Below are 144,179 nucleotides of genomic sequence, written 5' to 3' on the forward strand. Positions count from 1 at the left end.
CCGGGAGGACTGAGGAGACGCGGGAAGCCGGGACTGAATGGAAGAGAAGCTGCCGTGACCGTGAGGTAAGTGCACGGGGGGGGGGGGGGGGCGCTGGCATCTCTGCATTGATTGGGGGCATTGCTGTGGGCACTCTGCGATTGGGGGCATCGCTGTGGGCACTCTGCGATTGGGGGCATCGCTGTGGGTACTCTGCGATTGGAGGCATCACTGTGGGCACTCTGCGATTTGGGGCATCGATGTGGGCACTCTGCGATTGGGGGCATCGCTGTGGGCACTCTGCGATTGGGGGCATCGCTGTGGGCACTCTGCGATTGGAGGCATCGCTGTGGGCACTCTGCGATTTGGGGCATCGCTGTGGGCACTCTGCGATTGGGGGCATCGCTGTCGGCACTCTGCGATTGGGGGCATCGCTGTGGGCACTCTGCGATTGGGGGAATCGCTGTGGGCACTCTGCGATTGGGGGCATTGCTGTGGGCACTCTGCGATGGGGGGCATCGCTGTGGGCACTCTGTGATTGGGGGCATCGCTGTGGGCACTCTGCGTTTGGGGGCATCGCTGTGGGCACTCTGCGATTGGGGGCATCGCTGTGGGCACTCTGCATTGACGCCCCCCCCCCAATTGCTCAGTCTAAAGGTTTGCGCTCAGAAAATGTTTTACTTGCTCAGCAAGGTAAAAACTTAGAGGGAACATTGGCAGAATAGGTAGGGAATTTTGATAACATCGTAAGGGCTGAGGCACAAGTCCTACTGCGCATGAGCAGGTGCATGCGCACCAACGGATCGGGCAGCGCCATCTCTTATAACAAACATACATCCCATCTCCATGGCACACACTGCGCCGATCGGACAATCCTATTCCCTACTCACACGCGCACGCCCACTATCTCATTGTCAGGTCGGCGCAGTGTGGGGCATGGGGATCGGATTGTCGGGTCGGTGCAGTGCCGGGTCAGCGCAGTGTGTGCCAAGGAGATTGGATGTATGTTTGTTATAAGAGATCCCGCTGCCCGACCCGTTGATGCGCATGCGCCGGTGCATGCACATTAGGACTTTTGTCTGACACCTTACGATGCTATCATAATTCCCTACCTATTCTGCGCATGCCCAATAGGACGTGTGACGCAGGTACAAGCTGCTGCATGATGAATCCACAGCTGATCTCAATCGGAAATGATGTAGATAGGGAAATCTGATGGGGTAGGGAAATCTGAAACACCGGGCGAAACTGTTGAAGCGGCGGGTGTGCGCGAGCACGCGGCGGGTGTGCGCTCGCGCGGACTTACTGCTAAGCGGCAGCGGGTGTTACAAGTGGCGGCGGGCGAGCGATGTCACGCGAGAGACGCTTGGTCAGCTCTGTGCGTGTCCTCGATGTTGCTAGGGCAACAGGGACGCTATGCGCAGAGCTGGCTACGTCATGCGGCTCTCGCGTTGTTAGAAAAAAAGAACGAGATAAGCGAGAGCCGCTCAGTCAGCTCTGCGCATGTCCTCAACATTGCTAGGGCAACAGGGACGCAGAGGTAACAGAGGCTCTCGCTTAACTGGAACAAGTCTGTTTTTACAAATGTTTGACCACATATGTTCTAGCGCCAGTTAATTTAACAGGCTTAATGTCTAGTATTACATATTTGATTTTCGGTTTAACCACTTCAGGATCACTTGCAGGCACTGTACTGTGGATGGGTGTCTCCTGTACATCACTGGCCTCTTCCGGGTACAGGGGATGTAAACCCCCCCCCCCCCCCCCCCCCACGCGCACCCACTGTGTTTACACACACAATGGGATTTTGTCAGCAGGTCCCAAGTAATGATTCCTGGCTGGGACCTGCTGATCGGCTGTGTCCAATTACAACCCAGAGCTCTGTGTTGTGTGCCTCTGTACAGAGGGAAGAATATCAATAATAACATAACAATATGTTTCTTCTCCCAGCCAGTGTCATTAGAACAGTGACAGTGTGTAGTATGATTACTGATCACTGTATTAGTGTTGTGATGTTAGTGTCAGTTAGTCAGTTCCCACCCAGTGTCAGTTAGTGTCAGATAGTGTCAGTTAGTTTCAGTTAGTGTCAGATTTCTGGTTGCACTATCACACTCCCACTATAAGTCACTGATCACCGCCATTACTAGTAGAGATCGACCGATTATTGGCAAAGCCGTTATATCGAGGGCCGATCTGCACTTTCCCCTATATGGGAATCGGCCACCAAGGTGACCGGTATTGCCGATATTTCGGGAAAGTGCTTGTACCAGAGTGATGCCTGCAGCGCCGATCGCTGTGTATTCAGGGCTCGGGAGTGACAGTGAGTCTCTCACATCCTTCCTGTCTGCTTTAAACAGTTCCTCCTCCTCCGCGGTGGAAGCAGTCTGGCGGCCGGCCCCGGGTGTCACCCTGATCTTCCCTGACACACTGACACCCCCCTAATGTGTGGCACCCGGGGCGGGCCGCCCCCCGCCCCCCCTATTGGTACGCCACTGTGCGCATGCGCACATGGGCAAGAACGGTCGCAAAGATTCATGTGCCAGTGTGCACGCGCGGGCACCAAAGCAAACGCAATGCGTGAAAAATGCTGGCACCCAGTGGTCTATTTAAAGTCAGCAGCATCAGCCACTAGTTGCTGGATGATCTTCAGTTTCCCTGTGTGTTCCTGAGTTTCTGTTCCTGCTATTATTGGATTTCCTGTTACCGACCCGTGCTTGCCTTTGACTTGTCTTTTCTCCATTCCTGGCCTTGTTCCAGTGACTCCGCTTCTGCATGCTGATCCGTATATGACCCCGGTTGACTTGCTGCCTTACTCCTGGCTGATATTCTGTGCATGACTTCTGACCTTTCTCCTGACTCTGCTCCTGGGTCTCCCTTTTGCTAGGTCTCACCTGGTACTCCTGCCCAGCAAGGCACCCTGCTCGTCAGCCACCATCCAGCGGACATCACCTCATCATCTCAGCCTGTCGCAGCTTCTCTGAGCATAGCATTTGCTGTTACCACATTCAGGGGTGCTCTGCACTTAGTCGCAAGGAAAGCCCTTTTAGCACTTCGGTCTCCGACCAGGTCCGTGACAGTGGGTGAGAGAGAGGGGGGGGGCGGAAGAGGGAGTTGAGAAAGGGGGGTGAGATAGAGAGGATGATGAAAGGGGGGTAAGAGAGGGGTGAAATGGGGGGTTAGAGAGAGAGGGTAGGGCCATCTTACCGAATGGGTACACTGGGCAGTTGCTCGTGGGCTCCACTTGCCCGGGGGGCCCCACCTGCCCAGCGACCCAGCCCCAGCCAAGCATTAGTCCCAATTCCCGTGTGCATCCTGCCGCCGAACTTAGCAGGTGGCAAGCGCCTGTCGGCCTGCGCTGCTCTCAGGCCACTTGAGCCATGGAGGGGGAGCCCACAACTGCAGGAATGCCTGTCCGCCTCCACGGGAGCAGGCACACACAGGACAGTCGAGTCTGACTCCCGTCTGTGTGTGTGTTAACCGGACCCAGCCGCCCAACTTGAAAGCTGTCATTAGCCTGGCACTATTGTACCAATAAATATCGCCTTATCGATAATTTGCATTTTTATTCTCGTGGGTGATTGTGTAGGCAGAGCCCCAGTGCACTGCACTGCCCAGGGCCCTTTTATGCTCTTAAGATGGCACTGTCTGCAGTCTCTGACCATCTCCTGTATCATGTCTGCAGTCTCTGACCATCTCTTGTATCATGTCTGCAGTCTCTGACCATCTCTTGTATCATGTCTGCAGTCTCTGACCATCTCTTGTATCATGTCTGCAGTCTCTGACCATCTCTTGTATCATGTCTACAGTCTCTAAGGGGGAAAGGAGATAAGTGTGGGAGTGCCGCTGGGATGGGGGTCATGGGTGAAGTCAGATGTGTGTGGACTGTGGAAAGGAGACTATAAGATAAAACCAGAGCCACCAAGCTGGAGCCGACTGACTGAGCCCTGCACAGCGCACCTGAGAGGAGGTCAGTGACAGCATCGCCAGGCCAGTCTGAGTTAGGGTCAGTGATGCAAGGGGAGTGAATACAATATTGTAACGGGCACTGATATAAAGGGTCCCCCCCCTTACCTTAGTGTAATTGTTTGCAGGCTGGTGGTCTTTGGTCACCAGAGTCGCCCCTACATTCCCAGAGTTCCTGAGGTCCCCCTTTATTATTGCTCCACTTTTACCACTTTTAACTTGAATTTGCTCTTATATTAAGGTGAACAGATTTTTAAAATTAAATCCGGGGACATATTTATTTATTTATTTTTTATTGGCAAATGGCACAGGACTGCATAATACACAGAGCGCTAGGCACAGGACTGCATAATACACAGAGTGTTGGGCACAGGACTGCATAATACACAGAGTGCTGGGCACAGGATTACATAATACACAGAGTGCTGGGCACAGGACTGCATAATACACAGAGCGCTAGGCACAGGACTGCATAATACACAGAGTGCTGGGCACAGGACTGCATAATACACAGAGTGCTGGGCACAGGACTACATAATACACAGAGAGCTAGGCACAGGATTACATAATACACAGAGTGCTGGGCACAGGACTGCATAATACACAGAGCGCTGGGCACAGGACTGCATAATATACAGAGCGCTGGGCACAGGACTGCATAATACACAGAGCACTGGGCACAGGACTACATAATACACACAGAGCGCTGGGCACAGGACTGCATTATAAACAGAGCGCTGGGTACAGGACTGCATAATATACAGAGCGCTGGGCACAAGACTGCATAATACATAGAGCGCTGGGCACAGGAACTGCATAATACACAGAGCACTGGGCATAGGACTGCATAATACACAGAGCGCTGGGCACAGGACTGCATAATATACAGAGCGCTGGGCACAGGACTGCATAATATACAGAGCGCTGGGTACAGGACTGCATAATACACAGAGCGCTGGGCACAGGACTGCATTATAAACAGAGCGCTGGGTACAGGACTGCATAATATACAGAGCGCTGGGCACAAGACTGCATAATACATAGAGCGCTGGGCACAGGAACTGCATAATACACAGAGCACTTGGCATAGGACTGCATAATACACAGAGCACTGGGCACAGGACTACATAATACACACAGAGCGCTGGGCACAGGACTGCATTATAAACAGAGCGCTGGGTACAGGACTGCATAATATACAGAGCGCTGGGCACAAGACTGCATAATACATAGAGCGCTGGGCACAGGAACTGCATAATACGCAGAGCACTTGGCATAGGACTGCATAATACACAGAGCGCTGGGCACAGGACTGCATAATATACAGAGCGCTGGGCACAGGACTGCATAATACACAGAGATCTGGGTACAGGACTGCATAATACACAGAGCGCTGGGCACAGGACTGCCTAATACACAGAGCGCTGGGCACAGGACTGCATAATATACAGATCGCCGGGCACAGGACTGCATAATACACAGAGTGCTGGGCACAGGACTGCATAATACACAGAGCGCTGGGCACAGGAGTGCATAATATACAGAGCGCTGGGCACAGGACTACATAATACACAGAGCGCTGGGCACAGGACTAAAAAATACACAGAGCGCTGGGCACAGGACTACATAATACACAGAGCGCTGGGCACAGGACTGCATAATACACAGAGTGCTGGGAAAAGGACTACATAATACACAGAGCGCTGGGCACAGGACTACATAATACACAGAGCGCTGGGCACAGGACTACATAACACCTAGGAGGGTGTTAGGTATTGAGTGTAGAGTACAGAGATTTGCTATGAACAGAGGACACTTCTGCCCCCACATCCATAGCTCACCTCTGCACCCTTCTCTCACAGATTATCTCTACAGTCACCTCTTAGCCCTTCCCCCACAACAGCTAAACTTTCCATCTCCCCATACAGCTCCATCAGCTCTGACCCCTGCCCCCCACTGCCCTCACCTGTGTACCCTTTTTGGGCTAAAATACACAATTTTATAGCCCTTGCTTGCTGCATCTGTACATGTAGAATTCAAGCTGCTGTCATATTCTGCTATTCAAAAAACACCCATTTAGGGCAAAAAAAATAATTTTGCAGTGTTTGCTGCATGTGTTACTGTGAGATACACCCTTCAGATACTGTTGTTCTATTTTGCTACTCAAAAAACACCCATTTAGGGGGAAAATCTTAAATTGCGGCCTCGTCTGTATCTGTACGTGTGAGATACACCCTTTAGATACTGTTGTTCTATTCTGCTATTCAAAAAACACCCATTTAGGGCAAGATCCTAAATTTGAGAAATATGAGGAGAAGGTCAAATAAGGGACGTGGCCCCGGTCGTGGTGCTGCTGGTGCAGCTCCTGTTGCAAGGAGAGGACGTGGTCGATCTGTGCCAGCTACACGCACAAGTGAAACACCTTCCTCAGGTGCGAGTAGGCGACAGAACCTGCAGCAGTATTTGGTCTGGCCTAATGCGGCTCTACGAATGTTGAGACCAAAACAAGTACAAGCGATATTAGATTGGGTTGCTGACAGTGCCTCCAATGCCATCACATTGTCTCCCACCCAGTCTCCTGCTGAAAGATCAGAGTTGGCACCTTCAGCAGATGTCCATCAGTCTTTCACCTCACCCCCTTGCAAATCAGCCAAGCAGTCTGAGCCCCAAGTCATGCAGCAGTCTCTTTTGCTTTTTGATGACTCTGTTATCATGGTTTCCCAGGGCCATCCACCTAGCCCTGCCCCAGAAGTGGAAGAAATTGAGTGCACCGATGCCCAACCGCTTATGTTTGAAGATGAGTACATGGGAGGACCATCGCAGCACGTCTCGGATGATGACGAAACACAGGTGCCAACTGCTGTGGCTTTCGGAATTGTGCAGATGGACAGGGAGGGCAGGGGTAAAGACTGGGGGGGAAGAGGATGTTGAGGACGATGAGGTCCTCGACCCTACATGGAATGAAGGTCATGCAGGTGACCTGTGTAGTTCGGAGGAAGAGGCGGTGGTCGCACAGAGCCTCCAGCACAGCAAAAGAGGGAGCAGGGTGCAAAAGCGGAGCGGCCGTCCCCTAGACAGTATGCCTGCTACTGCCCAATGCAGCAAGGGACCAAGCACACCAAAGCCAGCTCCAAGGAGTTCCCCAGCATGGCAGTTCTTCAGACAATGTGCTGATGACAAGACACGAGTGGTTTTCACGCTGTGCAATCAGAGCCTGAAGCGAGGCATAAACGTTCTCAACCTGAGCACAACCTGCATGACTAGGCATTTAAGTGCAAAGCACGAGCTGCAGTGGAGTAGACACCTTCAAAACCAAGAAAGGTCTCTGGCTCCTCCTGCTTCTGTTGCACATATGCTGAAAGTATGGTCAATAATTCCAATGTGCGAAGGGATCAGGCCGGGTGAAACCAGAATTATTTTTATTGAAAAAGTTTCTGCAATGACAAGGAATAACCTTCAGTCTTGAGAGACACAGCACAGCAACTGCTATTCTGTTCATACATACTTTTACATATCTATATATATAACAATATCAACATTCTCATATACAGGAATAACGTCCGACTCCTCATAGAAAATAATAACCAATTAAACATGTGCTGATATGTTGTTACTCCTTCTGCATCACAGTGGTCTCATAGTACAATCTAATATAAGATATAAAAACATAACACTACAATAACCACATTCCTGGTACACTGTAGTCATGTGATGAAACAGTGTGAACCACTAACATTTGTACAGTGTGTTATTTATTTACACAGTAGTGACAGCAGCCTTTACTGATCACAGGGATGTAAATTAAATCAATTTTGCCCTGTTTATAGCCCTAAATATACTCCCTCTTACCTGCAATGACAAAGCATGACCTTTAGTCTGGTGGACAGCACAGCAACTGCTATTCTGTCCCCCAAGAACAAAAGGTCTAACTTTTAGTTCCTCCCATGCCTTGCTAGCAGTTGAACTTTGTGCTTTGTGCTGCCATCTACTGGTGGTTTAATAGATATGCCATGAAACTGAAATGTGATCTTTATTAGTTAGTTTTTTTTATGGGGTACCTGACATCCCTTACACTTCCTCTTCTGCTGCAGTCTCGGCCTCTTCATCCACCTCTGTAGTGACAGTGGCACCTGCCACCCTGCAAATAGAGGGTCAGCCAGCAACACCACCACCTGGGTCACCAACCATCTCCACAATGTCCCATGGAAGCATTCAGCTCTATCTCCCAAACACTGGAGCGGAAGAGGAAGTACCCCCCTACCCACCCGCGATCCCTGGCCCTGAATGGCAGCATTTCAAAATTCCTGATCTTTGAAATGCTGTCATTCCATCTGGTGGAGACGCAGAGTTTTAAAAGCCTTATGGCGGTGGCTGTCCCACAGTACATCGTGCCCAGCCGCCACTACTTTTCCAGGTGAGCCATCCCTTCCCTGCACAACCAAGTGGGGGACAAAATCAGGTGTGCACTGCGCAACGCCATCTGTGGCAAGGTCCACCTAACTATGGATACGTGGACCAGTAAGCACAGTCAGGGATGTTATATCTCCCTAACAGCACACTGGGTAAATGCAGTGGCGGCTAGGCCTGAGGCGGATAGCAATTTGGCGCATGTCCTTCCACCACCGAGGATTGCAGGGCGCTTCAGTTTGCCTCCTGTTCCTAACTCCTCCTACTCCACTTCCTCATCCTCTACCACCTCCTCATCCGGTCAGCGTAACACCTTCACCACCAACTTCAGCACAGCCAGGGGTAAACGACAGCAGGCAGTTTTAAAACTTGCCTGTTTGGGGGAAAAACCCCACACCATGCAGGAGTTGTGGAGGGGCATTGAACAGCAGACTGATGAGGGGTTGGTGCCAGTGAGCCTCAAACCTGGCCTGGTGGTGTGCGATAATGGGCGAAATCTCGTAGCAGCTCTAGGCATAGCCGGTTTGATGCACATCCCTTGCCTGGCGCATGTGCTGAATTTGGTGGTGCAGAGGTTCCTTAAAAATTACCCCGATATGTCAGAGCTGCTGCAGAAAGTGCGGGCCTTCTGTGCGCACTTTCAGCGTTCTCACCCTGCTGCTGCTCGCCTGTCAGCGCTGCAGCGTAACTTCAGCCTTTCCGCTCACCGCCTCATATGTGACGTGCCCACAAGGTGGAACTCCACCTTGCACATGCTGGAAAGACTGTGCGAGCAGCAGCAGGCCATAGTGGAGTTTCAGCTGCAGCACGCACGCGTGAGTCGCTCTGCGGAACAGCACCACTTCACCACCAATAACTGGGCCTCCATGCGACACCTGTGTGCCTTGTTGCGCTGTTTCGAGTACTCCACCAACATGGCCAGTGCCGGTGACGCCTCAGCGTTACTACCCCACTTCTATGCCTCCTTGAAAAATGGATTTGGGCGATGATGGAAGAGGATGTGGCACAGGAGGAGGAGGAGGAGGAAGAGGGATCATTCACAAGTGGCTCCAAGGGGGGGTTCCTGCACCCACAAACCCCAGTGTCAGGGATATCACATGCAGGCATCCAGCAAGGGTGATCAGATCAGTTGGCTGCACCAAGGAATCAGGACCGAGGTGGATAAAGGTGTAAATAAGTTTATTAAGCAAAATGACACACTCCAATACCAACACCAGTAGACCATAAACAAGTAAACAATATATAAATGATAACAGTACAAAACCCCAATAGAACCTAACAAACTATATACAAAAGGATGGAGCAAACAATAGCAGGACAGAACAGGGACAGGAGACAAGAAAAGCAGGGAGCCAGGTACAGGAAGCAGGGAACAGGACTCTGGATCAGAATACAGGTTTCAGGATGCAGGTTTAACCACTTAACGACCAGCCACGTAGACCTACGTCGGCTGACTTTAAGGGGTTATACCGGGATGAGGCATCATCCCGGTACCGTTGTTTAGAGCCGACGGTTGGCTTTCCGTCGGTAACGACCGATGCGGATCGGGAGCCGCTCGATCGTTACCCGGGGGGCGGGGGGACGTCCCCCCCCCTCCCGCCGCCTTCCGTGGCTTTGCTCGGGGCTCCCGTCCCACCGGGATCTCCGAGCACCCAGCCGGCACGTCCGCCGGCTGGATGGAGTCCCGATGAATGCCGGAAACGGCATCAATCGGGTCTACGATGACGTAACCCGGAGGCGGCGTCCATGACGTCACTTCCGGGTTACTGTGCTGCAAAAGGCCGCAGATTTGAAAAACGGCTGTATGCAAAAATGCCGTTTTCGGCGTTTTGCATACAGGGAAGTGTAGTGGAGGGGTTGAGGGTCTTTTAGACCCTCGATCCCTCCATAAAGTGTACCTGTCACTACATATTGGTGTCACAAGGGATGTTTACATTGCTTGTGACAGCAATAAAAGTGATCAGATTTTTTTTTTTTTTTAAAAAACCTGTAATAAAGTTAAAAAAAAAGAAAAAATAAATAGGAAAAAAAAATAAATAAATTTAGCCGCCCCGTCACCGTTAGCTCGCGCACAAAAAAAAACGTATACGCAAGTCGAGCCGCGAATGAAATCGCTGTTCAAACCACACATGTGAGGTATCGCCGCGATCGCCAGAGCGTGGGCAATAATATAAAAAAAAGAGCTACACTCTAACTCTAAACTGGTAACCGTTAAATAAATTTAAATCGTCGCAGATTGAGATCTCTATTGACCGTAGTTTGTCGCCATACCACGGGGGGGGGGGCACTTTTAAACCGTAACATGTTGGGTATCTATTTACTCGGCGTGACATCATCTTTCACAATATACAAAATACATGGGCTAACTTTACTGTTTAGTATTTTTTAAATGCAGTGAAATGTGATTTTTAGAAATCTTTTCCAAAAAAATGGCGTTTTAAAGACCGCTGCACAAATACCGCGTGACAAAAAATTTTGCAATGACCGACATTTTATTCTCCAGAGTCTTTGCTAAAAAAATATATATAATGTTTGGGGGTTCTAAGTAGTTTTCTAGGAAAAAATACTGGTTTTAACTTGTAAACAAAAAGTGTCCGAAATAGGGCTGGGGGTAAAGTGGTTAAGGATCAGGCTCAGACAGGGACACGGCTAGCAGAGAAAATACTGAAGCCCTGAGCCTCAGTGAAGGGCGGGCTTATATTCCCTCAGCAGTCCTCCTCAGGTGCAGCTTAATTAAAAGTACAGTCCAGCTGCTGGGAGACACACGCTGGTGGGCCCTGGAACTGCATCCCATGTTCCAGTAACAACAGTGCCAAAAGCAGGAGACCCACGTAATGACACTGATCTTGACAGCCAGGTACACAATTGTCCCCAGCAAGGGCACAGTTCTGGAGGATGCAGAGGTGGAGAATGAGGAGGAGGAGATGGAGGAGGAGGAACCATGTTCACACCAGGGTGGCACCCAGGCCAGCTCATGGCCATCACTGGTGCGTGGTTGGGGGGATACAGAGGACACAGACGATACACCTCCCACAGAGGACAGCTTTTCGTTGCCTCTGGGCAGCCTGGCACACATTACATGCTGCAGTGTCTCCGCAACGACCCCTGAGTTTCCCACATTATAACTTGTGCTGATTACTGGGTGGCTATCCTGCTGGATCCCCGTTACAAGGACAATGTACCGTCCTTAATTCCCTCACTAGAGCGTGATCGTAAGATGCGTGAGTACAAGCGCACGCTGGTAGACGCAATGCTGCTGGCGGCATTCCCACCTGACAGCGGGGGCACAGTGGAAGCACAAGGCCAAGGCAGAGGAGGAGAAAGAGGTAGCCAACGCAGCCAGGGCACCGCCAGCACCTCAGAAGGCAGGGTTAGCATGGCCGAAATGTGGAAAAGCTTTGTCAGCACGCCGCAACAACCAGCACCACCAGCTGATATGGAACGTCGTAACAGGAGGCAGCATTTCACCAACATGGTGGAGCAGTATGTTTGCACACGCCTAGACGTACTGAATGACGGATCTGCCCCCTTCAACTTCTGGGTCTCCAAATTGGGCACATGGCCTGAGCTTGCTCTTTATGCCTTGGAGGTGCTGGCGTGCCCTGCAGCCAGTGTATTATCTGAACGGGTATTTAGCACGGCTGGGGGCGTTATCACAGACCAGCGCAGCCGCCTGTCCAGAGCCAATGTGGACAAGCTCACGTTCATTAAAATGAACCAGGCATGGATCCCACAGGACTTGTCCGTACCTTGTGCAGAATAGACATGTATACCGGCCTTACCCAGCCATTGTTGTATTTTTGATCTTTCTCACTCTTTTGGGGTGTACCCTAATTTAAAAAAAATAAAATTAAAAACCAGTGTTGGCTACCTCGTCCTCCCCCACCGCCGCTGCTTCCACCTACACCGCCACATCCACCGCCATCTCAGCCTCCTACTCCATATGGACCTACATCAAGATTATTATTTTTTATTTTTATGTATTTTATGTTATTTTAAATTATTTACCTATCCACATTTGTTTGCAGAACACTTACCATGCTCTTAACAACATTTTGCAGCCCTCTAGCCCTTTCCATTACTTTTTTTTTAGAGCCATTTTAGTGCTCAAAAGTTTGGGTCCCCATTGACTTCAATGGGGTTCTGGGTCAAATTCAGCTTAAGTTCTGGTGCCGAACTCAAACTTTTTTGCGAAGTTCGGGCCGAATCCATCGAACCCGAACATCCAGGTGTCCGCTCAACTCTAGTCAGGAATACTCTTATGCAAACTGGCATAGTTACTGAAAGATCCACTTTAAATGCCGAGACTGTATGGGATCTCTCACTTGCAAATGGTAGCCCTCGTCTGAACCTACCTTGAAGAATATATTACCCCAACATTTCATATTCCTGATATGTGTCTTTTGTACTATGCTGTAAATGAAGAAATCTTTCAGAAATAGAAGTGGTAATAGTTTATTTTTATCAATTAACAAATGGAAATTTTGATAGGCACTGATGAGGCTGCATTTAATGGGCACCGGTAGGCTGCATTTGATGGCAACTGATAAGCTGCATTTGGTTGACACTGATAAGCTGCATTTGATGGTAACTGGTAGGCTGCATTTGATGGGCACTGATAAGCTGCATTTGATGGACACTGGTGAGGCTGCATTTGATGGGCACTGATAAGCTGCATTTGATGGGCTCTGATAAGCTGCATTTGATGGACACTGGTGAGGCTGCATTTGATAGGCACTGGTGAGGCTGCATTTAATGGGCACTGGTGAGGCTGAATTTGATGGGCACTGATGAGGCTGCATTTGATGGGTACTGGTGAGGCTGCATTTGATGGGCACTGGTGAGGCTGCATTTGATGGGCACTGATGAGGCTGCATTTGATGGGCACTGATGAGGCTGCTTTTGATGGGTACTGGTAGGCTGCATTTGATGGGCACTGTTGAGGCTGCATTTGATGGGTACTGGTAGGCTGCATTTGATGGGCACTGATGAGGCTGCATTTGATAGGTATTGGTAGGCTGCATTAACAACATGGAAAGAAAATGAACAGAGGAGAAATCCAAATCAAATCAATATTTAGCGTGATCCTCCTTTGCCTTCAAACCAGCATCGAATCTTCTAGGTACACTTACTGTACACACAGTTGTTGAAGGAACTCGGCAGGTAGGTTGTTCTATGTACATCTTGGAGAACTAAGCACAGATCTTTTGTGGATGTCGGCTGCCTCAAATCCTTCTGTCTCTGCATGTAATCCCAGACAGACTCCATTATGTTGAGATCAGGGCTCTGACATGACACTTCCAGAACTCCTTGTTCTTCTTTACACTGAAGATAGTTCTTAATGACATTGGCTGTATATTTGGGGTTGCTGCCGTGCTGCAGAATACATTTGGGGCCAATCACATGCCTCCCTGATGGTATGGCATGATGGAGAAGTATCTGCCAGTATTTCTCAGCATTGAGGACACCATTGATCCTGACCAAATCTCCAACTCCATTTGTAGAAATTTAGCCCCAGACTTGTAAGGAACCTCCACCATGTTTCACAGATGGCTGCAGACACTCATTATACTTCTCCAGTCCTTTCCCAACAAACTGCCTCCTGCTACAGCCAAATATTTCACATTTTGACTCATCAGTCCAGGGCACCTGCTGCCATTTTTTGCACCCCAGTTCCTACGTTTCCTTGCATAGTTGAGTCTCTTAGCCTTGTTTTCATGTCAGAGGTGTGGCTTTTTATCCACAATTCTTCAATGAAGGCCACTTCTGGCCAGGCTTTTCCGGACAGGAGATGGGTGTGTACCTGAGTCCCACTGGTTTCTGCCAGTTCTATGCTGATGTCACTGCTGGACATCTTCCGATGTGGAAGGTAAGTAAGCATGATGTGTATTTCATGTGCTGCATTAAGTTTATTTTGCCGACCACTGCGTCTACGGTCCGCAACGTTGCCCATTTCTTTGTTTCTTCACAAGAGCTTGAGCAGCTCATCTTGAAACCCCAGTCTGCTTTGAAATCTTTGCCTGGGAGAGACCTTGCTGATGCAGCATAACTACCTTGTGTCTTGTTGCTGTGCTCAGTCTTGCCATGGTGTTCGACCTGTGGCATGAAACTGTCTTCCACAACCTCACCTTAGTAGCAGAGTTTGGCTGTTCCTCACCCGGTTTAAAACCTCCTACACAGCTGTATCAGTTAATGACTGTGTTTCAACCTACATATGAAATTGATGATCATTAGCACCTGCTTGGTATAATTGGTTAATCATTCACCCAACTCTAATCCTGCAAAATTCCTGACTTTGTGCAAGTGTACAAAGTGTGCAAGTGTATGAATTCATGACGGTTTAAAGTCAAAAAGTAGTCACATCAAATATTGATTGGATTTCGATTTTTCTTCTGTTCACTCACTTTGAATTTTGTAAATTGAAAAATAGAAATAAATAATTAAAATATATATTTTTGAAAGCATTCTTACTATACAGCATTTCTTCACACCTGCCTAAAATGATTGTACAGTATTGTACTTGTGTTAAAACGTATCCTGTTCTTTATTCTTTTCTGTTTGTGTGAAATGTCTTGTGATCCTGCCAGTCTCCCTGCTTTCCTATTTCAAACTGACTACCGAAGGCATGAGAGCAAATCCATCCCAGCGTGGTCAGTTTTTTGGCTGTGCTGAGAGCACAGCCTGCCTGTCCTCCAAGGATCAGACTTGTGCTGGCACTCCCCCTGCTCAGCAATTTACTGGAAAGATCAGTTTATTTCAGTTTCTCTACGCCCATCTCTATGAGTCCCTTTTGCAGCTAAAATGAGAGATTATGTGATCACTTATTAAAAAAGAAAAAAAAGGTATTTATCCACTTACAGACCGCCCGCCTGTATTGTACTGCAGATGCGTGGCCCGTACTGGCACGTCGCTGCCTGATTCTGAATTTAGGGCGCACGCATGTGCACCCACCTACCCATCAACACCCACTGTGATTGTACAAAGCGGGAATAGAGATGTGCAGAACGAAAACATTTGTTTCATTTTATTTCCGATTGATTCATTGGGTTCATAATTTTGTTTTGTTTTGTTGCATTCATAATGAAATTGATTTTGTTTTGCTTAGTTTTTTTATTTTCGACTGGATTCAATTTTTTTCCAATGGTTTTGAAGAATAGCTGGTTCTATTCTATTCATAATTTGAATTTTAGAAGACGGCTATATTCTTTCTATTCTATTTTGTTTTATTTTTTTTTTAAATTTGAATTTCAGAATATGGCTATATTCTTTCTATTTTGTTCTATGCTAGTCTATTTTATTTAAAATTCGAAATTCGGAAGACGACTATTTTATTCAAGATTCAAATTTTTCTATTCTATTCAATTATTTTATATCCTATTCTATTATTTTCTTTTCTATTATTTTATTTTCCATTCTATAGTATTCTATTCTGCAATTAAAATTGTATGGAGAGGGGTAGGCTATATGACAGATAAGTGGCACCGTCCCCTAAATAGTAGCAGGGAAAAAAAAGATATAATCCAGGTGTGATAGTGGAATGGAGAGGGAAATGGGGAGGGGAAAGAACAGGGGAAATATGTCTATCAGACCTGGACAGTGGAGATTTAAATGTGCCTCACAAATATTAGATATTATCCACATGTAATATAAAAAAAAATTTAAATTTTATTTAGATATACATACAATCCACTAAAATGGATACAATCACAGTTGACAGTACATATACATAACAGGTCAAATGACCTCAATGTGAATAATGTAATCTGCTGATGGATCAAAATTCTATTCTATTCAATTCTATACTATTCTATTCTTTTCCTTTCTATTCTTTTATTTTTATTCTATTCAATTTAATATATTCTATAAAGCAGCCAAAGTAGGAATCATCATCTTTTTTTCACTTTTATAAGTTACTTTATTTATTGTAATTGGTTTCAATTTAAAATTTGAATTAATTTTCCAATTTGAATTCATTTTCAAATTTCAAATCAAATAATATTTGTTTAGTTATAATTCTTTTCGGATTTGTTGAAATCTGTTACTATTGTGATTCAGAAATTCGGATACACATGAATCTCCAAATCACTGAGAGCCGGTTCACACTGGGGCGACTTGTCAGGCGACCTGTTCGCCTGACAAGTCGCCGCGGGTCGCCTGCCATAGATTAGCACAGGACCCGTTCTAATAGGAGCGACACAAGTCGTTCCGACTTAGAAAAAGGGTCCTGAGCTTCTTTGGGGCGACCTGGAGAGACCTGCATTGACTTCAATGATATGAAGTCCGTGCATGCCGCTCCGAGGTCGCGGTGCGAGCTGCGCACCGCGATTTCACAGGTCGCCCCGGCAAGTCGGGTCGCGCCTATGTGAACCGGCTCTAAAAGTTTCTTTTGTATTGCAACTAGTTGCACATGTCTTAAGTGGGAGTTTTTCAGCAGGTCATAGCTGGGATCTGCTGATTGGCTGTGTCCAGTCACAGCCCAGAGCCATGTGTTGACAGTCAATAGAGGGCTCTGTACAGAGAGAACGATCTCTTTGTTTCTTATCCCTGCAAAGGAGAGATATGTGGTAAAAGCAGCACACATCACACAAATTATTACATTGTTAGGCACACATTTAACTTCTTGATTACCCGAGATGTTAACCCCTTCCCAGTTGTGTCATTAGTAAAGTGACAGTGTATAGTATTATCACTAATCACTGTATTAGTGTTTCTGGTTAGTTCAGTTAGTGTCAGATTGCTTGCTGCACTATCGCAGTCCCAGTATAAGTCGCTGATCACCTCCATAATTAGTATAAAAATTCCAGTATATATACCATACTTTGTAGTAGCTATAACTTCCATGCAAACCAATCAATATACACTTTTTGGTATTTTGTTTTTTTACCAAAGACATGTAGCAGAATATATTTTGGCCTAAATTTATAAAGAGATTCATTTTTTTTATTTTTATTGGATATGTTTTATAGCACAAATTAAAAAATATTATTATTTTTTTTTTTAAAAGGTTAATCTTTTTTTTAATTACTGTATATAAAAAACAAAATTTTAAAAACTCAGAGGTGATCAAATACTACCAATCGCCAGTTAAAGTGTAGCTCCACTTTTGTTAAGAAAAAAAACATTCCCCTCTGGGTGATCTCTGTACATTGCAGGGATTGTAACAAACGTTGTTGTAGATTCCTAACTTTTGTTATTCTGAAGAAATCCCTGTTTGTTCCTCTGTGCTGAGTGGGTCTAATGGGAGTGGTTTCATAATTATCTATCAGCTGGAAATCTGCTGGCCCTGCATCCCTTTAGATGTGTTCCTATTGGGAGTATCTCACCAAAAATGACATTTGTGTTGCAGGGGATGCCAGAAATCTGACTTGTATCTTAGTGCAGACTTCTGGGAAAATTGGTGAGCCAATCACACAAGCAGGAAATGATGTTTCTGGGGGTGTGGTCAGTATACATTCTGTTTACAGAACAGCTCCAGACGGCCATATTGTATTGCATTTTCAGAAGATTACAACAGCTGCAGATTGAAAAGGAAAGGTCGTTTTTAATAACATTCAATTACAATATGATTTTTTTTTGCAATTGTATACGCTATATTGTTTTTTCTTCATTTGCTGTTTTTTTTTTTTCCCCACGAAAGTAGAGTTACCCTTTAAAGTAGCACAGTGGTAACTAGCAAAAAATGGCCTGGCTATGAAGAAGGTAAAACCTTTCCGGAGCTGAGATAAATAAAATGTTCTTATATCTATATACAAATGTTTGTTTGATTGGGTTGTGTTACAAGGTGACAGTTTACATATACTTTAACCTCTTCATACCCAACCCATAGCAAAAAAAAGATGGCAAGTCTTGACTTTCATCGTTCCGCGTGGACGTCATATGACGTCCTCCTGGATTGCACCTCGCGCGCAGCTGTGCGGCCCCCTGCAGGCACAATCTTTCACCGGTGGTGTCCACTGGACACCGACAATGACAGATCACTGTACCAACCTGCTATACCTCCAAAACAAAGCTGAATAAAAGGCTCTCAGAAGCTGCAGGTGCTGTAGGCAAGCGTTGTCATAGAATTCTATGGAGACTTTGAAGACGCTTTGAAGCACCATAAAAATGAAGTATAATTTTTGAAGCAAAGCAAACACAACATGTGATCAGGACTGTAAGATAACCATTTTATTTAGCAACAGGAGCTTTGATTGGCATTCAGATTGCTTTTAAAATTTGTGTCCAATGCCACATTTTGAAGCAAGTGTACACAAGCCTTATTTGAGTTACTGCACATATGTAGGCATTAGAGCCATACTAAACCCAAAAGCAAACAGTTATTTTAATGCAGCTTACCAATTTTTAGATGTGATGGCTGCATTTGTTTTCTTTTTAGGTTTCATTTCTTCTGTTTTGATCTGGTGATCTGGCCAACAAGTCTGTTTTTTTTCAAAAGCACAAGCTCTCCAGCAAAATGTATCAGTTTACATGATCGAGACAAACCACTTAATACTAGCAGGGGTGAATAAAAATATCATCAGTACTAGTGCCCCCATTGGAAGATTTCCCCCGCTACACATGTGCAGAATGAAAAAATATATATATTGTTTTCGTTATTTACATAAATTTGCTTAGTTTAATTTGTTTCTGAATTTGTTTCGTTTATTTGAATTCGTATCGATTTGAATTTTTAAAATCTCTATCAAACTCTATTCAAATTGCATTCAAATAGAATTTATTCTATTCAAAATTTAAATTTTTAGGAAGATGGTTATATTCTTGCTATTCCATTCTATTTTATTGTTTCCTATATTAATTTTTTAAATTTTCTTTTCTGTTCTTTCCTTTTCTATTATATTCTATTCAAATGTATTCTATTTGAAATGTAAGTTTTGGAAAACAGTTATATTTTTACTATTCTATTCTTTTCTATTGTAATAGTCTATTCTATTATTTTATTTTCTATTCTATGCAATTCAAATGTATTCTATTCAAAATTTGAAATTTCAGAAGATGGTTACATTGTTTCCATTTTTTTCCTATTCTATTCCTTTATTTTCTGTTCTATTTCATTGTATTCTGTTCTTTTATTTTCTATTCTATCCCATTTTTTTCTATTCTATTTTTTACCATTCTTTTATTTTGTGTTCTGTTTTGTTTTACTCTATTATATTCTACTCTTTTATTTTCTATTACTGTATATATTTTTCTATTCTATTCCTTTATTTTATATTCTATTTTATTCTTTTCAGAAGGTCGAATTTTGGATTTGGATTTATTTAAATTCATTACTATTGTAATTCAGAAATTCTGATACATCTAAATTTCGGAATAACGAAATATTTGTCTGAATTTCAATTCGGAACAAAAAAAAAAAACGCACGTGTCTATTCCCTCTATTCCTGTTCTGAAGTCAACTCAAAATTTGGGATTTTCTTTCACTTTCACTCTCAGTGAAAACGGTAAACAGGAGGACTGTGAATCGCCCCAAACGGGGACACAGACAGCAATGAAATCTTGACAGTTGTTAGGCTCCATTCACACCTGAACGTATCGTTTTCAGGCGTTTTTTTTTTGGGCTTTTTTCAGGCGTTTTTGTGCAGGTGTTTGGAGGCAGGCATTGATATCTAACAAAAACGCTTGTAATCTGCCAAAAAAGAAGCTCATGTACTTTTTTGAACTTCAGGCATTTTGCTTCAGGCAAAAAAACTTTCGGATGTGAACAGGGGCCATTGAAATGAATGGGATTTTGCTTGTTGGGCGTTTTGAGACTTCAGAGATGAGCGTTTTACCAGCTGAAATACGCTCAGGTGTGAACAGGGCCTTATATACCCTCTACACCAGTGGTCCTCAACTCCAGTCCTCAGGGCCCACTAACAGGCCAGATTTTAGGTATTACCTTGGGGAGATGCAGACTAGAATACTGCAATCACTGAGCAGCAAATTATATCACCTGGGATATATTTCAGTTATCTTGCAAACTTGGCCTTTTAGTGGGCCCTGAGGGCCAGGGTTGAGGACCACTGCTCTACACTATCCAAAATTAAGTTTTGCCTTTAGTTATACTTTAATTTTACCACAAGGTGGCGCTCTGTGTTAATTTAACAAGGATCTGCAACTCGCATTGAATCCTGCGCTGCTCCATCTACATACACTAATATATACATCGCCTCCTGGAAGTGAGTATCCCCATTTAAACCATACAGAAAATAAACACACACAGGATCTGACACGACTCGATGAATAATGTATGGAGTCGGCAATGTTTGTGTGAATTAGTCATGCGTGTGTGAATTATGCAGACCTCCGGTCATGTCTGGATGGCGCAGCGCGGTGGGATGGGGGTCTTATTTATGAAGATTATGCAAGAATCTGGCAGAGTTTATTTACCGACTTTATATTTACTGCTAGCAGCATCTGTCAGGATAGGTAGGGAGAGCAAACACATCCAGAAGGACCGCAGAGATCCTGGCGATGTAGCGTATAATTATGTAACAATGCTGTTCATTTTGGAAGGGAGGGCATACAGGGTTGACTGCGTTAGTGGATAAATCCGCAGATCAGAGACGAGCCAGATGAGTATATTAAACTTAACAACCTTGGTCTAAATGTGAAATTTGTACCACTTCTTTCTGGGTGTTTGGAGGATGCTGCCTAGTAAAAATGTTTATGCTTGTTAGTGTTGCAAATGCAAGTTTTTGACATATCGTTTAATTATCTATATAAAAAAAAAAATGTTGGACTAATGTCCCAAACATTCACCCATCTGTGACGAATTCTGACCGTATTTTGTGTAATGTGTTGATTTCCAATCATTCTTAGCACCATCTAGTGAGCATAATGTGGTATTTTTTCCAAAATACCTAAATTAAGAAAAATAGTGCAATATGGCCACTAGATGGGGCTGAAATGCATTTAAATCACTGTATTAAAGATAAACTTCACCCAAGAGGATGTATTTGTAGCTAATGATTTTTCATTATTTTTTTTATGGTGGGGAGGGGGGCAGGGGCTGAGGATCTGCAAAATACAATCAGAATTTGTCACAGTTGGGCAAATGCTTGTCATAATAATCCAACTCAATTTTTATATACACCGATCAGTCATAACTTTATGGCCACTGAGAGGTTAAGTGAATATTACCAATTATCTCGCTAAAATGGCATTTGAAAATCAGTGGGATACATTAGGCAGCAATTGAACAAACATGTTGTCCCTGAAGTTGATTTGTTAAAAGCAGAAAAAAAGTGGCCACGCTTGCTACTGTTGCAAATGCATCCGTTTTTGACATATGGTTTCATTATTAAAAAAATAAATGTTCGACTAATGTCCCAAGCATTCACCCATCCGTGAGGAATGCTAAACGTACTTTGTGTAATGCGTTGATTTCCGATGATTCTTGCACCATCTAGTGACCATAATGTGGTTTTTTTCCAAAATACTTAAATAAAAAAAATAAAAAAGTGCATCATTGCCACTAGATGGGGCTAACATGCATTCAAATCACTGTATTAACCACTTTAGCCCCGGAAGATTTGACCACTCAATGACCAGGCCCTATTTTGCGATTCGGCACTGCGTGATTTTAACGGACAATTGCGCGGTCGTGCAATGCTGTACCCAAACTGAATTGACGTAATTTTTTTCCCCTCAAACAGAGCTTTCTTTTGGTGGTATTTGATCACCTGTGCGATTTTTATTTTTTGCGCTATTAAAAGAAAAAGAGCGACAATTTTGAAAAACGAACAATATTTTTCACATTTTTTTAAATAAAATTCTCAAAAAAAAAAGTAAAAATCAAAATTTTTTTACATTTTAGGCCAATTTGTTTTCTGCTACGTATTTTTGATAAAAAAAATCGCAATAAGCGTATTTTGATTGGTTTGCGCAAAAGTTATTGCGTTTACTAACTACGGGAAAATTTATGTAATTTTTATTGTTTTTTTTTTTTTAACTAGTAATGGCGACGATCTGCCATTTTTTTTTTTTTGCGGGACTGCGACATTGTGGTGGACAGATCGGACCCCTAACTGACATTTTTGACACTTTTGGGGGGTACCAGTGACATTACTACAGTAATCAGTGCTATAAATATGCACTGTTACTATAAAAATGACACTGGCAGGGAAGGGGTTAACTTAACTGGTGACCAAGGGGTTAAGTGTTTCCCTAGGGGTGTCGCGTCTAACTCCCACAGACCCAGATACAGATTCACGGCCTATATGCCCAAATCAGCATTGACTGTTTCAACCCCCCCTCCTAGATACAGAGCAGATGTTATTATAAACAGCTCAAACAACCTGATGCTGGGGTCTCCTGCTATAATCTGTTTAAGGTGTTATGAGTTGAGTATCTTTGTCCCATCATGTGCCTCCTTGGGGTTGATTTCCAATTGTTAATTGAGTCACCTATCATTCCTGTCTGTCTGCTAATCCTTTTAGAGCAGGGATCTCCAAACTACGGCCCTCCAGCTGTTGCGGAACTACACAACCCATGAGGCATTGTAAAACTCTGACATTCACAGACATGACTAGGCATGATGGGAATTGTAGTTCCTGAACAACTGGAGGGTCATAGCTTGGAGATCCCTGTTTTAGAGACTTGGACAGCCCTAGGTCTTTCTTACTTACTGGGTCTGGGCACCTAGGCTTTTTTTAAGTGACTAGTGGTTGATTAGCCTACTGTTTATGGTATTGTGATCAAGCTCTTTCCTAATCTTGCATGGTATATATTCTGTGAGTTTACAATAAAGTCAGTTCCGGTTAGCACCTAAGCTAGGGTCATTTAGCTCTTGGGTGTTCAGCTATATTACCTGGTTCATGTTTTTAAACTGGAGGAAGCTGTATCTTGGCCAAAGCACCCACGCTGGGTGCTGAACGGTCCGTCACAGACCCCACATCATTTTTTAAGCAGGTTATATGGTCCTGGAACACATTTTTTTTACTTTAATGCAGGTGAGGTTTAGGCTTTTTAACCACCTTGAAAAAAAAAAAAAAGTTTTAACAAAAGTGCCAAAAATGGCTAATTTACTTTTCCTTGCAAGCTTCCTTTATTTTGTAAATAATGCAAAGGGGATCCCCTGATCCCCATACCAGACCCTCATCCTCCTTGATGTACATTTTTACTGTTGCACTTTAACCACTTCTGGACCGGAAGGATTTGCTCCCTTAACGACCAGGCCATATTTTGCGATTCGGCACTGCATTATTTTAACGGACAATCGCGCGGTCGTGCGACGCTGTACCTAAATAAAAGTGATGTTCTTTTTTTCCCCCACCAATAGAGTTTTCTTTTGGTGGTATTTGATCACCTGTGCGATTTTTATTTTTTGCACTATAAACTAAAAAAGAGCGACAATTCTGAAAAAAAAAACTATATTTTTCACATTCTGCTATATAACATTCTCAAAAAAAAAGTAAAAATCAAAATTTTTTTTAACATTTTAGGCCAATTTGTTTTCTGCTACATATTTTTGGTAAAAAAAAAAAAAAAAAATTGCAATAAGTGTATTTTGATTGGTTTGAGCAAAAGTTATCATGTCTACTAACTACGGGAAAGATTTATTTCATTTTTTATTGTTTTTTTTTGTTTTTTTTTTACATGTAATGGCGGCGATCTGCGATTTTTTTACGGGACATTGCGGCGGACAGACCGGACCCCCGACTGACATTTTTGACACTTTCGGGGGGACCAGTGACATTACTACAGTAATCAGTGCTAAAAATATGCAGTTACTGTAATAATGATAATGGCAGGGAAGGGGTTAACACTGTGGGTGATCAAGGGGTTAAATGTGAGCCTAGGGGAGGGATTCTAACTGTAGGGGGCGTGGCTTGTGAAATGGTCATAGAGACCTGTGATCCTATATAGAAGGATCACATGAGCTCTGTGATCATTCCAGGGAGAAGGACGGTCAGCTGTGTTTACAACAGCCGACCGTTCTTCTCTCTCAGCGGGGAGCGATCGCGGGTGTCAGGCGGCAATTGGAGCCGCCTGCCCCATGCATCAGCCCCCGCTGACGAGCGGGGGCAGAAGCGTACCGCCAGCGGCGCGCACTCGCCCCCTAGCTGCAGGCATGCGACCGACGTATACCTACGTCGGTTTGCGCAGGAGTGGCTACCTGCTGCAGTATACCTGCGGTGGGTGGTCGGCAATCGGTTAAGCAATATGTGTTATTTTTATTGCTGTGAACAGGTTAAATTATTGAATGCTTGTTCGGTTAATTATAATCTAATTGTGGAAGCACAATGAAGCTAATTGAAAACTGCCTTCTATGTTGACTCTTGCTATCTGTACAAAATAAACCCTAATGGTCAGGGCTGGGACAAGGGGTGGTTTCCCTGGGCGCAATGGTTTATTGCAGGGATGGCGGGGGGGGGCGCCTTGACCCTAAACCTAAGGGAAGGGGGGGGCGCAGTCTGGCATCCTTGCCCTGAGCGCTGGATGACCTTGTCCCGGGACTGCCAATTGTCAACCCTGTAGGAGTGTGGGACATGCTCCTCCATCTTTAGTATCCATTTTGTATATCTATGTGTTTAAACTCCATTTAAGACATAGATTTCTGCACGTATCTCGCAATTGACACATTATAGCATGTTCTAATTATACTATCTGTTTCCTGTAGAATACTGTCGCCTTCTAGTTCTTCTTTCTGTGGATGAGATCAGAAATGTCTAAGCTTTCATTATTAAAGAGGTTGTAAACCCTCGAAACTTTTTATTTTTCTGCAACCTGAAAGAGAAACCCATAACGAGCTAGTATGCATTGCATACTAGCTCATTATGAAATACTTACCTACGCACGAGCCCCCGCCGTGCCGCCCGCTCACCTGTATGACGGGCGACATTGTCCAGTCGCCCGTCTTCCGGGATCGCGGCATCCGGCCATCTGATTGGCCGGAGCCGCGGTGACGTCACTCCCGCGCACGCGCTCGGGAGCCGACGGTCACGGCACGGGGCTCTAAAGAAACGGCACCAGTGGCCGTTCCTTCAGAGCACATGCGCCAGTGACGTCACAGGCTGCATGTAAGGTAAATATCTCCTAAACGGTACATGTTTAGGAGATATTTACAGTACCTATAGGTAAGCCTTAATATAGGCTTACCTATAGGTTAAAGTGTCAGAGGAGGGTTTACTTCCTCTTTAACCAATAGAATCTACTGAATAAGTTAATGTCCGTAAATGGAGTGTGTTTCCTATAGCTTGAAATTTATTAGTTTATATCCCCTTATAAGGAATGTACCCTAGGCCAATCCCTTTTGATGATGCATGTACAGTGGGTACGGAAAGTATTCAGACCCCCTTAAATTTTTCACTCTTTGTTATATTGCAGCCATTTGCTAAAATCATTTAAGTTCATTCTTCTTCCTCATGAATGTACACATAGCACCCCATACTGACAGAAAAACACAGAATTGTTGACATTGTTGCAGATTTATTAAAAAAGAAAAACTGAAATATCACATGGTCCTAAGTATTCAGACCCTTTGCTGTGACACTCATATATTTAACTCAGGTGCTTTCCATTTCTTCTGATCATCCTTGAGATGGTTCTACACCTTCATTTGAGTCCAGCTGTGTTTGATTATACTGATTGGACTTGATTAGGAAAGCCACACACCTGTCTATATAAGACCTTCCAGATCACAATGCATGTCAGAGCAAATGAGAATCATGAGGTCAAAGGAACTGCCTGAAGAGCTCAGAGACAGAATTGTGGCAAGGCACAGATCTGGCCAAGGTTACAAAAAGATTTCTGCTGCACTTAAGGTTCCTAAGAGCACAGTGGCCTCCATAATCCTCAAATGGAAGACGTTTGGGACGACCAGAGCTGGCCGTCCGGCCAAACTGAGCTATCGGGGGGAGAAGAGCCTTGGTGAGAGAGGTAAAGAAGAATCCAAAGATCACTGTGGCTGAGCTCCAGAGATGCAGTCAGGAGATGGGAGAAAGTTGTAGAAAGTCAACCATCACTGCAGCCCTCCACCAGTCGGGGCTTTATGGCAGAGTGGCCCGACGGAAGCCTCTCCTCAGTGTAAGACACATGAAAGCCCGCATGGAGTTTGCTAAAAAACACCTGAAGGACTCCAAAATGGTGAGAAATAAGATTCTCTGGTCTGATGAGACCAAAATAGAACTTTTTGGCCTTAATTCTAAGCAGTATGTGTGGAGAAAAACAGGCACTGCTCATCACCTGTCCAATACACCAACAGTGAAGCATGGCCAGGGCAATAACTGCACAGCATGAAGCAGATATCCTACAGAATGACCTGGACAAAATTACGGAGTGGGCAACGACATGGCAAATGAGGTTTAATGTGGAGAAGTGTAAGGTTTTGCACTTGGGGACCAAAAACATAAAAACACAATACACGTTAGGAGGGGAACCCTTGGGGGAATCAAAAATGGAGAAAGATCTGGGAGTCTTAGCGGATGATAGATTAGGCAACAGCATGCAATGCCAAGCGGCAGCTTCCAAAGCCAACAGAATATTAGCATGCATAAAGAAAGGGATGTATTCCAGAGATAAGACTATAATCCTTCCACTTTATAAAACTCTGGTCCGACCGCATCTGGAGTATTCTGTCCAGTTCTGGTCGCCAGTCCTCAGGAGGGATGTGTTGGAGCTGGAGAAAGTCCAGAGAAGGGCAACTAATCTGATTAGGGGGTTGGAGGACCTTACCTATGAAGAGCGGCTGCAATCGCTCGATTTATTTTCCCTGGAGAAAAGACGTCTGAGAGGGGACATGATAGCAATTTATAAATATCTTAATGGGGATCTCAGCTTAGAAGAAAAGCTGTTCATTCGAAGGAATTGCATGAGGACTCGAGGACATACAATGCGATTAGAGGAGAAGCGTTTTAACCTCAGGCAACGTGGGGGGTTCTTTACTGTTAGGGCTACAAGATTGTGGAATTGTCTACCACAAGAGGTGGTTTCTGCGGGTAGTATGGTGACTTTCAAAAGACTCTTAGACTTACATCTCAAGGATCAGGAGATTGAGGGCTATGTTAGATGATTACAGTCACACACACCTACACAGGTTGAACTGGATGGACTATTGTCTTTATTCAACCTCACCTACTATGTAACTATGGTGGTGGCAGCATCATGCTGTGGGGGTGTTTTTCAGCTGCAGGGACAGGACGACTGGTTGCAATCGAGGGAAAGATGAATGCGGCCAAGTACAGGGATATCCTGGACAAAAACCTTCTCCAGAGTGCTCTGGACCTCAGACTGGGCCGAAGGTTTACCTTCCAACAAGACAATGACACTAAGCACACAGCTAAAATAACGAAGGAGTGGCTTCACAACAACTCCGTGACAGTTCTTGAATGGCCCAGCCAGAGCCCTGACTTAAACCCAATTGAGCATCTCTGGAGAGACCTAAAAATGGCTGTCCACCAACGTTTACCATCCAACCTGACAGAACTGGAGAGGATCTGCAAGGAGGAATGGCAGAGGATCCCCAAATCCAGGTGTGAAAGACTTGTTGCATCTTTCCCAAAAAGACTCCTGGCTGTATTAGATCAAAAGGGGGCTTCTACTAAATACTGAGCAAAGGGTCTGAATACTTAGGACCATGTGATATTTCAGTTTTTCTTTTTTAATAAATCTGCAACAATGTCAACAATTCTGTGTTTTTCTGTCAGTATGGGGTGCTATGTGTACATTCATGAGGAAGAAGAATGAACCTAAATGATTTTAGCAAATGGCTGCAATATAACAAAGAGTGAAAAATTTAAGGGGGTCTGAATACTTTCCGTACCCACTGTATATATAGTTTTGAAACATAATAAACCGGCGAGTAAGCCTTTGTATGAGACTCTGACTAGTTGATTTATTTCAGAGGCAGAGGTTTCCTCCCGGAGACTCGGCCCTTACACAGAACCGATTAGACTTGACTTTAGTCATGAACTATTAAGAGGTGGGATTGAGCCAATCACCTTCAAACCCCAAGAGACAGAGAAAGCAAGGCTACCGTCATTACACCATGTATAGTTTCAAATTATCTAGGTAAGGGGGAAGCCATCTTTGACCCCCCCCCCCCCCATATTATTGGTGAGAGAGAAACAGACTGGTGATTTGTAGCCATAGACCCATGTGATCTCTGCTGCCTGGACTGGAAGATGCAGGACATACCAGATTGCCACTCATGGCTAGAACAAGCAGAATTCTATGTACACTACTGATACATGCAATTATGAATTTTAAGACCAGGTCCACTTTAACATGTTTTGCTAGCTGCAAGTAAAGCCTGTAAATAAAATGTGGGACAGGAGTGTGAGAACCTATGAGCAGCTGAATCCTCTCACCAAGGCTGCTTTAATTGGGGGGGTAAATAGGGATAAAAAGACAGTCCCACATATAAGTGTCCAAACTCCTACAAAGAACGGGGAGGGGAGGGGGTTCTACGGACATCCTGCAGTGTGTCTGGGCCTCCCTCTCTGGAACCTGGGAGCAGTCATTATTTGGTCATTATCTGAGCAGCTTATCATATGTGACGCTGGGTATGTACATAAATCCTCTCCCATTGTATTGAACAGATGTCAGCAAGTTAGGTGTGGTTTCATGGTCTCCCCTTAGCCTGAATGCACCTGATCAGGGCCATCTTAAATACTGAGGCAAACATTTTTTTGGGCCCACCCAAATTCACTTATCAACTGTTTGCAAGCAGTGGGGGCTCAAGAGGCAGCTGCTTTGGGCCCCACAACAATGACTGGGCCTGTGGGCAGCTTCCCCTTTTGCCCTGTGTGAAAGACGGCCCTGCACCTGATGTACCCAGAAGATGTGTCCAGTCAGATATGGAGACTGAAGCCCTGAAGAAGCGGCCTGTACCACGAAACATGTAGGCAAGCTCCACGCTACATCTGACTGCTCCTCTCCTATTTGATTTTATATAAGTGGGCTCTTTGATGCCCTATGTGTTGCTTCCTGTTTTTAGCAACTCTTTTGCATTATTAGATCATTTTTCTATATCCGTGTATATTGTGATGTGATGTGTATTCAGAGACCACCGTTCAAAGCCCACTTTTCGTGTACCTTTAGGTTTTCAAATATCAGGTTGGTTCTTAGGTTGAGCCCCTGCCCTATACCAGATCACCTATACTTTCTGAATCATATCACCTCATCACAAACTGTCAAATGACTCAATAGTTTTTTAACCCTAAATCTAAACTTAGTTTAACCACTTTACCACCGGAGGATTTTGCTGTCTTACGTCCAGGCCACTTTTTGCGATTCGGCGCTGTGCGACTTTAACTGACAATTGCGCGGTCGTGCGATGCCATACCCAAACGAAATTTACGTCCTTTTTTCCCCACAAACAAAGCTTTCTTTTGGTGGTATTTGGTCACCTGTGCGATTTTTATTTTTTGCGCTATAAACAAAAAAAGAGCGTTTATTTTGAAAAAATAACAATATTTTTAACATTTTTTTATATGAAATTCCCCCCCAAAAAAATGTAAAAATCTAATTTTTTTTAAATTTTTGGCCAATTTGTTTTCTGCTACCTATGTTTGGTAAAAAAAAATCACGATAAGCGTATTTTGATTAGTTTGTGCAAAAGTTATTGCGTTTACTAACTAAGGGAAAGATTTCTGTCATTTTTGGTGTTTTTTTTTTTAACGCGTAATGGCGGCAATCTGCGATTTTTTTTGCAGGACTGCGACATTGCGGCGGACAGATCGGACCCTTGACTGACATTTTTGACACTTTTGGGGGTACCAGTGACATTACTGCAGTAATCAGTGCTATCAATATGCACTGTTACTGTAAAAATGACACTGGCAGGGAAGGGGTTAATTTTATTGGAGAGGGAGGGGTTAATGTATGCCTGGTGCTTACTAACGTGTGGGGGGGGAGGTGACTGAGTGACACAGGGACAGATCGCATGTTCAGCTATGCTGAACACTCCGATCTGTCCCTGCCATTCACTTAGGAGATCCGCCCGCTCTGTTTACACAAGCGGGCAGATCTCCTCACTCGATTCTCCGACGATCGGGGAAGAGCAGCGGTGATCGCCTGACGCTCCTCCCCTGGCCCGACTCCCGCTGTGACTGAATACAGCGGGAACGCCACCTACAGGGGGAGGAGTCCAGCGACGTAGGTCTACGTCACTGGACGATAATGAGCCACATTGCTGCAGTAGAAGCAATGTGAGCGGTGGGAAAGTGGTTAAAATGGACCTGTTAAGGTTAAAGTCAGGCGCCAGGATTTACATGATCATCTCTGTGCTTGCATCTCCGCCTAGGAAGTGGACAGCGACTTAGGCTTTGCCTAGGCTGAAATGATGTCATCAGTCTGCTGCAGGCAGGAGGAAGCATTTCCTCAGTCTCCTCTCCCACAATGATCAGACTGTACGTTGTAACTTTGTAGTAAGAGAGGCTGAACAGGAAATGCACAGGCACCAGGATTTCCATGACAGTCATCTCCAATCTGCATTCTCAGTCCGGAAAGTAGACAATGACCTAGGATGATGCCTGAACGAAGATGGCACCATTCTTCTGGAAAGAAAAGCAAATGGCATTGCCAAGGGGAGTACTGTGATCTCTGTGAAAGGCAGTCAACACCTGGAAGTGTTACACAACAGAATGCATTCACTTATGAACTAATATATCTGGTGCCATTATACTGAAACAGACCTGTTACCTACAGTGCACAATAGCTGAAGCTTAAGGCGATCGTAAATAATCACTTTGTAAAAAAAACATTCAGTTTACCCCTTCATGCCAACGTAACACACACATATATGCGGTCTCGCTGCACTGGGCTTTTTTACATGGGGCCACATACATACATTTCTCCCTTTGTGCTGGGAGCGCGCCGCATGGCATGCTCCCAGCACAGAGACCGAGAGATTCCTCTGGTCAGTTACAGTGAAGCCAGTGGTGTATTTTGGTTTTGTGCTACCCTAGACAAGACTAAAATTGGGCGCCCCCCCCCCATCTAAATTTGTCCCACCCCTTCCTGTTTGGGATACACCCCTTTATCTGTTATTATTATTGAAGCCCTGAGTTCTCCTCGCAGGCAGGCAGACTGGTGGACGGCCCCCTGACCCCCCATTTATTATTCACTGCCCCTCCATCACCCCATGTATTATATATACACTGACCCTCCACATATATTATATATACGATGACCCCTATGTGTTATATATATATATACACACACACACACACACTGATCCCCCACCCATCACCCCATGTATTATATATACACTGACCCCCCATATATTATATATACATTGACCCCTATGTGTTATATATACACTGATCCCCCCCATCACCCCATGTATTATATATACACTAACCCCCATATATTATATATACACTGACCCCTGTGTGTTATATATACATTGACCCCTATGTGTTATATATACACTGATCCCCCACCATCACCCCATGTATTATATATACACTGACCCCCATATATTATATATACATTGACCCCTATGTGTTATATATACACTGATCCCCCCCCTATCACCCCATGTATTATATATACACTAACCCCCATATATTATATATACACTGACCCCCCATATATTATATATACACTGACCCCCCATATATTATATATACATTGACCCCTATGTGTTATATATACACTGATCCCCCCATGTATTATATATACACTGACCCCCCATATATTATATATACATTGACCCCTATGTGTTATATATACACTGATCCCCCCCCTATCACCCCATGTATTATATATACACTAACCCCCATATATTATATATACACTGACCCCCCATATATTATATATACATTGACCCCTATGTGTTATATATACACTGATCCCCCCCATGTATTATATATACACTGACCCCCCGTATATTATATATACATTGACCCCTATGTGTTATATATACACTGATCCCCCCCCCCCTATCACCCCATGTATTATATATACACTGACCCCCATATATTATATATACACTGACCCCCCCATGTATGATATGGGGCTTTTTGGGGGCACCAGACAAATATTACTCCCGACCCAGTCCACCCTTTTAAGACCCAGGGGCATCTTTTGGTGACGCCCCCCCTGGAAAGTGCCACCCTAGGCCTGGGCCTTGTCGGCCTAGGCCAAGATACAGCGTTATGTGAAGCCCGCCACTGTGGTTTTTTTTTTTTTCTCCCCCCTTTCTGTGAACGGAGCAGCAGGATTCAATGTATCTTTCTTGAAAAAAAAAAAAGATAAAAATAATACCTAGACCAAGGTTTGATGTAGGTCAGTGCCAGGGTTAGTGTTTGGTTTAAGGGTCAAAGGTCAGGGTCAGTATATTTTGGACAGGATTTTTTTTTTTTTAAATTAGCGTCAGTGTGTTTTAGGTAGGACAAAAAAAAAAGCAAACTACTGCTTCTGGGCTGTACTATGGGTACAAACAACAGATAACATACACATATGTGGTATCGCAGCAGAATTTATTTTGCATTGTTCTTTGGCGGAAGGTTATGGTAGTAACAAGAAATATACAGCTAAAATTTAAAACAAAATTTATTTTTTTCTTTTTTTTTTTACTAATTTTGGGACAGTTTTCCTTTGATAATGAAAAAAAAAAAATTCTGGAGATATCAATAACTATTTCATACCAAATGAAAGCCAAATGTGTCCTGAAAAAAATAAATAAATAAAGATATAATCCACATGGATGCAAAAAGTAGTTATGATCATATATTGATATATATATGGTTTTACTAACATGTAAAAATTGAAAAACTGAGCTTAGGCATTTAGATTGGTTTTACTATTAGGTGTGAATTGGGTTAAATAGAAATGAAAGGCAAAACATTTTTGTATAGCCATAAAAAAAAAGTATTTGTAATGTTTTTTTTTTTAAATACGTGATCACATTCCCTCTGGTTTCAGCTGCATGAGAGCCCAGGGGAAGAGAAACAGCAGCACACTGAGCTGTGCAGGGAGGGTGTGTCAGGACAAGTCTGATAATTGGAGGAGAGCACACGGAGTTCCCAGCATAGCTAGAGAACTGACCACACTGTGCTCTCCTGCTTCGTGTGGTCTGTTTTAATAGGATAGCAGAGAAACTGGCAGGATCAACAGGGATTTCATACAAAAGGAGGAAATACAAAGAAAACAGGAGACTTTCCTCATACAAGCACATGGTACGGCAGCCACATATTAGGAATATGAACTGCCAGGGTAACAAATGCTTTAGGCCCCTTTCACACTATCCGTCTGTCCGGACGGATTCTGTTTTTCTCAGCGGGGGATCGATCCGCCGATCCCCCGCTGAGCAGAAGGATGACAGCTGTGTCTCCGCGCTGTGTGCGGAGACACAGCTCTCAGTTCCCTATGCATCTCTATGGGGGAAATCGGATGGGAACGGACCGTCGGTCCGTTCTCATCCGATCCGATCGACGGATGGAAAATAGGGTTTCCATCCGTCCAGATTTGACGGATCGGATCAGGTCGGATGTCAGCAGACATGTCTCCGCTGACATCCGACGCCCCATAGGAATGCATGGGGGGACCGCTCAGATCCACCAAAAAAACGAACAGGCGGATCAGAACGGTCCGCCTGTGTGAAAGGGGCCTTAAAGTTACACACACACACCTGAAAGAATCAGCTGAATAACTCCTCATCCACCCGTCTGCCTGCCATACTCATATGGGATAATGAACTTTATAGACCGGCATTTCCTCACTCACATGGATTAACCCCTTCGCTCCCAAGGGTAAAACAAATCCTAATGCCCAAGCACAATTTTGCAACTTTGACCTGTGCTAGTACAACTGTACACATCACAACTACTTTGCACATCCAGGTGGATTATACTGCGTTATTTTCATGACAAATTGGGTTTTCATCTGGTAATAAATGGTAATGGACGTCTCCTGATTTTTTTTTCTATTATCAAAAGGAAAACTGACCCAAAATAGTAAAAAAAAAAAGAAAAGAAAAATATTTTTAAAATGTATTTGTATATTTCTTGCTACTACCATAACCTTCCACTAAAGAACAACCCAAAATAAATTCTCCTACTCCTGTTGATTGTAGCAATCTCAGGTATGTGTATGTTATTTGTTGTTTGTACCTGTAGTAGAGTCAAGAAACAATGGTGCACTTTTTTTTTTTATACTACTTAACACACACTGACCCGAATTAACCGCTTTACCACCGGAGCATTTTGCTGTCTTACGTCTGGGCCACTTTTTGCGATTCGGCGCTGTGCGACTTTAACTGACAATTGCGCGGTCATGCAACGCCGTACCCAAACGAAATTTACGTCCTTTTTTTCCCACAAACAGAGCTTTCTTTTGGTGGTATTTGATCACCTGTGTGATTTTTACTTTTTGCGCTATAAACAAAAAAAGAGCGTTTATTTTGAAAAAATAACAATATTTTTAACATTTTTTTATATGAAATTCCCCCCAAAAAAGATGTAAAAACCAATTTTTTTTTAAATTTTTGGCCAATTTGTTTTCTGCTACCCATGTTTGGTAAAAAAAATCACAATAAGCGTATTTTGATTGGTTTGCGCAAAAGTTATTGCGTTTACTAACTAAGGGAAAGATTTCTGTCATTTTTGGTGTTTTTTTTTTTAACGAGTAATGGCGGTGATCTGCGTTTTTTTTTGCGGGACTGCGACATTGCGGCGGACAGATCGGACCCTTGACTGACATTTTTGACACTTTTGGGGGTACCGGTGACATTACTACAGTAATCAGTGCTATAAATATGCACTGTTACTGTAAAAATGGCACTGGCAGGGAAGGGGTTAATTTTATTGGAAAGGGAGGGGTTAATGTATGCCTGGTGCTTACTAACGTGTGGGGGGGAGGTGACTGTGTGACTCAAGGACAGATCGGATGTTCAGCTATGCTGAACACTGCAATCTGTCACTCCCTGTCACTTAGGAGATCCGCCCGCTCTGTTTACACAAGCGGGCGGATCTCCAAACTGGATTCCCCAACGATCGGGGCAGAGCAGCGGCGATCGCCGCCGCTCCTCCCCTGGTTCGACTCCCGCTGTGAATGAAAACAGCGGGAGCGGCCTCCGGCGGCGCGCGAGCGCCGCCTACAGGGGGAGGAGTCCAGCGACGTAGGTCTACGTCGCTGGACGATAACGAGCCACTGTGCCGCAGTAGCAGCACAGTGGCTCGTGGTAAAGTGGTTAAAAAAAAAAAAAAAAAAGTCTTGTCCAAAAAAAAATACGGAACCTGACCTTTGACCCAAACATTAACCCTGGCACTGACCTAGATTAAACCTTGATCTAGGTATTTTTCTGTATTTTTTTAATATTATTATATATAATTTTTAATTTATTTAAGTCATTTATTTATTTATTATTTTATTACACACACTGTTTTTTCTCAATCAGAGGCTATCACAGCGATCAGGTGACCTGGAATCGGGAGCTCCGAGTCCCGATCGTAAGTACGGGCTCGGCCCCGGGGCTCTTGGTGAGACCCCGTTCTCTGTGCTGGGAGCGCGCCACACGGCACAAAAGGAAATACGCAAATATGCGGCCCCATGGCAAGGCAAAAAGCCCAGTCCAGCAGGGCCAAATATTTGCATATGCTCAGTGCCAAGGGGTTACATTTGTTAAAAAAAAAAAAGAAAAAAATCAATATTTTATATAAAATATAAAACAAAACAAAGATATACAACATTAGTATAAAAACGAAAACCTTAAAAAAAATAAATAAAATGGTCCCCAAGCCAATTAAAATTTCCCTTTAAAAATACATCTCTGGACAAGTGTAAGATAAAAAGCATTTATTCCAAAAGGAAAAAAAAAAACATTATTTCATGTATCACATCCACAAGCGTCTATAGAGCTACAATCACAATCTAAAGTTCTGTACATAGGAGAGTCGGGATTGTGTAGGTCATCGTTGTTTGTAAATACTAATAAATAGGAGTCCATAGAGGAGCCTGCGTCTTGTCCTGATTGGTTGGCTCCTGACTAAATGGCTTTGCGGTAAATCAGAGACAGAGTGGAGGTAGAGTTCCGCCTGTAGAATCTAACGGCCAAGTACCGAACGCTCTTCCTACACACAAAGGGAGCCGCTAGCGGATGGCGCTTTTGCCAGATTCTATGTAGAAAGCCGCGCATCTCTGGAATGGCATTTCCCGAGGAGACGTCCGAAACAAACCCGCCTCTCAGTTCTCTTCCCCTTCAGATTCTGATTCTGGAATGGAAACAATGTATCAGTATTCCTACTTATTAGAATTAAAGAGAGACTTTGTCACCAACTTAAAAAAAAAATGCAGAAAAACCAATTAGTCCATTCACACCGGATAACGCAGGCACAGTTTTCAACGCATGACGATGCAATGACCTACGAAAGAATAATAAGGTGCATGGATGGCAGCACTTTAAAGCGGTGCAATGCATGGACATGTGCTGGTTTGTGGTGGGGGGGAAAAAAAGAAAAAAGTAGAGCAAGCCCTGCTTTTTTTGCAATGCAATACATGGTAATGCACGTCAGTGCAATGCACGGTAAAAACAGGAGGCCATCTCTGACATCACCATACCGCATCCCCACCTCATCCAATCAGAGAATGTCTTGCATTCATTGAGAAAAATGTAAAGGCATTCTATGAATTGCACTTGTGCTTGGGGGGTCACAACAAATCCTTGGGGGAGATTTACTAAAATAGGAGGGTGCGAAATCTGGTGCATCTCTGCATGGGGTAGCCAATCAGCTAACTTCAGCTTGTTCATTTAACCGCTTCCGGACCGCCCACCACTCCTGCGCGAAACAACGTAGACCTACGTCAGTTGTGCGCCTGCAGCTAGGGGGCGAGTGCGCCCTGCCGCCGGCGGGCTCCTGCCCCCACTCGACAGAGGGGACACCGATGCACGGGGCAGGCGGCTCCATATTGCCGCCTGACACCCGCGATCGCTCCCCGCTGAGAGAGAAGAACGGTCAGTCGTTGTAAACACAGCTGACCGTTCTTCTCCCTGGAATGATCACAGAGCGCCTGTGATCCTTCTTTATAGGATCACAGGTCTCTATGGTCATTTTACAAGCCCCTCCCCATACATTTAACCCATTGATCACCGATAATGTTAACCCCTTCCCTGCCAGTGTCATTATTACAGTCACAGTACATATTTTTAGCACTGATTACTGTAGTAATGTCACTAGTCCCTCCAACAGTGTAAAAAATGTCAGTTAGAGGTCCGATCTGTCCGCCGCAATGTCGCAGTCCCGCTAAAAATCGCAGATCGCCGCCATTACTAGTAAAAAAAAAACGATAAAAATGACATAAATCTTTCCTGTAGTTAGTAGAACTTTTGTGCAAACCAATCAAAATACGCTTACTGAAATTTTTTTTACCAAAAATATATAGCAGAAAAGACAAATTGGCCTAAAATGTTAAATGTTGATTTTAAAATTGGGGGGGGGGGGGGGGGATGTCGTATAGCAGAAAGTGAAGAATATTGTTTTTTTTTTTTCAGAATTGTCGCGCTTTTTTTCGTTTTATAGCGCCAAAAAAACTAAAAATCGAACAGGTGAGCAAATACCACCAAAAGAAAGCTCTATTTGTGGAAATAAAAGGACATACATTTTATTTGGGTACAGCGTCGCACAACCGCTCAATTGTCCGTTAAAGTAACGCAGTGCCGAATCGCAAAATATGGCCTTGTAATTAAGGGGGGAAATCTTCCAGCATTCTATGAATTGCACTTGTGCTGGGGGGGTTGGCGGTCACAACAACTCCTGGGGGGGATATTTACTAAAATTGGAGAGCGCAAAATCTGGTGCATCTCTGCATGGTAGCCAATCAGCTTCTAACTTCAGCTTGTTCATTTAGGCTTTGACAATAAAACCTGGAAGCGGATTGGTTTCTATGCAGAGATGCACCAGATTTTGCACCAGTTTTAGTGAATCAACTCCCTTGTATTCACTATGCAGCAACCACCCGGCACAGGACCCAGGAGAGAATGGCGATCATCGCAGTAGCGGTGACTACTACAGTGATTATCCACTTCCACAGGGATCCCACAGGTATGCTCTTGGGATACTTACATTGGTCCAAACAATACAAAAAGACCCTACCTGGAATTCAGCTTTAAAATGGAACCATAGGCAAAACTTTTATTTTTCCCCCTTTTGGATAGAGTAAAGGAGGGTTATAACCCGTCACATTTTTTTTCCCATAAGCAGAACAGGAAGTGAGAGGAAACCCCTGCAAATGGAGTCTAAAAATCTAAAAGTCATCCTGCTGCAAATGTGCCCGCGGGACCACTTTCATCTTACACACGGTGGCACACAATAAAAAAAAATACCTGTGGTATGGCAGCTCGCTGCTTCCATAACGCCCATATTAAAAAGTCAAAGTAATGACGTATTTTTACTCTGGGCTGGTCAGCAAGTTTTCAGGAACTCGGATCGCTGGATCGTGGGGGAGAAGAGGCTGTGAGCACCGGTCTAGCAGTGGAATATCGGGTACGTAAATCCAAGATCTAAATGAGCAATTAACATTTGCAGTGCAGGCAACCCCTCCCCCAAACAAAGAAATTAAACCTTCCCGGACTCAGGCTTTAAAGTGGTTGTAAACCTCAGACATGAAATATGAAAGAGCATATCCCCCTATAGCACATGTGTCAAACACAAGGACTGGGGGCCGAATCCGGGCCGCCAGGCAATTTCATGTGGCCCTCTGACCTCTCCTGCAGCTTCCGCCCCCCCCCCCTTCATCTCTGCCCCCCACCTGGTATCAGAAGTCCACGGCGAGGAGGAGAGATTTCCTCCACCAGATCCTGCGTCTCTCTGTGCAGCCGTACCAATCCTTCATCTCCACCTTCCCTGGTCTCAGCATTCAGCAGGCTCCAGCCCTTCTCTGGTACTCCTCCAGACCCTGCACTTTATGCCACCCAGTCCTGCCCACACAGGGCCGCTGATAGGGGGGACCAACAGCCCTCTTGTAGGGGGCCCAAGCACACAGGGGGACCCACACAGAGAGGGCGATTATTGATGGACAACAAATACAGAAATCTTCCTCCAGCACCTGAATCTGATCTGTCCCTCTCCCTGCTATCAGCTTTTATCTGTTGAGAAAGAGACAGTTGTCCCTCACTAATCCCCCTCCCTTGTGTGCCCCCCCCCCCTCCCAGCACTTATCTCTGCTCAGGAGTTTATTTGTAACTTTGTTTCTCTCTCTCTGTCTCTCTGATCACTGAGCTCCAACTGCCCAGCCTGGATATTTTTCTAATCTCATCTTCTTTTTTATGCATAGTTTTTTTTTTAGATTTAGGAAGAATTATGCGAGTTATGTTATATTTGTGTCTGCTAATAGTAATTTTGTTGGAATTTTAGCTAAATATATCTTTAATATTTTCTTGGGGGGCCCTGCCAGGTAGTCTGTACGGGGCCCGCGATTTCTAACAGCAGCCCTGTGTAGCCCACAGCTTCTTTTCCTGCAGCAGCATATAAAGGGGGTACACTGTGATGTAAGGGAGGGTGGGTGACTCCACTTTAATGAAAGGGGGCTCTTGACATCTGATGTAAGGGGTGGTGCAGTGCTCTGGCCATCTAGTCTTACAGATACAACCGGCCCTTTGAGGGTGACCATGATGCTGATGTGGCCCACGATGAAATGGAGTTTGACACCCCTGCTCTATAGTGTGTACTTGTCTCAATCCATAACACTAAGAGTCATTTCTGTCTGCTACCTCCTCCCTCTGCTATTAGCATCCATAACTTCTGACACCAAGGAGATAAATAGGTGATGGGGGAGGGAGAACCAGCACACAGCCTGTGATTGACAGCCTCAGCACTGCTCCTGTGTGCTCTCACTGAGCTCTGCAGAGTGTAATTTCAGCTCCCCCACCCTCCTGTTTTCTGAAAGTTTAGACAAGCTTTATAAATCCTGGACTTTGAATGGATGTAGAGAAGACTGCAGATAAACAGGTACAACTTATGTAGGAGGATTTGCCTCATCTCTGTGCATCACCTGAGGCCAGTCACTTCACTGGGTATATGGAAGGGATTAAAACCACTTCAAAATGGGCTGAGCCTTCTAGAACATTCCTCTTTCTGGGAAAACATGGAAGAGTGAGATGAAAATACATAGAAAGACGGGAGCAGCTTTTCATTACCTTCCTCTGCGTTTTGCAGCCACTCCACAAACTTCTTCATCTGGTCAAGAAAGACACTTTTACCCTTGGCCAGGTGCGCTTCCTTGTACCACTTCAATATGGCTTCTTCCCCCAGAACATCCGCTGTAAGACAGGACAAGGTTAAACTTATGAGGCTGCACCATAATGCTACATATTGGCAGGGCCGCTGATGGGGGGGGGGGGCATCAGTCCTCCTGTAGGGGGCCGGGCACACAGGGGGGCCCCAACAGCACAGGGAATCTGTGCGGTCGGGCAGCAGGCCAATTACAGCAGAAGTCCTGAGAAGCTCTCTTCAGCAGCTGAAAGCCAGTTTCTCCCCCCTCCTGCCAGCTTTCATCTGCTGCATGGAGAGGCACAGACACAGGGCAACATTCCTGTAATTACTTCTCCAACACCGATTCCCCCTCCCTGTTCTGCCTACTTCTGACCCCCCCCCTTCCCATGGTCGTTCTGTAACTCTGAACTCCAGACAAGCAACTGAACACGGAGATAAAATACACATTTGGGGATGTTTCATTATGGGGAACATTCACAAAACATTTGCATTTTCATAACCACTCCAATACCCGGAACTTCCCCCCCCCCTTCCTGCCCAGGCCAAATTTTCAGCTTTCAGCATTGTGACATTTTGACTGACAATTGCGCGGTCATGCAACACTCTACCCGTAAGAAAGGTTAAAAAAAAAAAATTCACACAAATGTAAAACTTTCTTTTGGTGGTATGCAATTATCACTGTTTTTTTTTTTTTTTTTTTTTTTGCTAAACAAAAGACCCAAAATTTTAAAACAAAAAAAAAAGTGTTTTTTTTTTTTTTCGTTTATAACATTTTTCAAATAATGTTTCTTCAAAAATTTTGCCCAAAATGTATTCTGCTACATTTTTTTTTTTGGTGAAAATAACCCAAATCAGTGTATATTATTTAGTCTGTAGGAAAGTTAAAGAGTCCACAATCTATGGCATACAGTGCCTTGCGGAAATATTCGGCCCCCTTGAACTTTGCGACCTTTTGCCACATTTCAGGCTTCAAATATAAAGATATAAACCTGTAATTTTTGGTGCAGAATCAACAAGTGGGACACAATCATGAAGTGGAACGAAATTTATTGGATATTTCAAACTTTTTTAACAAATAAAAAACTGAAAAATTGGGTGTGCAAAATTATTCAGCCCCCTTAAGTTAATACTTTGTAGCGCCACCTTTTGCTGCGATTACAGCTGTAAGTCGCTTGGGGTATGTCTCTATCAGTTTTGCACATCAAGAGACTGAAATTTTTGCCCATTCCTCCTTGCAAAACAGCTCGAGCTCAGTGAGGTTGGATGGAGAGCGTTTGTGAACAGCAGTTTTCAGTTCTTTCCACAGATTCTCGATTGGATTCAGGTCTGGACTTTGACTTGGCCATTCTTTTTTTTTTTTTCAAATTTAATTTTTATTAGAGGCAAAATGGGTTTACATTTCACATTATATCAGTCAGGAGAACTATTACACAAATAAAAATACATATTAAGAGGAGAAATATCTCCTTTCCCCTTCTACTTCCTAACTGAGGCAACATAATGTCTCCCTTTCTTTAGGGAGTGTCTTTTTTTTTATAATCATCCCATTACATCCTCCTCCCTTCTTTTTTTCCCCTTTTCACTTCCCCTCCTTTCCCTTCCCCTTGCCCCATATACTCCCCCCCCCCTCCTACCGAGGGAGAAATAAATAAAATAAATCAATAAATGAAAAAAAATTAATAAAAAAAAAAAAAAAAACAACCCTCCCCAACCCTCCTACCCCCCCCCCCCCTTCTCAAAACCAATGGCCTTCCTTTCAAACTTCACTGATATTCTCGAACTTTACTGCTACTTTATTCCCTGAGAGCCTTCCCCTCCTCAGAGAGGACAAATGCATTCCATCCTTCCCATATCTTCCTATATTTCTCTCTATTATAATTTGCTGTTAAAGTCAAGTCTTCCATCTTGTTTATTTCCTCCACTTTCTCTATCCAATCCCTTATAGAGAGTGGAATATTCTTTTTCCACCCTAAAGGGATACATATTCTTGCTGCATTTGTTAAGTGACTTATAATTGAGTTTTTGTATTTTTTAGTTGATATTGTTGATAGTTGTAACAAAAAGAATGCAGGGTCCAATGGGATCTCTACCTCCGTAAATTTCTGCATTATTCTTCTGGTTTCCTCCCAAAATCCTCTTATTTTGGGACAAGTCCAAAATATGTGTAACATTGTGCCCTGTTCCTCTCGACAGCGCCAGCACCGACCTGATGTATTAGAATAAATACTATTTAATCTCTGAGGGGTATAATACCAACGTGTTAAAATTTTATAGTTCGTTTCTTGTACTTTGGTGCATATAGAGGACTGAAAGGCCCGATCGATTATCTTTTGTCGCTGTTCAGAGGAGAAGGCACAATTAATTTCTTCTTCCCATCTACTTAAGTAGGACAGTTTAATCTGTTCCCTAGGGACCACCAGTAAATTATACATTTTAGATAAGGTATGAGCTAATGCTCCTGTTTCTGAGCAATATCTTTCAAAAATTGTCACCTGTCTTCCATATTTCTGGGGTTGTGGTAATGTATTAAGATAATGATGTACCTGTAGGGCACTCCAAAACGGAAGCCCGAAAGTATCTTCCTTATCCATCAACATCTCAAGTGTCGGCCACTTATTTCCTTTCAGGAAATGTGAGGCTTGAAAACAACCTCTTTCCTTTAATTCACCAAAAGGGCCTTTTTCCATTCCCATAGGGAACATTGGATTTCCCAAGATGGGAAACAAGGGGGACTCAAAGCTTTTTTCCAACCCCTTTATGTAAACTTGTGAGATTATCTTTAGTGTATTACCTATCAACGAATGGCTTTTCAGACTCCCAGATATGTCCTCATAACACCAAGCAGCTCTATTCAGAGAGACTGGCGTTTGAGATTGTTCCAAATCTGTCCATAATTTAGATTCCTTGTGTCTACACCAGTCTATTTGGCGACAAAAAATGTGAAGCTTGATAATATCTACGTATATCCGGTAAAGCCACACCACCGTATTTTTTTGGGAGGGTTAAAAATTTAACTGCCAATCTTGGTTTCTTTTTTGCCCAGACAAAGTTTATGAATACTGATTGAACTTGTTTGAAAAATTTAGCTGGAACATGGATAGGTAAAGCCTGAAAAAGGTATAAGAAGTTCTTAGACTTGGCCATTCTAACACCTGGATATGTTTATTTGTGAACCATTCCATTGTAGATTTTGCTTTATGTTTTGGATCATTGTCTTATTGGAAGACAAATCTCCGTCCCAGTCTCAGGTCTTTTGCAGACTCCATCAGGTTTTCTTCCAGAATGGTCCTGTATTTGGCTCCATCCATCTTCCCATCAATTTTAACCATCTTCCCTGTCCCTGCTGAAGAAAAGCAGGCCCAAACCATGATGCTGCCACCACCATGTTTGACAGTGGGGATGGTGTGTTCAGGGTGATGAGCTGTGTTGCTTTTACACCAAACATAACGTTTTGCTTTGTTGCCAAAAAGTTTGATTTTGGTTTCATCTGACCAGAGCACCTTCTTCCACATGTTTGGTGTCTCCCAGGTGGCTTGTGGCAAACTTTAAACGACACTTTTTATGGATATCCTTAAGAAATGGCTTTCTTCTTGCCACTCTTCCATAAAGGCCAGATTTGTGCAGTATACGACTGATTGTTGTCCTATGGACAGAGTCTCCCACCTCAGCTGTAGATCTCTGCAGTTCATCCAGAGTGATCATGGGCCTCTTGGCTGCATCTCTGATCAGTCTTCTCCTTGTATGAGCTGAAAGTTTAGAGGGACGGCCAGGTCTTCGTAGATTTTCAGTGGTCTGATACTCCTTCCAATTCAATATTATCGCTTGCACAGTGCTCCTTGGGGTGTTTAAAGCTTGGGAAATCTTTTTGTATCCAAATCCGGCTTTAAACTTCTCCACAACAGTATCTCAGACCTGCCTGGTGTGTTCCTTGTTCTTCATGATGCTCTCTGCGCTTTAAACGAACCTCTGAGACTATCACAGTGCAGGTGCATTTATACGGAGACTTGATTACACACAGGTGGATTCTATTTATCATCATTAGTCATTTAGGTCAACATTGGATCATTCAGAGATCCTCACTGAACTTCTGGAGAGAGTTTGCTGCACTGAAAGTAAAGGGGCTGAATAATTTTGCACGCCCAATTTTTCAATGTTTTATTTGTTAAAGTTTGAAATATCCAATAAATTTCGTTCCACTTCATGATTGTGTCCCACTTGTTGTTGATTCTTCACAAAAAATTACAGTTTTATATCTTTATGTTTAAAGCCTGAAATGTGGCAAAAGGTCGCAAAGTTCAAGTGGGCCGAATACTTTCGCAAGGCACTGTATATATCTGAAAATCAATCAATACAGATGTACTAACGAAGTTTTATTTCTTGAGGCCTGAAAACACTAGGATGGTACAAATCCCCTTATCCCCCTTTTTGGAAAGTAGACAACCCAAGGTATTTAGTAAGAGGCATGGCAAATTTTTTTTTTTTTTAGGATGTAATTTTTTTTTTTTTTAAACATACTGTCACCAGTGCAGTACAGCATCACCATATAATGGGTGTGACGGCAATCAGGGACACTGACTTGTGACAGTATGAAGAAGAAAAAAAAAAAAAAGCCCCCGTCCAATGGGGATATGTCGCATCCAACCTAGTGCAGAGTTAAGATTGGGTCGCGCTCACTGGCCAGACTGGGAAGACCGTAAGGATTTAGGATATCCAGTCCATCGCCCAGTCCGGCAATTGATTGTAGTTCTCAAAGGAACTGAGAATAAAAGAAGAAAAAAATCTGTTTAAAAAGGAAAAAAAAAATGCCAGGACCAGAGATCCCAGCAAGAAACTAGGACTGAAGACCTACAGCAGGAAGTAGGAGTATACCACCTTGGACTGCCCTATAGGCACAGTCAAACTTATTTCCGCCTAGTGTCCTACTCCTGTAGGGGGCAGCATAAACCCAAGGGTTAAGAAGATATGGAGATGTGTCCATCAATGAACGAAAGAGAAAATTTAATTTTCTATTTTATTACTTTTTTAGAATTTTTTTTTTTTTTTTTTAGCACACTGTGACCAGAGCAATACAATGTTACCAAACTAACACTGTACTACTCTGGGTAAAAGATCAGGATATTTTATTTTTGGCTTATTAATTTTATTTTACCAGACATTATGATAGTTTATATCAGTGAATTTTACTGGTATAAAGCAATGAATATAAATGGATATGGAATAGTTCATATTACCATCGCACACATTCCTGAGTATAGGAACATCTGTTACGGGTGCTGCAGCGATCACCAGCTGGACACTGGATATATCACAGATAAGTATACATGTTCGTCAACACACCATGGAACTTGCATAGGAATCCAGAAAAGCTTTTTATTGCAAAAGGATCACATCAGGATAAGTGCAATGTTTTGGAGGCACGCAGGACCCCTTCGTTGGGCATGTGAAGGGGTCATTCACATCATCACATGCCTGATGAAGGGTCCTGTGTGGCTCCGAAACGTTGCTCTTATCCTGATGTGATCCTTTCCCAAATTTTTCCGGACTGCTACACAAGATCCATGGTGCACTGGCGAACATGTATACTTCTAAATGGATATGGACATCTGGTGCCTTCTGGTGGCTATAAGGCACCTCTATGTATCATATGCCACATCCTGAAATGTTTTTAAAGGAACACTCAAAGAATAATGGATTTACGGCACGTAGTATAAAAATAAACCATTTATTCATCTACATTATAGCGGAGTTCCGGGCACAGAAAACATTTTTCAGTGAACATACCCCCGGGACAGTCAGGGCTAGTACATTCCACAATGGCTAGCCTCTGATCTGTCCCGGTTCGCACTTACCTGCAAGATGAAATACTCACTTATAAAATTTCTTCCACAGCGTTGCCATCTCTCTTGTGGGCAGCTGAAGCCGGCGCGGTCCTCTTCTGCGTCTTCTTCCGCGTCTTCTCCCAGAATGCGCCTGCACCGGCCCCTCTCATCACTTCCGGTGCGGAAGTGACGAGCGGGGCCGGTGCCGTCGCATTGATTCCTGGGAGTGATGACGTTCAGCTCCCAGGAATCATCGCGGAGCCGCGGCGCTGATCGAGGAAGTACACTGAGGTGAGTATTTTCGATCTTCAATTACAAGGTGAGTAAAAAAAAAAAAAGAACCTAACTATCCAATTCCTTTTCAGGTGATGGGGAACTAGCGGACGGGCACAACAAAAAAAAAAAAAGATCGATTTTGTGCCCGGATCTCCGCTTTAAAATAGTTTCTTCCATATAGTGTGATGGATTAGGTAAAATGTCTATTTTTCTATGTCTAGTTTTGTACATGTAAATATGCTTTTTTATTCCTTACTCAAAATGCCCGCTAGCAGCTCCCCATCCCATCTAGTGAAGCTTGTGTAACTAAGATGGCACCTCCATCCAGGACTACACCTGGATCCTGGAAGGAGTTTACCCTACATGGACATGACCAATCAGAAGCTTCAAGCAATCAGATAACGCTATGTTTATGACGTACTTGCCCACGACACTAGCCGCGCGCCTATATAACCCCACGTATAAAGTAGCAATAAAGTATCACTTACCTGAACATGTTTCAATGTGGTTCTTCTCGTGCATGCACCAGATTATATAGGCCAAATCAGGAAGGGGGCAGATACTCACCAGACGATTGGTTTGATCCAAAACAATAGTACATGAAAAACAATGAACAAGACATCTAAAATCACATTGGACAAGGAATAGCTCCCCTAGAGGCTATGGTACCATCTGTAATGCGGTTTCATACAGAATTTCTATGCCTACGCATACATAGATCCTCACGATTAGGGATATCACTTGTCCATGTATTCTGCTCAACATATTTCGGGACCATGAAGTCGCTTCTTCAGGAGCTTTATTACTTCAGACATTCACTTTAATCACGGAATCCAGAGCTGCAGTGTTGTCCCCCCAATCCCAGGAGAACCTCCCAGAGTGGCCCGCCATTGGCTCATATGCCAGAGTGTGGGGACACACAAGGTAAATTTTACACTAAAGGCTAGAGTTCCTATTCAAAGGATAATTGTTGAAGCCTGAGGACCAAAGAGCCTTAGTACATGGCTGGTGCATATAAGCCAGAGTTGGCAGGTTTTTAAGAGGGATACAGTCCAAAAGCAGATCAATCCCCTTATACTCCTATTTGGCAGATAGTAGTCTCTGAGGTGGCATCCTGCAGTCAGGTATCAGTATGCAGCTCCCTAGTCTCCAATCTCGTGGGGTAATGGGAACCAGTAAGAGGTAAAGGCACATGGGAGCGGACTCCCTCACAGCACCCATGTATCCCATTCAAAACCTGCCAACTCTGGCTTATATGCACCAGCTATGTACTAAGGCTCTTTGGTCCTTAGGCTTTAGCAATTACCCTATGGATAGGAACTCTAACCTTTAGTATAAAACGTACCTTATGTGTCCCCACACTCTGGCATATGAGCCAACGGCGGCCACTCAATGGGGTTCTCGTGGGATCGGGGGGACAACGCTGCAGCTCTGGTGTCCATGATTCAAGTGAATGTCTGATGTATTAAAGCTCCTGAAAAAGCAACTTTGCGAAACATGTTGAGCAGAATACATGGACAAGTGATATCCCCAATCTCGAGGATCTATGTATGCGTAGGCATTGAAATTCTGTATGAAACAGCATTACAGATGGTACCATAGCCTCAAGAGAAATCACTCTTAGTCCAATGTAATTTTAGATGTTATGTTCATTGTTTTTTACTATATGGAAGAAACTATTTTAATGTGGATGAATATATATATTTTTTTATCCAGGTGCTGTTAAAGTCCATTATTCCTTGACTATTCCTTTAAAAACACTGGTATAAAGCAACTATTTTTACTGGAAAAAAAAAAACTGATTGTGTAATTTGATTGGCCACAGCTAATCACATGGTACAGATGGGCTGTGATTAGCCTCTCTGTACCATGTGATCATTGTGACCAATCACAGCTAGCAACACAGTTGTACACAATGGATGGCATGAATGAAAGTCATCCATTGTTTACAATAGTCATGTGATCTGCTGTGATTGGTCACGGCGATCACATGGTACCAGCAGCAGCTGCGATCTGGGAATATGTCAAATGACGTCCACCTGGATCTACGAAAGTCCCGCCCAGGTATCATTTTGCTATAGGCTGGGCAGGAAGTAGTTAATGAATGCAAAGTATTCTCTGATTGGACGAGGTGCAGAGGCAGTCATAATCTCCACCTCCTCTAATCAGAGAGCAAAAGCATTCTTTAAATGGCACCGGTGCCCATCGAGCGACCTCATGTGTTCACAATGCAGCAGGACAGCTGCTTGGCAGAGGACCTGGAAGCTGGTGGAGATTACTGGAGTAGAGGTACCTATACAGAGATTTTCCGTTTACTCTGCGATTTTACAGGTAGGGCACATACATACTTACATTGATTCAAACCGGACCAATGTAACTATGCAAAACAATCCATACCTGGAATTCAGCTTTAGTGAATACAGAGCTGAATTAGTTTGTGCCTTCCATATCTTCCCAGAGTTCTACTTTAACTCCCTGTAATCAGCAGTTTCTGCAGTTTAGAGAAATGTTTGTGGAGGGGATAGAAGGACAATACTCAAAACACAACAGCCGACTACCTTTGTAGAAGAGGACAACAATCTTCTGAAAGGCTTTCATGAAGTGGATGTTGTCATAGCAGTACTCCTGGACCTTCTGAAGAAGTACAAGCTCCGAATGGCCTTGTGTGCTGAAAACGGCCAGCAGTGGTGCATATTGCTGCAAGACAAGAAGTTATATAAGCATCTATCTCATAATACACAGAGACCGCTGGTCTCATTCCTGTATTCTACAGTCCAGCAAACAAGTCTGCATACAAAAAGGAGGAAGTTTAGTTTTGGTCTGACATCCCATAGGAAGGCATAAAAATAAAAAAGTACAAAAACCAGCCTTTTGTCTTTGACCGCCTTCTGCTACACGTTTTTCATTCTCTGAACATCTCTTGTAGCATGCCCTTAGCCTCTGATCATCACCTGCTGCATGCCTTTAGCCTCTGGTCATCGCCTGCTGCATGCCCTCAGCCTCTGGCCATCGCCTGCTGCATGCCCTCAGCCTCTGGCCATCGCCTGCTGCATGCCCTCAGCCTCTGGCCATCGCCTGCTGCATGCCCTCAGCCTCTGGCCATCGACTTCTGCATGCCCTCAGCCTCTGGTCATCGCCTGCTGCATGCCCTTGTCCTATGATCATTTCTTGTAGCATGCCCTTAGTCTCTGCCCATCTCCTGCTGCATGCCCTTAGTATGTGGCCATCTCCCATTACATGTCCACAGTCTGACAGCTTGCTGTTGCTTCACAATCACTGATAGGACTATGTGGCGCACTTTTGGTGATGTCAGGGAAGCACTTGAGGCCTCCCAATAGCAAGAAAGTTTACAACTAGTAGCAAAAGTCCTGTTTCCCCAAGTCCCCCACCCCCCCATTTTGGAAGCCATATGCATTAAAGTTGACCATGGTTATGCGTCCCCCCCCCCCTCCTCCTCCTGAACCATACCAGGCCACATGCCCTCAACATGCAAGAGGGGCTCCCAAAGGGCCTCTTCCCCACAACCCTGGCCAGTATATATATATATATATATATATATATATATATATTTGCGAGTGGCTACAAAATTTTAACTAATAAATATGCTGTTCTGCTACACTTAGAAGGGCTCTCCCTCCCTTTTGTGCCACCATTGAATGTCCTGGCAGGGATTCTGGAACCTACCACTGAATGTCCTGGCAGGAATTCTGGAACCTACCACTGAATGTCCTGGCAGGAATTCTGGAACCTACCACTGAATGGCCTGGCAGGGATTCTGGGTGGCCTGGCAGGGATTCTGGGTGGCCTGGCAGGGATTCTGGGTGGCCTGGCAGGGATTCTGGGTGGCCTGGCAGGGATTCTGGGTGGCCTGGCAGGGATTCTAGGTGGCCTGGCAGGCAGGGATTCTGGATGGCCTGGCAGGAATTCTGGATGGCCTGGCAGGAATTCTGGATGGCCTGGCAGGGATTCTGGATGGCCTGGCAGGGATTCTGGAATGCCTGGCAGGGATTCTGGAAGGCCTGGCAGGGATTCTGGAAGGCCTGGCAGGGATTCTGGAAGGCCTGGCAGAGATTCTGGAAGGCCTGGCAGAGATTCTGGAAGGCCTGGCAGAGATTCTGGAAGGCCTAACAGAGATTCTGGAAGGCCTGGCAGATATTATGGAAGGCCTGGCAGGGATTCTGGAAGGCCTGGCAGGGATTCTGGAAAGCCTGGCAGGGATTCTGGAAAGCCTGGCAGGGATTCTGGAAAGCCTTGCCGGGGTTCTTAGAGTACCTTACCAAAGTCCCTGTCCCCCACTGTTTGCTGTCTTTTCTTTTTTTTTTTTTAAAGGTATTTTATTAGTGTTTGCTGTCTTTTCTACCCCTAAACCTTACATCATCATAGGACTGAGTAGTTAGGTAGGGGGTGGGGGGTCAGAAAAATAAACCACAGCATGTGGCAGGGGGGCACAGACATCCAACAATTCCAGAAATGTCAAATACTAAAGAGACTGGCAGAGGCTGAAGCACAAACGGGGAGATGGTTAGAGACACAGACCACCAATGGCTTTTCTGTTGCAGTAAACTGCCTTTTTGTTTTGTAGGACTAATCGGGCTGATTTATTGTACTTACACGTGTACAGCAATTATTGGTAGGGCTATCACAACAAACTGATATTACTGACATGCTGTATATTGCAGTGCTTGATCCAAAGACATATACAAACCCCCACCTTCAAATGCTTTAAAGCCTGCTCTGCAACCAGCTCTTCTTTCTTGTTCCACTCTACGGCATTCATTATGCAGGTCCACAGGAGCCCGATAACTGCATGTTCGGCTAATTCGTTCCGTTTCATTTCTTCTTTTAAGTAAAGCACTATCTACAAACAGCAAGACAGCCCAAGCAAATTATAGGCAAACCAACAGAAAAAAAAAATCAGGATGTTACAAAAGCTTATTAAGACTTTAAAGCTGACCTCCGGAATAAGCAAAAATTGTCTAAATACATTTGCAGCACCCTCCTAGTAATCAGTGGAGCAGTTGATTGTTTTGCGCTGATTAGGGCTCCACAGGCTGCACACTTAATTGCTTCTCCATGCTTTCTGGAAAGCTCCAGAACACAGGAGTTGCACAGGATAAGTGAGCAATCTGAATACTTTTAAGGTCCCAGCCAACCACTGGGGAGGCTTGCCCAGAAGGTGGCTGGAAAGAGCAAAAATAGCCTAGAGCTGAATCAGTCAGGGTTCCTGTTCCAGGAGGAGAGGCACACAGGCTACTTAGCAGACACCGGCCAAGAAGCTCAACGAGGTCCCAGCGGACATAAAGCTCAGGGGCCTATCCATTCAAAGGCATCTCTGAGGGTAAAGAGGGAATCTCACACAGGGATCAGTCTGGAGGGTACACTTTGCAAACATCTGCCTGATGCAGGAGGAAGACATGCAGCTATTTAAATAATAAGTTCACCTCTCTGAACATGAGACACCCATATTTAGGGTGTCACATGTTCAGCATCAGACCCCTCTCCCCCTGATCCCTCCCCCCCCCTACTCCTTGTGGCAGTGAGCGGGGATAACTTCAACTCCTCTGGGAAGGCTGTCCACAAGGTTTAGGAGTGTCTATGGGAATGTTTGACCATTCTTCCAGAAGCGCATTTGTGAGGTCAGGCACTGATGTTGGACAAAAAGATCTGGCTCGCAGTCTCCGCTCTAATTCATCGGAAAGGTGTTCTATCAGGTTTAGGTCAGGACTCTGTGCAGGCCAGTCAAGTTCCTCAGGACCGGTGCGCAGTCATGTCGGAACAGGAAGGGGCCATCCCCAAACTGTTTCCACAAAGTTGGGAGCATGAAATTGTCCAAAATGTCTTGGTATGCTGACGCCTTAAGAGTTCCCTTCACTGGAACTAAGGGGCCAAGCCCAACCCCTGAAAAACAACCCCACACCATAAACCCCCCTCCACCAAATGTTTTGGACCAGTGCACAAAGCAAGGTCCATAAATACATGGATGAATGAGTATGGGGTGGAGGAACTTGACTGGCCTGCACAGAGTCCTGACCTCAACCCGATAGAACACCTTTGGGATGAATTAGAGGAGAGACTGTGAGCCTGGCCTTCTCGTCAACATCAGTGCCTGACCAAATGCGCTTCTGGAAAAATGGTCAAACATTTCCATAGACACACTCCTAAACCTTGTGGACAGCCTTCTCAGAAGAGTTGAAGCTGTTATACCTGCAAAGGGTGGGCCAACTCAATATTGAACCCTACGGACTAAGACTGGGATGCCATTAAAGTTCATGTGTGTGTAAAGACATGCGTCCCAATACTTTTGACAATATAGTGTAGCTCATCTGGTAGGATTGTGGGAGGAAAACCTCTTTAAAATGATGGATATGACAAGCGGAGGTGCAGCTATCTTCAGCTGTCAGTTATCGGTGATTCAATTGGTAACAGAACGAGTACACAAACATCAGATTATTCCCTGACAGGAGAAGTAGTTTCTATACGCTGCGCGTTCCCGAGTCGCTAAGCGCTGAATCGGCTGACATTGTTTTCTCTTCCATCAATAATTCTTTCTCCTGTGAACAAAGGTTTTCGGTTCTCTTAATCTTTGTGTCGTTACGTCTCGGGTTAATTGCATCTACGCTTATTACTATGACAACTGTTTTCAGGATATACGGCTCTTCTCGGATAGAAGCCTGCTCTCTTACTGATCAAAACACTCAATCAGCATTTGGATTTATGTGTAGCTTTGTGTAGATGGAAATAAGACACAGAGCGACCCCAAGATCAGAAAAAGAAAGCAGAGAAGAGAAGACCTATGCCTCGTACACACGCAACGATTATTGTCCGTGAATTTTTGGCCAACGTCCGATCGGCCGATTTTCGGCTTGTTAGTATGATGCTTCCGACAACAAACTCCGACTTTTCGGCCGAAAAAAATCTGGTGTGCAGGCTATAAAATTTTTGTTGGCCGTCACCACAACGGCCGATTTTCCGTCAGTCAGTACAGATTTCGGCAGACAAAAATCTGATGAGCAAGACTGGGCATGCTCAGAGATTAAAAAACACACGGAAAGTAAACCAGAACATGACATCACTTCTGAAGTAGATTTTTGTTGGCCGAGAAAATTCGTGTGCAATCTAGAGCACATTTCAACCAACACAACAACACTGGACAAAAGTCGGCCGATCGGTCGGCCGATAATTGTTGTGTGTGTACGATGCTTAAGGAGGCCTGCCCATGCAGTGCTGGGACAAGCTCCTCTAGCATCCAAGGCAAAAGACCAAAGTGTACCCCCCCCTCCCCTTACCATGAAGTGTGAACTACTTCAGCGGCATATGCTGAAGTTCCAGGGACGGGACAAGAGATGGGCAGAAAAGGCAGCTGCCCTGGGCACTGTGGTATCATATGAGGTGGGGAGTGGGGGGGGGGGCGCGCTGTGAGGGGATTGAAGGGGATTTGTGTTGGGGGGGAATTTGAGGGCAGCAGGGGGTAAAATTTGGGGTGGGTGGTGTTAGGAGCGGTGGTTTAGGGGGATTTGTGTTGTACGGGGGAGAGGGTGAGAGTATTTGTGCTAGGAGGAAGGGTATTGGGGGGGGGGGGTGTGGGGTTGTGCTGGAAGAGGTGATATGGTAGAGAAGGGCGAGGAATTGTTCTTTGGGGGGGGGATTTGTACTGGTAGGAATGACTAGGGGGTATTTGTGCTAGAAGGGGAGATGTAGGGTGAGGAATCTGCTAGGAGCCAGGATGAAGGAGGAGGATACTGTGCTGGGGGGGGGGAATTTGTGCTGGAGGGGAGAGGAGATGTACTTGGAGGGGAAATTTGAGGGGTAGAAGATTTGTGCTAAGACGGTGTGTTTTTTTTTTTTTTTTTTTTGGGGGGGGGGGGATTTGTGCTGGGGTATTTCGGGGATGGGGGGTAAAGATTTGTGCTGGGAAGGGGAATTTGGAGTGTATGGGGGGGCTGGGAGAGGATACGTACTGAGGGGAAATTTGAGGGTTGGGGATTTGTACTGCAACCTACCTAAAGTGCCCAGCAATGCAAGGTGTTGAGTGCTCAGAGACATGGCCAAAGTAAGGAAGGCTGAATCCCGACCACCACTGAACAAGACACATAAGTTGAAATGTCAAGACTGGGCCAAGAAATATCAGATTTTTCAAAGTTTGGACTAATGAGATGAGAATTACTCTTGACAGACCAGATGGATGGGCCTGTGGCTGAATCAGTAACTGACACAGAGCTCCACTTCCACTCAGACACCAGCAAGAGGGAGGTGGGGTACTGGCATGGGCTCGTATTATTTAAGATGAACTAGTTGGACCTTTTCGGGTTGAAGGTGGACTCAAAATAAACTCCCAAACCTACTACCAATTTTTAGAAGACATTTTCTTCATGCAGTGGTACAGGAAAAAGGCTTCATCTTTCAAGACCACCATAATATCTTTGCAGGACAATGCTCCATGGCATGCATCGAAGTGCTCCACTGCGTGGCTAGCCAGTAAAAGCCTTAAAGATGAAAGAATAATGACATGGTCCCCTTCCTCACCTGACCTAATCCCTATTGAGAACTTGTGGGCCCTTCGTAAACGGGAGATTTATGGTGAAGGAAAACAGTAAACCTCTCAGTCTGAACAGTGTCTGGAAGGCTGTGGTTGCTGCTGCACAAAAAAGTTTATCGTCAACAGATCAAGAAACTGACAGATTCCATGAATGGAAGGCTTATGACGCTTAGTGAGATGGGAAAATTTTCATTTTTCATTTAGTTACATATTCTTTCTGCACTCTAATAGTTGCTAATAATTGTGCGCACACAGATATTCTCCTGAAAAAGCCAAAACCTCCCTTTGGCTTTCTATAATAATCAGGTTTAAAGGTTTATTAACATTTTGGATTGACCGAGGGTGCTGTATAATAATTCCTCAAAAATACAACTTCCCTCATAACTGCACACAGTGTAGTTGAAGGTAAATCTAAAGGTGATTGAAAAGTAAAAGTGTATAATGTATGGCCAGCTTAAGCAGGCTTGTCCATGCCTTCCCATTAGCATCCAAGGCCCAAGGCCAAAGTGCATCTCCTTTCCTTCCCATAAACTGTGAACTATTTCAGTAGCATGGGTTTAAAGAGTAGTATGGCCAAAGCTTTGGTCCTACTTCTTATGTGGGTGCACTCCTGTGACCCTAAATTAGTCAATAGAAGGCTAAAGCCAGCTGTTGGCTGACATCAGTGGCGTAGCGTGGGGGGTGCAGGGGGGGCCGGCTGCACCGGGCGCAACATCTGGGGGGGCGCCTCCGCAGTGTCACTCTGTCTGTCTGACTCTGACATACACAGTTCACACACTGTCTGCGGCTGCCTCCATCTTTAGGCTGGGAAAAGTCCAGCGCGGCCGCCCTATGGCTGAAAATGGCGGGTCGGGGCGGGGCTGGACTGTGCCTCACCTGTCCATTGGTGTAGGGTGGGGTGGCGTTGCAAGCCAAGCCTCGCCTATGCTGTCTCACGCTGGTCATTCTGCATTGAAAGGGGGCACGCTGGTCATTCTGCATTGAAAGGGGGCACGCTGGTCTCTCTGCGTGGAAAGGGGGCACGCTGGTCTCTCTGCATTGAAAGGGGGCATGCTGGTCACTCTGCATTGAAAGGGGGCACGCTGGTCACGCTGCATTGAAAGGGGGCACACTATACCTTGATTACTGAAGGCCCCTTTCACACTTTTGTGACCTCAAAGTCAGGTTAGGGGGCGCAAATTACTTGCCTTGCCCCGGGTGCTGACAACCCACGCTACGCCACTGGCTGACATCACAGACCTGCTCCAGACTATAAGAGGATCAGCGAAAATGTAGGCCCCTTCCACATGGACCATGCAATCAGGTCCACCTATCACTTTTTCAGATAGACCTCATCAGAGGATCCATGAATACCTATGGAAAGGTGGGTGTAGACAGAATTGTGTGTTTACACCCACTTGCCTCCGGGTTTGATCTAGTCCGGAACAAAAAAAAAACTAAAAGTGGATCCGTCTTCTTCTATTTAAGCAGATAGGATGGGAGGGTAGTTGGGTGTAAATGGACGGCAAAGTCAGTGTACTCCCGATCCCCTATAGAGTAGAGTAGGCTCTATCCATGAAGGGGGGTAAATAGGGTGCATCTGGCTGTCAACAGTGTTGCTCATCTTAGTTTAAAAAAGTAATTAGTTACAGTTACAAATTACTTCTCCCAAAAAGTAAGTGAGTTACTGACTCAGTTACCACATAGAAAAAGTAATTAGTTACTCAGCAAAGTAACTGTGACTTTTTTTTTTAATATTCTATAATGCAATTACGTTCTATAACATCTTTAATAGCAAAGATGTTTATATTAACTGATTGAAGAATAAAAACACTATATACAGTATTTTAGAACATTTGGTATTTATTTTAACCGAACTCAATAGATTGCAGCCTGCCATAGATATGAATGATATGCATAGAAACATATAAAAAATAAATATTGAAACGTGGTGACGTGGGTGTGGCACACTGGTGGTGTGTGGCTGCCTGGCTGGTGGTGGCGTGACACACTGGTGGTGACGTGGGTGGCACACTGGTGATGGCGTGGCACACTGGTGGTGATGTGGGTGTGGCACACTGGTGGTGACGTGGGTGTGGCACACTGGTGGTGGGTGGCTGCCTGGCTGGTGGTGGCGTGGCACACTGGTGGTGGCGTGGGCGCTTGGCACACTGGTGGTGACGTGGGCGGCACACTGGTGATGGCGTAGCACACTGGTGGTGACGTGGGTGTGGCACACTGGTGATGGGTGGCTGCCTGGCTGGTGGTGGCGTGGGCGCTTGGCACACTGGTGGTGACGTGGGCGGCACACTGGTGATGGCGTAGCACACTGGTGGTGACGTGGGTGTGGCACACTGGTGATGGGTGGCTGCCTGGCTGGTGGTGGCGTGGGCGCTTGGCACACTGGTGGTGACGTGGGCAGCACACTTGTGATGGCGTAGCACACTGGTGGTGACGTGGGTGTGGTACACTGGTGGTGGGTGGCTGCCTGGCTGGTGGTGGCGTGGCACACTGGTGGTGGAGTGGGTGCTTGGCACACTGGTGGTGATGTGGGCGGCACACTGGTGGTGGGCGGCTGCCTGGCTGGTGGTGGCGTGGCACACTGGTGGTGGCGTGGGCACTTGGCACACTTGTGGTGACGTGGCACACTGGTGGTGGTGTGGTGGGTGGCTGGTGGGGGTCTGAGTCCTGACTCCTGAGTTTTTTTTTTTTTCTTACCTACTGTGCTGGGCTTGCTGGTGGTGGTGTGGCCTCTGGCCTGGCAGGCACACTGTTGTCCGGGTGAGGTCCCTCTGGCTCCTGCAGGCCTCATGCGTAGGACTGTCGTTGGTGGACTGGTGGTGGTGGACTTCCTGCTGGCTGGCTGCTGCCCAGTGCCCTACTGCCCTGTGGTGGTGGAGGTGGTGGACTGGTGGTGGAGTCTCCTCCTGGCCTGGGCTGGACTATATAGTTTATGACTGGTGGTGGTCTCTGGTCTCAGTGGTCTCTAAGTATAGTAAGTTAACTGTGTATACTATTGGTTGGCACTTGGCAGGCTGCAGGCACTGGCAGTGGCAGACTGGCACAGCACTGTGGGTGGACGGCAACGGCTGGGTCGGATCTATGCCCTCTGTCCTCCTCTTGCTCTTGGCGCGCTGTTCTGCTGCTGCCGTGCGGTCGTGCCTGTGAGACAGTGTGTGTCGGACCGGCGTCGCGTGACGTCACGTGACTCACTCGATGAGTCAGAGTCTCCTCCTCTTCTCTCTCCAGGACCGCGGACAGCGGTCATAGTCTGGAGAGGGGGAATACAATTACATCTACTGCCATCTAGTGGCGGTAGATGTAATTGCGGTAACGGAGCCGGAAGTAGCGGCAGCGCCGTTACTTGGAGAAAATGAGTAATCTGATAGATTACTCGTTACCATGAAAAGTAACTGCGTTAAGTAACGCCGTTTACTTAAACGCAGTTACTTCCAACACTGGCTGTCAAGTGGTTAAGGAGACGATATTGACTTCACAGAGCAAACATATCCCTGCCAAGCTAACAAATCTGCACATTATACAGGGGCCCCCGCTGGTGGTCATATCCTTACTGCTTGATCCTTGAACTCCGCACCGCAAGACACATAGATCTCTACCGGCAAACAGACCCGTGCATAGCGCATGAAGTGTTCTCCGGCAGAGAAGTCTATGTAGAGCCAACCCATCTACACAGCTGAGGGAAGGTTTTCACGGCCAGTAGTCTTTCCTCAATGCCGGCTCGCCCGCACACACTCTAATGAGCGTATTGCAAGCAAACCGACAACAGGAGCCATAATGACAAGCTAAATAAAACACATCCTGAAAAATGTCCACACTAGTCCTAATAAAATTTCCATAACCCATAGGTGTTCGCAGCCTATTGCATAAGGGTGTAAACTCCAGAGCACAAACACACATGCATGTAGATCAGAAAAGATTGGTGTCAGTAGGGCAGTGGACAATGTCAGATTTTTATTATTTTTTTAATTTTTACAATATTTTTTACAAGCCCCATTATGGGGCTTTAGTGAAATATCCGGGGTCTAAGCATGACTCCCTTTTGAAACTGAGAAAGAAACGGAGGGCAAAGATTCCCAAGTTCCGTTCTCTGCAGCTTGCAGTAAACAGTTTACTATGCTTCAGATAAGAATGAAGACAGGAGCCATTGGTACAGATCACTCACTGTGTTGATTCAGAAAAGGAAGGCCAGTTAATAAAATATTTACCAGCCCCTTCTTTGCTCCTCAGAGGAGAGGAGGGAAGCTGGCAGCACTGCAGAGGGGAGACAGAAAGTAGGGGGAATCGGCACCGTACAGGGTGATTAGGGTATGCCCAGGCACACCTGAAACACCCTGTACTATTAAGTACAAGTTGGTCTATGAAACATGTGCTCACTCACCTCTTTGACTGGACATTCTTGAGATAATCTCTCCTGCAGTTCTTTTTGCAGCTCTTTGCGGGTTCCAAGAGACTGCTGGACTCTCAGAAAGTCAGAGAGCTCCTTGAGGTCTGCATCAGTGAAATACTTGGCAAAATGCTCCACTGTCTGCCGATTGGCTGGGAACAGTTCCTGTGAATAAATCAGAGGATTGTAACACATGGATCATCATAGTTCAGTACAATACCGTTTTGCCTGAAATTTTCCTGTCCCAAATCCAGACGTAAAAAAGAAATCTCTGCAAAGTGGGGGGGAATCTCTTAGACCAGGGTTCCATGGTACCCTGGGAGGAGTCATCAGGTTTCTAGGGGTTCCTGAGCAATGAGGAGTAACCAACAATAAATGGATTTTTGTAAAATCTTACCGTAAAATCCTTTTCTCTTAAGCTCATTGACAGACGCAGTCCTCTTGATTAATATCAAATTGGGTTATGCTGCCCTCTACAGGAGTAGGACTAGGCAGAAGGAAAAACGTTCTGGCCACACCTTAGGGGCAGTCCCAGAGGGTATATCCTCTCTCCCTCTGCTACAGGATGTCAGTTATGTCACAAAGCAGTGTCAGAGAATTTTAACCCAACCCAACTCAAAAGTAGAGGGGCGGGTACTGCATCTGTCAATGAGCTTAAGAGAAAAGGATTTTACGGTAAGATTTTACAAAAATCCATTTTTCTCTGTCGCTCATTTACAGACGCAGTCCTCTTGATTAATATCAAATTGGGACGTCCCAAAGCAGTGCCACAAATGAGGGGTGGGATAACAGAAATCAAAATCCAATCTAGAAGGCCCAACTGGTGCCGACTAGAAGTCTTAAAGGCTCATCAAACCAAAGGATGAGACTCGACTGAAAACCCAACAGAAACAAACCCTCGAGGTAGACCAACGGTCTCCTCAAATTGCGGCCTGCAAAACCTTGCGGCCAAAAGAGGCATCCGACGATGCCATCACATCAACTTTATAAAATTTTGTAAAGGTATGAACCAATGACCAGGTAGCCGCCTTGCAAACCTGGACCACTGACGCCTGATGGCGGAAGGCCCGAGTGTAGTGCGCCTTTACAGGGAACGGAGGATTCCGACCCTTAATAGAATAAGCCTGTACCACCGTCTGTCTGATCCATTTGGAGATAGTCGCGGCAGATGCAGGCAACCCCTTTTTGGGGCCATCCGTGATCACAAAAAGTGAATCCGTTTTACGAAACGAGTCCGTAGTCTTCAGGTATACCCTGATTGCCCGAACCACATCCAAGGAATGTAACGCACACTCCCGAGGATGACTGGGCTTAGGACACAAGGAAGGTAGTACAATATCTTCTTTCAGATGAAACTCTGAAACCACCTTAGGAAGGAAGGATGGATTCGGACGAAGAACTACCTTATCCCTATGAACCACCAGATATGGGGAACGACAGGATAATGCGGCCAGTTCTGACACCCTGCGTGCAGAAGTAATGGCCACCAAGAAGGCCACCTTCTGGGATAATGTAAGCAAGGGAATCTCCCTGATATTTTCTAAGGGAGGTTTCTGAAGAACCGACAACACCAAATTAAGATCCCAGGGCGGTAAGGGCGCGCGCGCTGGCGGAGCCAAGTGCCGCACCCCCTGGATGAAATTCCGCACCAAGGAATGGGTAGCCAAAGGTTTCTAAAAGAAAATTGCTAACGCTGAAACCTGACCCTTGACAGTACTCAAGGCCAGCTTCTGCTCAACCCCCTGTTGCAGAAAAGCCAAGATTCGGGTCACCGAATAGGCACGTGGAGGAAATCCAAGGGATTCACACCACCCAATATAAGACCTCCATGTGCGATGATAGACTTTTCTGGAAGTCGCTTTCCTTGCTTTAATTAAAGTAGGAATAACTGAAGTTGACAATCCCTTGTCCTTCAGCACCTGAGTCTCAATAGCCAGGCCGTTAAAGCCAGCGATTGTAAAGCAAGATGGAAGATCGGTCCCTGAGACCGCAGATCCTCCCTGAGAGGAAGTCTCCCAGGAGCGTCCGCGACCAGCCTGACCAAGTCGGCGTACCCGGGTTGACGAGGTCATTCCGGAGCTACCAGGATAACTGGAATTCCCTCCACCTCTATCCTGCGCAGAAGTTTCGGCAGCAACTTGAGAGGAGGGAAGACATACAGTAGCTGATACTGTCCCCACGGGGTGACCAGCGCGTCTGCTGCGTCCGATCGAGGATCTCGGGGGCGGGCTACAAACCTCCGCACCTTCCTGTTGAGCCGAGCTGCCAACAGATCCACCTCCAGGGTGACCCAATGAAGGCACAGCTGGTGAAAAACCTCTGGATGAAGAATACTGGCCACTTCTATGGCCGCCAGGGCACTCTAGGTGTCCCCTTGGTGATTGACATGAGCTACGGCTGTGGCCTTGTCTGACTGGATCCAAACCGGGCTGCCCTGGAGCTGCTCGGTTCAGTAAATCAGACAAAGTCTGATCGCTCTCAGTTCCAATACATTTGTCTGTAACCTGGATTCTATCGGAAGAAATGATTTCCCCTAGTTGAGCATCGGAGCCCGAAGCCACCAGACCAGAGACTCCCTGGTCCGCTCGCTCAACCGGATCCGATTGTCCAGAGAATTGGGATTCCGATTCCATTAGAAAAGAATCTCCTTTCGGAGAGTTCGGGCATGAGACTGGGCATACGGTACTGCTTCTAAGAAGGCCACCATCAGTCCCAGGATCCTCATGCAAGTCTGAAGGGAAGACCAGTTGACGGATAGTAACATCCGAATCGTTCACTGAATCTTCCAGCTCCTGGTGGAAACTAGGAATGATCCTTGGGAAAAGTGAAAAAAACGTTCTGCTCAAGGAACGGGAACTACGGCTCCCTGTTGCATCAAGTCCATTACTGCCCCCCGCAAAGCTTTTAAGCGATCCGGGGATAGTCGAATGTTTGAAGGGAAGAATCGCACCGGTGAAAGTGATCGAAACTCGATCTTGTATCCCGACCGTATGACCTCGCGAACCCCTTTGTTCGGGATTCTGGAAAGCCATGGATCCGGAAACCGGTGAAGACGTCCCCCACCCCAGAGATGGGTGGGGGCGCACCTTCAGGCTGTATTGGTCTTATCTTCAGGTTTGGCTGAGCCGAACCCTTGTTTACCCGACCAGCGCCCTTTGAAACCCCCTGCAGGGGCTTTGGAGGGCTTTGCCTTATCGCCCGCCCCAGCAGAACGAACAAACTTTTTATGAGCGGAAAAGGAAGGTCCTCGCCTGTTACGAGGTCCTTTACCCTTAGCAGTCTGTGGTAAAAAAGTGCTCTTGCCCCCAGTGAGATCCTTTATAATCTCATCCAAGGTGGCCCCAAAACAGGCGATCCCCTTGAAAAAGGGAGATTTGCCAAAGCTTTTTTGGAACCTTGATCCGCCGACCAGCACTTTAACCACAACACGCGTCTGAGGACTACTGCTGAAACAGATGCACGCCCTAGCAAGGGAGTGGCGTCCAGGGCGGCGTCACAGATGAACTGTCAATGTTTGTGAGACTAAACCAATGGCCACCACTGGCCTAACTGTTGACCCATCAGGGAAAAAATGGAGCGGGATTCCGCTTCCACTTTTCGATCCACCGGATCCCTAAAGGACGGAGCGTCCTCCAATGGGATAACAGTGGCTTTGTTTAGTCTGGAAATCGGTGGGTCCACCACTGGTGGTACCGTCCATTTTTTAAGGAGGGATTCCTCAAACGGATAGCGCCTAGCAATGCGTTTGGAAATAGCAGGGGTTCGTTTCGGACGATCCCATTCTTCTTTAATTAGATTACCAAAACATTTGGGCAAGGGAAAAACCTTCGCCATTTTGGTAGGCTTGCTGGTACCAAAGGGAATTTCAGTGTCAGCTACCTCTGTCGGTGTAACCTCAAGGCTTAAGGTTTCCCGGACAGACATGACCAGTGCGTCCACCAACGCTTCTTCTTGCGCTATGGCGGAGGCAGAAACGTCCTCCTCACTATCTGAGGAGACCGTACCTGAGATAGCAGCCCCAGAAGAGGGGCCTGCAGCTGCAGTGACAAGCTCAGAATCCGTATCTGAAGTGTCAGATGAAATAGGGGTAGGCGGGGGTCGCTTTCTTGCCCCCCGTCCCTGACAGGCTACCTCCACCCGGGATACCAAAGACTCCAAAACTGCTGATAATGCATCAATCACAAGTGGGGCACTGGAGGGTCCTGCGGCCACCTCGAGGGGATCAGGTGGGGATACATGTGTGGCAGGGTCCATGATTAATCCCAGACACTTGCCAGCAAACAAAAAATAATTGTAAAGAAAAAAACTTTTTTTTTTTTTTTACCTTTTGTAATCCCCCAGCGCAACAGCGCCCCTCAGTGTTACCTGCTTTGGACCCCACAGAGAGAGAGAGAGACCCCAAGGCTCACCACCTGATGCACAGAAGTTTCTATCAACCTGCTCTCAGCGCTGTCTTCTTACAGACAGGAAGTCCTTTGGATCCTTTTCCCGGGTCAAAGGAGGCGGCTTCGCCCCTTTACACGCCTTCCGGCGCCTCCCAAGCTACTCCTCGAGGTAGCTGGTCACTTCCAAAATGGCCGCCCCTATTGCTGGAGACACGAGGCTACACCAAGATGGCGGCCCCTGTGGAAAGATGGCAGCGGCCTGCTGCGGCCTGCGGAAGGTAGTTTATCGGCCTGTGCGGCCTGCAGGAGGTGTGCGGCCTGCGGGAGGATGGCGGTAGTCCAGGCACAGGCATCGGCCTGTATTGCAACCTTATGTATAAGGTAGGATCTATCACCTTCTTACATTGCCAGCCACTGACTTCAGTCATGGTCCCTTATAGTGCCCCTCATACAGTGACTCCGATAGTCAGCTCCCAAACCAAGCCTTCTGGTTTTTATTCACTAAATCACCCTCTAGAGGGGGATCTGTGACACCTGTTATAGGATAGAGGGGGGATCCAGGATCATGAGGGTCCGATCATCCCAGGGAGGGGCCCGCGTCCACCCACAAACCCATCAGGGGGAGAGAGGGAACATATTACTCACCATACCGGAGCAGGCGGGCGCCAACTCCTGACAGAACCCCTCTCCACCGCAGTGGGGGGGCTGTCGACCAATACGGACGCCGTGACTCAGTTTCCAACTGGTCGTCGGCGTCCCGGCGAGACGTTTAACTCGCAGGGTCAGTCCCCGTCCAGTGGGACTATGTCGCGGCCGACCCAGCGCGGAGCTAGGGCCTGCACGCGCTCGTAGGCTGACTGGGGTGACCACTGGATCTCAATATCCAGCCCGTCGCCCAGTTTCAGCATACTTGCTTGAAGATCTCACAGGAACAACTAGAGGAAAAAAAGCTGCCTAAAAAATTTTTTTTCTAAGAAATCTTGCCAGGACCAAAGATCCCAGCAAGGAACTTAGGTCCTTACTCCTGACTAGACAGAAAAAAACTGACATCCTGTAGCAGAGGGAGAGAGGATATACCCTCTGGGACTGCCCCTAAGGTGTGGCCAGAACGTTTTTCCTTCTGCCTAGTTCTACTCCTGTAGAGGGCAGCATAACCCAATTTGATATTAATCAAGAGGACTGCGTCTGTCAATGAGCAACAGAGAAAATAGGATTTTTGTACTCACCGTAAAATCATTGACAGACACAGCTCTATAATTTTCAACAAAGGGGTTATGCTGCCCAACACAAAAACTTAGCTACGTCCTGTAGGCTGTCCTCAGCTAGCAAAACTTCCGTCTGCTTAGAGATGCTCTGTTTTGTAACAAGCAGTAACAGAAGCATAAAAACTCCTTAGAGGGGTGGGTGCTGTACAGGATGAAGAGGGTAGTCTCTCAGGTGAGACAAAGCACTTCGGTGCAGGTCAGATCCACCATCCAGAAAATGTCTCAAAACCAAGGAAAATGGACCACACTCAGGAGTAGATGAAATCAGAACTGTCCTTTATTCCTCATGAATACATCCATACAGACAGTGCATCAAAGACATGCAATAGGTTGACACGTTTCACGATACAGAGGATCGCTTACTCATAACCACACCTGGGTGCTGTGTCTGTCAATGAACTCAGAGAAAATTATTCTATGGTGACTACAAAAAATCCTATTTTCTCCTCCGTTCATTGACAGACACAGCCTTTTCCACAGACTTTTCTTCACCATAGGGACGTCCCAAAGGAGTGCCGAACGTGAGGGGTGGGAATAACATACCCAAGGATAAACATGAGCCAATCCAGGTAATAGTAGCTCAAATAGAACAGGAGCGCAACCTGAAATACACCCTTAAGAGGGAAAAACAGACCCTCTAAATTGCACCCCGCAAAAACTTTACGGCTAAAGGAGGCAAAAGCAGGTGCCAAAACATCCATGTTGTAAAACTTCGAAAAAGTATGCACAGACAACCAAGTGGCCGCCATGTACACCTGCGCCACTGACGCCTGATGACAGAAGGCCCAAGAAGCACCAAGTGCCTGAGTAGAATGTGCCATCACAGGGAAAGGGGGGAACTGGACCCGTAAGTGAATAAGCCTGGGTCACGGTCTGTCTGAGCCATCTGGAAAAGGTAGCAGAGGAAGCAGTAATCCCCTTCCGCGGCCCATCCGTAATCACAAAGATGGACTCAGTGGCCACCAAATAGCTCGAACATCATCCAGAGTATAAAAGGCATATACCCTGGGATGAGGCGGCCTGAGACACAAGGACGGCAGCACAATTTCCTTGTTCAAATGGAAATCAAAGATAACCCTTGGAAGGAATGACGGTGTGGTCACAGGACCACCTTATTCCAGTGAACCACCAGATAGAAAGAACTACAAGGCAAAGCACCCTGTGAGCAGAGATGATAGCCACCAAAAAGACCACCTTTTGTGACAGCATAAGGAAAGGGATCTCCCGTATGTTTTCAAAAGGGAGATTTTGAAGAACCAACAGAACTAGGTTCAAATCCCATGGTGACAGATGAGAACTTACAGGCACACCCCAATGAATGGGAAGCCAAAGGTCAAGGCCAGTTCCTGATTCAGCCCCGTTGAAGAAAGGCTAGAATCCGAGCCACCGAAAAGGAACGAGGATGGACTCAGAGAACCGCTCACCAGGAAATGTACGCCTTCCACAACCGATGATAAAGCTTTCGAGATGTAGATTTCCTCGCCTTCAACATGTTGAATCACTGAGCCAGGCAAGCCCCTGTCCTTTAGCCCCTGGCCCTCTACAGCTAGGCCGTCAAAGCCAGCGACTGTAAAAAAGGGTGGAATATCATCCCTGAGAGGAAGCCTCCAGGGGATGTTAGCAACTAGTCGCACCAGGTCGGCGTACCAAGACTAGCAAGGCTTGTCCAGTAGGGCTGCGCATCTTCACTTACCTCACGATTCGATGCGATTACGATTACTAGGGTCGCGATTCGATACGATTCGATTCCGCGATGCATCACGATGCATCACGATTACTATGGGGACCCTTTTCTAAAGGGGGATCTATGGGGACCCTGCTCTAAAGGGGGAACTATGGGGACCCTTCTCTAAAGGGGGATCTATGGGGACCCTGCTCTAAAGGAGATCTATGGGGAGCCTGGGCCTGCCCTAAAGTGGATCCAGGGGAACTGAGCTCTAAAGGGGGATCTATGGGGACCCTGCTCTAAAGGGGGGATCTATGGAATAGATCCCCTTTAGTGCAGAGTCACCATAGATCCCCTTTAGAGCAGGCCAGCATCCCCAGAGATCCCCTTTTAGTAGAGCAGGTCCCCCCATAGATCCCCCTTTAGTAGAGCAGGTCCCCTCATAGATCCCCCTTTAGAGCAGGCCACATCAGGTTAGAAGAGTTACCTGATGCTAGTTGTAGTACCGTAGGCCCTGGTAAGGAGGAATGCTGGGCTCTGTAGTCCCCCTAGTTGTAGTATAGCAGGCTCTGGTAAGGAGGAATGCTGGGCTCTGTAGTCCCCCTAGTTGTAGTATAACAGGCTCTGGTAAGGAGGAATGCTGGGCTCTGTACAGAGCTACAGAGCCCAGCATTCCTCCTTACCAGGGCCTACTGTACTACAACTAGGGGGGCTACAGAGCCAGCCCAGCATTCCTCCTTACCAGGGCCCACTGTACTACAACTAGGGGGACTACAGAGCACAGCATTCCTCCTTACCAGGGCCCAGGGTCCACACAATCCACCCTGGAGCCCAGGGACTGTAATTCTGATTTGAATTGATGCATGCAAGACATCATGTCTGCGTGCATGGAGGATTTTAGGGTATATAGCATGTCCTTGATGAGAGACACAGAGACAGGCTGTCTGATCCCCTGATGGAAATGCTGCAAAGGGATCCATTACACGCTGGGAGGCAGGCATCATGGCAGGGGGGGCTGAGAAGCAAGCATACCTGGGAACTGTGGAGGTCTGTGCGGGGAGGCCGTCCTGGGCCTGTTCTTTGCCAGACTCCGAGAAGAGGGTGACAGAGGAGGCGATGTTAGTGTCAGTGGACGCATTAAAGACCCCCCAGCATTAGTGTCAGAGGCTGTATTAATAACCCCCAGCACAGGTGTCAGTATTATTAACCCCCTCTCCCACATTGGTGGTCAGTGGCATTGAAAATTAACCCCTTCCATGACCCCCTAATGTGGGGGGAGGGAGTAATAATACTACATTACCACAAATGCAGAAGGGGGGAAGGTGGGTTAAAATGTCACTGCGGAGTCGGACAGTGCAAGGTGGGGGATGCGGGGAACTGACACTGACTCCCCCATCCCCCACCTGCATCAGGGATAACACTGGCAATAAGGGAAAAGCTGAGCTTACCTCGCAGGCTCACACACATCACATGCTCCTGGTCGGCTGCTCTCTCCGAGTGCCGGCGGGTGGCCGGGCAGGTGGGCAGGCAGACAGGTGGGCAAACAGGCGGGTGGCCGGACGGGCAGACAGGCAGGCGAGTGGCCAGTTAGGCGGGCAGGCAGGCTCGTGAGCGGGCAGCAGGGGTTTCAGGCGGGTGATATCTCAAAAGCTGGCCGCATCCCCGGCCCACCCACACAACGAGTAGCATATGAGATCCTCTCCCTCAGTGTGCTTCCCCTATCCGCCCCCTCACCTGGCTCTGCTGCTCTCCCAGTTCTCGTCATCTTCCGCCGTCACATCTCCGGCTGGGAAAGCCGCGGCCGCCACAAACCTTACTGGGGCCAGAGCACTGATAGCTGAGCTCCGCTCTCCTCTCCCGCGAGGCCCAGCCGCCGCCGCCACTCTCATCACGCACCAGCGCCGCCATGACAATCTGTACTGACAGACAACTCCCCCCGCCCCCGGAAATGACGTCATTAAGTAATCGATTTTGCAGTCACCCTGAATCGATGCAGAATCGCGAAGGGTCGCAACGCGATGCATCGATTCGCCGATTATATTCAGCAGCCCTATTGTCCAGAGCCACCAGAATGACCAGAATCCCTTCGTCCTCAATCCTGTGTAGAAGTCACGAAAGAAGCTGGAGCAAAGGAAGGCGTAAATCAGATGGTACCAGCTCCATGGAGCCACCAGAACATCTGTGGTGTCTGCCAGAGGATCTCGCGACCTGGCCATGAGCCACGGCCCCTTCTCGTGGAGCTGGGACACCAACAAAGCCACCTCAGGGTTGCTCCATCGCAGACATATCTAAAGTCCATTTCCCCTGGTCCAACGCCTGATGACTGAGATAATCCGCCTGCCAATTTTCCACCCTGGAAAAGTGCACGGCGGAGAGGGCAAGAACGATCTGCCCACTGGAGAAAGCTGGACACCTCCAGGGCTGCTAACACACTCCTTGTGCCACCCTGGTGATTCACAAAGCCACAGCTGTGGTGTTGTCTGACTGAATCCGCACTGGGAGCCGCTGAAGTCACTCCACCCAATGATCCAGGCAAAGCCTTATCGCTGGAAGTTCCAAGACAGATGGGCAATCTGGACTCTTCCAGCGTCCAACAGCCCTAGGTTGAGTTCAGCCCCAGGGCCCCTCCCCACCAGGACAGGTTGGCATCTGTCGTGACCACTGTCCAATACAAGGGGAGAATGGGAGGGCAGCCACCAGACCACAGAACTCTGTCGCCTGGCTCAGATAAACCACATTGTCCAGCGACTTGGGACACTTATCCCATTTGACCAGAATCTCCTTTTGAAGGAGTCTCGTGTAGTGCCAACAGAACCACCTCGAAGGTGGTGGACACCATCAGGCCCCAACACTCGCATACACGCCCAAAGGGATGCCACTTGTGGGCTAACAACAGTTGAATCGCAGAAAGCAACTCTTGCAACATTCCCAGAGGAAGGAACACTCTGGCTAGAGCTGAATCCAGAGTCAGCCAGAAATAATCCAATCTCCTGGTCAGAACCAGGGCAGACTTCAGAAATTCAGAAGCCCCCTGATCTCCCGCAAATTCTGGAAAGTAATTTCGATATTGGCCATCAGAGCCGATGGAGACTCTGCTCGCAAGAGGTTGTCGTCCAGGTATCCCAGCACAGCAATCCCCTGCTGGCGCAGCAACATGAAGACCGGGGGCAACAGTTTCATGAGGAACCGAGGAACCGAGGACCGGAGGACCGGAGGCTAGACCAAAGGGTAACGCCACAAACTGATAGTGCTCCTTCTCAGAGCAAAGCAGAGGAAAGGCTGATGCCGGGTGAAAAAAGGAATGTGCAGGTAGGCATCCTTGATGTCTAAAGAAGCCAGTGAACCCCCTTGACGCAGGGACGCCACCATCGTCCAAAAGGACGTCATGAATTATTGCACCTGCACAAAACGGTTCAGGGCCTTGAGGTCCAGAATAGGACAAACTTGCCCTCCTTCCTAGGAACCATGAAAGGGTATGAATAAAACCCCAAAAATAAGCATACGTGATATAATATTAAAGTGCCAATAGTGCCAATGAATAAATATAATATAATTCCATGAGCACTCATTCACAAGGGGGTGCACGGCTGGCTGTCCACTGTGACACTCTTGTCACTTTTCTCTGGGAGCACAGATCACTTTAGGATTGCATTCCGGACTTTGTTTATTTACTGGTTTTAGCACGGCTATACACTTTTTTACACTGGACTTTTATATCTATTTATCTTTTTCTCTTCCATGGAATTATATTATATTTATTCATTGGCACTTTAATATTATATCATGTATGCTTATTTTTGGTTTTTAATGTTTTAATGCATATTGAATATGTCACTTTATATTTGCGCAACACTATTTATTTATTTCAATTAATTACACTATTATGAGAAGTGGAGTGTCTGCGGCAAATAATCTATTGATTTAGAACCTCAGGGTCGCTCGCAGGATCTATTTCCTTTTCTATGAATAAACCCCCCCCCCCCCCCAGCAAAGGTTCCGAAACTGGAACCAGGACGATCCCGACCTGGGACAACAAGTCCTGCCATGCCCACAATGGAGCTTGCAGCCAAGCCGGGGGTAGGTGCACATTGGACGGAAAGAACCTTTCCGGAGGACAAGAAACGGAATTCCATCTTGGAATTGAAACAATCACCTCATGGACCCACTGGTCACTGAACCAGGGAGGTCCACGACCCTGGAACCAGCGAAGACATCTCCCAACCCCAGACACGGATGGGGGCAAACCGTCATGCCAAACGGGTCTTGTCAGCAGGTCTGGAGAAGCTTGCTCCCTGATTGCCAGACCAAGGCCACTAGAAACCTCTCAAAGAGGTTGAAGGGCTTGGAACTTTTTCTGAAGTCCCTGAGGGAATAAAAAACTTTTCGTGGGCTGAAATCATCCAGGGTAGCCCCGAAAAGGCGCTCGCCCTGAAAAGGCAATTCAGTCAGATCCTTCTTGGAGGTGTGACCTGCATACCAACACTTCAGCCACAAAACACACCTAAGCACCACTGCTGAGGCGGATAGCTTAAAGACTCACAGGAACCAGATCCAAAGATGAATCGCAGACAAACTGAAGACCCTGGACCACCTGGTCTGCCAGTTCGCCATAGGCGAGGGGAAACCGGTCCCCTCATGGTCAGACGCAAAAGCATCGCCCACCCCGTCCATGTCTGAGACACCCAATTGGAGGCCAAAACATGCCCCAATAGATCACCAGCCATAGTAAACATTTAACGGGCCTTAGAGATTCTGCCCATCTGTCAGCTGGAGTCCTAAAAGCTTGGGATTCTACCACTGGAAACATGGTCGCCTTAGTGAACCTGGAAAATAGGGGCACCCACCACCAGTGGGAGCGTCCATTGCTTCAGAATCGACTCCTCAAGGGATACCGGACAGCAAAGCATTTTGAGACCATCAAGGGTCGTATCAGACGTACCCAGCACTTACAGACAGACACAATTGTCAAAATAAGCTGGATAAAGAGAAAACCGAAGAGAACCCGGGAGGAAAGACCAACCACCCAGGGCTTACCCACACCCCACATAGAAACCAGGAAAGGAGAGGAGGGGTCCCTTACTTACCAATCCAGAGAAGCGTGCGGGTAACACTCCCAAGACAGAAACCTCCTCGCCCCCGAAGTGGGGGAGCTGTTGGCCAGATGGAACGTTTCTACTCAGGCCGAGACCTGGTCGTATGCGAGACGTTTAACTCGTGGGGCTATGCTGCAGCAGACCGAGCGCGGAGCTACAGTCTGCACGCTCTCACTGGCCGGGCTGAGGGGACCACTGGAACTCCAATAGTTCAGGCCGTCGCTCAGCCTGGCAGTTGCTAAAAGATCTCCACAGGAAAAAAAACAGTATCCGCAAACAAACAGCAAAAAAAAAAATAGATGAAAAAAAATCCAGGACCCAGGGCCCGGCAGGGAGACTAGGTCCTACTCCTGAACTAGGCAAACAAAAAACTTAGTATCTCTAGGCATAGAGGGGGGTTATGCGAGCTGAGGACGGCCCACAGGGTGTAGCCAAGATTTTGTGTCGTCTGTCTCGTCCTACTCCTGTAGAGGGCAGCATAACCCCTATGGTGAAGAATATGGAGCTGTGTCTGTCAATGAACGGAAGAGAAAACCAAACTACATCTATCTTTTTAGCTGTGTTTAAAGGGTTAGTTTTCCCACTGGTCAACAATGTAAGATTGTCATTCTCCTACTAACCATTATTATAAGGGAATCCTACTCCCATTGGCCACCCAATGTATGCGACCACTACACCAACCACAAAGCACCTTTCCATTAACCACCATTGTAAAGGGCACTAAAGTTTTCACAGCAACTGATCTTTTTTTGGCCATTATTCTAGCTGTAAGCCATAATCATCAAAATTAATGAGAAATGCTTGAAATATATCACTCAGTGTGTAACGCATCTATATAAAATATACAGTATCTGACAAAAGTGAGTACACCGCTCACATTTTTGTAAATATTTTAATATATCTGCTCATGTGACAACACTGAAGAAATTACACTTTGCTACAATGTAAAGTAGTGAGTGTACAGCTTGTATAACAGTGTAAATTTGCTGTCCCCTCAAAATAACTCAACACACAGCCATTAATGTCTAAACCGCTGGCAACAAAAGAGAGTAAACACCTAAATGAAAATGTCCAAATTGGGCCCAATTAGCCATTTTCCCTCCCCCAGTGTCATGTGACTCAGTGTTACAAGGTCTCAAGTGTGAATGTGGAGCAGGTGTGTTAAAAATGGATTTTTGTAAAAATCTTACCGTAAAATCCTTTTCTCTTAAGCTCATTGACAGACGCAGTCTTCTTGATTAATATCAAATAGGGTTATGCTGCCCTCTACAGGAGTAGGACTAGGCAGAAGGAAAACGTTCTGGCCACACCTTAGGGGCAGTCCCAGAGGGTATATCCTCTCTCTCTCTGCTCCAGGAAGTCAGTTATGTCACAAAGCAGTGTTAGAGAATTTAACCCAACCCAACTTAAAAACAGAGGGCGGGTACTGCGTCTGTCAATGAGCTTAAGAGAAAAGGATTTTACAGTAAGATTTTACAAAAATCCATTTTTCTCTGTCGCTCATTGACAGACGCAGTCTTCTTAATTAATATCAAATAGGGACGTCCCAAAGCAGTGCCACAAATGAGGGGTGGGATAACAGAAATCAAATTTTAAATCCAGAAGGCCCAACCGGTGCCGACTAGAAGTCTTAAAGGCTCATCAAACCCAAGGATGAGACTCAACTGAAAATCCAACTGAAAAAAACCCTCGAGGTAGACCAACGGTCTCCTCAAATTGCGGCCTGCAGAACCTTGCGGCCAAAAAGAGGCATCCGCCGATGCCATCACATCAACTTTATAAAATCTTGTAAAGGTATGAACCGACGACCAGGTAGCCGCCTTGCAAACCTGGACCACTGACGCCTGATGGCGGAAGGCCCAGGAAGCACTAAGCGCCCGAGTGGAGTGCGCCTTAACAGGGAACGGATGATTCCGACCCTTAATCGAATAAGCCTGTACCACCGTCTGTCTGATCCATTTGGAGATAGTCGTGGCAGATGCAGGCAACCCCTTTTTGGGGCCATCCGTGATCACAAAAAGTGAATCCGTTTTACGAAACAAGTCCGTAGTCTTCAGGTAACCCTGATTGCCCGAACCACATCCAAGGAATGTAACGCACACTCCCGAGGATGACTGGGCTTAGAACATAGGGAAGGTAATACAATGCCCTCATTCAGATGAAACTCTGAAACCACTTTAGGAAGGAAGGATGGATTCGGACGAAGAACCACCTTATCTCTATGAACCACCAGATATGGGGAACGACAGGATAATGCGGCCAGTTCTGACACCCTGCGTGCAGAAGTGATAGCCACCAAGAAGGCCACCTTCTGGGATAACATAAGCAAGGGAATCTCCCTAATATCTTCAAAGGGAGGTTTCTGAAGAACCGACAACACTAAATTAAGATCCCAGGGTGGTAAGGATGCGCGCACTGGTGGAGCCAGGTTTCGCACCCCCTGGATGAAATTCCTCACCAAGGAATGAGTGGCCAAAGGTTTCTGAAGGAAGATTGCTAATGCTGAAACCTGACCCTTGATAGTGCTCAAGGACAATTTCTGCTCAACTCCCTGTTGCAGAAAGGCCAAGATTCGGGTCACCGAATAGGTACGTGGGGGAAATCCAAGAGATTCACACCACGCAATATAAGACCTCCATGTGCGATAATAGACTTTGCTGGAAGTCGCTTTCCTTGCTTTAATTAGAGTAGGAATAACTGAAGCTGACAAACTCTTGTCCTTCAGTACCTGAGTCTCAATGGCCAGGCCGTTGAAGCCAGCTATTGTAAAGCAAGATGGAAGATCCATCCGTGAGACAGCAGATCCTCCTTGAGAAGAAGTCTCCAAGGAGCGTCCACGACTAGCCTCACCAAGTCGACGTCCCAGGCTCGACGAGGTCCGTCCGGAGTTACCAGGATAACTGGAATTCCCTCCACCACTATTCTGCGAGGAAGTTCCCGCAGAAACTTGAGAGGATGGAAAGCATACCGTAGCTTATACTGCCCCAACAGGGCGATCAGCGCGCCTTTTGCATCCACTAGAGGATCGCGGGCGCGTGCTACAAACCTCCGCACCTTCCTGTTGAGCCGAGATGCCAACAGATCCACATCCAGGGTGCCCCAATGAAGGCACAGCTGGTGAAATACCCCTGGATGAAGGGACCCTACCTCTTAATCCAGAGTCTGATGGATGAGATAATCTGGCTGCCAATCCTCTAGGTGATTGACCTAAGCCACAGCCGTGGCATTGTCCAACTGGATCCGAACCGGGCTGCCCTGGAGCTGCTCGGTCCAGTAAATCAGACACAGTCTGATCATTCTCAGTTCCCACACATTTATTGGAAACCTGGATACTATCGGAAGGAGTGACTTCCCCTGGGTGAGCATTGGAGACCGAAGCCACCAGACCAGAGACTCCCTGGTCCGCTCGCTCAACCGGATCCGATTGTTCAGGGAATCGGGATGCTGATTCCATTAGAAAAGAATCTCCCTTAGAAGAATTCTCCTGGAGGGAACTGGAAATGATCTTTGAAAAAAGTGAAGAAAACGTTCTGCTCAAGGAACGGGAACTACCGCTCCCTGTAGCATACGAATGTTGGAAGGGAAGAATCGCACCGGTAGAAGGGATCGAAACTCGATCTTGAATCCCGACCGTACGATCTCCTGAACCCCTTTGTCCGGGATTCAGGAAAGTCATGGATCTGGAAACCGGTGAAGACGTCCCCCCACCCCAGAGATGGGTAGGGGCGTACCTTCAGGCTGTATTGGTTTTATCTTCAGGTTTGGCTGAGCCGGACTTTTGTTTCCCCGACCAGCGTCCTTTAAAACCCCCTGAAGGAGCTTTGCCCTTCTCGCTCGCCCCAGCGGAGCGAACAAACCTTTTATGAGCGGAAAAGGAAGGTCCTGGTCTGTTACGAGGTCCTTTACCCTTAGCAGTCTGTGGCAAAAAAGTGCTTTTACCCCCAGTGAGATCCTTTATAATCTCATCTAGGGTGGCCCCAAACAGGCGATCCCCCTGAAAAGGGAGATTAGCCAAGGCTTTCTTGGAACCTTGATCCGCCGACCAGCACTTTAACCACAACACGCGTCTGAGGACTACTGCTGACATCGACGCATGCCCTAACAAGGGAGTTGCGTCCAAAGCGGCGTCACAGATGAACTGTAGTCCCTGTATGATCTGCTCCATCAAATCGGATGCTGCCGGGGGGATACCTCTCCCCTTTAAGTCACGGCGTAACAACTTGGCCCATTCTGTCAATGTTTGTGAAACTAAACCAATGGCCACCACTGGCCTAAAGGCTGATCCTATCAAGGAAAAAACAGAGCGGGATTCGGCTTCCACCTTCCGATCCACCGGATCCTTAAAGGACGGAGCGTCCTCCAACGGGATAACAGTGGCTTTATTTAATCTGGAAATCGGTGGGTCCACCACTGGTGGTACCGTCCATTTTTTAATGAGGGATTCCTCAAACGGATAGCGCCTAGCAATGCGTTTGGAAATAGCAAGAGTTCGTTTGGGATGATCCCATTCCTCCTTAATCTTATTACCAAAGCATTTGGGTAAGGGAAAAACCTTCACCATCTTGGTAGGCTTACTAGTACCAAAGGGAATTTCCGTCTCGGTTACTTCTGCCGGTGTAACCTCCAATCTTAACAACGCTTCTTCTTGTGCTATGGCGGAGGCAGAAACGTCCTCCTCACTGTCTGAGGAGACATTACCTGAGACCACAGCCCCAGAGGAGGGACCTGCAGCTGCAGTGACCAGCTCAAAATCCGAATCTGAAGTATCAGATGAAATAGGGGTAGGCGGGGGTCGCTTTCTTGACCCCCATCCCTGACAGGCCACCTCCACCCGGGATACCAAAGACTCCAAAACTGTAGATAATGCATCAATTACAAGTGGGGTACTGGAGGGCCCTGTGGCCACCTCGAGGGGATCAGGTGGGGATACATGTGTGGCAGGGTCTATGATTATACAAGACACTTGCCAGCAAACAAAAAATAATTGCAAAGAAAAAAAATTTTTTTTTTCTTTTTTTTGGTTGTAATCCCCCAGCGCAACAGCGCCCCTCAGTGTACCTGTTCCGGACCCCACAGAGAGAGAGAGAGAGACCCCAAGGCTCACCACCTGATGCACAGAAGTTTTATCCACCTGCTCTCAGCGCTGTCTTGTTACAGACAGGAAGTCTTTTAGCACTTTTCCCGGGTAAAGGAGGCGGCTCCGCCCCTTTACATGCCTCTCGGCGCTGCCCTGCTCCTCCTCGAGGTAGCTGGGCATTTTCAAAATGGCCGCCCCCATGCAGGAGACACGAGGCTATGCCAAAATGGCGGCCTCGCGCGACCTGCGGGGAGATGATGGCGGCGGCCTGTCACCTATGGGAAGATGGCGGCGGCCTGCTGCAATGTGCGGCCTGCGGAGGATGGTATCGGCCTGTGCGGCCTGCGGGAGGTGTGGGAGGATGGCGACCTGCGGACGGATGGCGGCCTGCGGATGGCGGTAATCTAGGCCCAGGCATCGGCCTGTATTGCAGCCTTATGATCAGGTAGGATCTATCCCCCATACATGGCCATCATTCACAGTAATGCCAGCCACTGACTTCAGTCATGGTCCTTAAACAGTGCACCCTCATACAGTGACCTTAGATAGTCAGCTCCCAAACCAAGCCTCCTGGTTTCTTATACACAAAATCACACTCAAATGGGGGATTTGTAACCTGTTGTAGGATAGTGACCATCCTAGGGAGGGGCCCGCGTCCACCAACACACCCGTAGGGGGAGAGGGGGAACATTATACTCACCATACCGGAACCAGGCGGGCGCCAACTCCTGACAGAACCCCTCTTCACCGCAGTGGGGGGGCTGTCGACCAATACGGACGCCGTGACTCAGTTTCCAACTGGTCGTCGGCGTCCAGGCGAGACGTTTAACTTGCAGGGTCAGTCCCTGTCCAGTGGGACTATGTCGCGGCCGACCCAGCGCGGAGCTAGGGCCTGCACGCGCTCGCAGGCTGACTGGGGTGACCACTGGATCTCAGCATCCAGCCCGTCGCCCAGTTTCAGCATACTTGCTTGAAGATCTCACAGGAAAAACTGGAGAAAAAAGCTGCCTAAAAAAGTTTCTAAAAAATCTTGCCAGGACCAAGATCCCAGCAAGGAACTTAGGTCCTTACTCCTAACTAGACGGAAAAAAACTGACTTCCTGGAGCAGAGAGAGAGAGGATATACCCTCTGGGACTGCCCCTAAGGTGTGGCCAGAACGTTTTCCTTCTGCCTAGTCCTACTCCTGTAGAGGGCAGCATAACCCTAATTGATATTAATACAGGTTCCACTAAGAACAGGCCTTGCCATGGTCCACCAAATAATTTGAGTGCTCGTGCTCAGCGTCATATCCAGAGGTTGTCTTTGGGAAATAGACGTATGAGTGCTTCCAGCATTGCTGCAGAGGTTGAAGGGGTGGTGGGGGGGGGGGGGGGGGTTTGAGGTCAGACAAAATATTGACACTTTGGGCCCAATTTGGACATTTTGACTTAGGGGTGTACTCACTTTTGTTGCCAGCAGTTTAGACATTAATGGCTGTGTGTTGAGTTATTTTGAGGGGACAGCAAATTTACACTGTTATACAAGCTGTACACTCACTACTTTACATTGTAGCAAAGTGTCATTTCTTCAGTGTTGTCACATGAAAAGATGTAATAAAATATTTACAAAAATGTGAGGGGTGTACTCACTTTTGTGAGATACTGTAGGAGTTTCACTTCCTGAATTGATTTATTGGAATAAATTAACTTTTTGATGATATTCAAATTTTATGAGATGCATCTGTGTGTGTGTATATATATATATATATATATATATATATATATATATATATATATATAAAGAAATGTCATCAGCACACCAAGGATTCCTCAGAAGGGCTCAAAGCTTTATTCACATGGTACATACGGCAACGTTTCGGAACCACGCAAGGCCCATTCGTCAAGCAAGTGACAATATATATATATATATATATATATATATACACACTGTATATCTATCTATCTATCTATCTATCTATATATATATATATATATATATATATATATATATATATACATATACATATGCACATACATATACATATTATCACATGCATACTCCTTTTGCATGAAATGTGGCCAAGGGTCTAAGATAGGTCCTATCCTATGAACAATTTCTCCAAAGTACAGTATATGTGTGCATCTGGATGATGGGTCATACAGGAATGATTTGTATGGCTCCACTCACTCTCCTGAAATGAGGAATCATACTCTTGGGATATGTGATAGAATAGACATTGGAATATGTTCTGCTCCAAGAAGTCTTTGTTGTGCTGTGCTGTGCAGTGGTTTAGTTGGGAGGGATTTTTAACTCCTTTAATCCCTTCTTACCATAGCTTGTATGGGTATACAGTTAAGTAACCAGCCCTACTCCATAAAAGTCATGGTTTCTATACAATGCACTGACTGTGGCCAAAAAAACCTGAAACGGCTATATTTGTGAAAAAAAGGCTCTAATATTAGGCGATGTGTGCACCATACACCAGCACTTCTGGGTGAGCATTTGTCTGTTGGGATATAAAAGGAATAATTTGTATCGCTCCTCCGATTGTCCTAAAATGAGGAATAATCCTCTTTTTGGTATACTTGTTAGAATTAAGAGACTTTCTCTTCTAATAAGGCTTTCTGTGCTACGCAGTGACTAAAGTATATAGGCAAATGCAACATTGAAGCAAAGAAAAAAACAAATTTAATGCACAAATTCCAGCTGGACAATACACCTACTAGTAACCGCTTGTCCAGATTGGCTTTCCGTAAAGATGACGTCACTGAGTTGGCATCTTTCTCGGACATCCATGCTTTAAAAAGTTTTACGGCAAAAGAGGCGGAAATGCCTGCAAGATATAATAATTAGCCGTATTGTTACCACTCTAACATGGTCAACTACAACAGATTAATTGATTTAAAATGAACCTGTGGCCAGAGTATAGACACCAAACTACATGAGCTTAAGAAACAAATATACTCCTCAAACAAGCTTGTCCCAATAAACAATGCAGACATTAAGCAGAAATTGAACCTGGAATTTTGTAGCCAGCGTGACTTGCATTAAATCATCTAGGGTTTGGAGTTAGGAAAAGTTTCCCTGAAAGAAACTGGTTTAAGAAGATCATGGAAGTAGAAAGGGGGTATGCTCACGTAGCACAAGGCCAATATTGTGAATATTGAACAACTAACGTTTTGTGAATTAATTATGTGTTATACTAGTTTGCTTTTGGTTACTGTTATATTCTGTTTTTCTGACATAGCTTTCAGATTATTAGCGGCTATCATTTCCCCTGAGGAAGTCCCAAAAGGCGAAACACATTGGGAATTTATACTGCTATACCGCTATGGAAATAGCAAGAACAAGACTATGTTCTTGCTGCTCGGATTGGCGGAGTCAGAAAGAGTAACATCGGCCCGCCTCCCTGACTTCACCAATCCGAGCAGGCTTTGCATTCAATAATAGAATACATTGCTCACCGTGATTGGCTCAGCACGGTATACTATATGTAGCCGAAGCTACAGTACATATACCGGTACAAAATTCCTGCACAGACAGACAGCGCCTTGAGAGATTACATCTACCGGTAATACTTACTTACGGTACCTTGGAGATATATGAGAGATTACATTTACGGTACCTTGGAGATTATTAGGGTGTTCAATGGTGTTCTTTGCCTCGGAAGGGGGGTAGTCTTATACGGTGAGTATAGTCCAAAACCTTTGTTTGAACTTGAAAATTAGGGGGGTCGTCTTATACGCCCAGTCGTCTTATACCCCCGAAAATACGGTACTTCAGGGTTTTTTTGTTTCTTTGTTTCTTTGCTTGACCCCAAAGTTCCCAAATAGATACTAACAAAACACCATATTTATTTGATTTGAACATAATTCTTTGATTATTATTCAGGATTTATATAGGGCCAACAGTTTGCACAGCGATTTACAACGTTAGGGCAAACAGTACAGTTACAATACAATTCAATATAGGAGGAAACAGAGGGCCCTTCTCCTTAGAGCTTACAATCTAAAAAGGTTGAATATCTCTACTAGGGATATATATCTGTTGCACCTTGTTTAGATAAATAAAATGGGCCAACAAGCACTGGTTTTTGTCGCTGAGGGGTGGGGGTGGGGTGTACATCGGTAACAGCTCGGTCATTGTAGTGGAAGTGTGCTCTCAGCACAGAAGTCTCAGCCACCGTAGATTCATATGTGCGCTGTGTGGGCTTTAAGGTCCAACCTTCCTTACAGCTACACTTTATGTGGGTGGTAGGAGGTTAGGAAGTGGACAATGCTCATTATGTAAATATTCACTTCAATACAATAAGCCACTCATGTGCAGATTAAATAGGTCAACAGAGATTTTCTTTTCACACGATTGTGTAACTGAACGGAATATTCTTGGAGGAAAACAGCACGGCCTCAGAAACCCACTGCTTTATAAATGGTTGTTCATTGCATGCGCTACCCACCAAACAGGAATTGGTTTCTAAAAATAAACCAAGTCTGACAAGGGAAAAACCGTTGCCAATGAGGAAAGTGGGGATTTTAATGTGCTAAAAAAATGTGCAGAAAAGAACAAATTATAAAAAATATATATCGATTTTATTGAAAACAAAGTAATAAAAACAACACATGAACATAAAGCATATAAAGGGTGTATCACATACAACACATCTTACAGTGCGGTGGATCGACGCATTTCGCCCATAATCTGGGCTTCCTCAGGACCCGGATGTGTGATAAAAGGTTCAAGCAAAATATATATATATATATATATATATATATATATATACACACCTGATAAAAAGCAAATAAGATCACCATAAATAATCAATCCAACAAAATATGCAAATGTACATGTAGCCTTATCTACACAAACTAAAAATATTATGGTGTATAATATTAAGGTGTGTGTATACATATACACACACACACACACACACCTTAATATTATTAGATTGTGTAGATAAGGCTACATGTACATTTGCATATATTGTTGGATTGATTCTTTATGGTGATCTTATTTACTTTTTATAAGGTGTATATATTCTATATATATTTTTTTTTTCTTGAACCATTTATCAAACATCTGAATCCTGGGGAAGCCCAGATTATGGGCAAAACACGTCAATCCACCGCACTGTAAGATGTGTTTTATGTGATACACCCTTTATATGCTGTATGTTCATGTGTTGTTTTTATTACTTTGTTTTCAATAAAATAGATATATATTTTTAATAAATTGTTCTTTTTCTGAGATTTTTTGGCACATTAAAATCCCCACTTTCCTCAACTGTAAAGGTTTTTTCATTGTCAGACTTGGTTTATTTTTAGATGTATTTAACTTTTATGGGATTGTGCCGCCATCTTGTTGATAAATATTAACTCTCCACCCAATTTCTACAGGAATTGGTTTCTGTGCAAGAAGAGACTATATTGAACTGGTGGTAGTCCAGAAACTGCTCTGTCACATAAAATCAGTTGATCGGTGGGATTTTTGGCAGAGGGAGACTCCTAACAGGGCCATCTTACCGATTGGGCACACTGGGCAGTTGCCCAGGGGGCCCCACCTGCCCAGCGACCCAGCCCCAGCCAAGCATTAGTCCCGATTCCTGTGTGCATCCCACCGCCGAACTTAGTGTTGCAGAGTGCGATCACTGTGTGCAGCGGAATCCATTCAAATCAGACATTGTGGAGTAAACAGGAACTGGCTTCTTTATTGGAACATAACACAGGAATCAAACATGTCACCTCATTGTAATAAGAACAACAGAACAGGAAGAGATAACCAACAAGTTCAGATGGCACTGACTCCTAAATCATTTGGAATGGTTTTACACCACCTGCTGGAGAGCCAAAAACGTCTTTAAAAAAAATAATAGTCATCATAAAGTACCTTCTTTGACGATATTCTCGGAAAAGAGACTTGTGAGAATATTGGCTGGGAGGGTTCCACCAGCCAATAATATGCCAGTCAGCACAGCTAGCTTGGTCTGTTCACTGTCCGAAAATGCTTTGAGGAACAGTAGGAGCTGAAGTGGTTAAAATACGGGAAAAAATAAATAAATAAATTAGTATTCCAAGAGCAGCTTCACAGGAAAATAATCCACACATGCTAGTAAGATGTAACAGGTTTCCAACCTCAACTAGTTATTGGTCTGTGAACACTGACAAACCAATAATTAGTCATCTGCAATTTTTGTGCAATGATTTTTTTGCCTACACTGGCGAAGGTAGTTTTTTTTTTTTTTTCGGTCTTTTTATAACTTTTTTCTTTTTCAATTATTTACTGCAATTAAAAAAAAAAAATCCCCCAATGTTTTTTTTTTTTTTTTTTTGGGGGGGGGGGGGCTTTGGTGAAATATCAGGGGTCCACTGAAGTCTCACTTTTGAGACACAGAAAGAAACATAAGGAAACGCCTTCCCCTGTCCCTTTCTCTGCACTGCACATGAATGAACAGCAGACAGAGTTTACTATGCTTCAGTTATAAATGAACACCAGTACTGATCACTCACTGTGTTCATTCAGAAAACGATGGGGCCGGTAAATTACATTTTCTGGCTCCTTTCCCTGCTCTCCATTCTGAGGTTCACCTGCTGCAGCCGGCAGGCACACATGGAGCCTCGGCAGTAGGTAGCAGATGGGCCAAATACTAGATCCGATCCATGTATAGCTCTTCCTACAGCAGCTGAAAGCTGTCAGGAGAGAAGACGGCAGCATTGGGGGGGGGGGGGTAGGAATCTGATTGTAGAAAAGACTGGGCGATCAGTGCAGCAGGGGGGCAATTACAGGAACCAATCCCCGGTATAGCTCTTCCTGCAGCAGCTGAAAGCCAGCAGGAGAGAAGAAGAGAGAAAGGTAAAGTTTAGGGAATGAGGTCAAATTCTATATAAGAATGAGAGTCACAGGAAGACTAAGGGAATATGTAGAAGGTAAAGGGTTCAAGGGCAGGAACTGTTTGGTATAGAGGTGGGCTAGCTTTGGCCCATGAAACACCAAAATATTGTAAGATTCTGGTACCTCCGGTACCCTTAATCACCACTTTCCTCTGTAATGCGTCCCACCTTTATCTTCAGGTGGTACGCATATACCTTTAAGAACGATGATGTCACTGCTGAGCGCCGCAGAGCGGCTATTTCAACCGCCGGCGGTCTCACTCACATTGTTCGTTCAACCTGCCTTGTTACCCACATGCTTTCAAGCCTGTCTCTCGATCGGAACCTCCAGCCATTCCCTTTACCTGGAGCAGACCGGAACCTCGCTACTGATCCCTGTATCTCGCTACCGGATCATTCCTCATCTACTGGACCTCTCTAAACTACTAACATTACAAGTGATAAATACCCCGCAGGGGAACCCTCCATAACCTTATTGCACTATCTACCTATGCACATTAAGGACTGTTACTACCTATCTATACTATCCTATCATCTGCACTGTTACATAGATTGCTAGCTCTTCAGCCTACTACCATCTATCATCTGCACTGCTGCATAGATTGCTGGCTCTCCTGTCTACTACTATCTATCCTTGCACTGGGTTAGTCTATCCTGTATTTGTCATCTGCTGTCCTCAACACCTGTTAGCATACTCGATACTAACCTATCTGCATTCCTAATACCATCTTGAACTCACCTATACAAACCCTATCAAGTGATTACCATCCTTGTCACTGTTCACACCTGTCCCTTCAGCACATCACCTTCATACTATCATATACATACTATCACTCCAGGAACATCTCATTGAGTGTGTATATATCTGTATGTTGAAGCTGACAGGCCCACGGTGATGAGTCCTGGAGAGTTGGATCTGGTATTCAACACATCTCTACATGACTACTGAGTGGAGATTTTGCAGCTGCAAATCCAGCCTATACTAAAAACGCAGGAGCGTTACAAATATATGGCATTTTAGAAGCGCCCTCACAAATCTAACACACAAACTAGGTTTACATTGACTTAACAAATGGTCATTCAATCCATAATATGCGTGGTATTGCATGCCACCAAAGGCCAATATATACAACAAAACCTTGGATTGTGAGCATAATTAGTTCCGGAAACATGCTTGTAATCCAAAGCACTCGTATATCAAATTGAATTTTGATTACGTTTTCAATTAAATATAACCATATTGCCACACTTCGAGGCACCTCTAAATATATAAAAAAAAAAAAAAATTAAAAAAAAAGAAAATTAGAAAAAAAAAAATTATAAAAAAAAAAAAAAGAAAATATTGCTCGTCTTGCAAAACGCTCTCAAACCAAGGTACTCTCAATCCAAGGTTTTACTGTGTGTGTGTGTGTATGTATATATATATATATATATATATATCTCACAGCTGTAATAATGTATAAACTGCAACACATCCCCTACAGCATTGTATTCATATATGTATCTTTGAATACAAAAGGTATCCAAGGTGCTGTCAAACAATAGTAAACCAAAATAAAATGAAAAAAAAAACAAAAAGGACGTCAGCTGAAAGCCCTACAAAACAGGACTTAAATAGGAATCCCCATAAGGTGAACCAGTCCCAAACCTTGAGATTCCTAGTAATAGCTAAATTTCCAATGGGGATAATCAAAGAGGAAAAAAAAGAGCTTAGGAATGGATTCTGTTAAGGGGGAAAAAAGTCAACGGAGTCATTTGGAACATCCGGCCTTTGCCTAACCTCTAAAGCCTAACTTACCTTCTTGATTTCGTCTTCAAAGGCTTTTTCCAGGTATTTATATCTCCTGATCAGTTTGCTGAAGACCTGCAGGACATGGTGGAATAGACTAGTAAGTGCTGCAAGTCGCTTGATGTACTTTATTTCTGCATAATTCGTTTTTTTTCGTAAAACAAATATATACGACCACTTTAAGAATGAATACAATAAAAAAAAAAAAAAAATTATAGCTCATAAACATATAGCCAATTTCAAAGACAGTTTTAGCATGCCCCCCCATTTCTACCCCTCACCCCTTTTACCCGTTAGGCTGGATTGTCCTCAATTCAGATAATTACGTGCCCACAGAACCCAGTATTGTCCTGCTGTGATCTGCTGCGTCGCTGTCACAGCCCCTGTCCTGCGCCGACATCTTTGCTCTGACATTGGGTGCCTCTTCCTGGTAAATTGATAGTGAAGCATTCTGGGATATATGACGGTAATATCCCATGAAGCTTCACATCCCTAGAGACATAATTTTCCCTTAAACAAGAATGGAAGCTGAGGGGCAAGCAAAAAAAAATAAAAAAAGATGGAGGGGGGCGGGACTAGCAGGGCGTCACCAGGAGGTGCGTTGGCTGAACCTTGAACCGCCTCTGGGTGACGTCACACCAAAATATGGTGGAACAGTACCGAGCGCTGCCAGAAGAGAACAGGATCTCAAGCTGGACAATGCTGGATCCCCTGGGTGGGTATGTAAAGCAGGCAGAACTCACCACCAGATAGGTAGAGGTTTAAATAAACATTGAAAATCTGCTTTAAGGCTGGCCATACATTATACGATTTTCTTGTACAATTCTCCTTTAGATTTACTAAAACCATATAATATGAAGTCAAACCTAAACACTTTAAATTTTGTGCAATCAGGCAGGCCCTTGCACTGCACAGCTGAAGGTAAATCTAAAAGGGAAATTAAATATTAAATGTAATTAATGGCCAGCTTAAGGTTGAGTTCACATGGGGTGGTAAAAATAAGTAATCAATCTGCATTTTAACCACACAAAAAAACAAACACAGTAGCTACTCAGGTCTAAACACATTGCCACAGCTGCTATGCTTCGTGGTGCAGAAAATTTAACACGTTACATTTGACAGGCAGTGACCCTTGCCAAGGGCACCCTCTGAAGTCATGGGGACCACGCCATAATGGTTTGGCACACAGTTGCAGCTTGGTAGTGAAATGCAAAACCCCCCTTGGGATTGGAAAAAAACAAACCCCAAAAAACAGACAGACATTCAGCAAGTGGCAGTATCACCTCCTGAACACCAGCAAACTGTCACTCAACCACCTACGAAAAAAAAAAGTGATCCACTGTGGATTGCTTTGAAAAAAGGCAATATTGATCAAACAGTGAATCTGATGTTCAACAAACATTTACTTCAATTAAATCTTCAGATGCATACGTTTTTATTGACAGTGATTGATTCATCACCAGTGATTGTTTTCTGAAAGTCACATTCACTGCTTTATAAATTAACCCTTAAAAGTCCTACCTAACAGCAGGTATGGCTTACTACCCGCATCAACAACTGTTAGATGGAAAACTCACCTCTGTGTGCCCCTCTGATTCGGTTCCACTTTTTAGAGAGAACTACCTGGATTTTCTTCGCTAAGGCCTGCCCAACTGCTAATACCCTTTCTCCAATAGGAGCGCAGCAGTGGCCATTAAAAGCACTCCTACTGGCCATAGTGCAAGGCTTGGCCGGGAAGTCAGTAAAGTCTTTTATAAGTAGTAATGTGAAACTAAATCAGAGAGGCACTTTACTATACTGGCTATGACCTCCCTTCTGAATATTTTATGCATTGGACTGTAGCTATACATTTTGTCTTTTATATGATAATTGTCCTTTTTTGCCAATTCTGCAGTTGTTCTATATATATATATATATATAAAAAATAATGTGGGTGCGTATATTTATATATATATATATACACACATATATACATATACATACACATACATACACACACACACACACATATATATATATATATATACATACATACACACACACACGCACATATATATATATATATATATTCACTCACACACACACACACACATATATATATATACACACACATATACACATACACACACATACATATATATATACATACATACATACATACATACACACACACACATATATATATATACATACATACATACATACACACACACACACATATATATATATATACATACACATACACATATATATATACAGTGGGTACGGAAAGTATTCAGACCCCCTTAAATTTTTCACTCTTTGTTATATTGCAGCCATTTGCTAAAATCATTTAGGCTCATTCTTCTTCCTCATGAATGTACACATAGCACCCCATACTGACAGAAAAACACAGAATTGTTGACATTGTTGCAGATTTATTAAAAAAGAAAAACTGAAATATCACATGGTCCTAAGTATGCAGACCCTTTGCTGTGACACTCATATATTTAACTCAGGTGCTTTCCATTTCTTCTGATCATCCTTGAGATGGTTCTACACCTTCATTTGAGTCCAGCTGTGTTTGATTATACTGATTGGACTTGATTAGGAAAGCCACACACCTGTCTATATAAGACCTTCCAGATCACAATGCATGTCAGAGCAAATGAGAATCATGAGGTCAAAGGAACTGCCTGAAGAGCTCAGAGACAGAATTGTGGCAAGGCACAGATCTGGCCAAGGTTACAAAAAGATTTCTGCTGCACTTAAGGTTCCTAAGAGCACAGTGGCCTCCATAATCCTCAAATGGAAGACGTTTGGGACGACCAGAACCCTTCCTAGAGCTGGCCGACCGGCCAAACTGAGCTATCGGGGGAGAAGAGCCTTGGTGAGAGAGGTAAAGAAGAACCCAAAGATCACTGTGGCTGAGCTCCAGAGATGCAGTCAGGAGATGGGAGAAAGTTGTAGAAAGTCAACCATCACTGCAGCCCTCCACCAGTCGGGGCTTTATGGCAGAGTGGCCCGACGGAAGCCTCTCCTCAGTGTAAGACACATGAAAGCCCGCATGGAGTTTGCTAAAAAAACACCTGAAGGACTCCAAGATGGTGAGAAATAAGATTCTCTGCTCTGATGAGACCAAAATAGAACTTTTTGGCCTTAATTCTAAGCGGTATGTGTGGAGAAAACCAGGCATTGCTCATCACCTGTCCAATACAGTCCCAACAGTGAAGCATGGTGGTGGCAGCATCATGCTGTGGGGGTGTTTTTCAGCTGCAGGGACGACTGGTTGCAATCGAGGGAAAGATGAATGCAGGCAGGTACAGGGATATCCTGGACAAAAACCTTCTCCAGAGTGCTCTGGACCTCAGACTGGGCCGAAGGTTTACCTTCCAACAAGACAATGACCCTAAGCACACAGCTAAAATAACGAAGGAGTGGCTTCACAACAACTCTGTGACTGTTCTTGAATGGCCCAGCCAGAGCCCTGACTTAAACCCAATTAAGCATCTCTGGAGAGACCTAAAAATGGTTATCCACCAACGTTTACCATCCAACCTGACAGAACTGGAGAGGATCTGCAAGGAGGAATGGCAGAGGATCCCCAAATCCAGGTGTGAAAGACTTGTTGCATCTTTCCCAAAAAGACTCCTGGCTGTATTAGATCAAAAGGGGGCTTCTACTAAATACTGAGCAAAGGGTCTGAATACTTAGGACCATGTGATATTTCAGTTTTTCTTTTTTAATAAATCTGCAACAATGTCAACAATTCTGTGTTTTTCTGTCAGTATGGGGTGCTATGTGTACATTCATGAGGAAGAAGAATGAACTTAAATGATTTTAGCAAATGGCTGCAATATAACAAAGAGTGAAAAATTTAAGGGGGTCTGAATACTTTCCGTACCCACTGTATATACACACACACACATATATATATATATATATATATATATATATACATACATACATACATACACACACACAAGCACACATATATATATATATATATATATATATATAATGACTTTTTTTATACAAAACTGGTCAGGTATCTGCTAGAACTTCTTCATGGCCTACCTGGGCATAATTACGCATGGTCTCATAATCCTCAGTGGCTCCAAAGACACAGTGATTGGCCACCTTGGTTTTGTCTCCATCGTCTATGCGAGTGCCGCCTGGAGCTAGGAACAGGAAAACGTGTATTATTTACTGCGTGTATAGAATAATAAAGTAGAATATGTGATGTAATGAAATTTTTTACTATACGAATATATCCAGGATTGAAGGATGTGGGTCTTGGGACCTGCCCTGAAGTCTAGGGGGGAGAATGTGTGGCCCTCGGGTTTCTTCCTCCCCTGATTTAGATGGAGAAGGGGTGTCCCTCATTGGTCAATCATAAGGAGCAGAGTCCACTGGGTCTTTTGGTCTAGGTCAGTGGTTCTCAACTCTGGTCCTAAGGACCCACTAACAGGTCAGATTTTAAGTGTCACCTTGGGGAGATGCAGACTAGAATACAGTAATCCCCCGTTACATCTCGGTTCAGTTTTTGCGGTCCCGGTAATTCGCGTTTTTTTTGTAATGTTATTTTACTATATAAATCATTACAAATGAAAGATTTTTGTGTTTTTCATAGCTCTTGCTCTGTCTCTAAGTATCATTTATGTGTTTAAATGAGTTTCTATTGTTTTAAAAGTGTGTTTAAAGACCTTAAAATGCTTCTACACGTACAGTGACAGTAAAATAAACATGCCTACAATGCATTTTAATAGGGTTTTTCTATTTCGCGGAATTTCACTTTTCGCGGCTGGGTCCGGAACGTAACCCCCGCAATGGAGGGGGGTTTACTGTACTGCAATCACTAAGCAGCAAATGATATCACCTGTGATTTATTTCAGTTATCTTGCAAACCTGGCCTGTTCGTGTGCCCTGAGGGACGGAGTAGAGAACCACTGCTCTTGGTGGACCTGAGTGTGCCTTACTCCAGGGAGGTTCCTTCTGCTTCGGAAAGGGGGACCGTTTGACACACCCTTGTACACTTTGTATGTGTGTTTGACATGCACTTTTTTGGTTCACTTTGGTGGAGAATAACCGCTCTATTTGTCCTGTTGGCCATTATCCCTGAAACAAAATAAGAAATGTCAACAGAGCAATAGCCTAGGGCAGTTTTTTTTTTCAACCAGGGTTTCATGGAACCCTAGGGTTCCTCCAGACGTTGCTAGGGGTTCCTTGAGAAATGAGCAATTTCTGTCTCTCATAAGTTCCCACTGGCACCATTGATCTTTTTAGCTATCTAGAAGGGGGGTAATTCTTCCCATTGACCATTACACTAATGTTTAATGAGATGTAGATATGGTATTTCATTAGGGGATCCCTGAGACCTGGAAAGGTATTTTAAGGGTTCCTCTGTGTTGAAAAGGTTAGGAAAGGGGGCCTAGGGGAAAATATTCCAATGGGGACATAGGTGTGCGCAGCCTATTGCATTAGGGTGTGCACCCCAAAGTTTAAATACACATGCATATGTTTGACTACATGCATATGGCCCCGGTACATTACTCTCCCTGCTGGCAAAGTGAAATAGAAGTGTGTGGCACTTCTCTTATGGCAGAGCAGGTCCGAGGGAGATCTTTCCATCTCCTCACTGGCAAACAGAGCGATAATGCTAATGTGCCCTAGGTGATTAGGGTGTGCCCAGGCACACCCGGCACACCCTGTGCGCACGCCTATGAATGGGGACAAATCTTCTGGTGACAACTGTCTTAGATGAGACTCTCTCTCACTTTGGGGGGATCCAAGATGAGACTCTCTCTCACTTTGGGGGGATCTAAGGTGAGACTCGCTCTCACTTTGGGGAGATTTGCTCCAATTTCCCCTTGCCTTTCCAGGACAGGAAGTGATGGGAAATCTCCCCAGCAGGGCACAGGAAACGGATCATCACCTACACGGTTGTGAACTCCAGGCTGAACTTTTTCCTTTTGGCTTTTATTTCCTTTTAAATAGAACCTCTGTAAAGCTTTTAGTGCTGCCCATGTCTCCATTGGAAAAAGTCCTCCCCTCATTTCCTGGCAGGACAGGAAGTCAAAGAGTACACAGGCAACAAAAAGAACACATTAGTAGCAGAACGCATAGGACTAGGGTTGTTTTTATTGCCATCTGAAACATCCTGTGTGACAACTGCACCCTTCATTTCTTGCACAGGTGTCACAGGCTGAAATTAAAAGCTGGTGGAAAAACTCCTCCACACTCTATAAAAATCAACAAAAAATAAAAATAAATAGTCTGGAGTTAGGCTTTAAAGCAGTGGTCTTCAAACTATGGCCCTCCAGTTGTTGAGGAATACAACTCCCATCATGCCTGGTAATGTCTGTGAATGTCAGAGATTTACAATGCCTCATGGGACGTGTTTGCAACAGCTGGAGGGCCGTTGTTTGTAAAGCCCAACTAAACTTGCCAAATAAAATCAATTAAAAAAAAAAATGTGCCAAGCCTTAAGCTGGCCATACACTCCCCGAAAAACTCGTTCTAAGTCATTTTTTGAAAAACGAAAAATCGGCCGTGAGAGAAGACGATCGTGCCATCGTGTAATGGCTGAATTTCGAGCGATAAATCGTTCAATAAACATAAATTAATCAGTTTTTCGTTCAGTTTGTCAAATATACCGAGTGCAAACAGTTTGGGTGAGAAGCACATTAACCTTTCAATTTATCATTCGTTCGGCAGAATTTTCCAAACTGTTTCCTTCGATTTTTCGTCTCTGAAAAGCTAAAACCGATTTTCTATTTGTGCCCATTAACTGGACGGAAAACGAACGAACGGACCAAATGACAGATTTTAGAATGCTTTTTCTGCTAGCGTATGGCCAGCATTACAGTTTGCTGGAAAGTAGCAACAGCCTGAGTAGAAAAGCCTGTGCTTTGCCAACATGCTACAGAAAAAGACACTTTCTCTCGGTGTGGAAGCAGTGGTCCCCCTGCAGAGGTCTGACACACTGACTGAGTCAATGCTACAGCTCTCCAACCAGAAGGGAGCATGAGGTTTGATCATTGAAGAGCTCTAGCTTTGACTCTGCAAAGGGCATGTCAGTCAGTTGCAGAGAGAAAACCGTTTCTGCATAGAGATCAAGGTTCCTTCTCTGCAGCATGCTGGCAGGGGACAGGATATTCTGTTCAGACTGTGGCTGCTTTAGAAAGAATACGGCTTTGCATACCTTTTGATTTGATGCACCTGGAATGTATTTAGTCGATTTCGCTTCATGTACGCTGTTGCTGTTTTTACAGTTGCTGCTTTGGTCATCAGGCTTTTTTTTTTTCTTTTTTTTTTTTTTTTTCAGCCAGCAAACTTCTCAGCGTGTTATCTTGCGTGTCCATGCACACATAAGCTTTTATCAGCGTTTTTTTGGCAGAGGTGTTTTTAGGCTGAAAAGCACCCCAGAAGTACTGCGTTTAAAGAGGAGTTTTTCCACTGTAAAAAAAACACCTGAATGTTGAAAAACGCGGTAAAATGCTGCTATCCAGCGTTTAAACCTCAACCTTTTATTGGAGTACAGTTTGGCTAAAAAAAATTGCATGTTTTTAATGTGGAATTCTACAGCGAATGCTACTGGCGTTTTTATAACGTCCAGTGTGCATGAGGCCTACAAATGAAAGTTCAGCTGGGCTTTCAGTTCAATTTTCTTTTTTTTTCTTTTTTTTTTTTTTTAAACAAATTGATCATTTTAATTCAACTTTTTTTTTTAACAAATTGATCATTTTAATTTAACTTTTTTTTTAACAAATTGATCATTTTAATTCAACTTTTTTTTTTTTAACAAATTGATCATTTTAATTCAACTTTTTTTAAACAAATTGATCATTTTAATTTAACTTTTTTTTTTAACAAATTGATCGTTTTAATTCAATTTTTTTTAACAAATTGATCATTTTAATTCAACTTTTTTTTTAACAAATTGATCATTTTAATTCAACTTTTTTTAACAAATTGATCATTTAATTCAACTTTTTTTTAACAAATTGATCATTTTAATTTAACTTTTTTTTTTAACAAATTGATCGTTTTAATTCAACTTTTTTTTTTAACAAATTGATCGTTTTAATTCAATTTTTTTTTTTTAACAAATTGATCATTTTAATTCAATTTTTTTTAACAAATTGATCATTTTAATTCAACTTTTTTTTAACAAATTGATCATTTTAATTCAACTTTTTTTTTTTAACAAATTGATCGTTTTAATTCAACTTTTTTTTTTAACAAATTGATCGTTTTAATTCAATTTTTTTTTTTAACAAATTGATCGTTTTAATTCAACTTTTTTTTTTAACAAATTGATCATTTTAATTTAACTTTTTTTTTTAACAAATTGATCGTTTTAATTAAATTTTTTTTAACAAATTGATCATTTTAATTCAACTTCTTTTTTTAACAAATTGATCATTTTAATTCAACTTTTTTTTTTAACAAATTGATCGTTTTAATTCAACTTTTTTTTTAACAAATTGATCGTTTTAATTCAACTTTTTTTTTTAACAAATTGATCATTTTAATTTAACTTTTTTTTTTAACAAATTGATCGTTTTAATTAAATTTTTTTTAACAAATTGATCATTTTAATTCAACTTCTTTTTTTAACAAATTGATCATTTTAATTCAACTTTTTTTTTTAACAAATTGATCGTTTTAATTCAACTTTTTTTTTTAACAAATTGATCGTTTTAATTCAATTTTTTTTTTTTAACAAATTGATCATTTTAATTCAATTTTTTTTAACAAATTGATCATTTTAATTCAACTTTTTTTTAACAAATTGATCATTTTAATTCAACTTTTTTTTTTTAACAAATTGATCGTTTTAATTCAACTTTTTTTTTTAACAAATTGATCGTTTTAATTCAATTTTTTTTTTTAACAAATTGATCATTTTAATTCAACTTTTTTTTAACAAATTGATCATTTAATTCAACTTTTTTTTTTAACAAATTGATCGTTTTAATTCAACTTTTCTTTTTTTTTTTTTTTTAACACATTGATCATTTTAATTCAACTTTTTTTTTTTTTTTAACAAATTGATCATTTTAATTTAACTTTTTTTCTTAACAAATTGATCATTTTAATTCAACTTTTCTTTTTTTTTTTTTTTAACACATTGATCATTTTAATTCAATTTTTTTTAACAAATTGATCATTTTAATTCAACTTTTTTTTTAACAAATTGATCATTTTAATTCAACTTTTTTTTTTTTAACAAATTGATCATTTTAATTCAATTTTTTTTAACAAATTGATCATTTTAATTCAACTTTTTTTTTAACAAATTGATCATTTTAATTCAACTTTTTTTTTTTTTTTAACAAATTGATCATTTTAATTTAACTTTTTTTCTTAACAAATTGATCATTTTAATTCAACTTTTCTTTTTTTTTTTTTTTAACACATTGATCATTTTAATTCAACTTTTTTTTTTTTTTTTTTAACAAATTGATCATTTTAATTCAACTTTTTTTTTAACAAATTGATCATTTTAATTCAACTTTTTTCTTTAACCCCCTTTTAACACCAATGTAACGCAAAAAAAAAAAAAATGCTTAGATCAAGGTTTGATCTAGGTCAGTGCCAGGGTTAGTCCCAGTGGTTGGGTCAAAGTTCAAGGGCAGTATCTTTTTTTTTTTTTGTTCTTAACCACTTCTGAACCGGAAGATTTCCCCCCCCCCCCCCCCAAATGACCAGGCCATATTTTGCGATTCGGCACTGCATTACTTTAACGGACAATTGCGCGGTCGTGCGATGATGTACCCAAATAAAATTTAAAATATATGTCCTTTTTTTCCCACAAATAGAGCTTTCTTTTGTTGGTATTTGATCACCTGTGCGATTTTTATTTTTGTGCTATAAACAAAAAAAAGAGCGACAATTCTGAAAAAAAAAAACCAATATTTTTCACTTTCTGCTATATAACATCCCCCCCCCCCCCAAAAAAAAATGTAAAAATCTAAATTTAACATTTTAGGCAAATTTGTTTTCTGCTACACATTTTTGGTAAAAAAAAGAAAAATTGCGATAAGCGTATTTTGATTGGTTTGCGCAAAAGTTATCGCATCCACTAACTACGGGAAATATTTATGTCATTTTTATTGTTTTTTTTTTTTTTTTTTTACAAAATGTGCACGATTTTATCTGGGCTGTACTACGGGTAAAACCAACAACATACACATATATGCGATCCTCAGGCGCAGGAGAATCCCTTCCTTATTGAACTGTATTGCGGCACAGTGGTGTAGTGGTTAGCACTTTCACCTAGCAGCAAGAGGGTTGCTGGTTCGAATCCCAACCACAACACTACCTGCCTGGAGTTTGCATGTTCTCCCTGTGCCTGCGTGGGTTTCCTCCGGGTACTCCGGTTTCCTCCCACACTCCAAAGACATGCTGGTAGGTTAATTGGATCCTGTATAAAACTGGCCCTACTGTGTATGTATGTGAGTTGGGGACCTTAGATTGTAAGCTCCTTGAGGGCAGGGACTGATGTGAATGTGCAATGTATATGTAAAGCACTGCGTAAATTGACAGCGCTATACAAGTACCTGACATAATAATTGTATCCCCCCTCCCTCTACATTGCAAAGCGCTGCACATATTGTTGGTGCTATATAAATCCTATATAATAATAGTAATAATAATTTTAGGTTGCTCTTTGGTGGTATGGTAGTAACAAGAAATATACAGCCAAATCTTCAAAAAATGTTTTTACTATTTTGGGCCAGTTTTCCTTTGATTAACCACTTTACCACCGGAGGAATTTGCTGTCTTATATGTCCAGGCCACTTTTTTGCGATTCGGCACTGTGCGATTTTAACTGACAATTGCGCGGTCGTGCGACGCTGTACCCAAACAAAATTTACGTCCTTTTTTTCCCACAAATAGAGCTTTCTTTTGGTGGTATTTGATCACCTGTGCGATTTTTACTTAGCAAAAAAGTGCGTAAATTTTGAAAAAATAATATTTTTCATGTATTTTTATATGAAATTCCCCCCTAAAAAAATGTAAAAATCTAAATTTTTTTAAATTTTTGGCCAATTTGTTTTCTGCTACATATTTTTGGTAAAAAAAAAAAAAAAAAAAAAAAATCGCAATAAGTGTATTTTGATTGGTTTGCGCAAAAGTTATTGCGTTTACTAACTAAGGGAAAGATTTGTCATTTTTGGTGTTTTTTTTTTTTTTTAACGAGTAATGGCGGCGATCTGCGATTTTTTTTTGCGGGACTGTGACATTGCGGCTGACAGATCGGACCCTTGACTGACATTTTTGACACTTTTGGGGGTACCAGTGACATTACTACAGTAATCAGTGCTATACATATGCACTGTTACTGTAAAAATGACACTGGCAGGGAAGGGGTTAATTTTATTGGAGAGGGAGGGGTTAATGTATGCCTGGTGCTTACTGACGTGTGTGGGGGGAGGTGTCTGAGTGACACAGGGACAGATCGCAGGTTCAGCTATGCTGAACCCTGCAATCTGTCACTGCCTGTCACTTAGGAGATCCGCCCGCTTTGTTTACACAAGTGGGCGGATCTCCAGACTCGATTCCCCGACGATCGGGGAAGAGCAGCGGCGATCGCCGCTGCTCCTCCCCTGGCCCGACTCCTGCTGTGACTGAACACAGCGGGAGCGAGCCTCCGGCGGCGCGCGAGCCGCCCACAGGGGGAGGAGTCCAGCGATGTAGTACTACGTCGCTGGACGATAACGAGTCACATTGCTGCAGTATCAGCAATGTGAGCGGACGGAAAGTGCTTAAAAAAACAAAAAACAAAAAAAACAAAAACAAAAACAGGAGATATCCATAACCATTAGAGCCCATTCAGACTAGCGCGACATGACTTTGGGGGGCGACCTGTGAAGTCGCGTACACCGCGACTTCGGCGCGACTTGCAGAGAACTTCACATAATGGAAGTCTATGCAAGTGGCTCCAGGTCGCCCCAAAGTAGTACAGGACCCTTTTTCTAAGTCGGAGCGACTTGTGTCGCTCCTATTAGAACGGGTCCTGTGCTAATCAATGGACCGCGACCGAGCGCGACTTGTCAGGCTGACAAGTCGCGCTAATGTGAATGGGCTCTTAACCATCAAAAGAAAGTCCCATATGTTCTGAAAAAAAAACAACAAAAAAAAAAAACAAAGGTTTAATCTTGGATGTACCAAGTAGTTGTGATGATATGTACGGCTTTACTAACGAATGTCAAAGTTGCAAAATTGTGCTTAGCCATTACGATTTGTTTCATCCTTAGGCGAGAACGGGTCAAACAAAAAATGATTGTTTTTGTTCACTGTATCCTTTTTCTGGTTGTTTCAGTTCAATTTGTCTTCTTCTATTTTATTTTTCACAAAAAAAATTGAATGTATTCCCTGTTAACATTTACACCAAACTATGATCAGCGCGACTTCTAATTAACCTGCCAGGGAAAAGAAGTCTCCGCGGTGTTATAAATCGCGATGTGTTTTCGCGCCTCTGGCAGACGGCTTTCTATCACACAATGGTTCATCGCACACATTTTCACTCTTCGGACGGGTTGGTATTTTACCCCGGAGTGGACAATGACTTTAAAATGATAATTTCCTCAGAACTGTGAAAAAAACATCCCGCCAGTGTGTGAATCGCCATCTACAAATCGGGAACGCATCGCTTTATTGCCGCCCTCTGGGTGTCTGCTCACTTCTACAAACTGAACTAGATTTCCCAGTTCCGTCTGACTGACAGGGGTATCAATCTGATCCCCTCCAAAGGCCCAAACCACCTTATCCTGAATATCCACTGAACTGCAAATCTAATAGACACAGAGAATGTTGTCCCTGATGTCAATCGCTTCCTGCGGCACGTTATTAGAGGACTGAAAACATAGCTAGAGGGGACACACTGTGATACAATGTTGCTTTAAAATAACATTTAAAAAAAAAGTGTCCTAATGGCAACATTGTATCAGAAAAATTCTAAATTTATGTTTATTTTTGCAGCTATTGTGGTTACAGTGGATATAATAAGTCTACACACCACTATAAAATGTCAGGTTTCTGTGATGTAAAACAAATGAGGCAAATAATTTCAGAATTTTTTCCACCTTTAGACCGCATTCACACTGCAGCAGCACGACTTCGGGGGCGAACTGTGAAGTCCCGTGCACTGCGACTTCGGCACGACTTGCATGGACTTCATATAATGAATGTCTAAGCAAGTCGCTCCGAGGTCGTCCCGAAGTAGTACAGGACCCTTTTTCTAAGTCGGAGCGACTTGTGTCGCTCCTATTAGAACGGCTCCTGTAGCACTGCATGGACCGCGAGGGACCGCGACTTGTCAGGCTGACAAGTCGTGGTAGTGTGAATGGAGCCTCAATGTGACCTATAAACTTTACAACTTAATTAAAAAAACAAACTGAAATCTTTTAAGGGGGGTTGGGGTAAAAATAAACTAAAATAATGTGGTTGCATAAGTGTGCACACGCGGCCGTACTCCAATTTCGGGACATTTTTACATTACGGTCTCTTCAATCAGCAGAATACGTTGGGTATACAATTTTGCCTGAATTTATAAAGTCTCTCCATGCCCGAACCGTTTTCGGTGTCCCGATTTGTGGGGCTCAGTGCTCCCCTGGAGTTTTGCCCCAGGTCTTGTGCCTGGGGTTTCCCTGCAGGCTACTGCTGTCAGGCATCTCTGTCGTGCTTGTGCAGCACCCCCTATTCCAGCCTTTGGAGATTTATCCACCATCCGTATACTTTGTGTGTCTGCCACTGAGCTAAGGGTCTCTGACAAAGCACTGTGGAAAAATCACAATCCAGCGAAACGCGTTAGACCATGCCATATACTGGATCATCATCAGACTATTCATATTTGTTGGATGGATCTATTCTTCATGGTGGATTTGTAATGAAACTCTCATATTGTCGTGCTGATTTTTGTAATTTTTAATATATGTGTATACAATAAATTGTTTTTTAATAGTATTTAGCTGACGCTTTATTATGCTCACCTTTGCACACTCCACACCCTTAAAAATCCCCTTTTCTTTATTAAGTGGACCAGACAATCCCTCCCCACTCCTTTTAATTTTGTTTATCTGCTACTGGGATGTGGGTGTCGAGTTATACAATCATCCTCAACACCGAGTCATTTCTCCCTGATATAAGTGTGCACACCCTCTTATAAATGGGGATGTAGCTGTGTTCAGAATTAAGCAATCACATTCAAATTCATGTTGAATAGTAGTCAGTACACACCTGCCATCATTTAAAGTGCCTCTGATTAACCCCAAATAAAGTTCAGCTGTTCTAGTAGGTCTTTCCTGACATTTTCTTAGTTGCATCCTACAGCAAAAGCCATGGTCTGCAGAGAGCTTCCAAAGCATCAGAGGGATCTCATTAATAAAAATATATCAGTCAGGAGAAGGGTACAAAAGAATTTCCAAGGCATTAGATATACCATGGAACACAGTGAAGACAGTTCTCATCAAGTGGAGAAAAGATGGCACAACGGTGACATCACCAAGAACTGGACGTCCCTCCAAAATTGATGAAAAACGAGAAGAAAACTGGTCAGGGAGGCTGCTAAGAGGCCTACAGCAACATTAAAGGAGCTGCAGGAATATGTAGCAAGTACTGGCTGTGTGGTCCATGTGACAACAATCTCCCGTATTCTTCATATATATGGGCTATGGGGTAGAGTGGCAGGACAGAAGCCATTTCTTACCAAGAAAAAAATCCAAGGCCTGTTAAATTTTGCAAAAACACATCTAAAGTCTCCCAAAAGCATGTGGGAAAATGTGTTATGGTCTGATGAAACCAAGATTGAACTTTTTGGCCGTAATTCCAAAAGATATGTTTGGCGCAAAAATAACACTGCACATTACCGAAAGAACACCATACCCACAGTGAAGCATGGTGGTGGCAGCATCATACTTTGGGGCTGTTTTTCTTCAGCTGGAACAGGGGCCTTAGTCAAGGTAGAGGGACTTATGAACAGTTCCAAATACCAGTCAATATTGGCACAAAACCTTTAGGCTTCTGCTAGAAAGCTGAACATGAAGAGGAACTTCATCTTTCAGCATGACAACGACCCGAAGCATACATCCAAATCAACAAAGGAATGGCTTCACCAGAAGATGATTTAAGTTTTGGAATGGCCCAGCCAGAGTTCAGACCTGAATCCCATTGAAAATCTGTGGGATGATCTGAAGAGGGCTGTGCACAGGAGATGCCCTCGCAATCTGACAGATTTGGAGTGTTTTTGCAAAGAAGAGCGCCAAGTCAAGATGTGCCATGCTGATAGACTCATACCCAAAAAGAGTGCTGGAATAAAATCAAAAAGTGCTTCAACAAAGTATTAGTTTAAGGGTGTGCACACCTATGTAACCATATTATTTTAGTTTTTTTATTTTTACTTCCCTCTACCTAAAAGATTTCAGTTTGTTGTTGAACTGAGTTGGAGAGTTAGGTTAGGTATAGGTCACTTTAGAAATTGGAAAAAGTTCTGAAAGGATTTCTGAAACCTGACATTTTAACAGGGGTGTTTAGACTTTTTAAAGCCACTTATTATTTCTATTGGTTTTCTCCAACAACGATTACATATATAGATCATTAAAGAGGAACTACACCCTATCAAAAATAAAAAAGTGTAAAATCTTGAAAATTGTCCCCGATTAAATAAAAACAAAAACAACACATACTGACTAGACGACTAGACAATGGAGTACAGCTTTGCCATGCTTGTGGGCAAAGTTCTCCTTTCTGGCGCTTCCATCTTGAATTCAATTCCAGCGCATGCGCAGACACAGTGCAAGCATCTTTGCCAGGTCTACAGGACCTGTCAGATTGCCACTGCGTGTATGCGCATGCACAGGACCCCTTGTGCATGTGCAGACACACCGTGTATGAACTGGCAAATACTCCACGCACTTTCTGCGCAAGATAGGATTGGGCAGGGGTTATTGCAGCCATCACAGTGGTCAAATGATCAGGAATACAGAAACAATGGCTGCCCAGCAATGCATATATGTGGGTGTAAAAAGGCCAAGCTTCTGCTGCCATACAAAGTGGCAAGACAAAGTAGGTGAACCCTTGGAATCACCCATTTTCTGCAGTAATTTGCAATAGAATGTGATCTCTCTGATCTCATTCAAGTCACAATAACAGACTCACACAATGTGCTTAAGCTGAGAATTCTAATTTCTCCTGTTTTTATTGAACACTCCCAATAAACACTCAGAGTGCTGGAGGAAAAAGTAAGTGAACCCACAGAGTAACTACTTTAACAAAAACAAATTGGAGTCAGTATTTTGCACAACTATTGGAATTCGGAGGTGTGGATTAGAGCTACTTTGATAAAAGACAGGCAAACTATTTAAGATTGCTGTTCATAAGAAGCATCAGCTGATGTGAGCCATGCCTCACAAAAAGGATCAATATAAAGACATACAATCAAGAGTAGTGGATCTGCATAGGGCTAGAAATGGGTACAAAGCAATCTCAAAGTGTTTAGGCATCCATCAATAAAGTGCTAGACAAATTGTCTGTAAATGGAGACAGTTTAGCAGTGTGCCTACTCTTCCTAGAAGTAGGTCCCCAGCCAAAATGACACCCAAGGCACAGCACTGAAACCTCAACAAGTTAAAGAACCCACGAGTAACAGCTAAAGCAGGGTTCTCCAAACTACGGCCCTCCAGCTCTTACGGAACTGCACATCCTATGAGCATTGTAAAAATCTGACATTCACAGACTCGAGTAGGCATGCTTGGACACCTCAGAGCTAAAGGCTTTAAGGCATCACTAACTGAAAAACATCCCTGTTCCTGAGTCTACCATGCATAGGTCTTTGAACAGGCAGGATGTCGAGGGCAGAACACCACAGAGGAAGCTGCTGCTCTCCAAAAACAAAGAAACATTGCCATTGCGGCGTGCCTGAAGTTTGCCAAAAAGCACCATGGCAAAACGCAACGCTACTGGGAAAATGTTTTTTGGACTAAGGGAAATCCGTAAAATCCATTTCTCTAAATTCATTGACCAACGCAGTGCTCCATAAGTCATAACTACTGGGTTATATTGCCTCCTCCAGGAGTAGGACTAGGCAGAACAAAAAACACCTGGCTACGCGCATGGGCCATCCCCAGCTGGTATATAACCCCCCCTCTCTGCTCTAGGTAATCCGTTTAGTAGCAAGCAGTATTTGGAAGTATCAAAACTCCATAGAGGGGTGGGTGCTGTGTTCGTCGTTGAACGAAAGAGAAAAAGGGATTTTTGTACTTACCGTAAAATACATTTCTCGACGGACACAGCACCCACCCCTCTATGGAGTTTTGAGACTTCTAATACTTCTTTCTACTAAACTGATTACCTAGAGCAGAGATGGGGGGGGTTTATACCAGCTGGGCTATGGGTGTAGCCAAGTGGTTTTTGTTCTGCCTAGTCCTACTCCTGGAGGGGGCAATATAACCCAGTAGTTATGATTTATGGAGTTCTGTGATTTGATGAACAAAAGAGAAAGTTGAATTGTTCAGGAAGAATATTCAGCACTAAGTATGGTATAAAAAAGGACACAGTTTACCAACTGTACCACTTGCCATCATCGAGAGGAAAATTAATTCCCCAAATTTACCAAAATATCCCACAGGGTAATGTCAGGGTGACTGCCTGCCAGCTGAAGCTTAGTAGAAGTTTGGTGATGCAGCAGGACAATGACCCTAAACATTGAAGTAAATCCACCACAGACTGGCTTTTTGGAGTGGCCCAGTCAGAGCCCAGACCCCATAGAGACGCTGAGGAATGACCTCAAGAGAGCCGATCACACCAGAGATTCCTACAAATGTGTGAGCTGAAGCAGGTTTGTAAAGAGGAATGGTCAAAAATTCCTCCTGAACGTTGTGCAGGTTTGATCCAGAGCTACCGAAAGCACTTGCTTGAAGTCACTGTTGCCAAAAGGCAGTTCGACCAGCTATTTATTCAATTCAGTTTGTCGGTCAACTGATGGATATCTAAACACAGAGATTGCTTTGTATCCCTTTTCACCCTTTTGAGATCTACTCTTGATCGTATGTCCTCAGAGCTTCTTTTTTGCGAGGCATGGCTCACATCAGCTGATGCTTCTTATGAACAGCAATCTTAAAACGTTTGAGTTTCTTTTATCAAAGTATCTCTAAATCCCACCTCTAAACTCATTTCATTCATTTGGCTTCAGGTGTGAAAACTTCCGACGCCAATCAGCTTCTGTTAACCACTTGCCCACCAGCTGCCGTACTTATACTGTGGCAGGTCATGTCTGTCCCGCGAAACAACATACCTGTACGTTGTTTTGCGGGACTGCTAGTGAGGACACGTGGCCAATATGCTATAGGGGGAACCAATCAGCAGGTCTGGCGGCCGCGATGTCCACCGGGCACTTGCGATCGCTCCCCGTGGAGACAGAACAGTGATCTGCAGATGTAGACACGGCAGACCGCTGTTCTGTCAGTGATGAACACAGGGATTCTGTGTTACTCTTATTTAGGAACACCGGTCTCTATGTTCATTCAATAAGCCCATCCCCCCACAGTTAGAAAGCACCCCCTAGGGACACATTTAAGCATTTGATCATCCCTGGTGTTAACCCCTTCCCTGCCAGTGCCATTAGTACAGTAACAGTGCATATTTTTAGTAGGCAATGCCGATATATCGGCGGCCGATATGCACTTCCCCCGATATATCGGAATTGGCCCCTGAGGTTACCGATATTGCCGATATTCCAGGAAAGTGCTGTACCGGAGTGATGCCTGCAGCTAGAAGCATCACCCTGGTACCGGTGTCCATAGCCGACGGTCGGCTATCTTGTAATGACAACCGATGCAGCTGAGAAGCCGCTCAGTGTCATTACAAGGAGCGGGAGGGGACATCCCCCTCCCGCAGCTCGCCCAGGTCTCCCGTCCTACCGGGAGACCAGGGCATCCTACCGCCACGGCGAAGAGAAGACCCGATCAAAGCCGCATTCGGGTCTCTGATCGGGTCTCCATGTAAAAACCCGGAAGTGATGTCATGACATCACGTCCGGGTATTTGGCGCCAGATTAAAAAAAATGACAGCATTCAAAAGGAGGCCCCCAAATCCCTCCACAACTGTAGCGGGTGCAGGAGAACTCGACAATGGAAGCTCCATATGTCCGAAAATATCGGCGAATACCGATATCCAAAATAAACAAAAAAAACTATATCACTAATTTTTAGCACTCATTACTGTAGTAATGTAACTGGTCCCCCCAAAAGTGTCAGTTAGGGGTCCGATTTGTCCACCGCAATGTCGCAGTCCCGCTAAAAAACGTTGATCGTCGCCATTACTAGTAAAGTAAATTAAAACATGACAAATCTTTCCCCTAGTTTGTTGAAGCGATAACCTTTGCGCAAACCAATCAAAATACACTTTTTACCAAAAATATGTAGCAGAATACATATTGGTCTCAAATGATGTAAGAAAAAATTTTATTGGGAATTTTTTATAGCAGAAAGTAAAAAAAATATACATATATATTTTTTTTTTTCAGAATTGTCGCTCTTTTTTTGTTTATAGCACAAAAAAAAAAAAAAACGCAGAGGAGATAGAATACCACCAAAATAAAGCTCTATTTGTGGGGAAAAAAAGGACATGAATTTTATTTGGGTACAGCATCGCACGACCGCACAACTATCATTTAAAATAACGCAGTGCCGTATCGCAAAAAATGACCTGGTCATTAAGGGGGTAAAACCTTCCGGTCCAGAAGTGGTTAAAGTAATAAGTCTATAGGAGTTCACTTACTTTTTTATCTATCACTGTGAATGTTAAATTGGCGTGTTCAGTAAATAGAATTGTTTGTGCGTTATCAGGTTAGGCCCATTGTGTTTGTCTATTGTTAAGATTTAGTTGAGGATCAGATCACATTTTATGGCAAAGTACTGCAGAAAACCAGTTAATGGCAAGGGGGGTCACATACTTTTTCTTGGTGCTGTATATGTGTTAAATGGGAAGCAGCAGGGTAAGTTCCAGATTTATTAAGCAAACTGGTGACTATTCCATGAAGGGGATTTGGAGGTCTCGCTAGGTGCTAATAGAGCCTATTAACAATTGCTGAATAACCAATCACAGCTCAAACTTTTAAAATTAGCCACAAATGACAGAAAACCTTATAAATTGCAATTTAGACACATTTCCAAAAACCAAAAAAAAAAAAAAAATATGTATAAAAAACGCTGCATTCGTCCTCACCTAGCATGCTCCCGGCTATGAGAATGTCAAACAGCGTGTCAGCATAGCGGCGGTAATCTAATCGGGAGCCTGTCGTGTCAAGAAATTTCGCTACTGCCTCCAAGTCAGCGCCAGCTTCATTGAGGCCTTGGATGATCGTATCCCGAAACACTGTAGGTTCAAATTTCTCTTTTTCATCTGCGGGAGCATGAAAAAAAAAATACATTTTATAAAAATGATTCTAACAGAACTTAGGGGTCTATTTACAATAACAGAGGCATTCATGCAAGCTGAACAAACTGTCACTGTATCTTAAAGGATAAGTCCTTTCTAACTCTATACCTGCTCTAGGCCACATTCTAAGCCTAATCTAACCCTGTATAGCAAAAATCACTGTTCTTACCTTTTCTGCACCTGATCCAGCCCAAGGTCCAGCGGCAGAAGCTCTGTGCAGGGGAGGACCGACAACGGCTGTCAAATGAATGGGAAGGGACGTCACCCATAGAGTTACTATGGAGCTTCCATTGTCGAGTTCTCCTGCACCCGCTTCCACTGTGCAGGGGAGGACCGACAACGGCTGTCAAATGAATGGGAAGTGACGTCACCCATAGAGTTACTATGGAGCTTCCATTGTCGAGTTCTCCTGCACCCGCTTCCACTGTGCAGGGGAGGACCGACAACGGCTGTCAAATGAATGGGAAGTGACGTCACCTATAGAGTTACTATGGAGCTTCCATTGTCGAGTTCTCCTGCACCCGCTTCCACTGTGCAGGGGAAGACCGACAACGGCTGTCAAATGAATGGGAAGTGACTTCACCCATACAGTTACTATGGAGCTTCCATTGTCGAGTTCTCCTGCACCCTCCTCCACGCTGAAGCCACCGCTAACAGCTCAGCGTTGGACTGGACCAGATCGGCTGCAGAATAGGGAAGTACAGTGATTTTTGCTTTACGGGGTGAGATAGGTTTTGCCTGGTTACATATTTTAACTCAGCACAGGAATGGTGCAAACCCCTCATAATGGGCACAACAGATGTACAGACCAGAGAACTCCCAACAGGAATAGTGGGAACCCCTCATAATGGGCACAGTAGGTGTACAGGCCCAGGAACTCAGCACAGGGATGGTGTGAACCCCTCATAATGGGCACAGTAGGTGTACAGGCCCAGGAACTAAGCACAGGGATGGTGGGAACCCCTCATAATGGGCACAGAAGGTGTACAGACCTAGGAACTCCGCACAGGGATGGTGGGAACCCCTTATAATGGGCACAGAAGGTGTACAGACCTAGGAACTCCGCACAGGGATGGTGGGAACCCCTCATAATGGGCACAGTAGGTGTACAGGCCCAGGAACTAAGCACAGGGATGGTGAGAACCCCCTCATAATGGGCACAGCAGGTGTACAGACCCGGGAAACTCTGCAAAGGGATGGTGGAAACCCCTCATAATGGGCACAGAAGGTGTACAGACCTAGGAACTCAGCAAAGGGATGGTGGGAACTCCTCATAATGGGCACAGCAGGTGTACAGACCCGGGAAACTCTGCACAGGGATGGTGGAAACCCCTCATAATGGGCACAGAAGGTGTGCAGACCTGAGAAATTTCCAAGTAACAGAAGAGCTGGATCTATCTTTCCAGCTTCCACCAGTTTGGGTGGACTGACCCTATACCAATGAGTCTGGTGTGTGGTCTTAGCCAGTGGCCCACTTACCCCTCTTTCTGGTTTTAAACCTCTGGCCCGTTAGCACTGGCTTCTGATGCTTATTCATAAAATTTCTGTAATGAAAGAAAAAAAAAATGGTGGTCAGTCGGGACATTTCTCATCTCCTGAAAGAAGTCTGGAGGAAGTTCCTGCAAAGTTGGTTTAATAATAACAGACTGTATGGGGTGGACTTAATAAAACTGGAACACTCAGAATCTGGTGCGGCAGTGCTTAATAACCAATCAGCTTCTAACTACATCTTGTGCAATTAAGCTTTGACAACTAAACCTGGAAGCGAATTGGTTTCTATGCAGAACTGCACCAGATTGTGCACCCTCCAGTTTTAGTAAGTGACCCATCTTTGTGAAAAAAAGAACACCGGAGTGGATAAAGGCAGATCAGCTGCTGAAATTACTAAAATGTGACCAAATTATCACCTTCTCCCTCCTGATCTCATAATAAAGAGGACAATCAATGGCAGCCTTGATGTTATCACAAACTCCGGGGACTGATTATATAGGAATCTTCCACCAGCCTTATAAAATACATTCAACATTCAGATTAATCGAAATGTACAACCCCCATCAAGAGGAATTAAATCCCAATTCTGGGAAAGATAAAAAATTAAACCTTGCAGCAGGGATGTACCTGCACTGCAAGGGTTACCTGCTCATTTCGTTTAGGTGAGAGCTTCAATTTACCTGATCCTCTGCTCCCCTGGCAGATGACGCTCGCCCATGCTCCAGCGGTGGACTGTCCCTCGGCATCATCCTGTCCAACAGAGGGCTATGGATCCTGCATTGGTCTTAATGACATCAGCTCCATAGACCACTGGAGCATGGAGGAGAAGGCACTGCTGAGACCAGTGCTGTATTTTGGCCTAGGCCAACAAGGCCCAGGCCTAGGGCGGCACTTTGCAGGGGGCAGCAAAAAAAAGCCACCCCCTCCACCTGAGACTCTATTGGTTCCTGGCTTCTAGAGCCGCCTCTCTCATCCCCCCTCTCTCTCACCCCCCCCTCTCTCTCTCTCAACCATCCCTCTCTCTCTCTTAACCCCCTCTCTCTCTCTCTCATCCCCCTCTCTCTCATCCACCCCCTCTCTTATCTCCCCTCTCTCTCTCATCCCCTCCTCTCTCTCACCCCCCCCTCCACCTGAGACTCTATTGGTTCCTGGTTGTTAGAGCGTCCTCTCTCATCCCCCCTCTCTCTCTCACCCCCCCTCTCTCTCAACCATCCCTCTCTCTCTCTTATCCCCCTCATCCACCCCCTCTCTTATCTCCCCTCTCTCATCCCCTCCTCTCTCTCATCCCCCCTCTCTAATCCCCCCTCTCATCTCCTCTCACCCGTCCCCCTCTCTCTCTCCCTCACCGACCCCCCTCTCGTGAGATCTCAGGGGTTCATGCTGGGACTTTTAGTCCTTCAATTTTTAAGGAAGTCACATCCGTTAAAAAGGGAGTATGGCAAATTTACATAGGATTGGGGGGTCCAGTTTTAGTCTTGCCTAGGGTAGCACAAAACCAAAATACACCACTGGCTGAGGTCTAGCAGCATGGTGGATCACATAAGTAAACCTTCTTTTCCATGTAACCTAAACAAGAAATGAACCCTTGAAGGGTGCGGAGATAATTTTTTTAAGCAGTATTAAACCCAAAAAAATATTGCAGCTTTCCAATCAAATGTAGTGACTGCATTACTGTTTTGTTTTACTCCTCTGCACCTGGTTATCTGACCAGTAATGCACCTCCTGTATTAGAGCGCCCCCATTCTGGATGAAGGAGTACAGTTCCTATGGAACTCTTAACACTGATCAGTTGCGTTTTTCTAAGTTCTACTTGCTGCATTTTTGGTGCGAAAAAAAAAACACCCACTGAAATGAATGGAAAACCCATAAAAAACGTGGTTAAAAAAAAGAAATAAATAAAAGCATCAAAAATACACCTGCGGTTTCATTTTTTAGTGTGGTTTTTGAGTCACACACTTTTTTTCACAGGTGGAAAATACACCAAAAAAAAAACACAAAAAACAGTACAATCGGTAAAAATCCGGCTAAAAACACAAATGCGTTACCGCAAATTTTGCTATGGAGCAGTGTAATTCCTTTTCTGAGAGTCTTCCAGGACAACCCATGAGATCTAGGGCTCCCCCCTACCAGGACAGGAAACATGTTAACCCCACCAGATAAAAGGCGGTCCTCTAGTCCATGCTCTTCAGTTTTTCTTGAGAACCACAGGACATCCCTGCAAAACATATGCATAATACAAGACATCACTGGGTGGGAATCCGGCTGTCCTGGAAGACTCTCAGACAAGGAGTTACCATTAAGTTCAACTCAGCTTTTCTCAAGTCGTCTTCCAGGACAGCTAATGAGACGATGAGCCAGAACTTACCAGTCTAGGGAGGGACTGTCTGGAGAACCTTTCGACCAACCACCTGCTACTGGGAAGAGAGGAGGTCCAGGAGATAATGTTTAACAAAAGTCGAAAAATTAGACCAGGTGGCCGCCTTACATATTTGTTCCGGTGAGACTCCAGCCCTTTCAGCCCAGAACGCGGGCAAGGCTCTTGTCAAATGCCCATTGACAAAGGGCGGAGAAACATTCCTAACTCTATAGGCTTCAGCAATTGTCTGCTTTATCCACCTGGCTGTGGTGGCCTTAGAGGCTCCATTACCCTTGTGTGTGCCAAAAAAGAACAAATAAGGCATCCGATTTCCTAAAGGTTTTGGTAACCTCTAGGTATGCGAGAAGAACCCTTCTGACATCCAAAAAACTGAAATCCCTCTCTTTCTCATTTTTTGGAAAAATTACAAACAGTTGGTAGCACAACATTCTATGATCTATGAAAGGAAGTGGCTACCTTTGGCAAAAACCCTGGGTGAGTTAACACCACTCTATTGTCCAAAATTATGAGGAAAGGCTCCCTAATTGAGAGAGCCTACAATTCGCTGACCCAGTGAGCTGACGTAACTGCAACCAAGAATGTAGTTTTTAGTGACAAATCCCTCAGGGGCTCGAAAGAAACAGTCACTAAAGCTTAAAGGACTAGAGACCAGTCCCAAGAAGGACATGTTCTGACAACCATTTAGTTTTGACCTGGTGATTGCCTTGAAAAACCTCACTATGGCAGGCTTTTCCAAAAGGAGTACCGGAGGAAAACACTAATGGCCGCAGCCTGAACCTTTAAAGTACTAAGGGATGGACCCTTGTTGGCATCCTCTTGAAAAAAATTTCAGAATAGATAGAACATCGGGGGAAAATCTTTGATTTTCTGACAACCAAGAGTTACTGTACATTTCTTCCAAGTTTTGTAGTATATAGCTCTTGTGACAGGCTTCCAGGATAACTAGGGTCTTCACAACCTTGTCTGAGAACCCCTGGGAGCACCTAGACATTTTCTGGAGCCTTGGTCTGCAAACAAAACATAAAAGAAAGCCTAGTTTGAGAATCAGGCCACCCAGATGTCCAAACACTCCCTAGTGCAAGAGAGAGGAAAGGTGCTCCTTCACCAAGCCCCACAAAGCTTACGATAGAGGGGAAAAAGCCCCACAAGATATGCAAGAGGGAAGAGTCCCAAGGCTTATCTGAGAGGTGCTGGTGCCGGAGCCTGCATCTGCTGCCTGAGCAGTAGCTGCAGAGGAGTCCATCCTGCTCTTTTTTTGTGTTCCATAGCCTCTGCTGGGCGTCACAAACTACACCAGCTGCTCAGCAGTCCCCTGTTTGCGCCTTTAAGGAGACTGGAACCAGCATCTGGTGCCTGCTGATGACGTCACCATGACCGGAAATGAGGCTACGCCACTTCCTCTGGGACAGCGTGGAACGCAGGAGCTCTGCCCCTTCTGCCCTACACGCCGTTAGATCAGCAAACGCGCTCTCCTTCCCCCCTGCTCGGCCAGTAATGCTCCCTGCAAGGACGCCGCCATACCGGGATGCATCCATGTAAGGCGGACAGAGACTATCCCTCCTGCTCCCCTGACTTAATCAACGGTCTTGGCCCTCCCCAGGCACTGAGGACAGGAGATAAGCAGCCATCACAAACCTTCAGGTATGAGGTATCCCACAGGGCAGGAGAAGGCTGTATAGGATTTTCTACCAAGTCTCCATTGTACAGACCATAAAGAACCAGGTTAATGGAACATGTTCGGAAAGTAAAAAGGGGTAACCGCGTCCGCGCTAAATAATAAAAAAATTTAAAAAGTTCAAAGCAGCAACTTAAAGTGTGACAAACACCCTGTCAGAGACTCAATACCCTGCGCAGGCGCTGTTAGGAATGCTTCCTGAGCACACTGATGTGCTGTCATGAGTCTCCTAAAGGGTTAACCTAGAGCAGACTAATTGCTGTAATTGGCAAACAGGCTGCCTTATTTAAACAGCCCAGCAGCACTGCACTTTGCTGTGTTGTCTTCAGCTCTCCTGTATCCTGTGCCTGTTATATCTGCTGTTCCTGTTTACCTGACCCGGCTTGTCTTTGGATTCTGATTACCTGCTGCCCGCCCTGATCTTGGCTTGTCCTGACTATCCTCCTGTCTCGTCCTGATCTGTTTACCTGCTACCGGCTATTGGTCCTGGATCTGTTCCTGGCTCTCCCAGGGAATCCGGGGGGCCGCGACCTGGTGTTGGCAAGCAGCCAAATCCATCCCCACCTTCTGGGGCCCTGGTGAAGACCGGCTTACACTTAGACTCCGCGCCTCTGGTGAACCTGTGCCACGCCAGTTACCCGGTAAGCCACTCCTCTTACGTCAGGCTCTGCCACGTTACCCCGTGACAGTACAACACAGCCAAGACTGAGCCTGCTAGAGGAGCCTCTCCTATGGATGACATCTGCCAGCACCTTGCGGCCCTTACCCAAGCCGTTAAGTCCCTGCAAGAGGGCTATACCCAGCTGGAGGGGCGTGTTCAGTCCCTGACCCCCTCCACGGACCCTACAGTTTCTGCTGCTTCCATGGCTCCCTCCGGTCCGACCGTGGTGATGCTGCCTCCTGAGCCAAGGGTCCCTACGCCGGAAAGGTTTTCTGGGGATCGGAGCAAGTTTAGAGCCTTCCGCAATGCCTGCGAGCTGTACTTCTCCCTGCAACCCCGAACCTTCTCCTTGGAAGCAACCAAAGTGGGGTTCATCATATCCCTGCTTCAAGGTGAACCTCAGTCCTGGGCTCACCGCCTGCTTGAAGAGCGCAATGACCAGCTGGACTCCATGACGACTTTCTTTAACGCAATGGCGCAGTTATACGAAGACCCGCAGCGCACTGCTACCGCAGAAACCGCGCTTACTTCACTTTAACAGGGCCGTAGAGCCGTAGAGGATTACGTCACTGACTTCAGGCATTGGAGTACGGACACTCACTGGAACGACGCAGCCTTGCGACATCAGTTCCGCCTGGGTCTTTCAGAAAACTTGAAAGATGAACTGGCCCGAGTGGGTATACCCGAGACCTTGGAGGCATTAATCACCCTGGCCATACAGATAGACCGCCGGCTCCGTGAACGTAGAGCAGAGAGGTCCACGCAGCAGACCCGCCCAGTCTGGATGTTGCCACAGGTTCCTAATCCCGTCCACACCTTCTCCTCTGGTGCCCGTTCCAGCAACACTGCTCCGCTTATTTCTGAATCGGATACGTCGGAGACGATGCAACTTGGGCTTATGCGTCCTTCCTTATCAACAGAAGAACGCTCACGACGATGTCAGAACAACCTGTGCCTGTACTGCGGAGAGGCCGGACACTTTGTACGCTCATGCCCAGCAAAGATGCGTAAGCGTCTTTCTATATCCCCCTCAAGTTATCCAGTCTCTGTCAACAATACCACTCACCTGGCTCTCTCTATCTCATTTCAGCTCCCAGAAGGCCCGATCCCGGTCACCGCTATTATTGATTCCGGGGCATGCAGATGCTTCATTGATCTTACCTTTGCTGCCCATCAACGCATCCCACTTCGACCCAAGTCGCAGGGACTCTCCATCTTCCTAGCAGATGGGTCCCACATCAAGTCTGGGCCAGTTACCCAAGAAACCCCTCCATTGCCTGTGGCCACTCTCGAAGGGCACAAGGAGTTGTTATGCCTGGATGCCATCTCTTCTCCCTTGTTTCCCGTTATTCTGGGGTTACCCTGGTTGCAGGCGCACAACCCGCAGATTAATTGGACTTCTGGAGACGTCAAGTTCCAGTCCCTTTACTGCCAGAATCATTGCCTGCCAGTACGCCATAGTGCTCCTAGCACCCTACTCTGTATGGACGCTGATAAGGAGATACGTTCCTCTGTCCCAGTATCTTATCACGAATACTTGGATGTCTTCAGTAAACAGGGGGCTGAGACCTTACCCCCCCCCCACCGCCCCTATGATTGTCCAATTGAATTGCTTCCGGGGGCCGAGATCCCTTTCGGACGTATCTTTCCTTTATCGGAACGAGAATTAGGTACCCTTAAAGACTATGTGACGGAGAATCTAGAGAAGGGATTCATCCGACCCTCTACTTCTCCGGCAGGAGCTGGGATCTTTTTTGTGGAGAAAAAAGACCATTCACTTCGGCCATGTGTGGACTACCGTGAGTTAAATAAAATTACGGTCAAAAACCGGTACCCCCTACCCTTGATTCCTGAACTTTTCCAGAGACTAAGAACCGCCTCTGTATTCACCAAACTGGACCTACGGGGAGCCTACAATTTGGTCCGTATTAGGGAGGGGGATGAATGGAAGACAGCATTCCGCACCCGATTCGGGCATTATGAATATTTGGTGATGCCTTTCGGGCTCTGCAATGCCCCGGCCACCTTCCAGCACTTCGTCAACGACATCTTCAGAGACTATCTGGACATCTTTGTTATTGTCTACCTGGACGATATCTTGGTCTTCTCTTCCTCCCTGGCCCAGCACCGAGAACACGTTAAAAAGGTACTCCACCGACTCCGACTACACAGGCTCTACGCAAAACCCGAGAAATGCGAATTTGAACAGCAGAGTATCCAATTCCTCGGGTTAATAATCTCCTCTGAAGGGGTCAAAATGGACCCTCAGAAGGTCTCCGCCATCCTGGATTGGCCCGCACCGGTGGATAAAAAGGGGATTCAGCGTTTCATAGGATTCGCAAATTTCTACAGGAAATTTATCAAGGGGTTCTCTTCCATCATCGCCCCTATTACCCTGCTCACCAAACAAGGTACCTGCTTCCACTGGTCTCCCGAGGCGCAAGTCGCATTTACAGCCCTGAAGGAGCTGTTTACTTCTGCTCCTATCCTCAGCCACCCGGATCCCGCCCTGCCTTACATCCTTGAAGTTGACGCCTCGGAAATCGCAGTAGGAGCAGTCATCTCCCAGCGTCAAGGTCTCAAGGACCTGATTCATCCGGTAGCTTTCTTCTCCCGTAAGCTTTCTCCTGCGGAGAGGAACTATGATGTAGGGGATCGGGAGCTCCTTGCCATCAAGACCGCCCTGGAGGAGTGGAGGTATCTATTGGAAGGGGCGGCACATCCCATACTCATCTACACGGATCATAAGAACCTGGAGTATTTGAGGACGGCCAAACGCCTGAGACCTCGCCAAGCAAGGTGGGCACTTTTTTTTTCCAGATTTACGTTCCATATAACGTACCGACCGGGTTCCAGGAATACGAAACCCGATGCTCTCTCTCAAATGTACGACAGTTCTAAAGAAACCATTGTACCTGACACCATCTTAACCCAAGGTAACTTTCTGCTATTACAGTCTGACCTTCTTACCGCTCTGAGACAAGCCACAGTAAAGTCTCCCCATCCTGCTGGAACTATACTAGTACCCAGAAATGGACTGCTATGGAGAGGGGATCAAATTTTCGTTCCAGAAAGTGCTCGTGTGTCCATCCTAGGACTGTGTCATGACCACCCGATGGCTGGTCACTTCGGGATCCATAAGACCCTGGATCTTGTGCAGCGCACGTTCTGGTGGCCCGACTTGGAGAAGTGTTGTAAACAATATGTTTCCTCCTGTACTGTTTGCACACGAAGCAAGGCAACCCGAAATAAGGCATGGGGCCTGCTCAGACCACTACCAGTCCCTGACAGACCATGGAAGATGATTGCCATGGATTTCATTGTGGAACTTCCTCCATCAGACGGTTATTCTGCAATCTTCGTGGTAGTAGACCGTCTGTCGAAAATGGCTCACTTCATACCACTAAGAGGTACACCCTCCGCGCTTGAGACGGCACAGGTCTTCATCAGAGAAATTGTAAGACTTCACGGGGTCCCAATGAACATTGTGTCGGATAGAGGTGTCCAATTTACTTCTCGCTTCTGGAGAGCGTTATGTGATTCACTGAAAATCAAGCTGTCAATGTCCTCCGCATACCATCCCCAGACTAACGGGCAGACTGAGAGGACCAACCAGACCCTCGAGCAATATATCCGATGCTTCACCACCTTTGTTCAAGATAACTGGGTCTCGCTACTTCCATCAGCAGAGTTCGCATACAATAACGCCAAACACTCGGCTACAGGTCAGTCCCCATTCTATGCCAACTACGGGTTTCACCCATCTTTCTTGCCCTGCTTTATTCCTGAATCTACAGTGCCAGCAGTCCGGGATATCTTGGAGTTCCTTAAGGAGAACAACAAAATCTTACAGGATGCCATGACCAAGGCTCAGACCTCCAATAAAGAGTTCTTTGACAAAAGAAGGAGAGGTGAGTTGGTTCTCCAGCCCGGCAACCTGGTATGGTTAGCCACCACCAATCTCCGATTGGCATGCCCTTCCAAAAAACTGGCACCCAAGTTTATTGGCCCATTCCCTGTGAGGAGAAAATTAAATGAGGTATCTTACGAATTGACGCTTCCCGATTCCCTCAAGATCCATCCAGTCTTCCATGTTTCACTCTTGAAACCTGCAGTACCTGACTCCTTTCCTGGTAGAAGTTCAGAACCACCTGCTCCTGTCACCATCAACGGGGACGAAGAATTTGAGGTGGAGGCCATCCTAGACTGCAGAAGGCGGAGGAACCAGCTACAATACCTGGTTAAGTGGAGGGGCTACGGCCCCGAAGAAAATTCCTGGGAACCGGTACAGAATTTCCATGCCCAGGACTTAATCCGGAATTTCTTCCGCAACCATCCCCACAAAAGGAACCTTTTGGGCACCCGGAGGTTGCCCTTAAGGGGGGGGCAATGTCAGAGACTCAATACCCTGCGCAGGCGCTGTTAGGAATGCTTCCTGAGCACACTGATGTGCTGTCATGAGTCTCCTAAAGGGTTAACCTAGAGCAGACTAATTGCTGTAATTGGCAAACAGGCTGCCTTATTTAAACAGCCCAGCAGCACTGCACTTTGCTGTGTTGTCTTCAGCTCTCCTGTATCCTGTGCCTGTTATATCTGCTGTTCCTGTTTACCTGACCCAGCTTGTCTTTGGATTCTGATTACCTGCTGCCCGCCCTGATCTTGGCTTGTCCTGACTATCCTCCTGTCTCGTCCTGATCTGTTTACCTGCTACCGGCTATTGGTCCTGGATCTGTTCCTGGCTCTCCCAGGGAATCCGGGGGGCCACGACCTGGTGTTAGCAAGCAGCCAAATCCATCCCCACCTTCTGGGGCCCTGGTGAAGACCGGCTTACACTTAGACTCCGCGCCTCTGGTGAACCTGTGCCACGCCAGTTACCCGGTAAGCCACTCCTCTTACGTCAGGCTCTGCCACGTTACCCCGTGACACACCCAGAAAACATAATATAAAAAAGCTGCGCTAAAAATAAAGAGACTGTGTGTGAATTAAATAGTCTTTGTAAAGTCCCATATTAAATATTAGAAATTATGTGAAGATGAAAAAAATTTGTAGTCCAAATGCATCCAAAAGATGTGTAGCTCCTCTAAAGGGATTGACACTAGATGTATGAACTGCTTACCAGAAACAGCTAATTCAATCGCCTGATAAAGACGATAAATAACTCTCCGGATCCACCGTATGACCAGGGGTTGGAGGAAGACCCTTATGATGAATTCCAGCCTCAGACGACACGATACATTCAATAGGCGTCAATCATGTGTATAAAAAATATAAAACGCATAGCGTGATACTGTATTATTGACAGAAGGTGCACGTACCACATTTATTATCACCTATGTGTGTGAATTGAAAATAGGTGCTAAAGTGAGAACAAAAAACCTCCACCAACACCACAGGCTGCTTACCGAACACACATGTGGTAGTAGCACAGAAAAGAAATAGATCCAAGTAGCTGCCAAAGTTCAGTCACATGCGACAGAATCCAATCCCCAGCTGTGACCACCACTAGCATACACCACTGCTTACCAGAAGTAGATTAAATGATGAAGACAATATTGGTCCCCTAGGGAGCCAAGAGGTTGCAAATCCCAACAGGTGTAGATTCAATGAAGTGCTGACAAAGATACTGATCCCCTCAGAATCACGGAGTACACAGGTCCCAACCAGAGGAAGATAGTGTATCCAAGGATATTCTCATAAGCATCAATTAAGCGGTCACATATAGAAAATAAAAATGCCCCATAGTGTAAAACCATTACATTTATTGTGCATAAAAAGAATAACACTTACAAAGTAGCAGAACGTAAGCGCTGAAATAAAGCCGCCGGCCGGTTGGCTCTAAACACCCGTCCTCACATCTCGTGTAGGTGACGTCAGCACGCCGCGACCGACGTACGTTTCGTCAAAACTGACGTTCTCAAGGTACCTGTTCATGGAACCCCTGTCCATAGGAAACACGAATACTTAAGGGGAGGACTAGAGGTCTGCCTTTTATCTGGTGGGGTTAATGGGTTTCCTGTCCTGGTAGGAGTAGCCCTAGGTCTCATTGGCTATCCTGGAAGACTACTTGAGAAAGGTTAGCTTTTGTTTTGTTTTTTGTAGATTCTTTATTTAAAGGTTAAGGGAGTACATGCAAAGATACATATAAACAGGCATATTTCAACTGACAAAAGTACATATAGCCTAGATGTTGGAGGAAGCCAAGAGATCAGCATAGGTAGGATTCAGACATATATTGTGAAGACTGCACATAAAAGTATAAATCACCAGTGGGAATGTCTCAGTAAGGGTGTAAACCCATGAATGACGGTATGCATTGTGCCCAAAACCTTTCCTGATTTTCATTATAGATGAAAAAAACCACCTCAAAAAGTGTAAAAAAAAACTGAACAAAAATCATCCAGTTCTCAAAATATTCAGGAAGGGAAAAAGAAAGAAACGTGGTGAAGGAGGGGAAAGGGAGGGGATACACCTATACCCCCTAGTGTCCTGCCCCTTCTTCCGATAAGGACTCGATCCCCCCCCCCCCCCCCACAGTTGTCACTGGAAGTGTCCAGATTTCCCCTCTATTCCTGTTCTGGGGACAACTCAACATTTTAGATATTCTCACACTTTCTAGACTTGCCACAATGGTCACCGGTTCCTGAGTGATGGGTAGGAAGCTAAAACATTTGTGTGTGCAGATGTTCTGCAAGGCCCACTCAGAACCTGAAGCCTTGCAGAACATCTGCGCACACACGGTGGGAGGAAATGTCATTTTTGCCTAGGCGAGAAATAAACTATTACCAAAAACTAGTGGGACGCCTGCCTTTACATGCACATGAACTTTATTGGCATCCCAGTCTTAGTCCGTAGGATTCAAGTTGAGTTGGCCCACCCTTTACAGCTATAACAGCTTCAACTCTTCTAGTAAGGCTGTCCACAAGGTTTAGGAGTGTGTCTATGGGAATGTTTGACCATTCTTCCAGAAGCACATTTGTGAGGTCAGGCACTGATGTTGAGCGGGAAGGCCTGGCTGCCAGTCTCCGGTCTAATTCATCCCAAAGGTTTTCTATCAGGTTAAGGTCAGGACTCTGTGCAGGACAGTCAAGTTCCTTTACCCCCAAACTCACTCATCCACGTCTTTATGGACCTTGCTTTGTGCACTGACCCAAATCATTTGGCGGAGGAGGGATTATAGTGTGGGGTTGTTTTTCAGGTATTGGGCTTGTACCCTTAGTTCCAGTGAAGAGAACTCTTAAGGCATCAGCATACCAAGACATTTTGGACAATTTCATGCTCCCAACTTTGTGGGAACAGTTTGGGGATGGCCCCTTCCTGTTCCAACATGACTGCGCACCAGTGCACAAAGCAAGATCCATAAAGACATGGATGAGCGAGTTTGAGGTGGAGGAACTTGACTGGCCTGCACAGAGTCCTGACTTCAATCCGATAGAACACCTTTGGGAGGAATTTGAGCGGAGACTGTGAGCCAGGCCTTCTCAAGCAACATCAGTGCCTGACCTCACAAATGTGCTTCTGGAGTGGACAAACATTCCCATAGACACACTCCTAAACCTTGTGAACAGCCTTCCCAGAAGAGTTGAAGCTGTTATAGCTGCAAAGGGTGGGCCAACTCCATATTGAACCCTACAGACTAATGCCTCATACACACCCAACGATTATCGGCCGACCGATCGTCCGACTTTTGTCCAGAGTGGTGTTTTGTTGGTTGGAATGTGCCTAGACTGCACACGAATTTTCTCGGCCAACAAAAATCTACTTCAGAAGTGATGTCATGTGCTGGTTTACTTTCCGTGTGTTTTTTCTTCTCTGAGCATGCCCAGTCTTGCTCATCAGATTTTTGTCTGCTGAAATCTGTACTGACTGACGGAAAATCGGCCGTTGTGTTGACGGCCAACAAAAATTTTATAGCCCGCACACCAGATTTTTTTGGCCGAAAAGTCGGAGTCGGTTGTCGGAAGCATCATACTAACAAGCCGAAAATCGGCCGATCGGACGTTGGCAGAAAATTCCTGGCCAATAATCGATGCGTGTGTACGAGGCATTAGACTGGGATGCCATTAAAGGTCATGTGCGTGTAAAGGCAGGCATCCCAATTTTGGTAAGATAGTGTACATGGCAATGGTAAAAAAATATTATGTATAAAATACAATAATAAAAACACAACACACTAATGCCAAACTATATGAGAGGGAAGGGGGAGGTCAGGGAAAGATTTATAAAAAAGGGGAAAACTGCTCTGGGCCCCCCTGGCAGAAGGGACCCCCCCTCTATACAAAAATTAAACAAAAATAAAAAAAAGGATAAATAATTATATAAAATAAAATGTATAAATGAATAACACATTTTATTAGATGTATCTTGGGAAGTAATATTTTGCCAGCCATCATGTGTAACACTCAGGTTCGGTATGTTGATTTCAAAAATGAATTTTGGTGGCTCAAGCAAGCCACACAGAGCTATGACTGCATGTATGTGGGCATGTGTGACCTCACAATGACGTTATGTCATGCATTCCAAAAATGTGTGACTGTCATTGAGAATGTAAACCAACTCTGTGTGTTCACAGAAAACATGGCCCAGCAAGCTCCTCGACCCCTTTCAGAAGGATCTATTACAAGTAGGATTACAAATTGATTCTTTGTACCATAAAGACATGCATTTGCCAAGTGAGCGTAGAATGAGAATTAATGATTGTTCACAGAAAATGGCGTTCAGTACTCGATACGTGTGACACCCACTTTATTCGGTAGCCCAAAATTAATTATGCTGGGACGTCTCCCAAAGACAAAAAACCTAATCCAAGGACAAGACTACAAGAGCGTTAATAAAGACGGAAGAGAGCGATCGCTTCACGCTTTAATTCAGTGAGATTACCACAAGGGCCGATAACAAGATGTACGACCCTTTATCCTTGTCTGAAGCCGCGTGTCCATTGTTCACAATGATAGGAAGCTGCTTGAGAGCAAAGAAAATCGGGAACAAAGTAGAGCAGATGCATCACCACCCTTCACCATCATCCCACGAATACATAAAATATACCCGGGGCACTCAGATCTGACCTGAGAGTCACCTCTACGCAGAGGAACATGTTCAGCACATAGATTGTAAGCTCTTAGGAACAAAGCCCCTCTTAACCTCCTTTTTTTTTTTTTCGTTCACTTCGTGAACATATGCAGACAAAGATTAATTTGACAATATCTTTTAATTGAACTTTAAGAAGTTTTATTGTCCCCAAGAAAAAATCTCCCACTCGCCTAATTCAAGTTTATCAGTTTCCAGCAGCACCTACAGTGAGGGAAAAAAGTATTTGATCCCCTGCTGACTTTGTACGTTTGCCCACTGACAAAGAAATGATCAGTCTATAATTTTAATGGTCGGTTTATTTTAACAGTGAGACAGAACACCACAAATATCCAGAAAAAAAAAAAAAACATTAAAAAAAAGTTATAAATTGATTTGCATTTTAATGAGTGAAATAAGTATTTGATCCCCGATCAATCAGCAAGATTTCTGGCTCCCAGGTGTCTTCTATACAGGTAACGAGCTGAGATTAGGAGCACTCTTATAAAGGGAGTGCTCCTAATCTCAGCTTGTTATCTGTATAAAAGACACCTGTCCACAGAAACAATCAATCAGATTCCAATCTCTCCACCATGGCCAAGACCAAAGAGCTGTCCAAAGATGTCAGGGACAAGATTGTAGACCTACACAAGGCTGGAATGGGCTACAAGACCATCGCCAAGTAGCTTTGTGAGAGGGTGACAACAGTTGGTGCGATTATTCACAAATGGAAGAAACACAAAATAACGGTCAATCTCCCTCGGTCTGGGACTTCATGCAAGATCTCCCCTCGTGGAGTTTCGATGATCATGAGAACGGTGAGGAATCAGCCCAGAACTACACGGGAGAATCTTGTCAATGATCTCAACTGGAACCATAGTCACCAAGAAAACAATTGGTAACACACTACGCTCAGTGGTGGGATTCAAAAATTTTAGTAACCAGTTCCGACTTTCCCAGCAGAATGACCAGCGTGCCCCCTTTCAATGCACAGTGACCAGCGTTCCCCCTTTCAATGCAGAGAGACCAGCGTGCCCCCCTTTCAATGCAGAGAGACCAGCGTGCCCCCTTTCAATGCACAGTGACCAGCGTGCCCCCTTTCAATGCACAGTGACCAGTGTACATGCCCCCTTCAATGCACAGTGACCAGAGTGCCCCCTTTCAATGCAGAGAGACCAGCGTGCCCCCTTTCAATGCAGTGACCAGTGTACATGCCCCCTTTAATGCACAGTGACCAGCGTGCCCCCCTTTCAATGCAGAGAGACCAGCGTGCCCCTTTCAATGCAGTGACTAGTGTACATGCCCCCTTTAATGCACAGTGACCAGCGTGCCCCCCTTTCAATGCAGAGAGACCAGCGTGCCCCCCTTTCAATGCACAGTGACCACAGCATTGCCCCCAATGATTGCAGAGTGCCAGCCACAGCATTGCCCCCAATGATTGCAGAGTGCCAGCCACAGCATTGCCCCCAATGATTGCAGAGTGTCAGCCACAGCATTGCTCCCAAATTGCAGAGTGCCAGCCACAGCATTGCTCCCAAATTGCAGAGTGCCAGCCACAGCATTGCCCCCAATGATTGCAGAGTGCCAGCCACAGCATTGCCCCCAATGATTGCAGAGTGCCAGCCACAGCATTGCCCCCAATGATTGCAGAGTGCCAGCCACAGCATTGCTCCCAAATTGCAGAGTGCCAGCCACAGCATTGCCCCCAATGATTGCAGAGTGCCAGCCACAGCATTGCTCCCAAATTGCAGAGTGCCAGCCACAGCATTGCCCCCAATGATTGCAGAGTGCCAGCCACAGCATTGCCCCCAATGATTGCAGAGTGCCAGCCACAGCATTGCCCCCAATGATTGCAGAGTGCCAGCCACAGCATTGCCCCCAATGATTGCAGAGTGCCAGCCACAGCATTGCCCCTAATGATTGCAGAGTGCCAGCCAGAGTATTGCCCCCAATTGCAGAGCGCCAGCCACAGCATTGCCCCCAATTGCAGAGTGCCAGCCCCAGCATTGCCCCAAATTGCAGAGCGCCAGCCAGAGTATTGCCCCCAATTGCAGAGCGCCAGCCACAGCATTGCCCCCAATTGCAGAGCGCCAGCCACAGCATTGCCCCAAATTGCAGAGTGCCAGCCACAACATTGCCCCCAATTGCAGAGTGCCAGCCAGAGTATTGCCCCCAATTGCAGAGTGCCAGCCAGAGTATTGCCCTCAATTGCAGAGTGCCAGCCACAACATTGCCCCCAATTGCAGAGTGCCAGCCACAACATTGCCCCCAATTGCAGAGTGCCAGCCACAGCATTGCCCCAAATTGCAGAGTGCCAGCCAGAGTATTGCCCCCAATTGCAGAGTGCCAGCCAGAGTATTGCCCCCAATTGCAGAGTGCCAGCCAGAGTATTGCCCCCAATTGCAGAGTGCCAGCCAGAGTATTGCCCCCAATTGCAGAGTGCCAGCCACAGCATTGCCCCAAATTGCAGAGTGCCAGCCACAGCATTGCCCCAAATTGCAGAGCGCCAGCCACAACATTGCCCCCCAATTGCAGAGTGCCAGCCACAACATTGCCCCCCAATTGCAGAGTGCCAGCGATCCCCCCCCGCGAGACCCATGCACTTACCTCATGGATGGTCTCGCAGTCGGCTCCCCGCGTCTCCGAGTCCTCCCGCGGCGCCTCCTCCTCGTCCAATGGCACGGTGTTTGCCTTTCAGCCAATCAGGAAGCGGGAGGACCCGCTCCCTGATTGGCCAGGAGGAGGATCATGTGACAATAGCTAATTCTCATTCGCTATTGTCACAGAATGGGCGGGGAGGAGCGCACTGCTCCGCCCCCCGGCCTCCACGTCTGTCCGAGCGCGAGACATTCAATTGTCCTGCGCTTCCTCAGACGCGCAGAGGGATTCAGCCGGTTCTGCGAACTTGCAGAAAGTTAGCAACCGGTTCTATGGAACCGGTGCGAACCGGCTGAATCCCACCACTGACTACGCTGTGAAGGACTGAAATCCTGCAGCGCCCACAAGGTCCCCCTGCTCAAGAAGGCACATGTACAGGCTGTCTGAAGTTTGCTAATGAACATCTGAATGTTTCAGAGGAGAACTGGGTGAAAGTGTTGTGGTCAGATGAGACCAAAATCGAGCTCTTTGACATCAACTCAACTGGCCGTGTTTGGAGGAGGAGAAATGCTGCCTATGACCCCAAGAACACCAACCCCACCATCAAACATAGAGGTAGAAACATTATGCTTTTGGGTTTTTTTTCTGCTAAGGGGACAAAATGACATCACCACATCAAAACTAATTTCCTAAGCCAAGGCATTGAAAATGGGTCGTGGATGGTTATTCCAGCAGGACAATGACCCAAAACACATGGCCAAGGCAACAAAGGAGTGGCTCAAGAAGAAGCACTTTAAGGTCCTGGAGTGGTCTAGCCAGTCTCCAGACCTTAATCCCATAGAAAATATGTGGAGGGAGCTGAAGGTTCGAGTTACCAAACGTCAGCCTTGAATTGACCTGGAGAGGATCTGCAAAGAGGAGTGGGACAAAATCCCTCCTGAGATGTGTGCAAACCTGGTGGCCAACTACAAGAAACGTCTCACCTCTGTGATTGCCAACAAATTATTCCGTCTCTCACTGTTAAAATAAACCTACCTTTAAAATTATAGACTGATCATTTGTCAGTGGGCTCAGCAGGGGATCTAATACGTTTTCTAATACGTTTTTCTCTCACTGTATATTTGTGAGCAACCATTTTCAAGGATGAAGCACACGAAGGGCAAAATTAGAAACAAAATATCGGATGATACTCCACTTTATTATTAGAGTATTTTGTGTGGACAAAGAAAGGTCAAAAGGTTGGACACCCCTGATTAAAATATTTTCTTAAAACATATCTCATGCTTGTTGAGTTAGCTGCAATCTCTTTGTCTGTAGACACATGGCCTGTCAATCAAGCTTCTCCACCTCAAACTCACTCATCCATGTCTTTATGGACCTTGCTTTGTGCACTGGTCCAAATCATTTGGTGGAGGGGGGATTATGGTGTGGGGTTGTTTTTCAGGGGTTGGGATGGCCCGTTAGTTCCAGTGAAGGGAATTCTTAAGGTATCAGCATACCAAGACATTTTGGACAATTTCCAGCTCCCAACTTTGTGGGAACAGTTTGAGGATGGTCCCTTCCTGTTCCAACATGACTGCACACCAGTGCACAAAGCAAGGTCCATAAATACATGGATGAACGAGTTTGGGGTGGAGGAACTTGACTGGTCTGCACAGAGTCCTGACCTCAACCCAATAAGACGCCTTTGGGATGAATTAGAGTAGAGACTGCGAGCCAGGTCTTCTTGTCCAACATCAGTGCCTGACCTCACAAATGGGCTTCTGGAAGAATGGTCAAACATTCCCATAGACACACTCCTAAACCTTGTGGACAGCCTTCCCAGAAGAGTTGAAGCTGTTATAGCTGCAAAGGGTGGACCAACTCAATATTGAACCCTACAGACTAAGACTGGGATGCCACTAAAGTTCATGTGTGTGTAAAGGCAGGTGTCCCAATACTTTTGGTAATATAGTGTATATGCACACACTCTTATAAAAGAAGTTGGTGTCAGCTGGGCAGTGGACAGCATCAGTTTTTTGTTTAACCACTTAAGCCCCGGAGGATTTGGCTGCTAAACGACCAGAGGGCATTTTGCGATTCGGCACTGCGTGACTTTAACGGACAATTGCGCGGTCGTGCGACGCTGTACCGAAACGAATTTGGCGTCCTTTTTTTCCCACAAACAGAGCTTTCTTTTGGTGGTATTTGATCACCTGTGCGATTTTTTGATCACGCGCTATAAACAAAAAAAGAGCGTAAATTTTGCAAAAATAGCAATATTTTTCCCTTTTTTTTATATGAAATTCCCCCAAAAAAAAATGTAAAAATCAAAATTTTTTAATATTTTCGGCCAATTTGTTTTATGCTACCTATGTTTGGTAAAAAAAATCGCAAAAAGCGTATTTTGATTGGTTTGCGCAAAAGTTATTGCGTTTACTAACAAAGGGAAAGATTTTTGTCATTTTTGTTGTTTTTTTTTTTAACGCGTAATGGCGGCGATCTGCGATTTTTTTTGCGGTACTGCGACATTGCGGCGGACAGATCGGACCCTTGACTGACATTTTTGACACTTTTGGGGTTACCAGTGACATTTCTACAGTAATCAGTGCTATACATATGCACTGTTACTGTAAAAATGCACTGGTAGTGAAGGGGTTAACTTTATTTGAGAGGGAGGGGCTGTGTGTGTCCCTAGGGGCGTGATTCTAACTGTGATTGGCTGTGGCTTCAACTGTATGAGGAGTGATCAATGGATCTACATAGTAGATCCATGTGATCAGCTCTCATACAGAGAGGAGAATGACAGGTGGCTTGTTTACACAAGCTGCCTGACTATCTCCCTCTCCCCCGCCGATCGCAGAGTGGCCGGCGGCGATCGGGTCCGCCGGTCACGCGCGCGGGGGGGTCCGCGACCACGCGGGAGCGGGAGCGCGCCTCCGGCGGCGCGCGCTCGCTCCCTAAACCCTCACAGGCGAGCGACGTAGACCTACGTCACTTTGCCTGTGAGGGGCTGACCGCCCACGTAGATAGTCGTGCGGCGGTCGGCAAGTGGTTAATAATTGTTTAAAACTTTTTTTTTTTTTTTTTTTAGGAGCCTTTTTGCGAGCTTTGGTGTAACATCAGCAGTCTAAACAGACCCCTGATGTCGCACTTTAGAGACAGAGAAAGGGATCGAGGACAGAGATTCCCCAGTTCCTTTCTCTGCAGCCACAGCTGTACTGGACAGTGAATTAATGGAAGTGCTCTGTGCTGAGCGGCTTCCAGTTCATTTGAAAGTGAAGCATTGTATACAGTTTACTACGCTTCAGTGGTGAATGGAAACAAGAGCTTTGGTGTAATATCAGCAGTCTAAACAGACCCCTGATGTCGCACTTTAGAGACAGAGAAAGGGACTGAGGACAGAGATTCCCCAGTTCCTTTCTCTGCAGCCACAGCTGTACTGGACAGTGAATTAATGGAAGTGCTCTGTGCTGAGCGGCTTCCAGTTTATTTGAAAGTGAGGCATTGTAAACAGTTTACTATGCTTCAGTGGTGAATGGAAACAAGAGCGATCGATACTGATCACAGACTGTGTTCATTTGGAAAAGAAAGGGACAGGTAAATGACATTTAGCAGCCCTGTCTCCTGCTCCCTACCCTGAAGATCCCCCGCTGCAGTCAGCGGGGGGAGAAGAGTAGGAAAGCCGGTAGCGCAGTGGGGGGAGGGGGGGTTTGCTGTGGACACGGGGAAACCTGGGCAGCAGGAGGAATCTGCACCGCACAGGTCGATTAGGGCACCCGGCTATGATGATTGTAGAGTGTGTCTGTAGGAATCTGCACCTCTTCAGCCAAATAAAACAAACTCTGCAGGTAAGGGGAAGCCACATGATGGATAAACAATCAGCATTTGCAGCACCAAAGTCCTGGGTCCAATTCACAGCACCACACTTGGTTGTTATGGATTCTGTTTCGTGGTCCAATTACACCTTTACATTCTCCCAATATTGTTTGCTGCCGCAGTGCATCTGCGTGGTTGCCAGTGAAGGGGACATTAGACTGAACGCAGGGACTGATGCGATTGGCTGAGCGCTCCGCGATCGATGCAGAGCATGACCATGCAGTATACAAATGACAAGTAATAAATAACATTATATATAGAGGAGCCCCCTCCCCCAATGTCAGCATTAAAGTGAAGGATTTACGAAGGGTGAGAAATCTGAGCAAAGTGCGTGACGAGGAAATCAAACGTGCGGTTATTTTTTTTTTTAAATGACAGTTTATCTGCTGCTGGAATATTATTTTGAGCGGAGGAGCATCTGTACACGGCTATATTTAGCTCTCCGTTCGATGTCCTCTAATCTGCTCTAGAGTATCAGGGTCAAGCTGCGTAAGGTACTTTGTCCCGGATCTCTTCTTCGGGGAGAAGGAACAACTAACTCCTGTTAAAAAGACAATAAGGAAAAAAAAAAAAATAATAATAATAATAATAAAATAATAATCCTGATTTACTTATTTTGCAGAAACGTTTCTACCTCCAGCTTTCCAATCTAAAGTCCCCGAAAACGTCAGACTAACCTGCCGTCTCCCTGGTGGCCCTGGTCTGTTCTAATGCTTGCAGACAGCAACTGGAATTATGAAAAATTAGTGTAAAGTTACACCAAGGCAATTGAGCACAGGGTGAAAATTAATTCGAGTGATGTGAATAAATTTGATTATGTAAATAAATTGCAACGTGTTTGCATAAAATATAAGATTTAAATATAGAATATATATGAAATTGTGTTGAGCTGCCCGTCTGAACATTAATTGTGTTTAAGAGCCCATTCACACTAGCGCGACTTGTGAGGCGGCTTGTGTGCCCTCAAGCAGAGATGTATAGTAACGAAGTAGAACTACTTCACTACTGTACTTAAGTACCGAAATGCGGTATCTGTACTTTCCTAGAGTAGAATTTTTTTCTCCTACTTCCACTTTTACTTCACTACATTTTTACGATGATTTCGATACTTCTACTCCGATATTTTTTTTTTTGTGCTGCATAGTTACTTGTTACTATTATAAAAATTACCACTGCCAGAACAGTAGATGGCAGGTTGCATAAAGCTCAAAAAAATGTGTATAATGTCATTTAAATCAGCGCATACGAAAATAAAGGCTGTGTATAATAAAAGCTGCAATACCAAATCTTTCCAATAAAAAGAAAATATGAAACAAACAAATAAATGGTGCTACAGCGCTTAAAGTGCATCAAGAAACTATTAACAAACACAGGTTAATCATTTGAAATAATAAAAAACAATATGATGTTCAGCCCCCGTTCACATGCAAGCGACGCTACTCGGAGCGGCCGCCACGGACTTCATAACATTGAAGTCTATGGCGGTCACCTCCTGGTCGCCACAAAGAAGCTCCGGACCCTTTTTCTAAGTCGGAGCGACTTGTGTCGCTCCTATTAGAACGGGTCCGCAGCTTCCCTATGGGAGGCGACCTACGGCGACCTGTGAGGCGACCAGGTCGCCTCACAGGTCGCCTTAGTGTGAACGGGGGCTCAAACTTTTGACTTCTTTCTTTAATAACTACATAACACAGTACTTGTACTTCTACTTTCAGTACTTGAGTAGAATTTTTTTTTTCAAAACTACTGGTACTTTTTACTTTTAGTACTTAAGTAGCAAATTTTTTGAAAAAACTACTTGCAATACTTAAGTAAAAAAAATGTTGAATACTTTAGTACTTCTACTTAAGTAACTTTTTCTGCGAGCACTTCCACTTCTACTCAAGTCACTTTTTGATCGAGCACTTGTACTTTTACTCAAGTAGAAATTTCGAGTACTTTATACAAGTCTGCCCTCAAGTCGCTTGACATAACAAAAGCAATGTTAATCAATCAGTGCCGTCTTAATTGGCACTACTGAAGTCGCTCCGACTTCAGAAAAGGGTCCTGTACTACTTTGAGGCGACCTGTGATCTGACTTGTCCCATATACTTCAATGGGAGTCGCCGCCTTATCTTAATTGAAGCGACTTGTGATCCAACTTTCCATAAAAATGGTCCTGAACAAGAAAAAAAGAGCATTTTTCTTATAATTTTTAGTAGCACATGAATATGGCTTCTCTACACCTGGCCATTTTTCTTGCAGGCATTTATCGGGCATTTTTGGAGGCAGGCATGACTTTTTTTGGATTTAGTGTCTGGGGGGTCTAAAAAGTGTACCTCTGAAGTTTCAGCTCTGTAGCATGTCCAGAACCAGAAAAAATAGAGCATTTTTCTTATAATTTTTATGAGCACATGAATATGGCTTCTCTCCACCTGGCCGTTTTTCTTGCAGGCATTTATCGGGAATTTTTGGAGGCAGGCATGACTTTTTTTGGATTTAGTGTCTGGGGGGTCTAAAAAGTGTACCTGTGAAGTTTCAGCTCTGTAGCATGTCAAGAACCCAAAAAATATATAATTTTTCTTATAATTAATAATACAGCAGTGTGGCGGCTTCTCTACACCTTGCTTTTTTTTTTTTGCTGGCATTTATTGGGCATTTTTTGGGCGTCTTTGGAGGCAGGCATGACTCCAAAGATGGCCAAAAAATGCCCGATAAATGCCAGCAAAAAAAAATGCAAGGTGTAGAGAAACCGCCACACTGCTGTATTAATAATTATAAGAAAAATTATATTTTTTTTCTGGTTCTGGACATGCTACAGAGCTGAAACTTCACAGGTACACTTTTTAGACCCCCCAGACACTAAAGACATGCCTGCCTCCAAAGACGCCCAAAAAATGCCTGATAAATGCCAGCAAAAAAAAAAACAGGAAAGGGAAATTAGGTCACAACACATCATATTCTGATTGGCCAAATACAAAGTCGTCTATCATATAAGTCACGTAAAAAAAATTCACAAGCCGCGATGAAGTCGCGCTGAAGTCGCGCAAAGTCGTGCTGAAGTCGCGCTAAAAGTCGCGCTAGAAGTCGCCCCTTATGAGGCGACTTAGAGGTCGCGGCAGTGTGAACCGAGCCTAAGCCCCCGTTCCCACTAAGGCGACCTGTGAGGCGACCTGGTCGCCTCACAGGTCGCCGTAGGTCGCCTTTCATAGGGAAGCTGCGACCCGTTCTAATAGGAGCGTCACAAGTCGCTCCGACTTAGAAAAAGGGTCCGGAGCTTCTTTGGGGCGACCAGGAGGCGACTGCCATAGACTTCAATGATATGAAGTCCGTGGCGGCCGCTCCGAGGTCGCGGCGCGCTGCTCGCACCGCAATCTCGGAGGTCGCCCCGGGAAGTAGCGTCGCTCGTATGTGAACGGGCACTAAGACTTCTATTTTGCAAGAGACCGCACTCAACGTAAACACAAAAAAATATCAATCCAATATAAAAAGTGAAAAATGAGTCAGTGAAAAGTTTTTCTGTGATATATATATATGTCCAATGTGAATAAAGGTGTCTATATCCAGACAAAGGTGCTTAAGTGCCCATATCCTCAGATGAGTATGGTGGGTTTACAAAACCATTCAAAGAAATCCATTCAGGGGGTATGTGCTGTCCTCCACCTACACCACATGCACAGCCCACTTACCAGATAACCCTCAGGGTATAACGTATATACGTATCCCGCAGTGATCCACTTGATGTCATACGTGGTTTCAGGAGCCCAACATAAGCAGATAAAGTATGTTGAGGCTTATAGTGTAGTAAGTTTTAAAACACCATTTATTTAAAATAAGCAACTTACATTTCAAAGAAAACCGGCTGGAGATACCAATGTCGGGAATGCCGCTCCACATTCCAACTGCGCTCCAGAGACCGGAAGTTACGTAGTAGCGTTCACGGGACTCGACGCGTTTCGTCAGCGTGCGTCTGACGTCATCAGGAGTCAGATGACGAGGTGACTCCTGATGACGTCAGACGCACACTGACGAAACGTGTCGAGTACCGTGAACGCTACTGCGTCCCTTCCGGTCTCTGGAGCGCAGTTGGAACGCGGAACGGCGTCCTGGACATTGCCATCTCCAGCCGGGTTTTCTTTGACTGAAATGTAAGTTGCTTATTTTAAATAAATGGGGTTTTAAAACTTACTACACTATAAGCCTCTCCATACTTTATCTGCTTATGTTGGGGTCCTGGAACCACGTATGACATCAAGTGGATCACTGCGGGATACGCATATACGCTATACCCTGAGGGTTATCTGGTAAGTGGGCTGTGCATGGGGTGTAGGTGGAGGACAGCACATACCCCCTGAATGGATTTCTTTGAATGGTTTTGTAAACCCACCATATTCATCTGAGGATACGGGCACTTAAAGGAGGAAGTAAACCCTCCTCGGACACTTTTACCTATAGGTAAGCCTATGATAAGGCTTACCTATAGGTACTGTAAATATCTCCTAAACATGTACCGTTTAGGAGATATTTACCTTACATGCATTCAGTGACGTCACTGGCACATGCGCTCTGAAGGAACAGCCGCTGGTGCCGTTTCTTCAGAGTCCCGTGCCGTGACTGTCGGCTCCTGCGCGCGTGCGTGGGAGTGACGTCACCGCGGCTCCGGCCAATCAGATGGCCGGATGCCGCGAACCCGGAATACGGGCGACTGGACATGTCGCCCGTCATACAGGTAAGCGGACGGCACGGCGGGGGCTCGTTCTAAGGTAAGTATTGCATAATGAGCTAGTATGCGATGCATACTAGCTCATTATGTGTTTCTCTTACAGGTTACCAAAAAAAAACAAAACTTTGTACGGGTTTACAACCTCTTTAAGCACCTTTGTCTGGATATAGACACCTTTATTCACATTGGAAATGTATTTATATAAAAAAAAAAATAAAATATATATATATATATATATATATATATATATATATATATAAAAAAATCACAAAAAAACTTTTCACTGACTAATTTTTCACTTTTTATATTGGATTGATAATTTTTTTTGTGTTTACTTTGAGCGCTGTCTCTTACAAAATAGAAGCAACTAGAATTATCCTGACAAGTAAGGAAGCCAGAATAACTCCACCAATCTATTTTTAGCTTTTTCAACTAATTTATTATTATGTAGATATTAAAAGATATAAAATGAATGCAGCTCTGTATTAAGTAGTTCATCAAGCATATTTTTGAAGGCTGATCTTGGTCTCTTGCCATCCTTGTACAGCAGGGCTGAAGTATGACGGGAGGAAGCAGCACAAGCAGCTGATCAGTTTATGAGCTGATGCTGATAGAAGGAGAAAGCAGAGTGACAGAGAGATGGTCTCATCGCTGTGCCGCTTCTCCTTTTACGTTCACAGGTTGGGATGGGTCCATGGTGACATAGGTTCAGAGTAATGTTGGCCATATACTAGCCGATAAATTGTTCGAAAATCTGTCATTTTGGACCGTTCGTTCGTTTTTCATCCAGTTAATGGGCACAAATAGAAAACCGGTTTTAATTTTTCAGAGCTCAAAAATCAAAGGAACAGTTTGGAAAATTCCGCCAAACGAATTGAAAGGTTAATGTGTTTCTCGGCCTAACTGTTTGCACTAGATATATATGACAAACTGAACGAAAAACGGATTTGTTTGTGTCCATTGAACAATTTATCAATCAAAATTCGATTATTACACGGTGGCACGATCGTCTGCTCTCACGGCCGATTGTTCGTTTTTCGAAAATGAGTTTGAACTATTTTTTGTATAGTGTATGGCCAGCATTAGTGGGCCTTCTAGATTGTAAGCTCTAACGAGCAGGACTCTTTGATTCTTCCTGTATTGAATTGTATTGAAACTGTACTGTCTGCCCTAAAGTTAGAAAGGGCTGCGCAAACTGTCAGCACTATATAAATCCTAAATAATAATAATGCTGCATGCTGGCCATAAGGCCCTTTTAACACTTGTGCGACTTGTCCTGCGAACTGGGACTGCATGTCAGTCACATGACCAGTTGTATCCCATGATTTCCATAGAGTAACACTCATATCTGTGCGACTTCAAGTCACAGCAACTTTAAAGTGGTCCCTGCACTACTTTGGTCTAACTTTGATGCAACTTGAGGTCCATAGACCTAAAGAGGCATTGCTTCAAGTCGCGGCAAAGTTGCACGACTTTCAGGTCGTAGAAGTGGGAAAGGGGCCTTAGATATAGGACATCTAATGGCAGAAAAAAGTACTGCAGGGGGTGGAGGGGAATCTCTGGATTGAAGGCTTTTATCATTTAAATGGACATTCATTTTTGAATTGACACTTTAGGCTGGAGGTCTGCTTTAAAGCGGAGTTCCACCCTAAAATTATACTTACCTCCATCTTCTTGCTTCGGGTCACCTGAAAAACAAATGGATAATCACAATTTTTTTTTTTTCTTACCTTGTTTAGAAGAAAATATACTTACCTTACTTCCTCTTCCTCCCCTCGGCGGCCACGGCGATTCGTCACTTCCTGGCTTGCGATGACTCCTGGGAGCTGAACGTCATCACTCCCAGGAATCAATGCGCCTGCACCGTCCCGACGTCAGTTCCGGTGCAGGCGCCGTCATACCTTGCAAAACAGCTTCTGGGCATGCCCAGAAGCTGTGCAGGGATGACACTGCCGCACCGGAAGTGACGGCGGGGCCGGTGCAGTGCATCGTGGGACCGAAGAAGACGGAAGAGGACGCAGAAGAGGATCGCGCTGGCTTCAAGCTGCCCACACCTGAGATGGCAGCGCGGGTCAATACATTTTCAAGGTAAGTATTTCTTCTAAAAGGTAAGTGCAACCCAGGGCAGATCAGAGGCTATCCATTGTGGAATGCACTAGCCCTGACTGTGCCGGGGTATTTTTATTAAAAAAAACTTTCCCAGGGTGAAACTCCGCTTTAAGGGCCAGTTCACACCACATGCAGTCCAGTGCGGGATTTTGCTTACCTGAAATGCAGTAAAACATTAAAAACGCACCGGAACACACATCCTTATTTAGGCCCCTTTCACACTTGTGCGACTTGGCCTGTGACTTAAGACTGCAAAGTTGTGCCCCTATGATTTCCAATGAGTACCATTCATATATGTGCTACTTCAAGTCGCAGCAACTTCAAAGTAGCCCCTGCACTACTTTGGTCCAACTTTAATGCGACCTAAGGTCCATAAACCTCTAGATTACACAGGCATTGCTTTAGGTTACTTTCAGGTTGCACAAGCGTGAAAGGGTCCTTAAAGTGGATGTAAACCCTCACATATACCCAGTAAAGTAAACAGCGTCAGATCATGCACAGAGATGAAACAAATCTCTATTCATAAGTTTTACATGTATATCGGCTGTCTTCAGCTTTAAATATTCTTTAGAAATTGAAACTTTCCAAACCGTATGCTCACAGTTGCATCAGGAACGCATAAAATTTACTCTGGCCTACCCGGCGACTTTGCGCCTTCGTGCCCCGAACGGCAATCAGCTCTCCTTTCAGGATCCCACGGAGGCAGAAAAATTTGTCCGCTCACTCCATCATGGCGAATCTGGTCACAACAATTCGGCTAAATCCCTTTCTTTTTCCAGGCCAGATATTCCTCACAGCCCTAGGAAGGAATCCCCAAAACGGCAACGATACTCCGATGTGGTTAGCTCTGGCAGCTCTGGCCGCGCTGCCCCCCCCCCCCCCTGCTGACACTACTCAGGAACTCGTTGTGCTGTCTACTTCTGAGTGGGCCATAGGATCGTTTTCCTCCGGGCCTGGCTCCCGGGTGGCTCCTGCCGTTCGACGGCTGAAATAGTAAGCGTGTCCTCTACCATTGGAGATTTTGTTATGTATTATATTGCATAGTTTTTATTGTTCTACCTCTGCTGTTCATATGTTCCTCTTTTTCATATTGCTCTTTATGCCATGGCTGCACTATGCTCGGTCGTAGGTCGCGACCCAGGTTTCTGCAGACACGATCATTGCTAGGGCTCACCTTGCCCCGTTTCGTGTCTGGAGGCACACTTGGGGAGCTGTGCTCCATCGCATACACATGCGGAAAAAAGTGGAGTCCTTGCGACTATGTTTGTGTCTTTATCGTGTGATTTTGGTTTATCCCACCCAGTTTTCCGGTATCCCTCTTCCCCGTTCCTTTCTCCCCAGGGGTCAGGCTCCTCATGGTTGCTGTACTTACTTGGCAACCCTTTCCAACCAGGTGGCGGTTTCACCTAATTTGATTGCACCTTGCTATCCCCCCGATAATGGTTAGATCCTTTTCAGGTTATTGCACACACCCAACCCCTACGGTTAGATTATGACGCTGATATCCTGGAATGTTAAGGGTCTCAGATCCCCGGCTAAGAGAATGAAAGTCCTGCGGCATCTTAAACGCCTCCGGGCCGATATAGCTCTTATCCAGGAATCGCACCTTCCCTCTGCTGACATGGCTCGCATGGAAAAACTTTGGGTGGGTAAGGTGGTGGGATCTGCTGCGCTCGGGCGCAAGGCGGGTGTACTCATCCTATTTCACAAGCGTCTCCAGGTAGAAATTCTTGCGGTGGATGTGGATACAGAGGGCCGCTATGTCTCGGCTTACGTTCGCATCCACAGTAAGGAATTCGTCATCTCTAACATATACGCTCCTAATGTTTTTGACCAGTCCTTCTATTCGACATTATCCGCACGAACCCTGGCTCTCCCACACGTCCCTCATTTGATGGGGGGGCGACTTTAACGCTGTCATGGACCCGGTTCTCGATAAATCGCGGTCCCCTTCTGAGGCGCGGCCTCGTATGGGCGGTTCCCCGACACCCCTAGCTACACTCACGAACTCTCTATCACTAACGGACGTATATGGCGACATTTCCACCCGACTGACCGGGAATATACATTCTATTCCCACCCCCACAAGACTTTCACGAGAATTTACTATCTGTTTTGCTCTGACTCTCTCCTCTCACTTACGCAGGACGCAACAATCCACGACATGGTGATATCGGATCACTCCCCCCTCTTCTTATCCATTGACTTTACTGGTTCCCCTGTTGTCCCCCTGATATGGCGGTTCCCCTCCTTCCTGGCCAATAACGCTGACTTCAATTCGTATTTGGCACGGGCATGGCAGGAATACTCTGACACTAATGCGGACCACTCCTCCTCCCCCCATCTATTTTGGGAAGCGGGCAAGGCCTTCCTGAGAGGCCGTATTATCTCCTATGCGGCGGCGTACAAACGGCACGCTAAGAGCGGCTATAAAACGGCGAGCGATCGTCTCCGCGAGGCACAACGCAATCTACTCCTGGCGGACACCCCATCGACCAAGGAAACTTGGGTCCTGGCTAAAAAGAATTTCGACGAATGGGCTGATAAAGTCGAACGTATCCACACGGCCCATCTTGCAGCATACTTGCACAAGTTCGGCAACAAGGCTGGCAAATTGTTGGCGAAAATGTGCAAAGGTTGGCCATCACCCACGCATATTGGGTCCCTGCGAGATTCCTCGGGCATGGTCGATTTCACCCCCCAAGGCGTACAGCGTATCATGAAAGATTTCTACTCCTCGCTATATGGTCCAGAAGACGTAGACGACGCGTCGGGCGATATGTTTTTGTCGGGCACGGGACTCCCTCACATCAGTCCTGCACAGCTGGACATGTTAAACGCCCCGATATCGGCGGAAGAAGTCGCGCACACGATTAAACATCTCACGGCGAGTAAATCACCTGGTCCAGACGGCCTCACAGGGGAATTCTACAAGTCGATCATGGCGAATCTGGTTCCTACTCTGGTGGCAGTTTACGCAAACATTTGGGACGGCGGACCCTACCTACCGACGGGTAATCAGGCTATAATCAAGCTACTTGCGAAAAAGGGTAAAGACCCACTAGAGCCGGGATCCATCTCGTTGCTCAATCTCGACGTGAAAATCCTATCCAAAATTGTAGCCTCGCGTCTGGCACTTATCATGCCCCATTTGATCCATCCAGTGCAATCCGGCTTCACGAAAGGACGATCGGCCTCGGCGAACATCCGAAAAGTGTTATTGGTACTGGAACAGGCACGGTTACACCCCACCCAAGACCTGGCTATAATCACCCTAGATGCCGAAAAGGCATTTGACAACGTCAATTTTGTCTGGCTGCGCAAAGTTTTAGATACTATGGGATTCCAGGGTCCGTTCATCTGACTGATCACTTCTATGTACGCATCCCCGACAGCTAGACTCTGCGTAGGAGGTTCTATGACTGAGGACTTTAGACTGTTAAAGGTACGCGCCAAGGCTGTCCACTGTCACCGTTACTGTTTAATTTGGCCATGGAACCCCTATCCAGATATCTCTCCGGCCCTGCCCCCCTACATGGAGTCCGACTGGGTCACTTAGACATGAGGATCTCTCTGCTTGCAGATGACGTCCTTCTCTTCTCATCATGCCCTTCTGCCGACATTCCTACAATTGTATCCACGTTTGACGCCTTCAAAAAATGCTCGGGCCTTAAAATTAATTACTCGAAGAGCGAGATTCTCCCCTTGGGTTAAAGTGCAACCCGCGGGTGGGAATTGGACTCTCCCTTTAAAATAGCGACGCACTCTATTACCTACCTCGGCATAAAGATTGGAAGGACCCCCGCATCTATCTATGCCCTCAACTATCCACCACTGTTCGCCAAAATTAAAGGGGAACTGGGAAAACTGGAGGGAGCTGCCGCTGTCTCTCTTGGGGAGATGCCACCTGATCAAGATGGTCAGTTTTGCCCGCATTTTGTATTTCCTTCAAACTCTCCCGTTATTGATTAAACATAAAGATGTACAGGACCTTTCCAGGGCATTCTCCGGGTTTCTTTGGCGAGGAAAGAGGCCTCGCATCTCCTCAAAAAAACTGTGCCTCCCCAGGCGAGACGTGGGTATAAATTTTCCTGATCTACGCTTGTATAACCTGTCATGCTTATTGAGAGTAGCATTGGACTGGATATCTCAGACTTCGCAATTCTCAAATTTCGAGTTGGAATCCCAGATGCCTGGCCCTTTTACGTTGTCCTCACTCCTCCATGCCAAATGGGTTCAACTTCCACCCACACTACGTCATAACCTGCTCCTAAGGGACACGGTTATTGCGTGGAAGGAAGTGAGGAAACTTTTAAAACTGCCCCTATACTTCTCCAAACATCTCCCAATTAGGGGGAACCCTGCTTTTCCCCCCGGCTTGGAACATGCGGTCTATAAAGGATGGGAGTCAAAGGGACTGGTCAACTTCATCCAACTCTGCAACCCACAAACTGGACTCTTGCTGTCCTCTGCTGAAATCTCGGAGACACACAACTTGCAACCTTCAGATTCTTTCTACTTGACACAATGCCGACACTTTATTCGTGGCACGTTATCTAAACCCGACAGCAGGTTCAAACTTTTTCTCATTGACACCCTACTGGACTCTGGCAAGTACACCATCTCGGATATCTACAAACCACTCATTCAACACTGCCCACCTGCCTCCTTTACTTCATCAGCATCAAACTGGCTTAAAGACTTCCCAGGTGAGGACACCTTACCCAATATAATTAGCGGTCTTCGGACCACTCTCAGACTCACCCCTAACTCTACGTGGAAGGAAACACAACTTAAAATATTCCATAGGGCGCATATCCCCTTCCTATCGGACAAGTCAATTCTGGACGCCCATAAATGTCCTCTTTGGCATGCTGAGCGACCCTCCCTCTTCCACAAATTTTGGGACTGCCCACTGATCTCAGCATTCTGGGACCGGGTACTTGCATTCATAGCAACAGTAACCAACTTATCCGCACCAAAAGACCCTCTTCTATTGCTTTTCGGATACTGGGATAAGCGTCTACAGAAATGGTCAAGCACTTCAGCCGAACCACCTCGTCATTGGATCCTAACCACCTTGCTCATCGCCAGGCGTCTGATATTAAAACAATGGATAGCAACCTCCCCCCCTCTCATATCCATGCTTCGGTTAGAGCTAACCACACTTCACTCCATCGACCGCCTCAACACGGACTTTTCGGCCCCATCTGCGGCCGAGCCTTCAAAGCCAAATGGAACATTTTCTCTAACCACATCTCTAATGCTCTGGACTCCCCCCCCTGATGCCTTCACCTTTGAGATTCACGACCCCCCCACAGATGCAACCCCCTATTAGCCCTCCCCTGCACAAGTCTAGGGCATGGATCTTGGGCCCCTCCCTGACCCTGATTTCCCTCCTCCTGCTCGCAATGAGCGGGCAGGCTGCCCCCAGTTCCCCTTTTGTGATGTTGTATTTTTCTCTGCCTTGTATCTGCATATCCCTGTCATATGTTATGTTAAACTTGAAAATTTTAAATAAAAAAAAAAAGTAAAATACAGGATTTGTACAGTATTTGGAGCTGCGGACTTAAATTTTTTTTTAATACAGTCTGGAACGCTGCTTTCAAGTGTTACTAAACCCACAACAGGAAAATCAGTGTGTATATGCAGTAAAGCATACTTGTTATACTCTCTGTGGAACCGAAGGGGTTAATCCGCTGCATTGTGTATGAAGGCTGTTTGATCCTGTCTTCTCTGATCCTCCCCTTCTTCCACTGTCCCCAATCTGCTGATAGAGCAGAGCGTTGGAGGCACTCTGCACATGCTCAGTTTGGTGTGTATTGCTAGTTTTCTTTAGGAGGGTTCATGGGATTAGCATAGGGCCAATCAGCACTGGCCAGACAGAGGGTCAGGGGTCCTGCAGCCTCACAGGACAATCAGGGGAGAATGAAAACTCCTCCTACAAGCTTTAACCAGACACTGATAGACGTCACAAGACTGCTATATACTGCTGATGAGAAAAGGGATTTAGCAGTTTATATTTACTAAAATAATTGCATTTCCATGATCTGTGTAGTGTGGGAGAGCAGATATAGTGACTGCAGGCTCCTGGGTTTAGTAACACCTCAATGCATGAAAAAGCAGGAGGCGCAGAGAGCTGCGTCAGGGTCAGATGTGGGCTCTGCTCTCCGCATGGCAGAATCTGCAGAGAAAATCAGCTTCTTATATTCAAGGACTGGATAAGATCCATCAGTCAATGCTATCCATCAATCTCTGCCTGCAGATCTTCAGTTCAGGCAAATGCAGAGCTTTTCTGAGCTGCCCGCTCATCTAGTACAATGCATTCTTATCTGTCATCCACCCTGACACAGCGACCCCCCCCCCCCCCCCCCAGAGTATTTATTTTGAGAATGGATTCCAGGAACACATTCCTGTGAGCACTTATAGAACAGAGTCTCTCCACATACATCACCCACACATCCCGCCAGTCAGTCATAGGTAGTGTTGAGCGAACACGGACTGTATTATTCGTGTTCGTACCGAATAATTGGATTTTTTTTACCCGAACACGGACACGGACACTTTACTGTATGTTCGGGTAAAAATCCGTGTTCGGTCGTTTTATTTCCGGGTTTTGCATGCTTTGGCGCTCTTTTCATGGCGGGCTTTCAACAGCCAATCAACAATCGTTTAACTGGTGTGCCTTAAGCCATCCCAGCCATGCCTGCAAATGTCTTAGTAGCTGTGATTGGCCGTCTGAAGCATGTGACCAAGTCTTTATAAGTTCGAGGCAGCCGCCGCAGCAGCGTCATTCTGCTGCTTAGCTAAGGGACAGAGCACACATCAATGTGCTGGCTGCTGATTAGGGACAGATAGGCAGGAAAAAAACATTTGTGTCCGGATAGAATTGAGGGACAGGTCGGAGTGTTTAGGCAGGGCGAGTTGTAGGCATTTTAGGGATAGAGTCTGCTGAATTATAGGGTCAGTGTCTTCTACAAACTACAATCGATATTGCTGTGTGGGGGGTGGGGTGAATCTGCACTCAATCCTGATCTACGATCTCTTCTCAATCCTGTTAGGGACAGAGTCTGCTGAATTTTAGGGAAACTGTGTTCTACAAACTACAATCGATATTGCTGTGTGGTGTGGGATTGGAGATAGGCAGGTGTCAGTGATCCACATCCATTTTTCTGTGTGTGAGCTGCAGTGAACACAATCTTTTTGGGCTGCAGTGAACACAATCTTTTTGGGCTGCAGTGAACACAATCTTTTTGGGCTGCAGTGAACACAATCTTTTTGGGCTGCAGTGAACACAATCTTTTTGGGGTGCAGTGAACAAAATCTTTTTGGGGTGCAGTGAACACAATCCTTTTTGGTGTGCAGTGAACACAATCTTTGTGGGGTGCAGTGAACAAAATCCTTTGTGGGGTGCAGTGAACACAATCTTTTTGGGGTGCAGTGAACAAAATCCTTTTTGGGGTGCAGTGAACAACATCCTTTTTGGGGTGCAGTGAACACAATCTTTTTGGGGTGCAGTGAACAAAATCCTTTGTGGGGTGCAGTGAACACAATCTTTTTGGGGTGCAGTGAACACAATCTTTTTGGGGTGGAGTGAACAACATCCTTTTTGGGGTGCAGTGAACAAAATCCTTTTTGGGGTGCAGTGAACAAAATCATTTTTGGGGTGCAGTGAACACAATCTTTTTGGGGTGCAGTGAACACAATCTTTGTGGGGTGCAGTGAACACAATCTTTTTGGGGTGCAGTGAACAACATCCTTTTTGGGGTGCAGTGAACAACATCCTTTTTGGGGTGCAGTGAACACAATCTTTTTTGGGGTGCAGTGAACACAATCTTTGTGGGGTACAGTGAACAGAATCTTTGTGGGGTGCAGTGAACACAATCTTTGGGGGGTACAGTGAACACAATCTTTTTGGGGTGCAGTGAACACAATCTTTGTGGGGTGCAGTGAACACAATCTTTTTGGGGTGGAGTGAACAAAATCATTTTTGGGGTGCAGTGAACAACATCCTTTTTGGGGTGCAGTGATAAAAATCCTTTTTGGGGTGCAGTGAACACAATCTTTTTGGGGTGCAGTGAACAAAATCCTTTGTGGGGTGCAGTGAACAGAATCTTTGTGGGGTGCAGTGAACACAATCTTTGGGGGGGTACAGTGAACACAATCTTTTTGGGGTGCAGTGAACACAATCTTTGTGGGGTACAGTGAACAGAATCTTTGTGGGGTGCAGTGAACACAATCTTTGGGGGGTACAGTGAACACAATCTTTTTGGGGTGCAGTGAACACAATCTTTGGGGGGTACAGTGAACACAATCTTTTTGGGGTGCAGTGAACACAATCTTTGTGGGGTGCAGTGAACACAATCTTTGGGGGGGTACAGTGAACACAATCTTTTTGGGGTGCAGTGAACAACATCCTTTTAGGGTGCAGTGAACACAATCTTTGTGGGGTGCAGTGAACAACATCCTTTTAGGGTGCAGTGAACACAATCTTTGTGGGGTACAGTGAACAGAATCTTTGTGGGGTGCAGTGAACACAATCTTTGGGGGGTACAGTGAACACAATCTTTGTGAGGTGCAGTGAACACAATCTTTGTGGGGTGCAGTGAACACAATCATTGTGGGGTGCAGTGAACTCAATCTTTGTGGGGTACAGTGAACACAATCTCATACTTCTGAAGATTTGAGGGTGCTGCCTGTTCCATACTCCCCCTACTCCTCATCTAGCCTTTTAGGGGTACAAACAATAGTAATTGGGGCCTAGTGTGGTTGTGTACGTGTGATATACATACACTTTTTTTGGATCATATTTTCTATTCCGCTATTTAATCAAAAACCTTTGGGGATCAGTTAAATTGGGGGATAGTCTGTGTTGGTACGTGTGAGAGAGATCCACCTTTCCAAGTTGTTGGGGTTCATCTCATACTTCTGAAGGTTTGAGGGTGCTGCCTGTTCCATACTCCCCCTACTCCTAGCCTTTTAGGGGTACAAACAATAGTAATTGGGGCCTAGTGTGGTTGTGTACGTGTGATATACATACACTTTTTTTGGATCATATTTTCTATTCCGCTATTTAATCAAAAACCTTTGGGGATCAGTTAAATTGGGGGATAGTCTGTGTTGGTACGTGTGAGAGAGATCCACCTTTCCAAGTTGTTGGGGTTCATCTCATACTTCTGAAGGTTTGAGGGTGCTGCCTGTTCCATACCCCCCCTACTCCTCATCTAGCCTTTTAGGGGTACAAACAATAGTAATTGGGGCCTAGTGTGGTTGTGTACGTGTGATATACATACACTTTTTTTGGATCATATTTTCTATTCCGCTATTTAATCAAAAACCTTTGGGGATCAGTTAAATTGGGGGATAGTCTGTGTTGGTACGTGTGAGAGAGATCCACCTTTCCAAGTTGTTGGGGTTCATCTCATACTTCTGAAGGTTTGAGGGTGCTGCCTGTTCCATACTCCCCCTACTCCTCATCTAGCCTTTTAGGGGTACAAACAATAGTAATTGGGGCCCAGTGTGGTTGTGTACGTGTGATATACATACACTTTTTTTGGATCATATTTTCTATTCCGCTATTTAA

At 45.1% G+C, this 144,179-nt stretch overlaps 1 protein-coding gene across 1 annotated transcript; it reads right to left on the bottom strand.

Annotated features, from left to right (window-relative positions):
- Positions 1–36,404: 36,404 nt before the first annotated feature.
- BZW2 (basic leucine zipper and W2 domains 2) lies at positions 36,405–107,624 on the bottom strand. Its single transcript, XM_082259068.1, has 11 exons — positions 107,545–107,624; positions 105,853–106,029; positions 89,698–89,801; positions 85,651–85,716; positions 82,852–82,987; positions 79,692–79,801; positions 59,497–59,667; positions 51,294–51,440; positions 49,141–49,279; positions 40,412–40,534; positions 36,405–36,491 (listed from the first exon to the last, which is right to left on the bottom strand). The coding sequence occupies exons 1-11, from the start codon at positions 107,600–107,602 to the stop codon at positions 36,463–36,465; spliced, it is 1,260 nt and encodes a 419-aa protein (XP_082115194.1). The 5' UTR covers positions 107,603–107,624; the 3' UTR covers positions 36,405–36,462.
- Positions 107,625–144,179: the final 36,555 nt, after the last annotated feature.

The sequence above is a fragment of the Pelophylax lessonae genome (genome assembly GCF_965119305.1).
Source record: "Pelophylax lessonae genome assembly, chromosome: 5".
NCBI classification, from domain to species: domain Eukaryota; kingdom Metazoa; phylum Chordata; class Amphibia; order Anura; family Ranidae; genus Pelophylax; species Pelophylax lessonae.

Bases quoted from the DNA above. Each gene is read 5' to 3' on its own strand.
- BZW2 (XM_082259068.1), bottom strand. From the start codon at position 107,602: ATGAATAAGCATCAGAAGCCAGTGCTAACGGGCCAGAGGTTTAAAACC. The intron at 82,988-85,650 runs GTAAGTTAGGCT...TAACCACTTCAG, and splicing joins TTGAAGACGAAATCAAGAAG to CTCCTACTGTTCCTCAAAGC. The intron at 59,668-79,691 runs GTAGGTGTATTG...ATTTATTCACAG, and splicing joins ATCTGGACAAGCGGTTACTA to GAACTGTTCCCAGCCAATCG.